The sequence below is a fragment of the Diospyros lotus genome, chromosome 12, assembly GCF_014633365.1.
Source record: "Diospyros lotus cultivar Yz01 chromosome 12, ASM1463336v1, whole genome shotgun sequence".
NCBI classification, from domain to species: Eukaryota; Viridiplantae; Streptophyta; class Magnoliopsida; order Ericales; family Ebenaceae; genus Diospyros; species Diospyros lotus.
Window position 1 is genome coordinate 17,980,171 of NC_068349.1, and position 144,179 is coordinate 18,124,349.

The following is a 144,179-nucleotide window of genomic DNA, read 5'->3' on the forward strand; positions in this document are numbered from 1 at the left end:
TGCATTGCACCCTTACTGAGTCTTTATGACTCATGAGGTTTTACCTCATGTTGTAGATGATGCAAGTCCAGATGCAAGCAGGGATGGTGTCGAGAGGCTGTTGTGGCATTTAGCGGTATTATCGAGTTGTAGGTTATGCATTTATGTTGTATGTTATGCATTTATGTTGCATGTACTCATGTGGTTGAATATAAAGGTTGTTGAGTGCTTGATGTATCTAATTGTTGTAATCACCATAGTGTGATAGGTGTTCGTGAGATTTCTTGATGTGTATGGCTTTAGTTGGTGGAGCTGAGTCTCAGATCAGGTAAGGTTTGAAAGGTATGTCCCCATAAATCACCAATACTCAGCGAAGTGTTTGTTATCCTAGCTTTGTGCCTGGGTTACCTTTGGCTTGCTGTGAAGCGAGCTGGAAAAATGTGAAGCTCACTCGGGTTTTAGGTCTCGTTCTGTTGTATTTTCTGTCTGTGTTTGGAATCGATTCCTCGATTAAAGCGAAGGAAAGGACGAAACCTAGTGCCCACCTAAGGCATTTCTCGTTGAAAATAATCCGACCCTTCAATTGTAGTTTGTTGGGTGAGTAATCCGAGTGATTACTCACCGGTGGCGCTCAAAAGTAGGAGCAGGTTGTTACACTAGGGCACTTTATTAATATTTTGACGTGTGTTATATTGTGTCATTATTTAAGCATTGTGTTGAAAATATTTTATGTGCTGTGAAAGAGGCAAAAATAATGAGGATAACATTATGTTTGAAAAGTCAAAGTTAGTAAATGAGATTATGTGGAAAAGTCAAGGTTAATGAATATGATTTTGGGGAAAAGTCAAGAACCAAGAGGGTTCAAAAGTCAAAAGCTAAGATGGTTGAAAAGTCAAAATAAGAAGATTGGAATTGGGCATGGGTTGTTGGGTGTGTGTGTGTGGGTAATTTATATGTATATATATATATGTGTGTGTGAGTATATTTGTGGGTATATGTTGATTATGGAATAAAATAAAAAGAAAAATGTGGGAGTTGGTGAAAATGGCCTGCAAGCCACTTCTCCTCCATCCTTCTTCTTCTCTTTTTTGCTCTTCTCTCAATTTCTTTTTTTTTCTTTCTTCCTTCTTCTTTTTTATTTTGGAGCTTCAAGTAAGAGGGATTTTAGGTCCATCGGTTGTTTCTTCCCTTAGTCCAGCTATTAAAGCCAAGGCAAGTTCTTTTTGTTCTCTTTCTTCTTTCCATATGCAAGTTCATTTTTTTCTTCTTTTCATATGCAAGCCCTATTCTTTTCTTCAGTTGGAGCTATTGATTTTTTCCATTTCCTTGTGGTTTTGGTTCTTTGAAAACCCTCATTTCTTGATAAATGGGTTTTTTCCTTTTTGGTTTGCAAACTTTGTGGGTTTTCTCAGATTTTTTATGGTCCTCATTCAAAGTCTCAATAGGGTATTATACTTCATTCTTCAAAGAATTATGCATTTTTTTATTAGGGTTAGAGAAACGCAAGATGTAGTAACCCATATTGCGTAGTGTTAAGTAAGTTCAAGGAATGGGAATCGATTTAAAGGATTTAGATAATTAATTGCCGAATCAATGGAAGGGAATACCTTGGGATGTAAATATTTGAGGAAGTAGGACATTTCAAAGGGTTATGAAGGTCTTGAGGGAGAAGTTCAATTTCTGCGCTAGGGGCAAAATTGTAAATACTAAAGTTCAGGCAAAAGTGTAATTTATTTAAAACCTTAAGGTATTAGCATAATAAATTCTTTCTCTAGGGGCATAAGTGCAATTGAAAAAATATCTAGGGACCAAATCACAAGGGGTCTAAGTGCAATTACTTGAAAAGTTTGGGTCAATGTGTAATTCTTGAAACCTTTTTCCTATGGGCATTTGGGAGATTCAGGAAAAGCCTCATGATGACTTTAGAGATAAGGATAAAGCTACATAATGACTTTAGAGATAAGGATGAAGCCTCATGATAACTTTAGAGATAAGGATGAAGCCTCATGATGATTTTGGAGATAAAGATAAAGCTACATGATGACTTTAAAGATAAGGATGAAGTCTCATGATGACTTTAGAGATAAGGATAAAGCCTCATGATAACTTTAAGGATAAGATTTGATTTGGATAAGATTTGATATGATTACTATAAGATCCTAGCACTATAAATAGCGTGGTCATGGCTAAGGGTTTCTCATTCAAAGTTGTGATAAATTTGTGTTGGATGAGAGTGATTCGAGCTTAGTGGATAGAGGGCTTTTGTTCCTAGAGAAGAAAAAGCATGTAAAGCACACGCGAGGCATCACATGCGTAGAGCACTTGGGCAGTGTGTAAAGGCATGTGAGGAGGTGGTTTGGTCAAAAGACTTGAGGATTTGCACAAAAATTGAGGTTGGGCACGAGAATCGAGGTGTTCTGAATTTCGTTTAAGGTGAGTGTTATTACTAAAAAACTTAATTTATTGTGAGTGGTTCTACCCTAAATACTTGGTTTTGATTCTACCTAAATTTGATTTGGTTACATGCAAAAGGTTTTGTTACATGTGAACAGTTTAACCTGTGATGGTTGTTTTCATATGAGAGGTTCATCCCAAAATGTTTATGCATGTGCATTGAATTTTGTGCGATAAATTATGTACATGAAATGTTGTTTTATTTAATGCATCAAATCATGGTATGTGGCATTGGCATGTTTTTGTGTTATTCATGCAGAATGTGAGATGTTAACTTGTGACGTGGCACTTGAGTGATAGTACTAGGGAAGCATGCCAAAGAAAAATGCCCACTTGTGACGGGGGCTGAGAGTGGACACCACCTCGGTGGTCGACAAGTGGCAGAGTTGAGAATGGACACCACCCCAGATTGGCTTAAGTGGCGAGACTGTGAGTAGAAATCACCCTAGGTGCCTCTAAGCGATAGCATTGTTTCTGAGGTAGACATGGATTCTCAGGGATAGTATTGATCATCTTGTGGCCAGGATTTGTGTTGACGTGATCTGATATACTTTTGAGTGGAAACATAATCCCTGGCATGATTGTAGGGGTGATTCCCTGGGTTCCTGAATTGATGTTGACCATTCCATGTCAGAAGTGGTAACGATGGTTTTTCGTTGTATCAGGGAGAGGCATTAATGTTGCCCTCCTGAGCTAGGACTGTGTTGTGTCAATGTGTTGGTGTGGTTGTGTTGCCTTTAGAAATATTGCAGTTTCCTCGGTTAGGGTTAATGCTATGTGGGATTCTCTTGAGCTGAGATATGTTTTTTTTGTTTCATATCTTACATACATTCATGAAAACGTTTTGAACTCTCATTTAGATGATTCGACATTTAACTTGGACTTTGTCCTTGGAATATTCAAATGTTCTAGGTGAAGGCAGCAGCACTAAAGGAAAAGAAATTGCTAAAGAGTGACAGCTATTTGTAGGTAGTTCGTATCATAACTTTTGCTTTATGATTTATTATATTTTGATGATGTCATGTTAAAACAATGGTATGGCTTTCTTGTTATTAATAAAGTGGTTTCGATTATATTCTATTTGAGGTTTCGATCTAGCTTCTGCATTTGTAATGGTGTTACCTGTCTCAGCTTAATGATTCTAAGTTTGATATGCTGAGAAGGTTTAACAGGATTGTCGGGGAACGTTTTATGACGTGTTGTGGAAAAATATATATCTCTAAAAACCTAAGTCTTTTAACGCCAGGGAAAAGCGGGGCGTTACACAAGATTTGGTGTTCTTGTATGCATTTTTTCATTCTTGGTTATGGTCTTTGTGTTATTTCTCGGTATTGGGCGATTCATAGTATATGCAGAGGTTGTCAACCATTTTGGCGTAGTGACCGTCGACCATTGGTAGCCAAAAGGGTATGTTATGGCTGTTAACCGTTCGCTAAAATTGTAAACCGTTCGTAGTCTGTGAGGGACGAAACTGTCGACCAGCCCTTGTTGGTTGTTGACCGTTTCCTTCAAAAGCATAGAAACGATCGCCCATTTCTTGGTGACTGTCGACTAGTTCTGTCATGTTTTCTACCCTTGCCTTTTAAAACGCTTGCATTCTCCTCCCCATTCTTCAAATAAATTATTGTTAAGTCCAATTGATTGAATAGAACTTTGATTTTAATCTTGGGAAAGAGAAGTTCATCCATGAGGGTAATCTAGGCAAAAGACACTAACATCCCAATTTATCAAAAAAGATAAAAACTTCCCTTGGCTTTATTAGTTATTAATCAATTTCCCCCTTACCCTAAAAGACTGGTTGTTATATATTTAAAATGGTAAAAAATGTTCTTTATCTTTTTCTTCTTTTTTTTCTTCTCTCTTTTCCAACTCACCCCTCATATAACCATAAACAATAAGGCTGCGTTCTCTTTATTATTTTCAAATTATTTTTAGTTTTCGATTTTCTAAAATAATGAAAACACGTTTTCTTAACTATTTTAAAAATACATTTTTGAAAACAAAAAAAAATCTATAGAAAACTCAAAACAACAAAAATTTATTTTGAGTGTTTTCATCCAAAACAAACTCTAAACTCAAAACATATTTATTTATTTATTTATTCATATTTTATTATTTTAATGGGAAAAATATTACAAAATTCATTAACTTTAAAATGTATATATTTTTTTAATAATATATTAACATTAAATATTTCTAATTTACAGAATAATGAAAATTTATTGAATAAAATATTATTAAAAAGTTATTTTCAAAATTTCAAAGAGAATGTGTTTTCTAATTTTCTGTTTTGAGAAATAGTTTTTAAAAATGACAAAGAGAATGCTTTTTCAATTTTCTAGAAATAGACTACCAAAACAAAAAATAAAAATAAATTCAAAACTCAAAACTGAAAATTGAAAAAAAAAAAAAAAAAAAAAGAACGCAGCCTAAGTTTTTCTCTTTTTTCCTTCTTTCTTTGTCCCTCTCACCCTCCTCATTATTAGACCATAATCCAACATCGCTTGGTTCTAGAGACTCAAATCTAGAACTCCAGTTTAATGATAGAGAGAAAGTGAGAAGGAAACAAAATGAAAGGGAGTGGGGGAAGAGTTGTGCTAATTGCTACAATTATAACAAATCGAATGAGCTTTTTGATTTTGTGAGAAAAAACACATATTTACCACCAATGAACTTTTGTTGCTGTGTTGTCATTATGAAGAACATGTGCCACCCTATATGATAGAAAGAAAATCTCATTGCAAGCAAATTGCAAATCCAACTATTGTAGAAATAGCTCAACATCGAAGCAATCGTTTAGAATGAGAAATCTACAAAAGAGATCATCGAAGAGAGATAATGCCATTACTTAGTATTGAGATATGTTGTTGCAACTTCAAATAAAATCATCACTCTTTTTCTCTCTCCCTCCCTCTCCTTATTCTACCAATCTCTATCTCTTACTTTTCGCTTCCCTTTACCATGATGGGTTTTCCCAATAGCTATAGGGTTGTAAAACATCAATTGTAGTAGGGTTTCTTTATCGCTAATGTTAGGAGAAAGAAAAGGGGGGGGAAGAATGGAAAGAGATGAGCTATATGTTGGTTTGATTTTGACGATGAAGATTTTTACACAAAACTTTAATAAATGAATTTAAATTGTTTTGATAATGAATGAATAAATGATTTTAAAAGTATTATGCAAAAGTATAATAATTGAAAACTGATGATACTTGATTAAACAAATCATGGAAATATAAGTAATATTTGAATACTTGACATTTAAAATAGATGTAATCGAATTCTTTATGTTCATAAAACAAATAATCTAATGCTTGAGTTTTAGATGAAAAAGTAATTGTAGTGGCCCACTCTCGGATAGTCCTACTAGCATAGGACATTCGAAAAGACGTCATCACAAGGATGATATAGAACAACAAAATTCAACATCATAAATACTATCCTTAGATAAAATCAGCGGAAGCCAACATAAAGGTTTACAACATCATCATTTTATATCCTCTTGGCACCATGGCCTACACAAAATGTATACAAAGGCATTAATGTAATTTAACAAAATAAAAATCTCCTTATAACATGCCCTTATCAAACCATTAACAAGGACCTTCTAGTCTGCTATGTTTCTGTACACCTCTAAACCTGAGCTCTAACCCCACTAGACTCGCCCTCCACAATTTCTTTACCTTTACCTGGAATGATATTAGAGTATAACAAGGTAAGTCACAAGGTTCAGAAAGTATATATATAAAGCAAGGAGATATAAAATCAAAGGCATGGATAACCAAGATAAAGTAAGCAACAACTCTATGATAGGGAGATCAGTAAAACACAACTCACAAGTTTTCCATTTACAACCATTTCCCATGCCATGATCATGATACATACTATGTATTCATTTCCATGCTCATGCACATGCATCAATAGTAAGGAATTTTTCACATATTCCATATGGCTCTCACAACCACCATATCCATACATGAATAAATACATCATGAAAATACATTAACAAGCAATAACAATTTGAGCCTCTCCTACCGGACTTATGGCCACCTCAACCCATGTCAGGCGTGTTGAGTGTAGATTTTGATGATTGATGATTGGCATGTGTGAATGTGAATTTATATTTTATGTTCTAACAAAGCATGAAGCCTTCATAAGGCTTACAAAACTATTCTTTAGTGATTTCATGACACAGGTTATATATGGAAACTTCTTATACTTATATAGAGATTTCATTATATATGGAAAGAAGTTTTTAGAGAGCTTTCTAGAAATTTGAGTATTTGAGCTATGAATGGAAAGTTCTTCTTAGAATGGAAAGTCTAGAAGATATATTGAATCCTTGTTCATATATAGGAAGTTCAAAAGATATATATGGAAGTTTTTGAGGAGATTGGAGTAGTCCACTATATGGAGTTGCCATATATGTAACTTGGCGAGATGACATTGTTAATGTGGCATTTTGATGACATGGCAGCCACGTGGAGCACACTCATCAAGGTTACATCTTCTCGTTGGTCTAAATATGGTAAGAGAATCATGGAGTAAATTTAAAGGTTCTTAGAAGCTTCTTTACTTAGTTAAATATGGAAGAATTTTTGAATTGCATTCAAATGGAGAAGTTAAAGATTCAGCCCTATTATTCAACATTAATGGAGGAAATTAAGGTTTGAAAGTTAAACCTTGATTGATATTACTTTCCTTTATTGCTGATTCTATCTCATTAAAAGGATCCTCTACTCAAATCATGGAATCAATTATCCTACTCATTATGACTAATTGATATCCTCATTATAGCTAATTGATATCTTCATTATGGGAGAATATTCTAAGGATATCTTGCATATATTCAGCTACACAAATTGATTCTCTTCTTGTTGTCAACATTTTTTAGTATGGAAACTTGATCAATTAAGGGCCTTTGAAGTTATAATTGATATCTTCATTATTGGACAAATTTGCTTCATTATCTGAGAATATTTGGAAGGATTTTACACCATTTGGAGGTTTAAATTCAAATTTCAAATTAGCTATGCTTGTTATGGAAGCTAAGGGGCCAATTGCACAATCAAAGGAGTTTGAAGATCAATTAGAAGTCAGAATTGATCATTTGTTATTTAATTTCGATTTTGCAAGAATTATGAAGGGTTTGGATGATATTTTTAATCCTTGAAATCAGCCATGCATTATTGGAATTGATTTGCTCATTCAAGGCTGATTGGAGATCTACAAAAGTCAAAGGTCTTGAAGATCAATCAAGTTAGCTGATTATGGAAGGTAAATCAAAAATTCAAAACGAAGGGCTAAGATTGGCTTGAAGACTTAACACATGGAGGGCTGAGATTGATCAAGGAAAGCCAACTCTAACACTATATAAAAGGATCTCTTGAAGCCTTTGGAATAACTTTTTGAAGCCCTATTATTCTCTACATCATTGGCCAAGATTTTCATTCTCTCTAAGTCTTTCTTTTCCTCTATCTTCTTGAGAGAAAACTAAGAGAGTTCTCTACACTTCATTGTATTATTTTTGAGAGAACCCTATTTCTCAATCTCTACTATCTTGTAAAGAGCGTACAAAATCCAAACTAGTGAGTGTGAGACTCCAAAAATAGTTTGGTGGTGGTGAAGCCAAGTGAAGGCTTTGGTGGTTGTAAGAAAAGTTTCATATAGTGGATTTGATTGAAAATCCTAAGGAAGGGAATCCTTAGGTAGTGGATGTAAGCCATAAGGGCCGAACCACTATAAATCGTTGTGTCCTTCTTCTCTTCACTCTTTACTTATTCTTGCTTGATTATACTTGTTTGTTTTTGTTTTTGTGTGGCCAAATCCTAAGGCCTACATTCTTGTTGGCTATTATATTCTGATTTGCTTTAATTGATCATTCTTTGTACTCATTCAATATTCCATTTGGTTTATTTAAAGTCTTGTTATTGTGTGCATTCAAATCACATGTTTTTCACCAAGTTGTAATTTGAAGAGTATATTGGATCTAAGCACATACTAGCACAACTGGCGGATATCATATTATCCATCTAGTATTTAAGTGCTCCGGTACTCTCAACTACAATTTTGGTTTACATTAAATTTGTTTTCTCATATATATACGTGCATAAGTTTTGCATTAAAGTTTTTAAAAGGTGTCAATTCACCCCCCCTCTTGACTAGGTTAGAACTCAATAAGGCGCTCATAGGATATCCTTTTCTCTCCCACGAATATAGCCGCCGTGCAAAATAATAGGTCCGCAAAGATAATAATCATATTATGCATCACATATAAAATATGCCAACCATGAACGTATCATGACAAGTTTCAAACATTATTCAAGAAATATGCCAAAACAAATCTTATGAAGTCTAGATTATGGTACAAAAATCAGATTTCAATTTGGATAGCACCATAGGAAGTTATGTTCCAAAAATAGGAGCATTTTCAAATTTAAACAGAAATCCCAAATTTCAAATGGGTATTTCACAAGGAATTTATAGGCTCAATACTTGTCCAATTAATCCAAATTCTATATCAAAACGAAACTTATTGAGTCTAGTTTACAATACAAAAAGTGAATATCAAATCGGATATAACCACAAAAAGTTATGGCTTGAAATGTACAACATGCGCAATTTAAAGCTCACGGTCCTATCGCAAAATGCATTTTGTAGTAGGAAATGCGTGTTGGAGCTCACGGTTCCGCCGCGACAAGTACGCCATGGTAGAATAATAGTATGACCGGAAAACACCATTTCTTGCAAGATTCACCAAAATTCTTGCATTGATCTACACCCTAATAATAAACGTGTCATTCCTTTGAAAAGATAAGGCAAAACAAGACCTCATGTAGACCATAGGCTAGGTTTACCAAAAACAAATAAAAACTACATGAATTAAAAACAACCAAATTGTACAAAACCCTTTTACCAAGAATGTGATTTCAAAGACCCGACACTCTAAATATGGGGGAACTAATAGGATTTACTTTTTTAGAACACAAAAGAAGATAAAAGCTTACTTCTTTTGAAACAATAAAAGAACTTACACCACTTAAACAATTAGAGCAAGAAAACATATTCAAAGGAAAAATGGAAGGAGGAAGAAATTTACACATAAATAGAGAAGAGAAAAGAACTTGCATAACAAACGGAGATGCAAGGAAAACTTGCATAACATTAAGAGAAGAAAGGAACTTGCATATAAATGGAGAAGAGAATAGAACTTACATAACAAGAAGAGATGCAAAGAGAACTTGCCTTTCTTTTGATAGAGATAAACCAAGGAGAAAAAATCTTTCCCAACTTGAAAATTCACCCTTTGAAGCTTCAAATGAAGAAGAAGAATAAGACTTGTCAAGAGAGGGGAAGGAGAGAGAAGAAAGGGAAACAAAGGAGAGGAAAAAGGGGGAAAGAGGGAGGTCATATGCTAGGTTGCAAGGAAATGGGAAATTTTTTTTTATACAAAATGGAAACACAGAAACGGTATTTTTCAAAAAAGTTTGGAAACGAAAATGCGAGGTAAACTGTAATTTTAAAAAATATAGGGCTGTATGTGAAATTAATTTATAATTTATATACTATATACGGTATTAAGTTGTAAACCCTATATTAGAATTGCATATTAGCCTTGACCGAGAGAGACCCACACCTCCCCTCAATGGAGTGTTCTCTGCCCTCGCCGCCAACCTATTACGTAGCTTATTGCCGACCTATCTCGCCGCTCTAAATAATATTGGACACTTGGGGCCAGACAGCTCCACTCCCAAGGCAATTCCCAAGGCTAGTCAACCCCACCCAAGGTCTACATACATATCAACTGACCCTTGGGGCCAAACAGCTCAACTCCAGGTTAATACCTGAGGCCAGCCAGCTCCACCCAAGGTCTATATACATATCGACTGACACTTGGGGCCAAACAGCTCAAGTCCAGGTTAACACCTGAGGGCAGCCAACTCCACCCAAGGTCTACACATAACTCATACCATGAGGTTATTAAGGCCAGATAGCTCAACACCTAGGGCATGCTCCCATACGGATGCAACCCTAGAAGCCAATCAGCTCAACTCAATGCCTTAGCTCACCCATATAGCATGCCCAAATTAACATATGTAAGTAAGCTTTTAATATTTCACCAAATTACCAAACTCGTGTAACATCCCTCATCGAGCGATAGGAAGAACCAGATCAACTTACCCTGATGGGCCTACGCGAACTTCCTAGGGGTCACCTATCCTTGAGCTACCCTAACTCAAGCACACTTAACTTGCGAGTTTTTTATCCATATTCAACTCAAAAGGTATCCAGCTAGTGTTGTTTTCGTCTTTACTATCCTCGATATATATACTAGCTTCTCTAGAGTCTTTTCTTAGACCTGATTGAGCTCTCGGGGTATTACATTCTCCCCATTTGAGCACATGACGTCCTCGTCATGTAACCTTATAACTGGTCTCAGATCTTCTTCCCTTTGGGGGCTGCCATCCTAAAAGCTTGCCAGGAGTCGCTCCTTGTTCAGGCCCTCATGCCCTGGTGCAATTTCTCACTCTCATCGGACCGCCTTTTCCAAGGGTCAACTCTGATACCACATGTAACATCCCATATCGAGCGATAGGAATGACCAGATCAGATGGGCCTACGCGAACTTCCCAGGGGTTACCCATCCTTGAGCTACCCTATCTCAAGCACCCTTAACATGTGAGGTCTTTATCCATATTCAGCTCAAAAGGTATCCAGCTAGTATTTTTTCATTCCTTACTATCCTTAATATATATACTAACTTCTCTAGAGTCCCTTCTTAGACCTAACCTTGGGCTCTTAGGGTATTACAACTCGTGTAACCCCAAATCATGCCCCAATCATACCCAAGAATGCCCAAATAATCCCTTAAGAGCATCTAAACATTCTTGGGGATCATGAAGAAATCACCCCAAACTCATCCTTTCAACATAAGCTTGATCTCATGAACCCCAACTCCTCTAGACATGTTTTAGAACCAAGAGGAAACCACCCAAAACTCGTCTAAATAATTCAAATTCTATACCCAATCGAAGCTTATTGAGTCTAGTTTGCAACGCAATAACTACAAGAATTTGAGGGATTTACCCACACACGTAAATATGGGTAAAAATTAGCTTATGTGTCAACTATAATTTTTCCTTTCACATAATGCAAATGTCAATATGTGTGGATAAAGAGGGGTTAGAAAATAATTTTTACCCACACATATATTTATGTGTGGGTAAAGCTTAATATATTACCCACACATATATGTGTAGGTAAATATTTCTTTATGTGTAGGTATTCTTATATCAGGAAGTTGTAAGAGTGACGTGGCTGATGACGTGGCTTTAATTGGATGATGATGTCATAAGTCTGATCTCATGAACCCCAACTCCTCTAGACATGTTTTAGAACCAAGAGGAAACCACCCAAAACTCATCCAAATAATTCAATACCTAATCGAAGCTTATCGAGTTTAGTTTACAACACAATAAATAGACCTCGAATCCAATTTTTCTACTAAAAGTTATGCCTAAAATAGTAAAGCATGCGCAGACTACTAAAGACAAAAACAGTTGACCGCTTGACAAAAATGGTCGACAAATGCTGCAAACGGTTGACAGTTTCCCCCCCAAATGTTGACTGACAGCAACTCAAAACCCCTCCCGAGACCTACAAAATGCAGGGCAAATGGGGACAAAATCATACCATCCGCTCCCTAACCCCAAAAACACCATTCCTTTTAGGTTCGTAGGGTGAAACTAACCCTACTTTGAAACCCAAAAGACATCAACAAGATCAAACCGACTAATAATGAGATTTACAAAGGTTTCTAGATAACCTTTTGAACCAAGCACTTCTTGAGAAAACATAGAATTTTCATACTTAAATCCCCAAACAACATGACTAAAGCTTACAAGAAAGATAAGGGGGACTAGAACTTACCTTAGAAACCTCTCTTGGTGATCCTTCTTGAGCCAACAAGCTTCCAAGACCTTTTACTTTTCACTCTCAACAAGAAAACTAGCAAAAAAAGAAAGAGAGGAAGAAGATAAGGGCAACTAACTCCCACAACTCTTTTGAATCATAAGCAAGTAAGAAAACGAGAAGAGAAGGAAACCCTACCTCTTGCTTCCTGTCTCCCGATCGGTCTTCCTCCCTCTCTTTTTTCCTTTGCCTTTGAATTCACTCCCCTCATACAAACAACCACCACTTATATATATATATATATATACATTGTAACGACCCGAATTTGGTGATGTAATGTTTTATTATGCCTTAAGGTGGTATGGGTTAGCCTTGATGTGTAACATATTATTTTTGGGTTATTATTCTCTAAGTATTTGGGAGTCAAGGCATGGTGTATGTATATATATATATTGAAATATCCGAATGGAGCATGAGGATATTCAGATAGGCAAAGATGTATTCGGATATGGTGGTGAGGCATCCAGATTAGAGTGATATATATTCAGATATGTAGCCATGGTTATTCAGATATAGGCTTGAGTTTTTGGATAGAGAATGGTTGTGTTGGATGTGACATTCGAATTTCAGAGGAAGGCATCCAGATGGCATATGAGCTATCCGGATGAGCCTTTGGCTTTGTTTCTAGCAATTCGGATGGCTAGAGGCACATTCAAATGTAGTGTTAGTGAGGCTGATTCGAATTCTATAGTGAGCAATCTGGATTGGATGTGAGCAATTCGGATTGGGTGTGGAGCAATTCGGATTGCCTATTTTCCTATGTACGATTTCTATTAGATATAAGCCCTTAAGACCAGTTCTAGTGACACAATAGGGCTTGATCTTGTAATTCTTTATACACTATTTAATGGCAAGTTTTTTGTTTAATTTAAATTGCAATATGGTTTGAATTGAACATACAAATATCCTTTAGTATAATAAGAAGTGGATACCATTCTTAATTGTTAAGAATAATCAAGACGGATAATCCACAATACGTTATACTATAAATATCTTCCTGGCCATAGAGTTCCTAACCTGGATAATTAGTAACTCGCAAAGGCCGGCACATCGTCTTCCTCCTTGTTCAGTATAAGATACCGAAAGATTGGTGGGTCTCGTACCACTCTGTATGAGATACAGAAGGAAGATGGGTGGGTGCTCGTTATAGGAACGAGTTCACTAAACGAGACTGTTAATATTGAATCACATGGGTTTTATCTCATGGGTCAATGATTCAATATTAACTACGGATTTGCATTAGTCCTTAGACCTAAGATGACATGGATATCTGTGTGTTGGTGGATTAGGATATCAGCGATATTATATGGTTGTCCTAATCAGGGATAGTTGTACGTATCTATGTGCCTAGTTCAGTAACACACGAGGTATGTGTGCATCAGACATGGAATCTATCACCTCGAGATATACGAGAAGGATATCCTATGCAATCCAGTGGTCACTTGACGATAAATCCTTGGCCGAGGTAATATGACGACGAAATTTGGATTCCGTAGAGGTTGTGTCATATAGTCAAGTGTGATTATTGGATTTGGTCATATGACGAGATCGAGAGATTTGACCTACTGACCGTGATCTCATATCTCGTTGGGATATAGTATGATAAAGGAACTGTATTGCAGGGCACCATAGTGTAAGGTTCACATTCCCGCTTCATATTAAATTGGGTAATCATGACATATTACTAGATGTCACTCATGATTTACGAGAATTAATAATTGATTAATTCTCGTTACCAATTTAATTGTGAACCCAGAAAGTCCCACCTAATAGAAATCATTTTAAAAGAAAAAGGGGCAAATTTAGTAATTATGGAATTACTAAATTATAAGTGCAATTATTTATTAAAGAAATAAGAATAATTAAATAAGTAATATGATTATTTATTTAATTATTAAGTTGGATTGGGCTTTTTACTAGCACCTAAAGCCCAGTCCAATAACACTTACGGTTTTAGGGTTTTTTGTCTATAAATATAACATTAAACCCAGAATCCAATAATCAATCAGTTGAACCAGAACGAAAATTTTAGAGAAAATTTGCGTGTCCCATTTTCTCTCAAGTCTATTGAAGTCTTGACGGTTTCGGGTGGATAGACTCGACATCTCACGCGTGGGAGATATCAGGCGGGTATCAGCTATGAAATCAGATTTCGTTTCGAGATAATTTTTCGTTTTGTGTCTTCGATTTAAATCGTAAGATTTGAAAAACGTGATACCAATAAAATCAGATTTTATTTTTTCGCTGCATATGATCAAATCATAATTTCTAACAGTTTCCACATTGCATCTAGATTTTGACCATGATTCATCTCGAATCGTTTAAAGATCAAAACATAAAAGTTGTAAATCTTTCCCTTTTCATTCCATAACATCTTGAATCACCTCAATCTGAGCTTGGATGAGAGAGTTATACCCAAAATTCAAAGAGGTGTCAAAACTACCCAAAATCCATTTTTCAACAAATTAAACCCTCATATCCGAATAGCCACCCTTCCATCCGAATGAGCCAAGTGTAAAATTGGGTGAGCTATCCTAATGGCTCACTGTTGCATCCAAATGGCTCTCACATCCCTTAAATCTCACGTCTGAATGTCTCTCACACACTGCGAATATGTATATATATATATCATTCGAACCACCATTGACTTAGGAAACATATAGAAGATTCTGGATTGGAAAATAAGAAAGGAATTTAGGAAAATAAATGAAAGGATAAACATGACTTACGAAGAAAATATAAAAGAGAGAATTTGTGGGAAAATATCATTAAACAGAAGGGATAAACTCTATCTCTCTCTCTCTCTCTTGTAAGTCTTTGCAACTCTTTAAACCCTCTTCATTTCTCTTCAACAATAAGCCAGATCTTACTGTCCAAGGCGTTTTTAGCCGCTGTTAAGTGATATAGAAGGCGTGAGAAGGCAAGTTCCCTTCTACTCGTCTCTTGTCTTGGAATATTTCTTGCTTTTGAATACGGGTTTGAGGGCTCGGCTGGGGTTTTTTTGTTGAGTCTAGGGATGCTTCTAACAACCAAGTGGGGCTTGTTTCTCCCCACTTTTCCTAGGGAATGGTGATTTTGTTGAAATTATTGGTGTGAGAGGTTTGTCTCTTTATCATGCCCTGCTACTGACTTAAACGCCCAATAGAATACTCTGTCTTGTCTATGAGGCCAAGTGTTACGTGTTCCATCTTTTATTGCTATTTATTCACTGTGATGTCCATGATTATGGAATATGTGTAATATTAAGTTGAGCATGTTAATCCTTGTCATGTCATGTTTTGACAGTGTGATATTTGTGCATAATGGGCATGTTGTTGCGTGTGAGCATTGAACTTCACACTACATGCATTCTCATGGAGCACGGATGATTACTGTGGCATAAGCATTGAGTGTGGCCACCTACTTGTTGCATTGCATTTGCATGGAAGGAATGGGAAATTGATGCACGTTGCGGTTGTGTACCGCTGGGATATATCCCTTAAAACCAGTAGGCACTAGCCTGACTGAGGTTACGCTCATGTGGTAACGACTGAGGGGCACCCCAAGTGGTGACGACCCTGGGTGAGATTCTATATATGTATGGCTATAGCCAAGTATATGAGATAGGACCTATAGTCCACATGTTATCACAGCTTCGCTGGTTGCAAGTATCAGCTACAGGCCAGTATGTGTTATGATGCATTTTATATTGTTATGTGAGGCCACTAGCTAGTTATGTGTTTACCGGCTTTTGTGTGTGCTATGCATGGCATTATCATCATGGGTGGGTGTGTGGTCCACGTGTTATGATCTATCATCCACATATATATACTTATCAGATACCACCCACCACACTTGTATCACATTATTATCTATCACATTTTTCCTTTTTGTTTCTTATACTTGCTAAGCTTTGTAGCTCACTTTGTACTCTCCACCATTCTAGGTAAAGGTAAAGAAATAACTGGTAAGGAGTCGAACAGGGAGGATGGGTAGAAAGGTGAGTGTGCGGGTCTGCTCTCACGTCAAAGGTCTTGGGAGATGTTGTTTGTGATGGTTTAGAATGTATTTTGTATTACGTGGCTTGAATGGAACTATGCTTGTAACCTTTAATGTTTTTGTTTTAGTTTGAACTTTGTGGGAAACATAAGATGTATGTGTGCATGTGGTTGGTTATTGATCCTTTCATGATCCGTAGCGCTCCCTCTTCTAGGTTGCCCCGGGGATAGGGTAGCTTGGGGGAGAGGGTGTTACATAGTTGGTATTAGAGCGGTTGAGAGATGGCCCCGCACAGATAAGATATCGGGTAGAGTTAGGAGTGTGCCAGTTCTTCTATATGTGTTTTTAGTGGAGCTTGATAGTTGTTAATCGAATTCTAATTCTAGTATGTTTTTAAGGATATGAGTGCTCGCTGAGGACAACCACGGACTCAGGTCGAGGACGAGCTGTAGTTATCCCTGATATAGCATCTAAGGCCATGCCTGAGGCTTTAAAAGGGTCTAGTAGTGATTTACGCCAGGGGGTGGCCGCGATGCAAGGTACCTTAGCTGGGATTTTGCAAGTTATTAACAAGTTGGCAAATAATCAGTCTAGACAGGAGCAAAGGGAAGTATAAGAGCTCGTAGAGAATCCTAGAGTGCAAGGAACAGGAAGCAGTGATGGGGGTCAGTTGTTGAAGAACTTTATAGCACTTCGACCACCTGAGTTTCCTGGAGGGACAGATTTAACTGTGGCGGAGAATTGGATGTTTTCTATAGAAAAGCACATTTTCTCTGTGGGTTGTATTGAAGCCCAAAAGGTGCAGTTGAGCACATTCCTCCTTAAGGATGATGCAAAGAGATGGTGAGAGACAGTCCGCCAGAGGTATGGGCATAGGGAGCCTACCTGGACAAATTTTAAGAATGCATTTAATGAGGCTTATTGTCTAGCATGGTACAAAGAGAAAAAAGTGTATGAATTCATTGAGTTGATGCAAGGCAGTAAGATAGTGGCTCAGTATGAAGCTGAGTTTACAGCCTTAGCCAGGTATACCCCTGATTTGATTTCTACAGAGGAGAAGAAGGCTTCTAAGTTCCAGCGAGGGTTGCACCTCGAGATTCAACATGCGTACGGCAATGTGAGAGTCACATATTACCCCACAGTGGTGGAGGTGACTTATGCCATTGAGAGTGATCGTGGGGAGTGGAGAGCAGCCCATGTAACACCCCAAATTTTTTGGGTGTGTTATAACTTAGGATTTCAGGAATTCTTTTTTTTTTTTTTTCACACCACATCTACCGATGCACAACATACAATTCCTAAAAATCCTAATTTCATCTTCTCAGCCTAACAACCCCAATAAACAAATAACTAAGACAGTTGATATAATTATGAATATTGAAGCTAGATCAAACCTGATATGGTACATAACCATAACGCTTTATTGATTATATAGGAAATTATTTCAAGATGTCTATAAAAATATTACATGGATATCATCTCTCGAAAACGATAACCGAATGCCTCAAACATAACCGAATACATACTAAGGTTTGCATCAACTAAATTTCTCAAACATACATAAAGACATGCTAAACATGCTACCAACAGCAAAACGAGCTTATTCTTCAACTATCTCCTTTCTCTTAGAGCCACTTGTCGAACCTAGAACATTTGAATATTCCAGGGACATAGTCCAATTAGAAGATGAATCTTCTAGTGAGAATTTCAAAACAGTTTATATACACGCATGAACAAATATAAAATGTATGAGGAAACAACGAGGACCATTCCGAAGTATCTTGTGAACATGTCAGCCTCTTCCAACAAGAGCTTTCTCAATGGCGCACGCATAGCGCCTCTCGGGAGGTCCCAAACCATGCCACCCTGGCCCGACCTCATAGAACTCATGTAAGCACCACATTCGCTATCCCTTAGGCTCATGGTCTTCCCCATGAGAGCTTTCTCAATGGCGCACGCATAGTACATTTCGGGGGATATCTAGACTTTTTTCCTCGGCCAACAACAAATAGATACAACAGTATGGCCACACGAATTTTATAAATGCAACAATTAAAAGCCAACAACATCTATTTCATTTTGGTGCCCTCAAATTTAAAAGTAAGGCTGGTTAGTTTACTTTCGACCAGCATCATGATTGCTATCTTGAGTACAATTACCTCAAGGGAGCTACATGTACTGATGCTGGAAATATTTATTTTCACTGGTATATTATTTGATTAGTTGTGCTTTTCAGTTCTTTCAATCATGCTACCCAATTTTGTGTAATTGTTTGAAAATGACTTTCACTTGGGAAGTTATTTCATTGTCTGTCTTTGTCTTCTGACTCTTACAGGTATAAAAAGGCTGTGTGGTGGTTTGAGAAGACTTTAGCTCTTGTTCCTTCATCTTTAAGTGAGATGTGGGAATCAACTGTGGTTAATCTTGTCCATGCACTAAGAAAGTTGAAGTCTGTTCACTTTGCTTTCTATTCTACTATTTACTTCTCAAACTGAATGATAGTAGATGAGTTACTATTTTGTGCAGTTTTAATTTCATGTCGAAGTAAAATAGCATACATAAATTGAAGTGGATTCGATTCATTTATGAACTAAGTCTATAGTCTATATATGCCTTCACTCAATTGTTTGATGTTTCCATTATGACATCAAGATAAAATAATATGCCGAAATCCTAGGCTAGGCGGGATGACTAATATCTTTAAGAAGTTTCACTACTTTGAATACTGAACTATAATTAAAGTAAAATACATTTTATAGAACAATATCTTGCCTTGAGCTTATAGGTTAGAGCTAGAATGAGGATAAGGTACATATTATATGTAATTGGATCATAACTTTTTGGCCTTTTAATATCCCCGGAAAGCAAGTTCATTTCTTCTCCTCTGGTGGTGCATATCTTGATGAATTCCTATCCTTTGTAGATGGGGTCTTTTTGATGTATGTGCAAATTGTAACTCTTGTCTAGGAACAAAAAAGTGCCTAGAATGGTGGGAGGTAGTTGTCTGGTAGAAAAGTTGTGTTCAGACAATTGAGGAAGGGTTAAAAGATTGTTGGGGTAGATATGCAATATGCTCATGTTGTTATGATAAGATTTAGAGAAATTGGGAATCAATAGTCAAAGATATGTTAATAAATGACTGTCAATGAAAAATTTGTGATATTTTTTTCATTCTTCTACATGAAGAAAATATTTATATTTCTTGCATCAAAACAGTAAAAAGAAAAAAAACAATTAACGTCCTTCAAATTGAAAGAAGTTTGAACAACAAATTATGTTGTCTATTTTAGAAAGTTATGTTCAAAAACAAGTTAAGCAACATTTTTGGGAAATTTTGATTTCATTTTATAATCAATGTCCAACTTTATTTTAAACTTGTAAGGTTGTTAAAACATGTTTCCTCTTTGAACATGTGCATCCTCCAGGTCTCATGTTTGTGGAAGTTTAAAAGTAAGTGTCAGCAACTAGGGTTTCCCTAGGTAACAAGAAACAGCAGCAAAAGTATTGTTTCTGTATTGGGAAAGATGGCAGCTGATATGGATGAATAATTCAATCATTGATTGGTGATTGATTAATTGATGATTGATTGGTGATTGATTATATATGTTTTCTAGATTGATTGACTGTATATATTGTTTCCTAAAAGTAAAATTGTACCTTCCAGATTAGTTTATGTTTCTTATCTTGATTGTATCCTAAATTGTATAGATCATAGGATTCTTTCCTAAAGTTAGTTGTTTTCTAATCTTGTAAAGAAGCTTGTATAAATCAAGCTTTTCTTGTGAATAAAAAAGTGAGACGGTAAGGTTATTTTTTTCAAAAAAACTTAACAGTAAGAGGACAATGACAAGCGTTCAACAAGTGTTGGTGTTTGCCTCAATAAGCAACTTTCTTGTATGTGTTAGAACTCATAGAATTATACTAAAAATAACATGTTCAGACATGAAAATTTTGTATTCTTGTATTATTATTAAAACTATGTGAATTTAAAAAATACTTAGTTATAATTGATGTCTGATAAAACAAGGCACAAAAGATGTTTTAAGTACTTGTGGAGACATGCCAACTGCAGCTTGCTCAGATGTGAGAAGAACGACACATTGTTCCTTGACTAATCTTAATAATATGTGAACTTCAGAAATATTAGGAGAATAAAAACCACAATCATAACAATGTATCAAACATATCATTAAAAAAGCAAAAAGACACACAACAGGCCTTTATCCCGCTACGTGGGGGTGGCTACATGAATTCTAGCCAAACAATCATTTTTATTTATAGTTTTATCTTCTAAAAACTGTTATAACTTATATTATACCTAAGTGTCTCACACCAAGTTTCTTTTGGTCTCCCTCTATGGCTCTATCTCTTTTACTAAACATGTGTTCCATTCCATCCATTCTCTTAACAAAAGACCCTCTATTGGTTTTTTTCTCATATGACCAAAAACCATCTTAATCATGTCACATATATTTTGTCTTAGGATATTAGTTATAATAAAAAAATTTCTTTGTAGATTATGGAAGTTCAGATTATGTGTGATTAGTTTATAATTCCATTCTTCAGCAAACAGTCCTGACTATTTGCGGAATTCCTTTACTGCCTTGCTAGTTTGGTTGCTATGTGCTTATTTATTCTTTCTACAGACATGATTCGTCTATACGTTTTTCCAATTTCAAAAATATAGACTTGCTCTGTTGCAGGAGGTACAGAGAGGCAATTACATGCTATGAGAAAGCACTGGCAATATCAACTAGAAGTTTGAGTACTTATGCTGGCCTTGCATATACTATCACTTAGAGGTACTTTATGTTCAAAGATGCCATATTGGTTTCATAACATGGTATGGTTTAAATGATAACAAAAAGGACAATTTTCGGAAGGTTTCTTTAATCTCTATGTTGTTCCATGACAACTGGATCTGAAATTCTGAATGAAACCAACTGGGGTTCGTCAGATGGAGAAGATAATGTTCTGCTGTCATCACTGATAGTGACTGCTCATAGTGGTTTGCTCATTAGATTCCATTCAGAAATTTTGCATCATACTATTCATTCAATAAAACTGAAATTTTAAACTGGATTTTGTTTTCCTGGTGATAACATCTTTAACTAGTAAGTAAACTGTTGTTTGCATTTGCTCTGAAAATGTCATGCCGATTACATGTTTGACAACTTTATCTTCCTGGACTAAGAAACCTGAATAGAACATTTCAATATCCTTATGATACGATCACTTTATTGAACTTAGTTATGTGATTCTACTTATTTCTTCATTGAGTGTGGATTTCTGTTCAAGCTCTGGTTATGTCCAATCTGATCTGATGTTGCAACTTGATTTTTTCTTCCCCTTCGTGATGATTATCTTGTTGATAATGCTGTTTGTGATTCTGCAGGATAATTTTACTGCGGCAATTACATACTATCACAAGGTAAGTGCCGGAATCAGGATCATATAAATAAGTCCTGTTTGGTGGTCTGATGGCTTTTAGCAATGTGGTTTCTTTTTCCCCCTCCCAATAAGTTCTTCTAGCATGCGAGGAATCATTGGTCCAGATTGACTCCAGAACCAAACCGAACCAATGTGGGTTGATTTGGTTTTTTTTGCATCCGATTGACATCAGGCCAGGTCTTGGTATGGACCCGACCTGACTAATACCCCATTCTCCTGAAATCGGTCAAATCTATTTTCTTTGCTCCGGTGGTTGTTTTTATCTGGTTGATTCACTTTTGCTTTGTGATTTAATCTGTCCCATGTCCAAAATTTTAGACTAGGTAATTGATTTCGTTTAGGTCTGGATTTTTATAAAATTCAAGCCAACCTGATTCGCAAGCACCCTTAGTAAAGATAACCAGGAAGACCAAATGGAGCACTTAGTTCTACAGATGACAAGCATTGAGCTAATGCTGAGAAAACTTATTTCTTAATTCGCTCACCTGGTTTTTAAGTGACGCTATAGCATTACAAGCACATGTTTTTACCCATATGTTTCTTACAGCTTCCTCCTAACCTTTCCAAAGCAGGCTTTATGGCTGAAACCATATGATCAGTTCTGCACGGAAATGTTGACTTTGGCCCTAGCAGATGAATGTCGCTTTGGTGTACGGACTGAAATAGATTCTCATTCTGATGAGATATTTATATAGAGAGAATGTCATTTAGTCAATTTGTAGATTTTACATGGTATGCTATGCATATCTATTTATTGTATTAAAATAGATATAGTAGGCATCCCTGTCAAAGGGGAAGACTCACCAAAGGCCTTTGAACTGTGTATTTCGGCACCCAACTCCCACTGAAATCCAACTCTCTATTGCAGCCCTAAGTGGAATGGGAGGACTCATTAATAGGGTTGTCAGCCATGGTCACCTGGGCTCTCTCTCTCTCTCTCTCTCTCTCTGCATGTGCGTATCCATATGCAGCATATATACAACCATGGTCCGAAGATCAAGTTTTGGACAGCTGCATATTGGCTTAATTTTGGTAAGGTGTGTTAAATATGGTTTGTTGGATTACATGTTATGGTATGAGTTGTGTGACTCGTCTGCCAGTTTTGTAGACATACATTATCTCTGATTGGTGGTTGTAAATCTTGAAAAATTGCTCTTTTTGTTCTCTCCAGACCATTGCCTAGCCACCCCGTATTCACTTAACTATTAGACATCTATGTAAAAATTGGCATTGAAAATATTCAGGTTAAATGGGACACTGCCTTAATGTTGATTTGGGAATCTACTATTTCTGGGCTTTGAAACTGTGATAATGCCAAGGTCGGGCAGATGAGGGCAAGTATAGCATTGTGTCCCAAGTCTGCGTCAGTTATTCGTCCATGCCTCAATAATTGCGTTTGTTTTAAATTGCGGGCGAATGTTGGCCAATCCAGGTCGAAAGCTATGCTCTCTTGGCTATATCTTGCCGCGTTTTTGAAATAAAAGGCCTAGAAATGTGGGCCCCCCTTTTCTGTGCCAATGTTGACAAATAATCTTCCCAAATTGGTTAAATGACCGGATGTTTTGCCCATTTTGTTACAAATTCAAACCTCCCTCGAGTTTTCAAATAATTGGCCCTGTAGGATAAATGGGCGATGTTTTGCCATTTTTTTCCCTGTTTTAACCGATCATTTCAAATAGTCGTCCTACATCTGCTTCATGTTCCGATGCTTAGAATCTGGCCAAGCTCCTTGGCTCTTTGTTTTTGTCGAGTTTTTTGAATACTTGTTAAAGGTTGTCTCGAGTATATGGTATAAGAAGAAGATGATGGCGGCAGTAACAGTGAATAATGTCAGTTTGCTAGAGTTCCTTTTGAAGATTTTAGATAGAAGTTGTAACCTAAATTGTAATTAGTTATAGTTTGGGGGTTAAACTGTAAATATCTATAATATTCATTGGGACATCCACCCACTATTATAAATAGAGGGCAAGGGGTAGCAAATGGAGAGAGAGTTCTCATTTTTCTGTTTGTAACGAGTGCTGATTGTTTCTGAGAGAAAGGCTAGGGCTGTTAGCTTTGTAATCTTGGGGGAAAACAATTGAGGCGCTCGGGAATAGAAGGGAGAGAAGGGCCGCTACTGTACTGATCATTTTCTGAAAATAAATACTGCTCTTAGGAGGATCTTAGAGGCTGGATGTAGTGCCATTCACATGGCATGAACCAGGATAATCTTGATGTTCTTGTGGATGTGTGGTTTGTGTTTCTTGTTTGGTTTAATTCTGTTTTCTATTTTATTTTCTGTTGATTCTATTAAATCTGTTCCTTAGATCAAATCCGTGAGTGTGTGAGAGTAAGTGTGGTAGAATTTCTATCCAAGAAATTAGTTCCAGCAACCCTAGATATAACAATACTCGTTTAGTTTTGATTTATTACGCTAATCTGTTGCCAATTTTTCCAAATATATCTGGGAGGAAGCCACCTTGCTACTGTTTTTGTGGAGTTTTCAAATGATCGGCCAAGCTATTTCATAAAATAGGGCTATTTGTACACATAGGGTTACACCTTAGATTATATATGCACAAATGACTAAAATACCCCACTCAATTATAAATTTACTTTCCTTCTCCTTGGTCATCTCCTCCCTCTTCTATCCTCTCTTCCCATAGTCGCCTCCAACTATTGCCTGTCACTGCCTTCCTCTCACCTCACACGGCCTTATCATCTCGCCTCTTGAGCATCGACTGTAGAGGAGAGAGAGGATGCAACGACGATTGACATGCGAGAGAAAGGCAACAAGAAACTATCACTAGAGATAGTCATGGGAAGGGAAGAGAGAGAAGGTGGCCAGGAGAGTAAATTTGTAATTAAGTAAGGGGCATTTTAATTACTTGTGTGTGTGTAGCCCTCTATGTACAAGTAGCATAATTCTCCAAGAAAAAAGAGTAGAAAATAGGCGATCAAAAATTAAATTTACAATTAAGTGAAAAATATTTTAATTATTTGTACATATATAACTCAAAGTGTAACTCTTTATATACAAGCAACATGATTCTCCATTTAGTGTAGTCGGCAAATGTGTTGCCAAGTTTTTTAAATAATCGACCATATTAGGAAATGGAAAAATTTCAGGCCAAAAGAGACCAATTGGAACGATATTTACTCGAGCTTTTCTAATTATTTGTTAACTAACCAACAAATTAGTCGATACTAGCCTTATTTTTTATAATGGGCTAATTAAGTTGCATTTGGGACGAACTTTTGAAGAGTTTCCACATAGCATTCCTTATCCAAGTGAGATTTTGTTTAACAATGCAATTTGAGAATTTACCAATGTAAATGGGTCACCCATAATTTAACTTTTGTACTTTTGTACTTTCATATTTTTTTTTTATCTGCCACGAGAACTACTCCTTATTGTACCATGGACAATGCATTTTTAAATAATTTAACTTATATACTTTAACTTCTTTTTTTTTGTCACAATTCAAATTTTTTATTATTTCTTTTACACTCTTAGAACATATATTTTCGAGTTCACTACATACCTTATCAATGCATGGTTCAATTGCATTTTCGTTGTTTTAATTGTATTTTTAAGATGTGTAATTAACTTGAAAAGACATTATCTGAAAATATAATTGAAATAACAAAAAATTTGAGTTATTATATAAAAAAAATTAAAATACAAGAATTAAATTACTCGAAAATATATTGTTCAGAAATATAATTAAAATAATAAAAAATTCGAATAGCCATCCAAAAAAAAAAACATTAAAATAAAAGGACAAAAAATATAAATTTGGCCAATGAAAAGGACCTTAACATTTAAGTCAGGTCCGAAGTATTGGGCCTTCCATATGCATATGATACCGCCCAAGTTGAGCCCCATATGGCCTAATATTCTCCTTTTACAAGTCCACTTGTTTGTGCACCTCAGATGGAATTAGGAGTCTCCCAATACCCTTTGTCTTAAGGCGTAACAGTGCGTTGCAATTAGTTCTACACCTATAAAACCAGAATGATTTATAAATTAAGTAACAACTAGTTCTTCACCCGTGCATTGCACGGAAAGTGAATTCACAAATAGACATAAAAAATATATGAAGTTTCAATAAATATTAGAAATATCACAATTTAGTTTTATTAGATTATAAATATCATAAGAAATAAAATTTATAAAAAATTAAATATTACAAAATTTGAAAAACTTATTTAAATACAACATTTGTAGTTGAATTTGTTTATTCTCTTTTCATATCACATATTAGTATCTTTAAACTATTCCGACTTGTAACTCTTGATACAACTATATATAATTGATCATAACTGAATATTGATTTTTTAAATAAAACCCTACATGTGACAATGATTATCCCTGACTTTTGTTGATAGTTATGACATAAGATAGAATCAAATGAAATTGTCTTCTCTAAAACTTGAACGATAATCTTGAATCCGATGGAGTCAATGACATCCTTGAAATGAAGACTTTATGTTTTGATAAACATTTTCTAATTTTTAATATCAAATAATAGAAGAATCCATGCACAAAAATTAAACAAATCCAGAATATGAATATTGCATAACATATTTACAAAAATATTCAATAACACGTTTTAAACTGGAAAGAATATTATTTCCTAAAAAAAAAAAACTAAAGGCAACTTTTTGACGAAAACTATGTATTTGATTTATACTATTAAAATTTAATTTATGCAATAATAACAAAATATTAAAAATAATGAAAACATTAAAAAATATAAACAATTTTTTATAACTTAATTAATAGTTTAATTTGTCTATTCATATTTTTTAAAAATAATAGTTATTTTTGATTAATTGAAAAATTAATTAATGAGATGATATGACAAAAAATATTTATTTTTAATTAATTAATTAAATTATAAAAACCATTGATTATTACTAATACACATTTTTTATTTTTTAATATCAGATAATAGAATAACCTATATGCGAAAATCAAACAGTCCATGATCTGATTATTGCATAATACGTTTTTAAAAGAATTCAATAACACGTTTTTAACTAGAAGAAATATTACTTCTTGAAAAAAAAAAAAATCAAAGACAACTTTTTAGCAAAAGATCGTATGTAATAATATTAAAAATATAAATTTTACTTTATACTATTAAAATTTAATTTATGCTATAATAACAAATCATTAAAAATATTAAAAAATATGAACAATTTTGTCTTAATTAATAATTTAATTATCTATTCATACTTTTTAAAAATAATATTTATTTTTAATTGATTGAGAAATTAATTGATAAGAAAATATGATAAAAAAATATTTATTTTTAATTAATTACTAACATTAAAAAATTTATTGATTATTGTTTATACACATTTTTTAATTTTCAATATCAGATAATAAAACACTCTATGTACAAAAATCGAATAGTCCAAAATTTGAATGTTGCATAACACATTTTCAGATGAATTCAATAACACGTTTTTAATTGAAAAGAATATTACTTCCTAAAAAAAAAACAAAAGGCAATTTTTTGGCAAAAAAAACTATGTACAATAATATTGAAAATATAGATTTTAATTTATACTATTGAAATTTAATTTATGCAATAATAATAAAATATTAAAAATATTGAAAACATTAAAAATTATGGATAATTTTTTATGATTTAATTAATAATTTAAGTTGTCTATTCAAATTTTTTAGAAATAATATTTATTTTTAATTAATTAAAGAGAAGATATGAGAGAAAATATTTATTTTTGATTAATTAATAATATTAGAAACTTTGTTAAGATATGCGCAACAATTATCAGCCCTGACGTCCATACCTTACAAACTTGATAGTGCATGACGAATGTGATGAAGCACGACTGTGGGTCTTCCCCCACTAAGAATAAATAGCCTTCAAGAGTGAGCAAAATCCCATTAAGACCCATAGCCGTGCCACTCAATTGGGACATATTTGCCCCAAGTGTACCGAGACATCATGGAGAAGAGAAGAGCATGGACCCATTCGTTTAGATATACTCACTCACTCTTCCATCCAGCTATATCGATGACAATTTGATTCAATCGTCGACCAAATATCTTGGTGGAAAATGACTCGATGACATGACGTTTAGCTTCCGCACCCATTCTCTCTGCCAGCTGGGGATCCCGAATGAGCTTCGCCATAGCTGAACAAAATGCCTGAGGTGTAGGGTCACAAAGGAACCCTGTCACACCATCCTTGACTGTTTCAACAGGTCCCCCACTTTTGCATGCAATTACAGGTTTATGGGCGGCCATTGCCTCCAAGGGAACAATTCCAAAATGTTCATCCTATACTCATTATGCACTCTTGTGAGACTTCTCAACACATGTATGATCAAGTTGACAAATATAGAACATTCATGTACCTTGGGTGTATAAAGAACGCACAGGCAATCCGAAAGCAGGGCATTTCGATCAGCGGTGGAGCAGGATGTCATGAAATGGACTTGGTGAGACACGCCTTCCCTTTCTGCCAAGGTTTTCAATTCCTCCAAATATTCAACATTCTCTTTGAGTCGTTTGTCAAAGCCACCTGGAGATGAATAAGCTAATAACAAATGAGCAGTTACACACGTGTTTGCTCCAAATGAGTGCATGAACATTAGTGCATATATATATGCAAAAGAGTATTGCCATAATTTCTTAAACACAAATTGAATATCGTTCAAGCAGGGTGATTAAAAGCAAAATGTAGGATTGTTTTGTAGTGCAAGGAGATAAGTACAAATGGTCGTCTTGAATATCAGTTCCCAATAACCTCATTAAATCCTACTCTTTTTTAAAATTTCAAGCTGAAAAACTACCATCACCAAGAAATTAAACTCAAGTCAATTTCATGCTACTACCATCCATAGATTATACAAGATGACTTATATTTTCCACAAATCACCATTAAATTTCCTAGTACTCAAGGACAACAGCCAGTATAATAAATATAAATGTAGTATCTTCATAGGAACAAATAAGAATTTTATTTGTATTATAGATGTTCATCAAACAATGCCATGTAAGAAAAATAATCACCATTTGCATACGAATACAAGTATATCTAAGTTAATGTGTAAACATAATTGTCATCATAACACACATTCCAAGTCCAATGGTTACCAAAGAATGCTATATCTAAAATTATAGCATATTTGGTTATGGATCCACAACACTTGGCACGATCACAAAGCCTACACTAACACATGTACCCTAATCCCTTAAATGTACTGTAGCACACCAGTAATATTAACAGCAGTTTCTTTATGATAGCAACAAGCAAATAGTATGCATTTAATAGAATATACAGGAAGCCAAGTATGACAATAGAATGAAGAGCCTTGCCTACAACTGTCAAGGTAACATCAGCCACATTGTGTCTTTGAGGAGCATCATCTTCAAGAGTGTGAAGCATGGTAAAGGCAGATATCGCTAATTTTATATTCTTTTTCCTTTCAAAGCAGTTGATGGAGAGAAAATTCAACCTAAAACAGAATAGTGTTACATAACCTCCTAAACTTTGATGCAAGGGCCAAAACTAGCTGAGGAAAATGTATGCACAGTAATAAAAAACCATGTCTAACTAGAAGATATCAAGAATGAGCATGTTTGTTACTTGGAAGCATGCGGTCTATCAAATTGATCTACATTGACAGCTGGGTAAAGCACGGCTGGTTTAATTCCTCTTGCGTCAAGATGCTTAAATGTATTTGCAAAAGTGGATGCAGTAAATTTGCTGTTAACAAGAATCAAATCAGCCATGCCTGCAAATCAATCAGGAAATCAATAAATATTTTAAAACACACTTTAATGCAGAACATACTAAGGATACAGAAATGACCAGTGGTTATTTCTTCTACAAAGTCTATGGGTTTCCGGTATATCCTTCTGAGAAGCGTTGTATGTTGAGCAAGCAACAAATCTGGAAAATGGCAATAGAACACAACCTGGACAAGAAGGGGCCAGGGTGAAATACCTATAAATGTCTAATGCTAGAGTGAGAAGAACAAAAAGTTGAAGTTACCTTAGTTAACTTCTTTAGCTTCATCAATGGAACAACTATAGAGACTTGATCAGCAAGTATGACATCAAACGATGGCCACAGGAACAATACACACACAGCAACAAAAATGCACCGGATATATGCACATACTGCATGTAGACGGTAGAAGATATGACGGGGTAGGAAATCACCATATACAGCAACAGGGAAGGTTCCTGAACATTTCATTTTACGTTAATTTCACATATCATGATACATTGCACAGAAGAATAAGGCCTACCTCAAAAGGGAAGTTGAAGCAAAACACATGCAGATATTTATGGCAGGTGCAATTCCAGGCATACCCTGATGATTGATGCTTGAATACACCAAAAAATAATAAACAAAGAGAAGCCAAGAAGCATGAAGACCCAAGAAGTTACTAATTTCCTAAATTTTTCCCTCATGTGTCATCAAGACACCTAAAATGAAAATAAGATCCAAAATCGTCCACCATTTCAAAAATTTGTATCCACCAATAAAATAACAAAAATTGACATCGCATTTTAAAATCTTTTTATCTAATTATTTCTTAGTGTATCAAAGCTGCTTACAATTTCATTCACACTGCACGAAACTGTTCCTTCTGCATTTTTAATAGTAACGCTTCATGATTCAAATTCATAGCAGAATCCAGCTTCCAACCAACATATTGCAAGCCAAATTTTGACTGAACGGGAAATTCACAATTCCACAGGAAATGAAACTAGAAGAGAACAAGTACGTCTAAGCAGAAGGGAAAACTTTTTCCTTTTGCAAATGATTTCCACTGTACATGCAAAACTTTTTCTATAAGCATACATGGAAGGAAAAAGGTACCATACTGAATTTTTGTTCAACAAATTATGGTTGCATTTCTACAATAACAAGCAACTTTGTTGTGTTTCCTTTTCTTTCTTTCTTTTTTTTAATGCTAAATAACACATGTTTTGCTGGGTGTTTGAAGGGCTTAGGTGTCGAATGCAAATGCAGCACCTGGAAGTGTCCATCTTTGTTAGACACCATATGAACGTAAATTCAAGGCAGGCAAAATGAATAAATAAACAAACAAAAGAATCTAAGAATATTAACTCCAAATCACATGGGTTACAACCAATAAGCAAATTGTTAGGGCAAAAAGATATGAAATACGCACCACTTAGGGTCTCCTCAAAACATCGATTTTTATCATGATGTGCAGTAAAGATATGAACATTGTGCCCATGGGATGCAAGCTCTACAGCAGCATCGACAATTAATCTTTCAGCTCCACCTATACATAAAACATCAAGATATTAAGTATAGTGACAACACAGGTAGCAACAAGTCTAACAGCAGGGGCTAGATTTCCACATGCACAACATATAACTACAGTAAGATTCATTCATGATGAAACACCTCACTATGGTGATAACAAGTGTGCCAACAAAGTCTAATAGGGCCACAAGATTTCCACATGCACAAAAATGTATGATGAGCGTACATTCCGCAATAATGTATAACATTATGGACAAGAGTTCCTTGTGCATAAAAAGTGTATGAACACAATATATTCATTAATGATGAAATAGCTGAGTGTATGATAACAGATTTGGCAACAAATTATCACAATACGGAAACATTTCAACATACACAGAGCATAAAGCTACAATAGATTCATTCATGATGAAATACCAAGCAACATCTAATAGCAGTTAGATTATGTGTCACTCATCCTTGTTGACTGATGCATTCAGAAAGCTTTACAAAAAAAAAATGGTAAAATTGACAGTCAAGAATTATTAAATTATCCAATAAAAGTCATTACATCCATTGCTATTGTATCAATTAGAAAGCAATTGGAACGAGAATGTTTTAAGGAATTTTTTGTTTATCCAAGATATTGCAGAATCTATGTAAGCCTTGAACACCAATGGTCAGAACAGTTCCATTGGAATTGATAAGGTTAGGACATGCTAGCATTCTTGCTTTTCTTGTTAGTATCAATTAGTTCAAAGACTTAGATTGAAACTGGGACTTTCTTCCGCTTATAAGCTAATCATTTTTTGGATTTCATTGACCATACTTGTAGAGGCTACTTTAGAACAAGTATATTGGAACTATGTTTGGTGCTAATATTTTCCAACAAAAAGAAAAATGACAACTTATGTATACATATTTTGGCATGCACATATGAATATTCATTTTCATTTTCCTTTTCCTTTTCCGTTTCCTTCCAAAACATAGCATAAAGATATTAAACAAGTTCACCATATCCTTCCTTTAGCTTTACACTGAAGTGAAAACTATCAACTGATTATAAATGATTAGAATAAAATGGAATAACAAAATGAGTTGAACAGTTTCTGATGGTATGCAAATCACAGATGTATTATATTAATGGTATTGTAGCACCTTATTTTATTATGTGAGGCAACATACACTTTTACAGTTCCTCTTTGCAACTATGGAATTCAAGACATATTTAGACTAATCCAAGTCCTGGCAATCTGAGATAAGTCTAATATCAGTGGCTTGAATCCTCAGTTAATCTCATATATTTAGGATCCAGAGGTGGAGAGTTAAGACAAGAAGAGTAAATATCCACACAACAAACCCTGACCCTAACTTCTTAAGTAGTTTATGCAATTGACTACTAGATGGTCAAGCAGTAATAACCATATTCTCTAATGGCTTAGTGTTTGTGGCATGAAAATTGGACACATTGATTAATTCATTCATTTATCAATTGGATAATTCCAAAATTTGGTTGCAGAAATGAAATAACTCCAAACCTTATAAATTAGCTTTCTTTATGAAAATTTGAATCATTTATTTTGCAGCATGTATTATCTACTCACTAGGCGCGTAGATAAAACTTGAACGAACTTGTTTTAGATCAACAAATGCTGAATTTGTTCAATCAAAATCGAAACAGGTTCATCCAGACAACCAGATTGAGCATTAATACAATTTCGACCATTTGAAAAAAAAAAAAAAAAAAAAAAGCAAGATTAGAATATTGAAGAAGTAATGATATATAATATCGTTCTGCCAACCCTAAACACCAAAAATTGTCCCAAAACAGTGAGATCCAATCTTAACCCATAATTGTTACATAAGATGTACATGCACACAATATAGTTACCGATTCCAAGATCTGGATGAATGATGGCAATGTTGAGCTTTGTTCGGGAGCTTTTTCCCCTCTTCTCCATGCCCGTACTCGCTCGTCCGTCCTCCCTTCGCTACCAAGTCGAGTGCAATTTTCAAAATGGAAAAAAGGAAAGGCTTAAGTTGGGAAATGCCCTAATTGTATTGGCTAATTGCCAGATATCAGTTATGTTGAGCATGAAACGAACTGAGTGGACAATGGTGAGGAATTGGGGATGGTCTTTAGAGGGTAACAGTGGGCGGGTGTCTTCAAGGTAACGATTTGGAGTGATCGTTGGGTCACCGACTTTTGGAACATGATTATGCAGAGAGAGAGAGAGAGAGACCTGAGCCAATTGAGCCTGAGTGAGTTTCTTGTCCATCCTAGCTTGCATGATGGCTTTCTTTAATTCAGTTGGCACACTGTCATCTGTGCAAAATTAAGAGTTCGGATGAGCAAAAGCCACGAAAAAATGAAGCACACACTTAGCATGGCGTCACCTCAATAATAACTCAGATTTGTGAATGGATGTGAACTGTCCAATTCAATTCAAATACAACATGGCCCAAGAGGTAATTGGTTGAAAAATAGACCTTGATAATCATGCCCAATCTCCATCAAATCATCATCAATATTTCTTTATCTTGAAAAATGAAACTAACACTTAGCTTGGACGTTCAAACTAAGCACGCAAGACTAAATCCTGATGCATCAGGTCTTATCACCAACTGAATGTAAAGATCCAATAAAAATGTTACATCTGTGTATAATTGCATCTTCAACATTCAAGTTATTCATTTAAAGCTATGTAGGAGAATAGAATGAATCATGCCACAACCATAGAAAATAACTGGGGGAGAGCACACATATGGTACAGTTGGAGACAGAACATATTCATGATTTCCAATGAGATAAAAGAGACTCAAAAGTTATTTTCCAAATAAAAGGGATAACAACCAGCTTCTTCTTTCCTTTCTGTCATCAAAAGTTCATCCAACTTACTTTGCCACAATAAGGAAGAACCAGTAGGGAGTAGAAGCATCCAAAGTTTTTGATTTTTCAAAGTAGGACTTATGATCATTTTACCTTAGTGTGTAAAGGAAAGATAGCTAAGAAAAGAGTTAGAAATTTCTCATATACCAAACTTTGATATATGTGAAGAGAAATAGTGGAATTAAGGTCTGATATACTGTTGTTTGTATACCAAATTTTGACACCCACATCAATGATTAAATGTTAACAAACAACCAAACCAAGAAAATATTGTACCAATCCCTTGCCCTTTAACCATTCTTATTATCTACTTTGAAAGGTGTTCACAAGTACAACTTTTATTAGCAATTCCATTAAGATAATTAGGTGCCAGAAAGATCCAAATATAAAGAACAATCTAAATTGAGAAAACTACTTTATCTACATTTTGTTTGGCAGTGATTTTAACCCATGAGAGTGAATGGTCTCTTATGTCAGAAGTCCTGGGTTAAGCAAATGTGAGATGCCATGGCAAATTTTTTTTTTTTTTTTTTTTTTTGGGGGGGGGGGGAGGGGGGGGGGGGAGAAAGAAGAAGTAGAATGTTCAATTGCTAGGTAAGATTATGTGATGCTAGGGGTCTATGATGACAATAGATGAGCAACAATGGTGATGGTTAAGGATGAAGTCACAAAGTCAAACTTAAAGAGTAATGGGATTAAAATCAAGATCATTCACCAAAAGGGAGCAAGACACCTAATTTAGATTTAAGGAAGCTTTCTAGATATGCTAATGTGAGTGCATATGGAAATGATAGAGACTAGTCACATCATTCCCTCGTTCAACAGAGAAGACAAAATGGGAATTAGATGCACTACATGCTGAGACTGGTGTAACCTTGGCATGCCAGCAATCTCCAGCACCATAACTGTCATTAAATAAGCTAGGTGTCACCTTTGCAGGTAACATTAAAAAAAAAAAGGTCTGTTTTGTGTTGAATGCCTCTGCTTAATGATTGGCTGTGGCTTCCAAATTTTGCATACGTCAAATCCACTTTTATTCTTTCCTTATTCTTATTATATTAAAAAAAGGAAACAAAAAACATAAAAGAAAGAGAATAATGCATGGGAATGTTTTGATACAGATCTTTGAGTGTATCTAATGTTCTGTTCAAGACTGGTAACTTCTACAATATCTCCCTGGTGCTATTTAAAAGATTTGAGGCAATTATAGATTTTTGGAGGCAATTCTAACCGGTAAACAAAATTGTGAGTCACCAATTCATTCTTTATCTAATTGGCAGTGGAGGCCCAAGCTCCTCCAACTGATTCAGAACTTGTAATTTCATTTTTTGTTTATGTTCCCTAGGCTACCTTAATACTTTGTTGAAATTTGTTAAAGTATCTAATAAACTAAGATTTAGTTCGAGTATACTAGCACATTTATCTTCTTTTTCCTTTCTATAGAAGAGATATTCACACATAATGATTGGTTGTGGACATATATCATTCTAGTTCTTAAAAGATTACAAATGCTTTTAGGGATGGGGGCCTTAATGTGTTCTTCTAGTCACCACATATGATTGCAATGCAAGGAAAGTTGGGCAGCATTTTCTAGGTCCCATGCAAAACCAATCCTTACAAAGAGCTTAGGCCCCAAAAGCCAGAAACACCATGCTTAACAAGTATTCACAAAAAGACACATAAAGTATTTACGAAGTTGTTCTACCAGCTTACAAAAAGTATATCAAAATATTGTGGCCAAACAAATTTAATTAACCAAAGAAAGTCAGTGTTATGACTTCTAACAATTTTTAACAGGCAACACCAATTGAGTTGTATCACAAAAGAAAGTTACAAACATAGAAACAAATTTTATCTTGTCCACCCCACCCCCCCACCCCCCACACCAAAAAAAAAAACAAACACACAGACACACATCCCCCCAACTCCAGGCAGATAATAGATCACATTTCATCATGTCCATGGAAGTGCTAGAGAAGTATATAATTAGTTCAGAAAATGTACATGGAATTGAAGAAAAGAACATGAGTCATATGTCTAGAATATGACTTAACATATACTCACGAGTAAGATTCTCTGTCTCTTCATCAAGCTTCCTTGTGTTCAGGGAAGTGCTAGTAGAAGCTGCTTTATTTGAGCCTGCATTTGCTGTTACAGGAAAGAGAAATTATAAGCAATAGCACTTTAACTGTAACAATACAGACTGCAAGCCCTAATCCTCATCATACTGCAAACACTTAATAAGCAATTTCCTCAAAAATATACATCAAAGTGGTTCAGTTGCAAATGATACTGCAAATCTAAAATGTGAAAATTTCTCGTCTTAAATAAAACAGAGTTGCTAAAGCTTCAAATGTTAATCAAGAATTAACATGGAATCCAGACTTCACATGAAATACCTAAACGTGTATACTAATTGTGATCTCACTGTGGAATTCACGTAATACATTACCTCAAAAATAAACGTGGAAGTGGTATAACTGGGAACTACTTTTTTACAGTCCAATACTGGAAACTCATACCATGAAAAATGTTTTCATCTTAAATATAAAGTGGAGTCCCTAGAGCTTCAAATCTTAATTGCAAACTAACACCCAATCAAGACTTCAAGTTCAATATCAGAGTCATTAGGAACAATTACATGTCAGCACTGTAATTCATGTATTACTCTCTTGCCTCAGAAATTAACATCAAAAGTAGAATCAGTTGCAACTGATCAAAAACCTAAACTTGAAAAATCTCTTATGTGAAATTAAAAAATTATAGTCAGTGGAAACTCGCAGATAAATCATCATTAACATATTTTAAAAAGTCAATCCAGACATCCAAGCATATAGTACTTCACGAATTTGAATCCGAGCGTATGATCTCCTTGTTATAATTTCTCACACAACGTTCAATCTCTACTGTCTCTCTCCGATGATTTCAAGATCAATCATACTCATCCGTATATATAAAAAAGAACACATCTATACATATAGAGAAAACATGAACGGATTCAAGGATGCAAAGGACTCAGAAACCCTAATTGAAGCGAGAAGGTTCAGAAAGAGAGAGAAACAGAAACAGAGAAGAGACATTTCTTGATAGTTTCGATCTCGGCGCCGGAGCGAGGAGCGGCGTTGACGGCTTTCTCGTCTTTGCGAGCGGCGGCGGTCAGAGCCTTCTTGCGGATCACCACCGGTCCCCGGTCTTGCGTGATTGGTTCATATAAAGAGTTTTCGAGAAGTGTTTGGACGCACGGTTTACGCTATCCCACATTGGGATGAGAGGATGCCGTCTGCTCCGAGTACAAGATTACGAGTATATTTTTGTAACAAAATAATACGAATAAATGAGAAAAAAAATAATAAGTAAAAGGATAATGATATTTACGGCCTGTTTGGTAATTTTAAAATTTTTGGAAATAAAATTTTAATTCTATAATTTTAATGAATTATTCTATTTTATAGAATGGAAATAATATTCATTTTCAAAGTGTATGAATGCATTCTATAATTTAATATAACTTTTTAATTTTATTCCATATATATTTCAAATGTATTGGAGGCACAGATTTAATTTCGCTTCTTAAAAATTTAATGTCAGAAAAATATATATCTCATAAAATTAACTTTGAAAAGATATATATAGATATAGATATAAGTCTGAATATTTCATAAATTGACAAAATATATATTTTAATTCTGATAATTTACATTTTTTTATTTAAAAACTTAAATTTTGTATTACAAAAACACGCATGTACTTACTTATAATTTCGAATTAATTATATATCTCAATAAATTTATTAAAAATAATAAATTTAAAGATATAATTAAAATAATAAAAAAATAAAAATATAATTTAGAAATACTTTTAAAATAATAAAAAAATCAAATATTTAAATAAAAAAATACAAATATAAAAATTAAAATATATATTTGACTCTTATAGTTAGACGTTTTTTCCATTTAACTTTCATAGTTATTACATGCATTCAAAATCTATTCAATATATGCTTGTAAAATATATGGTACAAATTCCTCATCATAAAAAAATATATATACATATATATAAACATGGTGATAATTAGTATAAGTTTATTTTTAAAATTATTTAATTTACAATAAATTTTCTTGAGATTTTAATTTCTTTGAGCCTCTAAATAATATAAATGCTTAACCCCTACACTAATGCAAATGATCCACCACATATATTCGAAAACTTAGAATACTACAAATTCGTGAATTCGATATTATTTTCACGTGGGATTGCGCAATTGACTATGTCTATCCGATGGATCAAGTTCCTGGAATTCGACTTGCAATAAATTAATCTATTCACCTAGGACTGTGAAACAGACAGATCATAACTTTTAAAAAACATGAAATAAATTTGAATCGAAAGCTAACTATTATCGATGAGAGTTTTCCACGTTATTAAAAGATATAACGTGAATCAAACACATATCAAGCATAAGCGATTTATCTATGACTCTTTTATCTATGACTCTACTAGCTAGGAGACTCTTAACAAGGGTGTTATGTAAAAAACGTAAGATGAATCAAACACAGTTGCATCATCAGCAACTGCGAACAAGATGAATCCAGATGGAATTGCTCATCAATTATGAAATGCACCATATGCATCATCAGCTGCCGTTTTAAACACACATCAAGCATAAGCTAGCGCACTCACAGGCATCAATCACATTCTTACTGTTAAAAAACCCAGAAAAACAAGACAAGAGTTCAAGGAAGTAAAAAGAATGGATGCAAAAGAGCAAATCTTCTATAGTAGACGACATGCATCAACCTAACAAAAAAGAAAGAGCAGGTGTAGCTGAGAGAAAGCCAAGAAATTTGCGAATTTAGCCTAACAAGGGAATGTAATTATTATATGGATGGATTAATGCACCCAGAGCTAGCTAGCCTCAACAATAGTAATTTACGAATGTCTCACTAGGTGATTGTGCTCTTTCCTTCAACTTGCTTGGCAATTTTGATTCTCATCGGAGTTCTTCATATCATTATCAACTACGTACGGCTCCCTCTGGATTGTCTTTGAGTTCCTTTCCAATACCATTAATTGTCCTTGAAAGGTTCCTGCACTGCACATATGTCAATGATAGCTAGAAACCGAAATACATAAATAAGTTATCAAATAATTAATGGGCAAAACTAATTAAGCTCCCAACACCAGTACGTAATTGCATGAGAGAGAACCATCAATCATCTAAAACATGGAATATATAGATCATTCCCTAACTATCATATCTGTGAAAATGTTCGCTTGAAACAACTACCATAATCGCAAGCCTTAATCTGATCACTGGGTAAGGTAATAATAAATAAAATGTTCCCTTGAATGCACAAAAATTTCTTTTTCCTTCCCCATATATCCAGCCGAAGGGAAAAAGCTCTGCATGCATTTATTAGATGTCAGGAACAATAATTTCCAACAGATCGATGTACCAAGGCCAAGTTATACATCTTTTTCATGTTAATTATACTTTCACATGATTTTACTTACTAGGCAAGAATTTCTTTCTTTCTAGGGAAAATGTAAGATAAATAGGTTGAAGAATTATCAAATTGTCACCCCAGAATATATTTGGTTCATCAAAAAAAATTGCTCATAGTTACACAATCTACTGGTTATACAAGCATGACTATCCTAAAGCATGATAATGACGACAACTCACCAGGCAGGCAACTAATTAACAGCTCCCTCTGGCTGTCCTTCTGCTGCATCAAAATTCTGATTTTCAAGATTTTCCTCACATTTGTTTTCGTCGCCAACCATTGAAGAACCCTACAATGCAAAACAAGTAGAGACATTATAGTTACATTGTTTAGACCACAATATCCCAAACCTAAAACTACAAAAATCCTCCTAAGACTAACCTCACAAAGCATCATATCATTACCAATAGCAGTTGGCATGCCAGGAACATTGGGATTCTGCAATTCTTCCTCCTTACCAACATTAGTAAGAGATTCAGAACTAATTCACTGTGCTTAACTTAACTCTGTGCAATTAATTCAAACAAACACTCAAAAATAAATAAATAAAAAAATCAAACACACAAACACAGAGCGTTTATACTCGCCAGTGTACGAGTGTGCGTTGCAGCACAAATTTATTTACTGGATGGGAGAGTCCAAGTCGATTCACTAAGAGATCTTATTAAAACAAAAATAAAAGTAGAGAAAATATTTATGTGATAAATAGGTTTTTCAGACCAATTCAATTGATTTTAGGAAAGAAGAAAATTGAATGTGCAACTAAAAACAAAAGTCTCGAATCAAGATAATTTCAGTGTTAATCCAAATATTTCCCAAGACTCACAAATGACAGTATCATCGGGTTAAATTAATTTTAAAATCTTTGCTATTGATTATGTTTCGGGATGATAGTTCTAATTATAGTAACCGACATACATGGCATTGCGACTCTAACTTAAACAACCACCATAAACCGAAATGTATATTGCACACTTAGATTTGGGGATGAGAGTATTTCCAAGTTAAGCAACCCAGATACATGGCATGAGAGTTCTGAGTTAGGCATATACCTCAATCAAAATTCAAATGATTTTTTCAAAAAATTCTCAAAATTAAATCAACACCTCAACTACAACGAAATTCGGCTTCTCTGAGAAATTTTGGCTTTGGACCTTGTCATCGCCTTGGTCCGAGATTAATTAGCCACACATCTTCATTATTCAATACAAAAACAGAGGTTATATTGCGATATTTAAATGACTGAAATTAAAGTGCAAGAAATTAAAGAATTAAAGTTGCAGAATGTAAATGTGTGAGCAAAAATGTAAATGCAAATAAGTGAAATGAAATAGAATAGTGTATTGGAAGAATAGAATGAAAAGAACAAAATAGTGCGCTGAATGGAAACAAAAAGAACAAATCAAAGAAAAACAACAAGAACAGTGCTGGTCGCCCCCTTATTCTTGCAGAAATGGCGGATAGGGGTCTTGGGGTTCTCACTGTGCGATTTGTGTTTATATATATATATATATATATATCACTACCCTAACTGAAATGCCCTTTCAATTTCAATTAAATTACAAGGCTGAAATCGCGTGTGGAAGCTATTCTGCGTCTGCTGTTTCACGAGCTGGGCTTCTTCAATTCTCCAATTGCAATTGGGCTTCAATTTCAACTTTAATGCATGTGGTCCCCCAATTTGACAATAGCCCAAATAGTCCACTGCTTCACACATCTTCAATTCAAATTCAATTGTATTAATATATTATAATATATATATATAGCATGTCCAATTTAATAGTATGCATTATAATATATATTTGTGTGTACTTATCAAGCATGTATTGAATATATATGTATTATAAATATTATATTTATTTATTATTTTATTATTATTATATATATTTGAGAAATTAACATATAACCATGAAAAGCATATAAATATTCAATTAAATCCAATTTCAAGGTTAAAACAGGGTAAAATTTTGACACTTTTGAGCATCAATCACAACTCTCAACTTAAACATTGCTAGTCCCATAACAATCAGATTTTATATTGGCCAATTTTCATTCACAACATCAACATTAATGTTTAAATTTCAAATCTAAAATCAAAATATAAAAAACAAGAATAAGTTACTCTAACACACAATTGATTGTTTTTTGTCAGATTTTCATCATGGGACACTCAATCATAAAAAAAACAATCAAATAAATTAGCACACCCGCATTACGACCTCTAAGCTTTGATTTCAAACCCTCTCAAGTATACACTCCAAGAAAAATGATCCCTCATGGTTACTCTCTAGGATGTACCGTAATAACAGTAAATGCAAAACAAATTGAAATCGGTGTCATCCTAAAATGAAAAATGGACTTTAATGAAAGAAGAGGGATTTTGACATAGTTTCATGATCAGAAAAATGCACAAATGCACAACTTCAGAAATTAAGTAAAATTTTAACTCTAAAATTCAAATTCCAAATTTTCATGTATCATAGGATCTAAAGGGATTGCATATTGGGTTGTAACGGGGTTTAGAGGTAGATGGATTAACAAATAAATGATAAAAGATTCGAAAGAATGTATCCGGGAAATAATTCTATTTAAGCAAATTCTCATTTTCATTTTTTTTCTTTTTTTTTCTATATATATATATTGAATTTGAATTTGACAAAAAAAATGAATTAACACAATGAAAGCATACATCTTCTCATCAATTTTTATGGAATAGTTGCGAGTTTTTTTTTTTCTTTTTTTTTTTCATCATTTTTGTTTTCTTTTCAATTTTCAGTACTAAGATAGACTATTTCTCGAACACATTAGGTAGGGTAATATTTACCGAGTTTAAGATAAAATGAGGGTAATAAGAAAAGAAATAATTTAATTGGCTCAATGGGATTAATAAGAGAAAATAATAGAAAAAGAAATAGGTTAACATACTCAAATTTTCAACAAAAGAATTCCACTGTCACATCCTATGACACACTTTCACTCAATCATCAAATTTAGAATTTGAAACAAGTTTAATTCTTTCATTGACATTTTTGGCATTCAAAACAAATTAGTGTAATGAAGCTATTAAAAAACATGAGAGGCAAGGAAAACTGCAACTAGAGTAAGCATTTATTCACTTAGAAAGAACATTTAATAGGCACAATTGCTCACACTAGGTAACAGTCTCTACTTAAGTTGAGGAATCATGCAGTGCATTAACCAATTAATTACTATTTCAATAGATTTCATAGCCGACAGACAAATTTCCAATCAAAGAACAATCTATGCATGCAGATTACTCATTCCAAATCTTATACGTTCATGTGTTCAAATAAGAAATCATCACACTCATGCCTCATTTGTAAACTCAAATTAGCTAACAGCATAAAAATCTTATGCAATAGAATAAGCATCAATTAAGCACATTAAGTTTCCAATAGTAGAAAATTTAGATTATATATAGGAGTAAAAAGGAGCAAAAGAATCTCAATTTTTTTCTCTTTCTTTTTAATTTTTATTTTTTTTTATTTTTAATTGATACATTCGGATGCTACAAGAAGCTCATCCGAATTTATTCTTCATTTTTTTCTCTTTTTTTAATTTTTTATTTATTTTTAAATTTTTTAAGTGATTCATTCGAATGTTACATAAACAACTCTCAAATGCATTTGTTAAATTTTTTTTAATTATTATTTTTAAATATTTATTTATTTATTTTTTTTAATTTTTTAAGTAATTCATCCGAATGCTAAGAATAACATTCAAATTGATTTTTTCAGATTTTTTTAATAATTACTTTATTTTATTTATTTTATTGTTTAATATTTTTACTTTTAAGTGATGCAGTCGAATGCATTTGATCAATTTTTTTTTATTATTTTAATTTATTTATTTATTTTTTAATTTTTAAAATCATTCAAATGAGTGTGAAATTCATTCGAATGAATTTCAAATAGTAATTAATTTGTAAAGAGTTTGTACAAGCCATTCGAATGAAACAATAAGTCATTCGAATGTGTTGCTTTTTTTTTTAATATTATATTTAGTTTTTATTTAATATAACAAAATTCATTCGAATAAATTTTAAAGAGTAACTCAATTTATGAAGGATTTGTACAGGTCATTCGAATGCAACAATAACTCATTCAAATGAATGCTTTGATTACCTTGAGTTTGTTCATGTCATTCGAATGTCCTTATTCCTCATTCAAATGAATTTTCTTTTTCTGTACATTTTCTTCTTGCTTTCTTGGAGTTATTTGAATGTAACAGCAACTCATTCGAATGAATTTCAAAATATTCGAATGACTAAGTACACATTCGCATGTTAGCAAAATTTCTTTATTTGAATTCCAAGACATTCAAATGACTAAGCACACATTCGAATGTCAGCAAATTTTTTATTTTATTTGAATTCTAAAATAAAATAAAAAATTAAACAAAACGGAAACCATTTTTGTTATTTTCTTTATTATTGTATAGCCCAAATAGAAACAGAAATACACAAACAAAAATTTGCATTCCAATGTTTTTATAGCATAAATAAAAACTTGCATTTGAATATTTTCTTTTTTTATGAAACACTGCTATCCCAATAACAGTGATTATTCTCATTTTCATTTTTAGTTTTCATTTATAATTTTTATTTTTATTTTCATTTTCAGTTCAGTTGAAAAGAATTTAAGCCTAGTCAAAAAGAAAAACAAATTATATATATATATATTATTATTATTTTGTTTTTTTTTAACTTACTAGAGATCATCCAAATTCATTTTTCATTTATTTTTTTTAAAAAAACACACACAAAAACAAAAGACACGAAGACAAACAAAATTAACCACTCACATTGTGACACTAAAACAGAAACAAAATAAAAACTATTTTTTTATTTTTAAATTTATTTATTTATTTTTTTAACATCCAAAAACAAAAACCAACAGAATTAAACATACTCAAACATTAATCAACAAAAAAAAAACAAAGCTTGATACTAACACAATTCGAATCCCTCCCCAACTTGGATCGTACATAATCAGAAAAATAAGGGTTAAGGAATACCTGATAAGCTTCACGGCAAGAGATGATTCATTTGATCAACCTTTAAATTTTCTTCCTTGTTAGTACCAAAAACATAAGAAATAAAAATAAACTAAATGTAGAAATGAGGAAGAAAATATTTATTAATGTTTTATTGGTTATTTTATTTTTTTTTATTTTTCCAATTCAGAATTAAATAAGTGGTTGCACATATGATCATAACATAAATTCCATGCAATAAACCACTTACAAAATGGTTTCCAAAAAGATATAAATTGATTTTTCTAATTAAAACATATACATCCTTTGAAAACCTATCATTTAGAGGTGTTTGTTTTATTTGATCTAACTATGGAATATTACTTCGCACTTCTTTGAACACCTTTTTTTTTTCCGCAACAATTATTCCATTACCGATCTCCGCAGTAACAGCGCCAAAAAATTGACTATGCTTAACTCTGTGCAATTAATTCAAACAAACACTCAAAAATAAATAAAGAAAAAAATTAAACACACAAATACAGAGCGTTTATACTCGTCAGTGTACGAGTATGCGTTGCAGCACAAATTTATTTACTGGATGAGAGAGTCCAAGTCGATTAACTTAGAGATCTTATTAAAATCGAAATAAAAGTAGCTAAAATATTTATGTGATGAACAGGCTTGTCAGACCAATTCAACTGATTTTAGGAAAGAAGAAAATTGAATGCACAACTGAAAACAAAATGTCTCGAATCAAGATAATTTCAGTGCCAATCCAAATATTTTCCAAGACTCACAAATAACAGTATCATCGGGTTAAATTAATTTTAAGATCTTCGCTATTGATCACGTTTCGGGATAATGATAGTTCTAATTATAGTAATCGGCATACATGGCATGACGACTTTAACTTAAACAACCACAATAAACCAAAATGTATATTGCACACTTGGATTTGGAGATGAGAGTATTTTCAAGTTAAGCAACCCACATACATAGCATGAGAGTTCTGAGTTAAGCATATTGTAATACCCAGTATTCAATATCAAATGTATTTTTGGAGTTAAGTGTTCAAAATGGAATTTATCAAAGTTTCAGGCCAATGTGTAATATCCAAAACATGAATGAAATGCGGGAGTCTATGTCAAAGCAAGTCAAGGAAGGAAAAATTGCCTAAATAAGTAGTATTTGACAAAATCAAGATATTCATGAAGGTTTGAGATAGAAAACACGCAATTAGGGGCATTCGAGCAAAAGTGCAGATTACTTAAACTGTCCGAGGAAGGCCAAAATGACGCATTTTCAAAAGTTATTGAAGGAAATGAATAGCTTAAAACATGTGGGCAGTAGAGGAATTAACAAAAAGTTTGGGGGTATCAAAGAGATGGTGGAAATGCAATTGGAAAATATTTGGGGGCTAAAATGAAAAAATATGAAAAATGGTGGTGTGAAACCAACCACCACACATGGCCACCGGTAGCCACCTCTGGAATGTCGGGAATCTCTCCTGGAGGCTCAGGAGTAGCCTCCAGGTGATGATGGTTGCATTGAGGGTTGCTATTGGTCGGAAGAAGCTGTGATGGGATTAGATTTAATGGCGGAAGTGACCGTCGATTCGGCCGGATTTTTCAAAGGCCTTATCTCGTGATTTAGGGCTATTTGAATCATTAGGAAGCTAGATTTGGGGCTTAAGGGATAAGAACAAGTAAGATTTGGTGGGAAATCGTGTCGAAAATGGGTATAAAGGGGGTAGGAGGTCGAGGGTTTGAAAAGAAAAATCGATCGAAATTATTTGCATTTTTGCTAGAATCGAGCCTTGGGGATAAGGGGATTTTATTCTTTGTGTTGTGGGGATCATTTTTGGAGAGTTTCGAAGAGTTTAGTGTGCGTTTCATAGGGTTTTAACGAGTTGGTAGGAAAATCGAACGCTGTCGGACCGCAACTTGCAACTGGGTTTTAAACCCTCTTCCGGTGACTTTTTCTAACGGGTGAAGGGTCCATCGAGGTCGCCTCATCGAGCTCTTCAAGACCCGGTAGTTGTTTTGGCCAAAGGAGGTCACCAAAGACCTACCATAGCCGGAGAAGACGACTAGAACCGGTTACGTGTGGGCTTCACTCGTTGAGGCTTGGGATGGCGTGTGAGGTGAGGTTTTCTTCTGAAATTAATTTTGTAATTTTTCTAAAATTATTTTAGGAATTTTCATGGAAAAATATTTCGTGAAATTTGATGTTAGGTATTTTTTATGAATTTTTGAAGGTAAGAAAGGTTTAAAAATAGAGAAAAATAGAGAAAATTGAGAAAAAATAGGAATATTGATTTCTATAGCCATAAATGTTAAGTAGAAAATGACTGGACCGTTTGAGGTAAGGATTGCATGATTTCCAAGGTGTGGCACGCTTTTAGAGGCAAAAATTGGCTTTTCTAAATTAAGGTGAGTGGTATGTTTCCAGTCTTACCCTTGCTCAGAAATGTGTTGGTGTGTGTGTAGTGGGTTAAGGTGAGCGGTTTTACCCTCCCGAGTTTAGGTTACATGTGATTGAACCAATTCAAATGAACAGTTATACCCTACAGAACTTGGGATGTTATGCATAGGTGTTTTTACTTATGTACTTGTGGCATCATATGCATATTGAACATGTGGTATATTGTATCAACTATTTTTACTTGTAAAAGAGTCTGTGCGAGGTGTGTGATTTTTCATATCATCGGGGTATTGATTTTTGTGTCGTTGTTATGTCCATGAGGGACGGGATGAGGTCTTCTTGAGAACGGGGCAAGGTTAATCCCAGTGATCGGGTGACACGATAGGGCACTCAGGGATTAAGTATGTTGCGATAAGGTCAATCCCAAAGGTGTGTGGAATGGATTTTCCACGGGAAATTGAGTATGCTAGGGAGATTTCTCAAGTTAGATGAGTTGCATGTTGTCGTTGTCTGTATATGCCATGCTCGTATGTCTTTCATATATTCAGTAAACTGTTTCATGCCATCTCTTAAATGTTTTATCATCTGACCCGGGTTATTCCCCTAGAATATTCAACGTTCCAGCCAAGGACTGTTGCGAGGGCAAGGACGTGGCCAGTTGAGGGCCAATTGTGTTTAGTTTGATAATCGTTGTATCATTTTGGAGGCGTTAGTATTTATTTTGGTATATGTATGAATGGTTGTATGATAGTGCTGTTATCATTTGGTAGTTTTGTAATACGTATTTCGGTATGGAAACACTATGTATGAAACTCGTGGTAGGCCACAGTATTTTGATGTTAATGTATTCGATGTGTTGTACTATGTCTCGTTTAGTTTTTAAGATTATTGATCTTGTTAGTTAAACGGGCAAGACTGAGATTTTTGAGATCTTATCTGCATGTGACGATTGTTCTTGAAATCACTGCGAATGTCAACCATCGTATGTGTCGGGCATGTTTTCTGCATGTGAAGATTGTTCTTAATACACCGTACGTGATGGACTTGAAAGGGAAAAAAAAAAAAAAAGATTCTCGAAAATTGCCTTATAGTGGCGCGCCTGTGCGAGAGGGGTGTTACAATTGGTATCAGAGACCTAGGTTAAAACCCTAGGATGAGTAAGTTAGGTTGTCAAACTTATCTTGGTTAGAACTACTAGACAAAAACCTGGATGAAAATAAGTATGGAAACTCTAGAAAGGTGAGACTTGAGGTTTTTAATTAAAATCTACTTCCATTAACAAGAGGAGTCAAACAAGTTCTATTCACACTTTAGGCACATCAGTTGGAAATGAGAGAGCCAGTAATGAGGGTCATCAAAATGATATATGATTAACAAAATGATTGAAGAATGAATATTTTGTGAATTTGGTACAACTTGAAGCATAGTATAACCTCTTCTAAAAGAATTTCAGTGAACCGTCTTAGTTACCTCTCGATCGGGATATGTGATAATGGTGATGTCGTGCCCTAACGAGATAAGTGAAACAACTAATGTAATACTCGAGAATAATTTGAGGATAAAAATGATATTTGATAAGGGGCATAAATGGAATTTCAGAAAAAATAAGGCTATAGGGTACACTAACGTAGCTTTGGATGACCGAATTAGTTAGAAGGAGTACCCCGGACCCTAGATAGCCAAAGAAAATGATATAGTATCGATGAGTGATTTAAGTTATGATTTTTAGTGATAAAAGAAATGAGATCGAGAACAATTTTCGGTACAACAAAAAATACAGCTGCCAATTAGGTTGTATTACCGAATTGTTATAGATGATATCCGAAAAATCAACAGAGTGTGTCTAGGACTAATATTTGATGTATAGAACAACCCTTAAGTGGTTTCGGGTTGAATCGAGTGGATTTGAGGTCAAAACGATCAATCGGGCCTAAGTGCAATTTTCTAAATTTGCTCGAGGGAGGTCAAAACGGTAAATTTTTAGAAGTTTCCAAGGAGAAATGAGAAGTACTAACCTTAAGGGTCTTAGTGATGGTGTTGGAAAGATCAGGGGCATGAGGATAAGGACCAAAATGCAAAAGAAAATTTCAAGGGGGGCCAAACTGTAATTTTCAAAAATCAGCACATGCGTGGCCGATTTGGCCGTGGATTTGGCCGGAAAATCCGGGAAAAATGGCAGCAAATCTTGTCAGGGCATGGCCAAGGACGATCCTGGTGGCGTGTAGGAGAAGATTTGGCCAGAAATCGGCCACGTGAGAGTCGAATTTAGCCTATAAATATCAAGAGTTTTTGGCCAAAAATGAAGCAACAAATTGCTCGGTTTTGAGGGAAAATCGACGGAATCCAATAAGGGGTTTTTGATCCTTGAGGGAAGAGGATCATTCCTGGAGATTTTGAGAATTTTTGGAGCGGTATAGGGGTGTTTTTGCATTCGGCCGTATGTATATATATATCGAGTGAAGGTGAAATCGGGTTGTAGAATGATCAATCGAGGGAGCTAATAAGGGGATTTTGGTCGCAAGGTTATGGGTAACTGATTTAGAAAGTTTCGTGTCAATCGGAGTTCGAATCGAAGGTCAATTTGGCTCGCCGGAAAACGCAAAGCTTCGCCGGAGCTCGACTGTAAATCGTCAAATCGGGCTATTTTCGGTGAGTTTTCAGGCAATGTGAATGTGCCATTGTGATCGAATTGAGGAGGGCTTCAAGGTGGTGTCGTCGGATCAGCCATCAGAGCAGGTCGCTGGTCGCCGTCGTCGGAGAAGATGACCGGAGATATTTTCTATATTTTTTTAAATACTGAAAATAAAGACAATTAGAGGAAAAATAGAATTAAAGGGATTAAAATTATGGAAAAATATCCAGAAATTCAATAAATATGAATAGTTTATTTTGATAAATTTTTATCTTCGAAATTTCTTGAGGAGATAATTATTTTGGATTTTTGAAAGGAAAGGTAAATGGAAAATAAATAGGAGGGATTTTTATAAAATTCTGAGAAACTTCCATAAGGATAAGGGATTTATTTTATGAGTTTTGGTGATTTTTCTTGGAGGATATTCGAAGTAAATCAAGAAGAAATAAATTTTCTCAAGAAAAAGTAATTATGGAAATTTGAAAAAATAGGAGAAAATCTGGAAAATTTCCAGAAAATTCCAGAGGCTTATAAATATTGTTTTATGAATTCTTATGGAGAAAAATTTGGAAAAATGCTTGAATAGGTATTTATTTGGAATTATCGAGAGAAAAAAGGGAGAAAATAAGATAAAAATTATGAGAAAATTGAAAAAATAGATATTTATTTTCCTTTGAATGCATACAATATCTAGGGTATCATTAAAGTTCGAGATTGAACTAGAGAGCGCCTGGCACGATAATCGAGGTCGATCGGGCACACATTTCGAGAAATCTTGAATTTAGCCCAAGGTGAGTGGTTATACCCAAAAAGACTTATAGTAGCATGTGAATGGTTTACTGAGAGCGTTCATCCCTATGGCTTGGTTTATTGTGATGGTTTGTCCAAACGGTTATTTACACATGCATTGAAATTCATACGATAAATTGCATACATTGAAATGTTGATTTTAAGTTATGCATGTTATGATTTTTCGGCATTGGCATGTTGTGTTGTCCATGTGGGACGTGGGTTGTTAACTTGTGATGTAGCTCTCGAGTGTCAACACTCGAAATGCGTGCCAAGGGTTAATGCTATGTGACTCACTTGGGACGGAGCTGAGACGGACTTCACCCTACGGTACTCAAGTGGCGGGGCTGAGAGTGGACACCACCCCGATTGTTGACTCAAGTGGCGGGGCTGAGAGTGGACACCACCCCAGGTTCCTTTGAGCAATAGCATTAAGGCCGAGGTGTCGTGAATTTCGAGGATAATGCTGATGTGACACTCTTGGGGCTAAGGTTGCATTGGGTTTTGGAATGCTTTTGAATTGGAGCGTAAAGCCTAACAATGATAATGGGGTGATTCTTGGATTCATATGTTGAGGTTGTCCCTCTTAAGCATGATTGTTTTGCCAATGGGCCGAAGTGGTCGTGTCGCCTTTAGAGAGATTGCATTTTCCCCGATTAGGGTTAAGTGCTATGTGGGATTCTCTTAGGCTGGTGCATGTCGGGATTTATCGATTTTATATATGATTTTGCATATCTGCATGAAAATGTTTTTGAACTCTCACTTAGATGATTTAGCATCTAATTTGGACTATGTCCCTGGAATATTGAAACGTTCCAGGTGAATGCAGTGGCGCCAAGGGAAAGAATATCATCGAGATGTAGCAGCTATGTTTAGTTTTCGTAGGTTTTTGTCCATGATTACGATGTTCAGAGGTTATGTAATATTTTGATATTTTCATGTGAAACATCGATTTGGTTATTGTAAAAGGAATTGTCGGTTAAATATTATTGAGGTTTCGATCTTTCTTCCGCTGATGTGATTGATATTACTTGTCTTAGTCTATTAATTCTTAAATTTTGATATGTTAAGAAGGTACGATCGAGATTGTTGGGAAACAATTATGGTAAGAGTATGTATATCGAAAGACTTATGTTGTATATAATATTAAAAAAAAAATATTCCTGAAATCTTGAGGTAATGCTCACTTGGGAAAACGCCATGCTCACTTGGGAAAACGAGGCGTTACAACTGAGGTTACTAGGAGAACTTATCGAAGGACATGGGAGAGTAAGAATGGTTTGAAGACAATGTAAATCTTAAGGTTAAGTGAGATACCCCAAGTGGAGACTTAAGAGAAACATATTCAAATAGAGCCAATTAGTGGAAATCCCAAATGGAAACTTAGGGGCAAGAAACTGATGGATTGTAAGAATAAAATCCCTACTTAGAGATTTGGGGGTTTGTCGGTTGAAGTCTTTGAGGCTATTAATTGGAGAATACTAGACTTTGCTAGGTGCTAGAACGTCGAGTTGGGAGTTAGCATCAAATGATGTGGTTCGAATGTAAGGTTGGTTCGGTAACCATAACTAAGTATCCATGAGATTTGGGAACTGAAAATTGGAGATCATTAGGCAAAATCCTTTACATTGAATGTGGGGATATCTGGTGGTTACTAAGAGTGAGCGAGTTATTGATGGTTAGTTTGATATGACATAACCTAATGGTAAATCAGGTTTGTGACTGGATGATATGAAATCATCAAGATTCGAGGGTAAGAATGACTTAATATAGATTGAGGATCCTAAGGAACGACCCGAAGTAAGAAACCCATGATAGTTCAATAACTGCTTTTAGGAATAGAATTTGAGGGTTTTAGGAATCCGAAATTATTGACGGGGATATTGAGATAAAGGATCCAGAATTGATGACAAAGGAAATAAGGAAAGATTACCTTAAGGAAACGGTTCATAGGAACAAGTAATATTTATTTTGTTTCATATATTATTCAAGGATAAAGAAGGTCGAGGGGTAGCCTTGAGTCCTGTGGAAGTCTTGGGTAATGATAGAAGAAAACATTGTATCAAGTATATTAACCTAGGATCAGACGGGGAGGATGAATCAGAATTAATTGAGGTCGAATTCTCGTCTTGCTGGATATTGAGTGTTTTGGAAGTTTTTGTAGTAGTAATTCAAGATTGGTGTAACATGTTTTGAGTTGCAATTTTTTCCTTTTGAGTGAAATCTTGGGTGTGATCTCAATCTATTTCCCTTACAAATGGTCACTACTAGACAAAGAGGGAGCGGCTGTAAATTGGCTATAGTTAGGGTCGAGTTGCGATCGAAAATTATTAAGATATGAAATGTGAGGTTCGCATGTTTTGAGGAATAGAATTTTTCCTTGGAAATTTGAAAGAATCTTTTGGCTTATAGAGGATTTGCAGAATGAAACTTTACTTGATGATTTTGGGGATTGTAAATGATATAGGGATAAATGATAAACTAGAGATTTGTGATTTAGGATGAATCTTGGAGATTAGAAAGGTTTTGGGATAAGGGAATTTTGAGTTTAACTTTGATGTTCTAAGGAAAATTTACTCATACTGTATAGACTTGGAGATAAAATAATATTTCAACTTGAGGAAATGATTTCATGTAAAGCTTGAAATGACCCTAGTCGATTGAGAAAGGTTCAAAATCTGAAGAAAATAGTTAGCAAAGTGTGCGGTAGCCAGATTAAAAAAAAAAGGTTATTATACAAAAGGCTGTATGGAGACACCATGTATGAAACTCATGGTAGGCCATGATATTTTGATGTTAATGTATCCGCTGCGTTGTACTATGTCTCGTTTAGTTTTTAAGATTATTGATCTTGTTAGTTAAACGGGCAAGACTGGGATTTTCGGTATCTTATCTGCATGTGATGATTGTTCTTGAAATCACTGCGGATGCCGGCTATTGTATGTGTTAGGCAATGTTTTTTGCCTGTGAAGATTGTTCTTAATACACCGGGCATGATGGACTTGAAAGGAAAAAAAAAAAGATTCCTAAAAATTGCCTTATAGTGACGCGCTCGTGTGAGGCGAGGTGTTACACATATATCCCAATCCAAATCCAAATGATTTTGCAAAAATATCTCAAAATTAAATCAACACCTCAACTACAAAGAAGTCCGGCTGCCTCGGGAAATTTTGGCTTTGGACACTGTCCTCACGTTGGCCCAAGATTAATTAGTCACGCATCTTTGTTATTCAATACTAGGGGTGAGCAAAAAATCGGTTTAACCGATTAAACCGAATCGAACCGATCAGTTCGGTCGGTTCGGTTCGGTTATCCATGGTGGGCGGTTCAGGTTCGGTTAATTTTTACAAAAATTTTGGGTAATCGATTCGGTTCGGTTATTTGGTTAAAAATACCCACAAAACCGAACTGACCTGCACCCAAAAAAAAGGCAAAAGTGACCCGTGCTGCTGCTACTGCCCATTCTGTTCGTTCCTTCGTCTTCCTTCTTTTCACTTGCGCATCAGTGAGTCACAGTGTGATTCAGACTCGATGGCCTGCCCAAGCCGAGAAATCGCCTCACAAACCCCCCCACCCGTCATCAACCTTCATATCGCCGTCGCCGTCAGAGCCAAATGCCTTTGTCGTCGGTTTCTCCCCTACCCGACCCAACACCCAGCCCCCCTCACTCGTCGTCGTCATCGAAGCATCAACCCACAACCCTAGCCCTAGGTCTTTGGTGGCTAACCCTCACCTTGCCATCGTTGTCAAACCCAAACGCCTTCAAGCCCTTCATGCTTCACCGTCGACTTCTTCCCCACCCAAGTCCAACACCCAGCCCTTCACGCTTCACCGTCGTCATGTGATTTGGTTCGTTGATGCTTTAACTTGGCTTTGTGATTTGGTTTGTTGGCTTTGCGATGTCGTCGTTTCTCTTTTAATTTGTAAGTGTATTTCTGTTTTGTGTTTTGTGATTTGATTTCAGATTTGGTTCTATTTTGTGGTTTGCTTGTGATATGCTATTTGTTTAACCTATATATACATAATCCATCCTCCCAGTGGTTTTGTTATAATTTGAAATAGAACTACATCAAACTATAAGAGGCTGCATTGCACAGGTCAAATCTAGACATTCCTTCCCCCAATCAAGATGTATTCAATTCTGTTTTTGGATTGTTTTTCGGTTTAATTTTTGGTTCGGTGAGTTTAAAGTCCTAATCGGTTATTTCAATTCGAAATTTGAGCTATTTTTTCGGTTCGGTTAGTTCAAACTCCAAATCGGTTAATTCGGTTTCGGTTAGTGTATTGAGTTGGTTCGGTTATATCTATAATAACGGTTCGGTTCGGTTAGGCAAAATGGGGCGGTTTGGTTTGGTTATAACCGAATGCACACCCCTATTCAATACAGAAACAAAGGTTATATTACGGTATTTAAATGACTAAAATTAAGGTGCAAGAAATTAAAGTTACAGAATATAAATGTGTGAGCAGAAATGTAAATGCAAATAACTGAAATGAAATATAATAGTGTATTGGAAGAACAAAATGAAAAGAACAAAATAGTGCGTTGAACGGAAACAAAAAGAACAAATCAAAGAAAAACAAGAAAAATAGTGTTGGTCACCCCCTTATTCTTGTAGAAATGGCAGATGGGGGTCTTGGGGTTCTCACTGTGTGGTTTGTGTTTATATATATATCACTGCCCTAGTTGAAATGCCCCTTCAATTTGAATTAAATTACAAGGTTGGGATCGCGTGCGGAAGCTGCTGTGCGCCTGCTGTTCCACGAGCTAGGCTTCTTAAATTCTCCAATTGCAATTGGGCTTCAATTTCTTCAATTTCAATTTTAATGCACGTAGGTCCCCAATTTGACAAGAGCCCAAGTAGTCCACTACTTCATGCATCTTCAATTCAAATTCAATTGTATTAGTATATTATAATATATATAAGCATGTCCAATTTAATAATATGTATTATATTATATATTTGTATGCACTTATCATGCATGTATTGAATATATATGTATTATAAATATTATATTTATTTACTATTTTATTATTATTATATATATTTGAGAAATCAACATATAACCATGAAAGGCATATAAATATTCAACTAAATCTAATTTCAAGGTCAAAATAAGGGTGAAAATATAATAAAATTTTGACATTTTTTAGCATAATCACTAGTTCGCCATTATTAACATTTTCCAAACCCAATGTTTGGTTATTCAGATCCTCCATCCCCACTGCGTTATTTCCCTGTAATGTCACAACTTAAGGTAATACACAAACTCTAGTATGAGGATATGTAAATGTCAAAATGAATTGTTCAGTTGGTGATACCAGCTGGAATTGACCAATGAGCTACAACAAGCAGACAACTAGTGCCACATTGTTTTAAATTGCAATATCATAAACCCAAAATTCATACATACTCATAAAAACAATAACAATCAGCTAACTAACCTCACAAAGCATCACATTATCACCACCAAGATTTGATGAGGCATCAACACTAGAATTCAGTAACTCTTCCTCCTAACCAACATTAGAGCACTCTTTCAGATCCAGTTCACCATTAGTAGCATTGCGTGAGCTTGAGCTCTTGTTAAGCTTATTCAACTGTTCCACACCAACCTTAGAATTGCCCTGTAATACTACAATTTTAGCTGATAATGCAAATTTTAAATAAAGAATGATCAAATTAGAAATGAACTTACTCCTATTAAGGTTGGAGTGATTCCTACTAAAAATATGAACATGATCCATAAAACACAACTAAAATGTTTTGGTCCGATGAGGAAGTGAATGGAATGGAACAAATATTCAACAAAAGAGATAGGGAATTAAAACTTAATGGGAAACACTTAGGCACGGCCATAGATAAACCAATGGAAAGCTATAATTCATGTAGCCGATCCAATATGAACTTTAAATGAGAATATGATTTGTGATCAAATGTCATATAGTTGAATTGCTTGCTAGTTACTTGAGAATTGCCTGTAACACCCCGTGTTGCTGGTGTTAAGAGAATGAGAAAGGAAGTGAGAAACTTCCAAAAATGCCATTGAGAAGGTGATGGATCATTGAGAATGAGGGTGCCCCATGAGAGGGGTATTTTGGTAATTTGGATAGTGAAGTCCAATAAAGGGTAATTTTGATAAATTGGAAATAATTCCTAGGTGGAATTAAGTATGTAAATGAATTAATTTCCCATTTTTGTATTTATGTGAAAATAGATGGGACTAATAATTCGCAAAAGGGCATTTTAGTATTTTGTAGTGAAATTCCATAAAGGAATTAAATTATGAAAAGTGAAAAAAAATAGAGAATATTCAATTATGAGAGAAAATAATTGATTTTCCCTAAATTGGTGAATTAATATGGTGACACCACATGGATTGCTTGGATTGAAGCTTGAAAGCCAAGGTTAGTGTCTAAGGGTGACACTTGGCAAGCTCTTGTCCAAGATAATGGAGAAATTTAAATAAATGTAAAAGAAATGATTTTAGTCTTTCAAGCATTTAATGAGAGGCATGATTATGATGAATTAAAGAAAATCTAAAAGTAAATGGTATTTAGTCACCACTAATACCTTGGAAAATATGAGGATTTAATTAATTGAAAAGGTATTGAATTATGTCTCTCATATGTGATATGTGAAATTTGTCCCATTTTGATATATAGAAAATAAATGGGAAAGGTTCGAAAATTGTCATTCTTGAAATTAGTCAAAAATTTATTATATTGAGAAAATCCTATTATTGGAAATTCCAAGACTTGATCCAATGGTGGATATTTGGTCTTGAAATTGGGAATGGATCCAATGGCCATAAAGGAGTCTTGGAAGTGGGCAAGAATTGTCAAATGGGTTTAGAAATTTCAAAAGAAAGAGGATGAGTGGTGGAGATTTAATCTCCAAATTAAATTAAAAGCTATGATTAAATCCTAGCAAAGTACATGGATTGTGGTTGTTCTAATGGTTGAGATCTTCTCTTGGAAAGTATATGAGATCTAATGGATGAGATTAAAGAAAGCAATAGCACATGGATTGTGCTTTCTTGTGTGATTAGGATCTTGTCTTGGAAAGTGAATGAGATCCAAGGGTGGATATTTAACAAGACTAAGTGGCATGGATTAAGCTACTTTTGTGGTTTAGATTAATTCTCACCAAATAAATCCAATGGCTAGGATTTATTCTTGAAGGATTGGGTGTTAGTATAAATGGGTTAGTGTATGGAAACCCTAATCTTTTTGGCAAAGTTTAGTGAGAGAAATGGAAGAAGTCTCCCATCTTGTAGAGAGATTAGAATGGGAGAAGAGAAGGAAAAGAAAGAAAGAAGAAAGGTAAGTATTCTTCCTTAGGGTAGTATGTAAGTTTATGTTGTTTCATTTAATGGTGGCTTAGTTTCTTTAAATCTTGTTTCAAGGATCTCTTAAGGAGAAGAGTTGGAAATGAAGCTAGAAATTTCTTGAAGCTTCAAAGAATGGAAAGAGGTAAAGGATAGCCCCATGGGATGGTGGCTAGCAAGGTTGTAAGTATGGTTTATGAACTAATATGTGTGCATTGGCATGTTGTTTGTGTTCAAGGACCTATGGCCATGAGGTCGTGTGGGGGTAGGGTAGGTTAAAGCCTCAAACCAAGGTGGTTGTGAGGATGTGGAAGCCCTAACTTGTTGCATTGCATGCATTGACATCACATTTTATATTCATGTTCATGCTTATTGTCATTGCACCCTTACTGAGCTTAATAGCTCATGAGGTTTTACCCTCACATATAGGCTATCAAGGCATGGGAAAGTCAAGGCAAAGATGGGATAGCCTGTGGATGCATGAGAATGAAGATTCAAGATCATTGTATGGCTTATGGAAGCCTATTTGGTTGTATTTGATTCATGTTGTAATAAGCACCATGAGTGGGTGTAAGGAGTATTATTTTTTTTGTGTAAGCTTTTGTGGAAAAAAATGGGTATTTTGATGTATGTACAATGTGTGAGAAATCTGGAAAATTTGGGCTAAAAAGGCCTAAGAAAGATTTTGAGTCAAGTAGGTGGGCCGTAATGGGCGCGTGGTGGGCGCGCTAGGGCCACGGCAGGCGGCAAGCGCGGGTGCGTGGCCTGCTACTGGCTCATGCATGTGAGCAGTTCAGATGATTGTTCACCAGTGGCACCCGTAAGTGGGAGCGAGGTGTTACATTGTTGAACAACGAGGAAACAATAATTGAGAGACGATTAAGATCCCAACCAAGAACTTTGCATATAACCTGAGAGAAAGCTCTGTGCGATATCTTCTTCTTCGTCTCTGCGATCGAAATTGAATGCTGAACTAGGGCAACGCAACTTTTAAACCTTTTCCCTACCTTGAAATTCACCGCCCTTGAAATTCTTCTCATAGTAGCCCAGCAATTCATCGTCCTACGCAAACATATTCACAAAGAAATTGTATTCCTTACTCCCATCTTTATCTTCGTTGTCGTCCTCATCTCCATCTTCGTCCATGCAATTTTCTCCATCGTTGTCACAACTCGATAAGAACTCTTGCGCGGCCTTTAAGGCCTTCTACTGCAACTGCGTCGTAGCAAAACGTGCATGTTCCTCAATCGAGGACGACCGGGTCATCGTTGTCTGTGGTAGCTTCAGAGAGGGCCACCTCGACTTCGAAAACGGCAGCAGCTTTGTTGGGATGTTACAGGACCATTCGATGGCGGAGGCGGCGGCTAAAGGGTCATTTTTCGGCTACCTGTTCTTGGATTTTTTACCCTTGGATCCCCTTCTCATTTTCTTGAATTGCATAGGATTGGAAGGTTGGAGGGGTATGGATGATGAGTTAGGGTTTCTAGGAGGGCCTTAGCGCCAGAGAGAATGGAGGTACATGACCTCATCTCTTAATGCCTGCTCGAAGTATGGGTCCATTGTCGTAAAGATTCTAAGAATTAGCGTTTAGGATACAGAGGAAGAAAGAACTATCCCCTTCTCCTACTTAGTAGCCTTATAAATATAGGTTTTGACCTTATACCCCAATTTAGCTCTTGAAATTTTCGATTTTGTCAAATTTTTCTTTTATTTTCTTGTTTAATTTTTTGAATAATTAAATTTAAATATAAATTTAGGAAAAAAAATTAATATTCCACACACAAAAATAAATCAAAATTAATATTTAGGTTTTGGTGTTTGAGAAAGATTTAGGTTATGATTGATTGAAGGGAATTGTGAGCGAGGAATTTGGAATAAAATTATAGTAAAATAAACATTTTATTCCGTAAAGTGTGTATATTACATTTTTTTACCTTAGTATATTCATAAAATTGCATAATGTCATATATAGAAGTATGGTTTAAATAATTTTATACCACTTGTTAGTAGGTTTAAGGTTGGCCGAACAGATGGTTCCGTAGCAGATTAAAGTGAATTCGGACTCCAACTTGGTAGTGCAGCAGGTAAATGGGAAAGACGAGGCTCAAGAAGGGCACATGGCGAAGTACCTAGCCATGGTCAAGGAGTTGACGACACGTTCTTGGTCAGTTAAGGTGGAGTACATTCCTCGAGCGATGAATGCTGAAGCAAATCTTTTGTCCTGGATTGCTTCGTCCTCTTTTTCTACGAGCTCTTGAGAGATCCGGATCGAGTCTTTGCCGCAAAAGAGTATTGAGGAGTCAGCAGAGCAAATGTGTGTGGATACCAAACCAAGTTGGGTAGATTCGCTGTTTTTGTACCTGAGGAAGGAAAATTTCCCGAAAGGAAGGCTCGACATTTCGTGATTGTATATGAGGAGCTTTATAAGAGGTTTTTCTCGCAACCCTTACTGAAGTGTATACGACCCCGGGAAGTAGATTATATCTTGAGGGAGATTCATGAAGGAATTTGCGGAAGTTATGTTGAAGCCCGAACCCTCTGCCAGAAAGCCTTTCGGCAAGGGTACTATTGGCCAACAATGATGACAGATTCAGAACAATTAGTCAGAACCTGCGAAAGATGCTAGCGAACCTCGAACTTAGTCCACTTGTCGACCTTTGTGCTAACCCATCTGGCCACTCCTTGCCCTTTTGTTCAGTGGGGCATCGATATTATGGGTCATTTTCCCCCAGTGGCGGAAAGGTCAAATATCTTATTACAGCTATTGACTACTTCACGAAATGGGTCGAGGCAGAACCAGTGACCTCCATTACTGCTCGGAGGGTTAAACAATTCTTGTGGAAGAATACGGTGCGCCGATCCGAGGGACCCCAAACCAGCACACCACATTCATTTTGTGTGTGGGAATCTACAACAATATGACTTTTACTCAATTAGTTGAGATTGTGTACATGGTGACGGGAATTGATAAAAACAAGGCACGACATCACCATTCATTTTGTAACGGAACACTTGAGCGATCTTTCAGCTACCAAGTTCCCTATAAATGACGACTATGGTGTTAGGTTTATTATATGCGATGACAGAAAATATAAAGTGATGTATATTGATATGATTTGAAACGATGTTGGAGTTTGTAACCTATGTAGTCAACTGCAAAACCAATTGCCTTCATATAGTGGTGGTAATCAAGATTCAGGTTTTACCATTCCATTTACATCTGCACGTAGTTCACTGCGAAATGATGATTTTGGTATACATGGTATGGCTGGTTTGTCAAATAACATTCCACACACAGATGATGATTGTGATAATGAAACAGATGATAATAGTAAGGATAGCGATGGTGATAATAGTGGTGGTGGTGGTGGTGATGAAAGAGGAGCTAGTCTGGAGTACCTGAAAGTAAGATTTTCAGGTTCACAATTTGAGGACAACCATTTACAAAGAAACTGGATCTTTCATGGTGTAGAAAATTATGCAATTGAGGAAACGAAACTTGAAGTGTCGATTCCATACCAAGGTAATCTTTTATACCTTGGTGCACTCTTTAAAAGTAAACATGAACTAATTTTGGTATTTGGATAATATTGTGTTGATGTGAAGATAGACTGTCGAGTCAGACGTTTATGCACAATTCGATTTGAGGCCGGTTGCAAGGATGTGAACTGCAAATTTATCCTTCATGCAAGATGTAGACCCGATTGTTTGTTTTGGCATGTGATGAAATTTATGCCGAGTCATACATATACTCCAGACATCTACAATTCACATTTTTGGAGTGTGAAGGCTATTGTCATCGGAAGTTTGTTCTCAAAAAGTGTGACGCCCCGTTCCCACTTACGGGTGTCACTTGTGAACAATCATCCGAACTGCTCACATACCCGGCCATTGGTGAAGGGCGGACTATGTTTCAAGACGAAACACCCTAGGTGGGGACTATGCTTCGTTCTTCCCTTCCCTCAACCCCAGGATAAACTAGCAGATTTGGACTTTAATCATACCGCACTTGGCTAATTAATTTCCATTAAGTTTGCCCAATAACTATTTTTATTATTTTAATTCTTCTACTTTCCAAGAATTTCACCGGCCTCCATAAATTCACAATTTAAATCAACCCATTAATTTTTTTTCCAATTTTGGAGAAAAAACTCATATAATTTAAATTCCCAAAAACTTTGGCATTTTCTCCAAAAATACCCAAAATTCCTTTATTTTTGAAAATTCCTCCAGAGCCCAAAATCAACCCAGAAATGCCCCCCAAATTCCAAAATTTTCCAATTTTTTTTAAAAAATTGGCCAGCGGGACCTGCTGGGGCTCTTGGGGCCCTCGCAGGCTGGCTGCAGGCCGCGCATGTCACTTGCGCTTGCGGCCCACCTGGTGGCCCTGCGGCTGCTGCTGCTGCTTTCTTTCATTTTTCTTTTTTTTTTCTTCTCTTGGGCTTCCCAACCCAAAATTTTTAGAAACTTAATTTAATAAATAAATCCCACAAACTTCACATTTCCAACCAAAAAACCATTCTTTTACAATACCAAAAAGAATCTAAACATACATCCAAAATTTCCTTCCATTTCACAAATGAGGCTTACACAAACCTATTGTTACTCACATAACAACATCCAAATAAAAATACAGCACATGGATCAAATACAACAAGAATAAGCTTTCCATAAGCCATACAATGGTCTTGAATCTTCTTCCTCATGACTCCACATGCCATTCCATCTTTGTCTTGATTTTTTTCATGTCTTTACAACCTATATGTGAGGGTAAAAGCCTCATGAGCTATTAAACTCAATAAGGGTGCAATGACAATAAGTATGAACAAAAATATATCATGTGATGCCAAATGCATGCAATGCAATAAAGTTAGGGCTTCCACATCCTCATAACCACTTTGGTTTGAGACTTTAAACTACCCTACCCCACACAACCTCATGGCCATAGGTCCTTGAACACAAAGAAAAACATGCCAATGCACACATTTAAAAGTTTAAGCACATACTTACAACTTACAGGCCACCATCCCATGGGGCTATCCCTTACCTTAGCATTCTTTGAAGCTTTTAACCCTTCTTAGCTTCATTCAATCCCTTTTACCCAAGAGATCCTTACACACAAAATAAATCCATATTGCAAGAGAAGAAATAGAAAGAAGATTTAGCCTTCATGTGGCTTAAACACAAAACAATCTTACCTTTCTTTATTTCATTCTTCTTCTTCTTCTCTTTCCTTTCTTCTTCAAGGCTCTTCAAATGGCAAAAATTTGAGACAAAGGCTCTCTTTCCCTTTTTATATTTCTCTTGTCTTGATATCTCAATTTCAAGACTTCATCTTAGCCCTTGATTTCCCTTTTCTTTTTGAGAGAAAATCCCAACCATACAAGAAAGCATAATCCATGTGCTTTTGCCTTGTTTAATCTCATCCATTAGATTTCATTTACTTTCTAAGAGAAGATCTCAACCTTCAATTAAAAGCACAATCCAAGTGTTTTGCTAGGATTTAATCCTAGCCTTCCTTATCTTTAACTCATGATCTCCACCATCCAAAATCAATTTTTTAAAAAAATATTTTTTAAATGAGTTGGCAATCCATGCCAACTTGAAGGATTTTATCCCATCCCTTAGATCACTTCCCATTTTTAAGAATAATTCTCCATCCTTGGATCATCTTGAATTTCTATTTCCTTTCCAATAAAATAAATCTCCATATTTTTCAAGGCATTAATGGTGACTAATTACCATTTCTTTTGGAATTTCTTTAATTCACCATAATCATACCTCTTATTAAATGCTTGAAAGACTAATTTCTCTTTTCTTTTAGAATTATTTAATTCCACCTTTTTACTTGAACTAGCATTTGCCAAGTGTCATTTCTTGACACTAACCTTGGCTTCCAAGCTTCCATCTCAACCATCCATGTGGCATCACCACATTAATCCACCATTTTAGGAAAAATTAATTATTTTCTCAATTAATTAAATATTCACTATTTTTCCCTTCTCCAGAATTTAATTCCCTTATGGAATTTACTCCAAAATTGCCAAAAATACCCTTTGTGAACTATTAATCCCACTTATCTCCGCATTAATACAAAAATGAGAAATTAATTCACTTCCATAATTAATTCCACCTAGAAATTATTTTTAATTTACCAAATTACCCTTTATTGGATTTCACTATCCAAATTATCAAAGTGCCCTTCTCATAGGGCACCATTATATTCAACGATCCTTCACTTTAACAAGAGCGTTTTTGAAAGTTTTTTATTTCCTTTCTCATTTTCTTAACACCAGCAACATTGGGTGTTACAGAAAGAGTGGCGAGTAATGAATATACACCTAGAATGTTAATTGGGGAGTTGCTGGAGTAGCATGGTGTGCAAATTATGTACACTAAAGGTTGGAGATCTTTACAACATGTAAAGAGACTTACTTATGGTAATGTGGATGAGTCATATCAGCAGCTATCCTCATATTTTCACATGTTAAAAGAAACAAATCCTGACAGTATCACGGCAATAGAGACAGATGAAAATAATTGTTTATTATATTCATTTTTTGCACTCAGAGCTTGCTTTCATGGTTTTCAGTCTTACATAAGACTGGTTGTTGCCATTGATGCCACCCATTTGAAATGTGAACACAAAGGGGTGATATTCGTTGTCACTTGCAAAGATGAGGAATAGATGATTTATCTCATCGCTTTTGGATTTGGAGATGGTGAGTATGATAGATCATGGATATGGTTTTTGATAAAATATAGAGAGGCTATTGGAGTGCGAGAAGATTTGGTCGTCGTTTTTTATCGTCACCAAAGCATTGCGAATATGATAAGCCATGTCTTCCCTTCTGTCCCACATATCTTTTGTTTCTTTCACCTTAAGCAAAACTTGAAGAAACGTTATAAACAATGAAAAGATGTGATGGTTGCATTCTACCATGCAGCATACAGCTACACCATAGTAGAGTGTGATACATGTTTGGCAGAAATTCAGTCGATGCATCCTCAGACTCATTTGAAATTGATGGAAGCAAGACCGAAAAAGTGGTCACGTACATATTGTCCAAGAAGAAGATATTCCATGATGACCACCAACATTGTTGAATCTCTCAATAAATGTAGAATGAAAGCACGTCGATTGCCTATAACAAGTGCACATGAATTTCTGAGACATATGCTTCAGAAATGATTTAGTGATATGCGTGTTGCAGCTGCCAGACTCGAAATCGATGTGACCTCCGCTACAGTGGCACATATCAACTTGGTGCATGCCAAAACATTAGACCGAGGATGTCGCGTAGTTCCTGTAATACAAGGAAAAAAATACCTTGTGCAATATGCCAAGGAAGAAATGGGATAGTTGACATCGATGCGAGTACATGCAGTTGTCACAAGTGGGACATTGATCAAATGCCATGTCTTCATGTAATTGCTGCTAACAGGTATCATGGTTTGACTTTTGTTTGCATATTATGTTTAGTAATTTAGTGTTATATGTTTAACACACTGTGTTTCTTTGGTGTACGTGACAGTTTTATGTGGGTGCACTATCATACATTTACCATTCATATTATACCGCAAATTGGGTTAGACCCGCATATGCACCTCCCATCAATCCTCTCCATAACAAGTCCACTTTGGTTCTTCCAACGTACGTCAGATAGATGGTTATACTCTCACCCGTATAAAGAAGACAACTGGGTAGATCGAGAAATTGTCTGATTCTTTCCACGGGGAAAGCTCATCAAAGAAAAAAATATGGACAATAAGGTGAACTTGGACACAATAGTCTTGGTTGTCCTAATGAATAGACTTCCTCTATTGAAGAGTCGAGTACAGCCACTACTCCAGAATCCAGGAACACTACTAGGGCCACTACAAGGGTAAACCGAAAATGCAGCATTTGCAAAAAGACTGCACACACTCGTCGTCGGTACCCTATACAGTTGTGCATTACAGGTGATGATAATATTGGCAATGATGGAAACAATCAATAAATATAAACTCATTCAGGTATGATATAATGTCATCACATATGTTATCAATAGTTGTTAGATCGTTTGAAGAAAAAAATATTTTTTTACTCGCACAGTGTTAATGGATTTGGTGAGTAGATCCAGTATTTGTTTTTTCATGAAGATCTGAACATGTTTTAATTAAGAAACGATCATGTATAATTGAGGTTATGGTTTAATGTATTTTGAGATATCATTTATTTATTTATTTGAGATATTTAGTTGTTATCTCTTGATGATAGGTCTCCATGTATTTAAGTATTTGAAGATGTAATGGTACGGATTCTTATGTTATTATTAAAATGAATTTAGGTATGTACCATATTAGGTTTTGATTTTAGTTTCCGCAGTTGTAATGATTATGTCTTAGTTTATTGATTCTTATTTTGGTAAACTGAGAAGGTAGAGTGGGATTGTCGAGAGATGATTTATATTGAGTTTATGTTGGAAAAAAAATATTCCCAAAACTCTTAAGTTATTTAATCTCCCATGAAATGGCGGGGCATTACATATTCCAATCTGTCTCCGGAAGATACGGACATCCAAAGTTGGGTGCATCTACTAGTAATCCTCATTATACCTCAGTATGCCCTCAACGTATTTGATAACATAGCACCCACAACTGGCCTTGTATTAAACATAACATACATTGACAACATAACCATATTTTCATGAAAATTGGCTCTATAATATAATTTTAATTAATTTACCCATCCGGTTGCTGAGGCACTTTCTAAGGATCAGTATTCTCCACATCCAAATCTCTGCCTAGGTCGTAGTTGCGATTACATGTTCATAATATGCACCCCTCTTCAGTAGAATGGGTAATAGGCTCACAAGTGGTTGTATAGATTCTACTATGCTCCTTCAATTGTCTTCATTTATGGCATTGGAGTGATATATGACAACTCTCCTATCTTTCAAGCAAATTTTTAAGAGAAACCAATGAGAATTCGATATATTACACGGGAGAAACACCTATATTTTATTTTAATATGTTAGTTGTATGAAAATACATAAATAAATCATTAAATAGAATGAATTAAGACTTACATATTCAACCGTCCACCAAGGGAGATTCCCGTCAGTGCGCCTGTCGACGAAACCGGCCCAATCTTCTAGGACAGACGTAATAGAAGGTGCAAAAACCCTTATATTGCCCCCGTACTCTTTTTCCCAAAATATTTCCATAGATGCCTGGAAAATAAAATAAAAATATTGGTCAAAGACTAAATTGAGATGCAACAAAACAAAAAAAATGAGTAGTGTAACACTAAAAAAAAACGAGGATGACATGATAACGTAGTTTGTGTCATATTGAAGCCGAGACTATATACGTCTCAGGCAACACATGTAACTATCGATATGATAACCCTTCAACCATTTGACCTCATTCTCTATTTCTTAGAGGTCAGGTGATATTAGGTTGAGAATGTAACCGATATGAAGACTACAATAACCAAGAATTAAGAATAAATAAGAGTAAGAATGTATTACTGATGTAAATAGAAAAATGTAATGGTTACTTATCTTATATTTTCGTTGGAGCCTAAGAACTCAATGTAGCCTTCGGGGGTACTGTCTCCACATCCAGCGGCATTGGGTATAGTACCGGCGATGCTAGATCCACGTCCGACCCTTCCATCGCGACATCCTCCTTTCTCTTTTTATGTTTGGTTGGATCAGTAAAGGGTGACCGATGAAACTATGATCGCAATTTATCTCGCATAGGTCGCATGCCGACCCTAACCACTTCCTTTTGCTGCGATTGAACAAAAATTAACTGTTACAAAAATGGTATTTCAGAATGATGTAAAACGTATTAAAGTAAATTTGGAACTTACTCCAGATGTAGATGCCTGCTCCTCATTGTGATGATCAGGATCTACCAGATCACCACCCCGGTACTACTCATAAGGATGATTGTTGTGATCTGGGGAAATAGGCGGGATGCGTAGATGAGCACACAATGCTGCTTACCCTATCTCTAGTGTTGCATACCCCCTCTCTAGTCTCAGCAACTGTGTCCTCATCTGACTCTTTTCCCCTTCCATTCTCCGCAACATATCTAGCGTTTGTGTTTAGCATCTTGGTGATCTACAAAAGGCAAACAAAAAATATATAAACAATTACAAAAAATATAAATTAAAATCATTATTATAATAAAAATCATACCCCAATCTCATATTGTCTGTGGTGAGGACTTTCAGGGAGTTTTACCTCATCCTTATCCTTCTTCTCATTCTCCTCCCCATTCTCCTCATTTCCCTTTTTATCTACATGTATCCTACTCACCTCCTGCTCATCCCTGCACTCTTCTTCATTTATAGATGTCGACCCCAATCGAGTGCTAAGGGTTAAAGGACCTCCAAAAATTCGTTTCCCGCTCAGTATTGGTGGGCTCGAGCGTCAGACTCAATCCTCGTGCCTACAAAATTATATTATTTAGATAGATATGATTTAAAAAAATAAACAAAATTTAGGATAGATTGCACACTTACTTCATTCCTAAGGTAGTAATCATAATTTTTTATGTGTAATCTTTTTTTTATAACCATTTTCTACATCTTGGAATGTTTGTGTCAAACAGTTGGACAACCCATTTATTCTGAACCCATGGGAATGTTTTGATCAACCACTACTGTAAAGAGCAAAAATAAAAAATAAAAAAATAAAATAAAAAACAAAACAAACATTTAGTTACTATAGACAAATCATAAGGAGAGAATAATATATTACTGATTGTACCTGAAACGCCCACACAAAACCATAAAGATTGATTTTCTTTCCACCTTCACCAGTCAGTTTCCTTTCTTTCGTGGGTAACCGAATGTAATATTGACTCTTACTATAGACATACATATCCTAAGAGAGCACCTCAAATGCGTGTAAATCGTCGGCCATAGTCCACAAGAAATCATCCATATGTCTGCGCTCATCCTGGCCTAAGTAAAACATGTCGACCACAACAATGCAAATTAGCTTCAGAGCATCATCTGAAACCATGTCCTCTCTGGTATTAATTATTAATTCAATATTATCTCCAGTCACCATTTTTTTCTTATGCTGTGGAAATAGTCACGCACGTAAACTCTCCAGCTCAATAGGTTTTGCTTCAAGGCTTTCTCTATCAATAGCTCCAAATCGGAGTCCACTAATAAGTATGAACTCCTGCCTCTCATACTTGTATAGCGTGCCGCCAATCTCGAACCACATCTCATCGTGGCAGGCACTCAGAAATGTCACCTCCTTAAGTAGAACATGATATATCAATTGTGGTGTAGTCAAATGAAGGGATAGAGGCATATTCATAAAATGTCCTAATGGGCTCTGCAGGAATCTATCCAATAACTTGTATCGGTTTAGAGCACGACGCATTGCCTCAAGGTGTTTGATTCCACAGGGAGTAGTAACTCGCATTCCTGACGGTAATACCTGGTGAGCATGAACATAAGTAAATTTTCTAGTTTGTTATTCAGCCATTTTTAAGAAAAAAAAATACAAAAACACCAATTATTTTAGCTAGTGACCATGTAAAAAACAAGCACAAGTACAAGTAGAAGAAGCCCAATTATCGCAGCCTGATCATCACAACTTGAAGCCCGATTGAGCTTCGTCACAGCCCAACGATCGGGAGAGCCTAATTGGGCTTTGTCACAACACAACGATCGGGCTTGGTCGCGGCCCAATCGGGTTTCGTTAAGAGAAGAAACCCCATCAGGCTTTGTCTAAAACAAAGCACGATGGGGCTTTTATTCCAGCGATGAAAGTCGAGGAATGAAGCCCCACCGTCGGGCTTCATTCGTGATGAAGCCCGACAACCAGGCTTCGTCGGGTCTCCATTGTCGCTGATGACGAAGCTTCGTCGACGACCATTTCCAGTTGGGTTTTCCTCACTAAAATCACGCAAAAAACTCTAACCTCGTTCAGCAATGATGAGATCGACGTCGGTGGTAACAGTGGTGGTCACGGCGGGCAATAATAGCGACTGTCATGGTGGTTGTCACGACGACGGTAGTGAGAGAGATAACTAGGTGGGTGGGTAAAATGGGTAATGGGTTGGGTGAGAGTATTTTAGTATTTGCCTATTGTTGTGGGTTTAATGTGTGTGAGGATATTTTGGTATTTAATTATTTTTATTTTTTAAATAATATGATGGTCAAATCTGGTAAAGTGGCTATATCATGTAATTAGTTTGTTTGTAATGTTAAAAATGTTTTTTTTTAAATGGTTAAAAACGAATTTTGTATTTGAATAGTGCTTACTTTTTGCCATTTCCACTAATGGTATTGTACAAGTTTCCAGTAGTTAGTGTTATTTATTCTTTTATCTATTATGTAATTTATCCTATAATAATAATAAAAGAGAAATTATCTTTTTTTATGTAAAATAAAGTATTTATTTATTATCTTTTAATTATTATGACAAATGATTATACTTTACATATATTTTAGGGTAAATAGTAACAAAACTTTTATTGTATTTTTGTAAGTTTACAAATTTATCCAAACGTTTCAATTTTGATAATTTTTTAACTTCCATGGAAAACAAAAACTACCCCTCCCCTTGATAGAATTTTCCATGGAAAATATGCCAAAACATGTTTTAAAGGATTGTACCATGAAAATTAAGTGTATCAAAGAGGAAAGATGGAATTCAATTTCTTAAATGTGACATTTTTTGTGAAATTTTCATGCTATCAAATGCATCCTTAAGATGTGTTTGATTGCATTATCTAGAATTTAATTATAAGTAATGATTGCCTAGAAAATAAAAATCACCCTACTCCATTGAAAAATGAATTTCATGAAAAAAAAAAACTTTAAATGCTTGTACCATACACATATTTTTCATAAAAAAATTAAGGGTGTTTGATTACTTCCATAGAAAATATGTGTAATAATTATATATGATTAGACATTTTCTATGATAAATGTGTGCAATCAAACACACCCTTAGTTTAATTAGATGTAATTTTATCTAACATCTGAAATCAATTTAAAAAGCGTGTGTCATGATGACATGACAATGCATTTATCATAAAAAAAAAATAGTAGTGCTATTCATCTTTAGTAAAGATGAACGATAGTTGTAACATCCCGAAATTAGGGAATTAAATAAATAATTATTAATTTGGTGAAGAACAATTAATAATTGTTAAATATTTTTGGGTTGAAGAGAAATATTAATTATTAATTATTGTGGTTGTGGTGATTATTGAATATTTGTGGATTAAAAGAAAATATTAATTTATTTGGGTATTTGGAGAATTAAGAAAAATGTTTATTTATGTAATTTTGAGGAAATAGGAAAATTAGATTTAATTATATTATTTGGGAGAATTTATGGAAATAGTAAAATAAATTAAATTGGTGGAATTTTGGAAATGTCAGGGTATAAGTGAAATAAGAAAGAAATGGAAGTCGGGAGAGTGTGCAATTAATGAAAGTTCTGGGTGTTGAAATGTGATTTGCGAAAATAGCCGAGACTCATTATAAAATTAACTTAGTGCATTATATGTATGAAGATGTGGGCTGGTCGAGTGGCACACGGGCGCGAGGGAGGCAGGCGAGTCATGGGGCATGCGCACGGTGGAGAAAGATTGGCTGATTTTTATCAGCCATAAGCGCCCAAAACGGCGCCGTTTTGATAAGGCGGTGGGGGCGACGCGGCAGTAGCTGGGCTCGCCACGTGGCGCGCTCTCAGCCGCCCATTTCTTTTGCATGAAGCAGCCTCCATTCTACTTCAATTTTAAGGCCAATTTCGAAGCAGAAACAGAAGGAAAATGTCGGGGAAGAATAACAGCGCGCAGGGGCTAATTTTTTGGAGAAAATCCAAGATTTAATGAGGTTTAATCCCGGTTTAATTATTCAGGTAAGTAAAGAAATATGTAATAAAGTTTCTGTACGGTTAGAATTTCATTTTGGGTCCAATTTTATTAATTTTGGGAGTGTATATTAATTTACAGCGTGTATTAATTTGGTGGTATTCAAGCGTGGAAACGCTGTAATCAGCTTAAACGAGGCAAGCTCCATCTACCCTTTGCAATCTCTTTCCATTTTATGAACCCCTCGTCTTCCCTTAATTCATTTTGGTTTCGCGTATTAATTATACAAAATAAGGATTTTATTGGCGTGATTTAATTTAAAATAAATATGTGATTTATTAGAATTTTATTTGCGGTGCACCTACGTGGGATTTTAGACGGTTAAATTATTTATATTACACGGTTAGATTTAATTAATGTGAGCCATGATTTTATTAAACGTTTTACTTCGCAGCGGGAGCGCAAGAAAAGTAAGAAATGGCCATGTAAAGGCAGGCTCCTAACCCTATACTCATGATCTTTAATTCCCGTGAAAGACCCTGTGATTTCCCGTATTTTATCCTCTCCCTTACTCTAATTCGGCGCCTAGCATTAATTATTGAATTATTATTCATTTAATTTAATTTAAATTAAATTCGGAACTTCTAGAATTTAATTGTTGAAAGCCTACGGGGGTTTGTATCGCCCCTATTTCTTTCGGAATGATGCCGAACCCAACTTAGGGACTAGGTTCCTAGATGTGCTGGTTCATTTATGATTTTCTCAGGTTTATTTATGGTTCGATTAGGGCTATCGAGCAGTGGGGCAGTGGTCGGTTGTTTGGTGACGTGGAGTAGACTATCGTACGGCCCTGATGTGGACCGTCAAGTGGACACTCCTAATCACTGGCTGTTGACCGGTGCCAGGCACTACTGACTAGCTCTGCTAGTATGTGATTTATTGCATGACTAGTTACATTGTATTACTGTTCATGATTTGATATGCACATGGGTACGGGTTGCATGTTGGGATATTCATTTATTGAGTATGCTTGGACACGGACATTCTAGTTTGGTTAGGTTGCATCTAGCATGGGCATATGCATCGTGTGTGGTTTACTATGTGGGCGGAGCATAGCCTGATGCCTAGATGTATGGGCTTCAGTGTATCACGTTGATGCTCACTACGTCATTGCATTTTTATGTGTATTGCATGGTTATTAGCAGTTATTAGTTCTCGGACAGGAGGACCGTTCCGAGGGAGCCTGTAGCTCGGGTGACGGGAGTACCGACACGGACACACGAGTGAAGAGAGCACTGACCCGAGACAGCGCGCAGGTTTGTTGGAGATACATGTTGCCTTTCAGGGTAGTAGTAGGTTGGTATGGGATTTGGGTGCCCTGTGTCTTGTGTGGGCCTTAAGAACCGGTATGTGCTTTTATTATGCTATACTATTGTGTTGTAATGTCTCATGACTTGTGTGTACATAGGGGTTTATTCTGGGGGAAAGTTTTCTGGATATGATCAGCCTTCAACATTTCTTTCTTTATGCTTGCTGAGTCTTTCGACTCATTTTGCTTTCCATCATTCCAGGTAGTGGCAGCGTGGGCCATGGCGAGTGAGTCAACTTTTAGCGGTAGAGTCGGTATGGTGTACATGCAGTCCCATCAATCCCTGTCAACTCTGATGGTTGAGTAGTATTTACTCTATTATTTTTACTGTGCCAGATCTTTCATCGAGTTTTGTGTATATCGGCACAAGAGTCTGTGTTCATTTATTTATCATGTGACCGCTGTGTTAGCGAGGTACCCGTAGTGCATGCGTGTGTTTAGCTTCGCTTCCACTGCTCTTATTTTCGTATATGCATGCTAGAGTGGTTTTTGTCTCGTATTTCATTCTTTCTCCTTCCGTAAGTGCTCCGTTCGAGTAGTCCGGGTGGTTGGGGATATCCGTGCGGGGGTGTTACAATAGTGATGTAATAGTCTATGTAAAAGTATTTAATTGACATTATATATATATTTAAAGAATATAAAAATAAATATGTTAAGTGTCATTTCATATTTTTCAAGTAAATACTTATGCATGGTCTATTACATTATTATTATTCATCTTTATTGAAGATGAATAATATTATTTTAAAAAAAATATAAGAATGTGATCAACACGTACACATATAAGTAGGACTCACATATATATTTTTATTTTCTTTATGTGTATATGTGAATTTTATTTATATATTTTTTTAATTTTAAGTGTTAAATAAAATTATATTTAATTAAATTAATTGAGATGTAATTGTAAAAATTAAAATATTTAGATAAATTTATAAATTCACAAAAAAAATTTGAGTTTTTTATTTTTTTGGGGGCTATCTGCCCTATATTTAATTCAGAATAATGCTATTAGTACACCTTAAGTTATACAAAGGTGTACTAATGACAAAAATATATCTCATGAGGGACGTAGAGGTGCATGAAGAGGCACATAATATTTTGGTCATAATACCTCTTCTATAGTCTAAGACATAAAAAATGGTATACATGTAGCATAATTTTTTAATTTATTTAAGGTAATTCGTTAAATAGCTCATAGCTCCACTCGACCCCCATAACTGGCGGGTGAATATTGGGATTCTCCTCGATAAACCCTACTATCGAAATCATGATCGCACATGCTAGCCATCTCCAATGTCTGTGCATTCTGCCGTAACCCTAGCATTTCGAACCTGTTCATTATTCCCAAAAACCCCAGGCTCCTTCGGCCCGTGCCTTCAATGGCGTCTTCGAAGGTCGTTGCTGAGTACGCGAAGTCAGGTCGGTCTTCGTGCAAGAAGTGCTCGAAGGCGATCGCCGCCAAGGCCTTCAGGCTGGGGCTGGTGAGCCGAGACGCAAGAGGTTTCGACATGACCAAGTGGCACCACTTCAACTGCTTTCCCTTGGATTCGAAGGACTCGGTTGCTTCGTCTGATGAGATCAAAGGGTTCTCTTCACTGACGGTTGGTTCTTTTTATAATACCAGGTTCCCAATTTTACAGTTTGCGCTCGAGTTTACTGTGTAGAAGTCTAAGGCGATGTTTGGAATTAGGGTTTATAGGGGAAAATAGAATGGAGGCTCTGTTTGGGACTGGTGGAAATGGGAAAGAAAAGAAGGGCTAGAAAATAGAGAGAAATAGAGGGACCTGATTATTTTCTGTTTGGTTTTGCAAAGAAAACGAGGAAAAAGAACAATGCATATTATGCACTAAAAGTGCATATACGTTAGCAATTTCACGTTTGTTCCATTTTTCTTTTTGATTTGCATCTTCTTCAAGTCTTTTTTGTGTTTATGATTTCGCAGAGTAGTGATCAGGAAACTCTAAAGAAACTGATCGAGGAAAGTGCCTGCCCAACAGAAAAGGTATGGCTCTGCATTTCCTTGCTGCCACACGGGTGAAGGAATTGTGATGTCCTTAATGTAACTTATGCATGTAGATGCATGCAACTGTGATTATATTGCTGATGCTTATTTTAGTCGAATTTATATAAGCACAACCTAGCTATGCTGTAGGTTGTTGATGGAGCTGAAGATGAAGGAAGTGAAACGAAAATTGCTAGAAGTTCAAGGGTAAACAAACTGGCTAATACCAAGTCATTAGCTATTAGTGTGATATGACTTATATTTCCTCATTAATCAGGTCCGTAAGACAGATAAAGGTGGAAATGATGACCTGGAAGATAGGAATGCAAAGAAAATAAAGGTATGCAGATGCACTTTGGCAATGGTTCTTCAAGGATATACTTGGTAGGCTTCTGCTACATGATATTCAATGTCTCTGCCCTGGTTAATGCTACATGATGGTCAATGGTAATATGGTTTATGGATGGCTGTTGGGTGGTTTGCATTTTGATCCTCTTCTTTATGTTTATGGAAAAGTGCTTGGATTCTATCCTTAAATCAGGTTTTCTTTTTCTTTTTCCGGCAAAGTATATTCTAGCAATTCTTTATTCCTTTTTCAAACAATAAATGAAAAAATAATGGAATTAATCTTGAGAACTTAAAAATTGGTAACATGGCTCAATACAACAAAGGGTATAAGGTTACTAGCCTTGTGCCTTAAAAATAAAGTTAAAAGAACTTAATGATACCGATACAACCGACCTTGGAACCTTGTCGATATGATGATAATTGCACTTCCAGGCCCTTTTGTGCCATAGTTGAACCTCTTTTCTTTAATTTGAAGTTTGGAACATGGTCATAATTATGGCATATGAGTTTTTATATTGGAAATTTCAAGATTTCTGCAAATGATGTCACAGAAAAGCCTTGCCTAATTCATGAACCTGTTTTCAGAAAATCTCTTCAATAATTCTCAGCCTATACATTTAATGGAACTCATCAATATGCTCGTACATAAGGTAGAGTTTTTGAAATGAAAATTTAACTGAGCTTTATAAATATGTGATTTACTGTTTAAACAGAGTCACTGCTGCCATCATCATAATCATCAAGAACTGCACCTTATGCTAAGAGCAACTCTAAGGGGGAGTGCCAACTCCATAATTGTCGAAATGGCACCCCAAATTCAAAATTTTCCACTCCAACGGGGGTGGCATCTAGGGTTGTAAAATGGCAGCATTGTTCTTGGGGTGCCAATTTTCCAAACTTTAGAGAGAGAAAAGGGAGAGGTGCCATTGAATTGTTCCGTCATTTTTTCGATTCTACTATTCCAATGGTTACAATTCAATGGCTCTATTTTAACAAAAAAAATCTATAATAAATACATAGATTTTGTAAAGAGAAAACTTACCAAAGGTTGGAAAGTCATCTGAAAATCGCTATAAGTTTTCTGCTCCTTGATTTTTCTTTCGTCCATGAATGTTGGTGATGACAGATGGAGAAGGAGGCACAGAGAGAGGGAAAGGGGAAGGAGGCGCAGGAGAGGGGAAGGGGGAGGAGGTGTAGAGGAAAAAGGGAAGGGGAAGGAGGCGGGGGGTGGGGATGCATCCGAATAGCTGGCTCGGGCTATTCGGATATCCTTCGTTGAATGGGTCTTGTATCTAGATGTGGGCTTTAGTATCCGAATACATGACCTCTTGTATTCTGATAGCCTCCCTAAGTATCTGAATATGCCTTCGCTTTAGGGTGAATTTATTTAGCTAATTTTTCTAATTAAAGAATTTTTTTCTATTTTAGAATTTAAATTGATTTTTTAATTAACTTAATTTTTGTAATTTAATTTGAATTTTCTAATTTGATTTCATTTTTAATTTTTAATTTTTTTTAATTAAGGGTGATTTTATTTATTTTTTAATTGATTATTTTATACTCATTCTTTGAATTGATTATATATATATATATTTTTGTAGATGGTTTTGCAATTTGACGATTCTTTTATTGATTTGCTTATGAGCGATACCGATTTATATGATGATGCCATGCAAACCAATCTTGCAGTATTGGTGCCAGTACAAAATGAAGCTGTTCCAAGAGTGAAAAATCGCAAAGGATAAAGAACTTCTCTCAAGAAAAAGATAAATTAATTGTGTCTGTGTGGTTTAACACAAGTAAGTATGCAATTACTGGGAATGAACAACAAGGTGGTGCTTCCTGGCCTAGAATATTGAAATACTTAGAATTTCATGGAGGCAATCAAGAAGAGCGTTCGCAAGCTTTTATTAAAAGTCGTTGGACTGATATAAATGCAAAATGTGGCAAATTTGTCAGTTTTTATAGTCAAATTGAAAGATTGCGACAAAGTGGACACACCGAGCAAAATAATGTAATAATTGAGCTTTTTTAGATAGGCACTGCTATGATTTGATATTTGAACTATTGACCTAATGATTTTATATGTTTTTTGGGTTGATGAAACAAAAGAAATGTTTGCTAAGATCATTGGAACACCATTTAAATACGAGCATTGTTGGAATATATTGAAAATGGAGCAAAAATGGACTGATAATCTCACCAGCAATAAGAGAGCAAAAACCAATTCAACTGGTAGTCCTGCTGAAAATCATGTTGATTCTTGCTATTCAACTCCACATTTAGGGGATGACACTGAACCCTCGTCCACTTCTAACCTCGATAGGCCATTGGGCAGAAAGGCTTTGAAGAAACAACTTAAAAACAAAGAGCTGAAGATATACTAGATCATTATTGAAGAATTTCGGTAGAGACTTGAATGAAAACTACCGTAAATAATTCATTCGATGGTAATGGAACTTATACACAGAGAGTCCTAAAAACAATTAACTTATCTCCTAGATATCAGCTCACCTATCTCCTAGATATTCTCCTATTTTATAGGAGAAGATTACAACTTAATTTACAGATAACAAGATAGCCTACAAACTTTAAATAATTTTCAGAATTTATCTTTTTCAGCTTATCCAGTGATAAACCTTCTTCTTCCGTGAGATTATCTTCCAAGACTTTTAATGGATTACAACTTCTTCCAACACCCTCCCTCAAGCTGAGGAATAGATGTTCATCATTCCCAGCTTGCTTCTAAGGATTTCAAAACCCTGTTTTTGCATGGCTTTAGTTAAGATATCTGCCTCCTGATTAGCTGTAGGGATATACATCAGTTTTATGCCTCCTTCTTCTATCTCTTGCTTGACAAAGTGCCTGTCAATTTTGACATGCTTCATTCGGTTATACTGAACCGGGTTGTTCACAATGTTAATGGCTGATTGACTATCACTATAGAGCACTTTAGATGATGACATAGGCATAGACAGGTCACTCATTAATTTTTCTAACCAAATTACCTCACAAATTCCTCGAGAAATGGCCCGGTATTCCGCTTCTGCACTGCTCCGAGCCACAATTGGCTGTTTTTTGCTCCTATAGGTCACTAAATTGCCCCAAACTTTGGTGCAATACTCGGATATTGATATGCTATCTTCAATTGAACTGGCCCAATCCGAATCAACAAAGCCAACAATCCTCCTATCTTGATTTTTCTTGAATAACAGCCCTATCCCAGGTGTCCCTTTGAGGTATCTGAGAATATGATAGGCTGCCTCAAGATGTCTCTTGCTCGGTCGATGCATATACTGACTTATAATGCTTATAGCATAGGCTATATCTGGCCTAGTGTGAGATAGATAAATCAGCTTTCCTACCAACCTTTGATACCTCCCTTTATCTACCAAATAGTCTCCATTTTCTTCCTTATTTTTCTAGTTTGGCTCTAGGGGAGTACTTGCTGGTTTACAACCCATTTTTCCTATTTCTTGTAGCAGGTCCAGAGTGTATTTTCTCTGAGATATAAATATGCCTTCACTGCTCCTAGCTATTTCCAATCCAAGGAAATATCTTAATTCCCCTAAGTTCTACACTTCAAACACTTGCCTCAGCTGTTGCTTCAACCTCTCAATCTCTTGCAAATTGTCCCCTGTGATGATAATATCATCCACATACACTATAAAGATAGTTCTTTTTCCATTTTCTTCAACTTTAGTGAAGAGAGTGTGGTCAGCTTGGCCTTGCTTGTACCCTAGTGTGTATAGAGTATCACTAAACCTTTTTAACCAAGCTCTAGGAGATTGTTTAAGCCCATAGAGTGATTTCTTCAATTTACATACCTTTCCTTTAGTGCTGCCTTCTTCAAAACCTGGTGGAAGTCTCATGTATATATCTTCTTCTAGCTCTCCATTTAAAAACGCGTTTTTTACATCTAGCTGGTGTAATCTCTAGTCTAGATTTACAGCCAAGGACAATAACACCTGGATGGAGTTCAATTTTGCCACTGGTGCGAAGGTTTCATCATAATCTAGGCCATGGGTTTGGGTAAATCCTTGTGCCACAAGCCTTGCCTTGTATCGGTCAATTTTGCCATCAGATCTATACTTTATGGTGAAAACCCACTTGCTTCCCACTGCTTTCTTTCCCTCTGGTAGCTCAGTCACTTCCCAGGTATTATTTTTCTCCAAAGCTGTCATTTCTTCCATAACAACTCCCTTCCAGTTCTTATCTTGTAGAGCCTGATTAATATTTGTAGGAATAGTCTCCTGATCTAGACTTGCAGTAAATGCTCGGTATTGAGGAGACAATTTTGAGTATCCCAAGTGATTTGAGATGGGATATTTTGTACAAGCTCATACCCCTTTCCTTAGGGCAATTGGAATTCCAAGGTCATCTTCAACTCTGCTCTCGGTTGCCACCCTACCTTCTTCAACATTTTCTGGACTTATCCCCAAGTTAGATGAATGTGTAGGCTGGGGATTCTAAGGTCTTCTTGAGCAAACCTGGAGAGGAGGTTTATTCTTAGCTTGATCTTCCCTACAGGTCTCAGTATTTTCTCCTTCCCTCCTTGGATGATCTAAGATTGGATTGATAGAGTCAGTCTTTAGATTAGGATCATCCCGAGAATTCTCAGGCTTTTGGGATGGCTCACAAAGAGGATTAGGATAAGGATGACCAGATATAGGCAATAGAGTACTCCATATATCTTATGGGTTGTTGGTATTTTCTTGAGGCTGATGGTGTTTGATACTCGAAGAAGGAGACATCACAGGAAACAATGAACTTTCTATTAGTAGGATCATAACATTTATATCCTTGTTGAGTGGGAGAATACCTAACAAACACACATCTCGAAGCTTTAGGGTCTAGCTTAGATTGATTTGGTTGTTTTTGGTGTACAAAGACTGTACATCCAAACACTTTTAGAGGCAGAGAACTGAGGACTCTAGAATGGTGAGGAAAGAAATCAATAAGGACGCTCAAGGGGGTTTGGAACTTCAGAGTTTTTGAGTGTAGCCTATTGATGAGATAGGCGGATGTTAGGACAGCTTCCCCCCAATAGTTGCTAGGAACTGATCTAGCAAACATCAAGGCCCTGGCTGTTTCAAGAAGGTGCCGATTTTTCCTTTTTGCAATCCTATTTTGCTAAGGATTGTAAGGACATGAGTTTTGGTGAACAATACCATGCTCATCTAGATATTGATTGAATTCGTTTGAGAAATATTCTTGGCCATTGTTTGTTCTGAGAACATGAACGGTGGTTTGGAAAACATTCAAGACCATTTGATGAAACCTTTTGAATACAAGATAGGTTTCAGATTTTTCTTTCATAAGGAAAACCCAACACATCCTTGTATGATCATCAATAAAAGTGATGAACCATCGGGTATTGGTTATGTTGGATATCCTAGTTGGTCCCCAAATGTCACTATGAATCAAGTGAAATGGTTTTGATGGTTTGTAAGCATGTTTAGGATGAGGGCTCTTAGTTTGCTTTGCAAGGATACAATCCTCATGATTGAAATTCTGAAGTTTATTTCTGGAAAGATCTGGATACAAAAACTTGAGATATTCTAAGCTAGGATGCCCTAATCTTTGATGCAATACCATCAATTTTGACTCTAAAACTGAAGCTAACATGTTTTGAAAAAATAACCTAGACTCTGTAGGAGATTCAAGCTGATTTATTCGATATAATTCTTTTCTTTTCTCTACCTTGCCAATCATCATCCCCGAGGATATGTCCTGAAAAACATAATAAGAGAAAAATGTTATTGAGCAATTCCTTTCTGAAGTTAATTTGCTTACTGATATCAGGTTGCATCTCAGATTTGGTACATAGAGTACCGTATCTAAGCTTAGGCCTGATATGTAAGCCTTTCCCTTTCCTTGGGTTGAGGATTTCGAACATCAGCTAGTAGTACTGTTATTTCTTGATTCACTGGTTCAAAATTAGATAAGGTTTCCAGGGATCCTGTCATATGGTTAGTAGCTCTCGTATCTACAATCCAACCATTAGTATAAGATCTTTTAGATAGAAGAGAGTAGCATATATTACCTTGCTTTGCCAAAGACATCTCAAGGTTATTTGTTACTTCTGAACTCCTTTTTCCTTTAGAATGATTTAGTAATTGCCGAAGAGCCTATAACTGATCGTCTGTAAAAATGGGCATATTTGAGTTACTTTTCTCTGTTTCTGCAACATATGCGGATTGACCACCTTTCCGTTGGTTCCTTGGTTTCCACGAAGCTGGCTTTCCATGTATCTTCCAACAGGTTTCCCTAGTATGATAGGGTTTATTGCAGTGGTCACACCATTGTTTTTCTCTCTATATTTCACCTTTGGTGGAGGTAGAGGCCTTTCCTTGTGACATACTCAATGCTGAGTATCCTTCGTTTCCTGCATGTCCAGCATAAGGCAGCATCACTCGTTTCCTACTTTCTTCTCTTCTTACTTCAGCAAACACTTCTTTTAGAGATGAGAATGGTTTAGTACCGAGCAACCTGCCCCTTACTTCATCTAAATTCGAATTTAGGCTATATAGAAAATCAAATACTCTCTCTTTTTCCACCATTTTATCATACTTCATTCCATTCGCCGGACTTTCCCAAGTGATCTCATAAAAGAGATCCATCTCTTGCCACAATTCAACTAATGTATTATAATACTCAGTGACCGAGTTGTTATCTTGCTTTGTGGTTCGGATAGTGAACTGGACTTGAAAACTTTGTGTTGTGTTTTCAAGGTCCAAATATACCTCCTTGACAACCTTCCAAATTTCGCTTGCCGACTTGTAGAACAAGTATGTCCTACCAATCTTTGGCTCCATGGAGTTTACTAGCCATGCCATGATTGTGGCATTTTCTGCTTCCCAGACTCCATAAGTTGCTGCTTCTGCGCTCGGCTTTTCTATCTCTCTGGTTAGATAGCCCATCTTGCCTTTCCCTTTAACCACAAGCATAACTGATTGGGACCATTCATGAAAATTGGTTCCATTGAGCTTATGCATGGTTATTTGGAGAGTATGGCTATCAAGAGCTGTTGGAGAGATTGGAATCTGATGATTCCTAACCTGGGGAGGAGGATCAGAGGCTGAACTCTCACTTGGTGTAGAGTTCTCGGCCATTGTGATGATCGATGAGTTCTAGTTGGAGTAGAACTTCCTATAGACTGCCACAAACTGTGGCTTTGATACCATGAAGAATTTGGGTAGAGACTTGAATGAAAACTATCGTAAATAATTCATTCGATGGTAATCAGTGTTCGAAAATTCGGCCTAGGCGGCCGCCTAAGCGTCGCCTAGGCGCTGAGCGGCAACCGGCCGCATCGATTTAGGGCTACTCGGTAGCCCTATGCGCCATGGTCGACTAATCGGTTCGCGGCGCCGCCTAGGCGGACCAGGCGGCGCCTAACCGCCTGCGCGGCCGCCTGGGTCGCGCACGACCTGGGCCACCTAGGTCGTGCGCGTCTTGGGCCAACCTTTTTTCCTCCTCCCTTTCTCTATTTCCCGATCCCCTTTCCCTTTCTCTCTCTGGTTGTGTTCATCGCGGCTCCTCTCTCTCTCTCTCTCGCCTTCGATCTCTTCTTGGTTGTTCGCCACCGCCATTGATCTCTTCTCTTGGTCTTGCTCTCTCGTTGCTGCCGACCTCACCTGTTGCCTGTTGGTCGTTCTCTCTCGTCGCCGTTCGCGTCTTGCTGCGGTATGTATCCAACCATCCATCTTCCTCCGCCAATGCAAGCTTGCCTTTCTGCAGCAACTCAGCAGCAAGCAGCAACGCAAAGCTACTCATGGCTCGCTTGCATATTGCTTGCTTGCTGCTTCAAGCAGCAAGCTTGCTGCGTCAGCTTGCTGCTTCAAGCAGCAGCTGATTTGATTTCATTTGATGAGTTTTAGTTAAATTTTAATGTATATTATTGAAATTATTCAATACTCAGGGAAAAACAGGAGTCAGGAAGTGAAATGAATGATTCGGATAGGACTGGAAGTACGGGAGCATCGTTCGAGGCCTCCTCAATTCTTAAAAGGAAGTCAAATGATGTCGGATGGGAGTATGGAATGTTAATTGATCCGAAAAATATGGATAAAATTAAATGTAAGTTGTGTGGTAAAATTATGTTTGGAGGTGTTTACAGAGTAAAAGAACACATTGGCCACATTTCTGGAAATGTTTCTGCATGTCCAAAATCTTCTCCAACAGATCAAGCCAAATGTAAGAATGCTATTGTCGAGGCAAAGAATAAGAGGAAAAATAAGGAGGAGGAGGAAGATTTGATGAGATCAACTGTTAATATCTCTGAAAGAGTGGAAGGGGATGATAAAGATGAATTGCAAGAGTTAGGTAGCAGAAAAACGTCCCGTACTCTTGGCCCTATCGATAAGTTTGCAAGCTCCATCAGCCCTGAAACTTGTTTGAGTGCGAGAATGAGCCAAAGGCAACAAACTATTAGTGAAGCACTATTTAAAGAGAGAACACAGTCTGTTCGTGAATATTGTGCTAGATGGGTGTATGAAGCTGGTATACCTTTCAATGCGATTGACAATGATAGCTTCAAATTGTTTGTTGAGGCGGTTGGTCAATTTGGGCCGGGCTTCAAATCTCCCAGTCAATACCAATTGAAGGAACCGCTATTAAAGGGGGAAGTTGACAGAATAAAAGAGTTATTGAAGAAGCATGAAGAAGAGTGGGCACGAACTGGGTGCTCCATTATGACAGATGCTTGGACAGATAGAAAAAGGAGGAGCATCATGAACCTATGTGTTAATTCTAATGCAGGTACTGCTTTCCTTTCTTCTAGAGAGTCTTCAGATGAAGCACATACAAGTGAACTTATCTTTGAGTATGTGGATAAATGCATTGAGCAAGTTGGGCCACAAAACGTCATCCAAGTAGTAACCGACAATGCTGCCAATAATATGGGAGCGGCAAAATTATTGAAGGTGAAGAGGCCAAATATCTTTTGGACCTCATGTGCTACTCACACCATCAATTTGATGCTTGAAAGTATTGGAAAACTGCCGAAGTATAAGAAAGTCATTGATCAGGCCAAGAGTTTCACAATCTTCATTTATGCACACTATAAGACCTTGTCCTTAATGAGGTCATTTACGAAGAAGAGGGATATAGTGAGACCAGGAGTTACTAGATTCGCTTCTGCTTTCTTGACTTTACAGAGTTTGATGGAGAAAAAGGCCCAATTGAGGGCAATGTTTACCAGCTCCAAATGGGAGGAGTGCAAATGGTCACAGATTGTTAAAGGGAAAGCAGCCTATGCTACTGTGATGAGCATTGCTTTTTGGAATGGTGTGACTATATGCCTTAAAGTTTTTGCACCTTTGGTGAAGGTGCTTCGAATTGTTGATGCGGATAGAAAGCCTTCTATGGGCTTTTTATGTGGAGAGATTAAGCAAGCAAAGGAAGATATTAAGGAGGCCTTAAATAATCTTGAAAAGAACTATAAGCCTATTATGGAGATTATTGAAGCAAGGGTAAAAGATAGGCTAGATAGTCCACTACATTTTGCAGCTTACCTTTTGAATCCCTACTACTTTTTCAAGGATATGGATATACAACTTGATAATGAAGTGATGGATGGGCTTTTTAACTGTGTGGAGATGTTTTATCATTATGATGGTGAATTGCAAGGCCATGTTATAAATGTTGAGTTGCCAAAGTATACTCGTAAAGATGGAGCTTTTGGAAAATCGTGGGCAACTCAAGGGTGTGCGAAAAATGATGACAATTATAATCCAGGTATAAAATTCTTTTAATCCTTTCTATTGTGTATTAGTGTATAAATTAAATTTGTTTACTTTATACTTGTTTGACCTATGTAGTTACATGGTGGATGACTTATGGAAATCAAACTCCAAACTTGCAACGAATGGCGAGAAAGATTCTCTCGTTAACCACTAGTTCATCCGGTTGTGAAAGAAATTGGAGCACTTTTGAAGGGGTTAGTGTATATATGAATTATATTTATTTACTATCAATTATTTATCCTTATTCAGTTATCATTTATATTGATATTGCTTTTATTTTATTTATGTAGATACATACGAAGAAAAGAAATAGACTAGACGTGAATCGATTGAACAATCTAGTCTATGTTCAATTTAATGCGAAATTGATGAACAAGCACAAAAGGGAGAAGGAAAGGAATGTTGATGTGCTACTTGCTAGTGATGCTAGTAATGCACAAGGATGGATCGTTGATGGAGAAGATGATGAAGAAGTTGAGCCTGGTATGGGACTCACTTGGGAAGTGGTTGGTGAAGCATCGGGAGCAGACGAGATGCTTCAAGCTCGAAGAAGTTCTAGGATGAGAGAGCTTCATGAAGATGATTTTCAATCAGAAGAAGAAGATGAGCAAGAAATCAATGAATTTGATTTTGAGTCCGATGAAGATCGTGTATTGGAAGAATATGGAGAGGAAGAAGACCAATTAGATAGTTAGACTTAGATTCTTCGGTTATGGTTTATGTTGTATTATTGCTACTTCTACCTTCTTGAACTTATAACTAATATAATAGTTTATTTTTTGAGTCTTAATTCCATTATTTCACTTGTCTTTTCAACTTTGATTTACCTGAAAATAATATCAAATTACATCAAAAGGTTTTTAGAAAAAAAAAAAAAAATCATTTTTCCTAGGCCCCGCCTAGGCGCCCTAGGCGCTAGGCCCCAGCCTGGCGCCCGACTAGCGCCTAGCGCGTTTTTGAACACTGATGGTAATGGAACTTATACACAAAGAGTCCTAAAAACTGTTAACTTATCTCCTAGACATCAGCTCACCTATCTCCTAGATATTCTCTTATTTTATAGGAGAAGATTACAAATTAATTTACAGATAACAAGATAATCTACAAACTTTAAATAATTTTCAGAATTTTTCTTTTCCAACTTATCCAGTGATAAACCTTCTTCTTCCGTGAGATTATCTTCCAAGACTCCTAATGGATTACAACTTCTTCCAACAATTACCACTGGAATCAAAGAATGGAAGTGGAACGACAAAAAATTGAGCGGCATGAGAAAATGTTTGCTCATTAGGAGATAGCATTGGAGCAACATCGTAGATAGTTAAAAATTGAAGAAATGCAGTTAGAAGTTAAAAAAAGGCAGGTAGAAGTTGAAGAAAGGTGGGTAGAAGTTGAAGAAAGGCATAATGAAATGAAAATCATGGAAACTGACACTATTGGCATGGATCCAATTTTTGCAACATATTGGAATAACCTGAGATTATGAAAATTGGGGTTTTAATTTTTAGTTATTATTTATTATGTTGCTATTATTTATGAAAAATTGTGTATTAAGTTTGATTGCTATGAAAGTACTTGTGAAATTGAAAATACAACTTGAAATTGAAATTTAAAATTTTGACTATGAAAATATATTCGTTAAATTATGATTGTTATGAAAACTATATCCGTTAAAATATAATCGATAAGTTTAATTACATTTTTTAATAAAAAATATTAAAATGACACCACTATTTTGGCACTTGCCATTGGAGCAGATTTATATTGAGGGATGCCATAGGCCCATAACACTGTTCAAAGTTACAAATGGGTGATTTGGCATCCCAAAATGGCAACCCCTTTTGGAGTTGTTATTCCAGTTAATGCCAAAATAGGGGTGCCTTCCTCTGTATTTCTCTCCCCCCCCCCCCTCGCGGCTCCTTCCCCTTCTCCTTCTCCTCTGTGCCTCCTCCCCCTTCCCCTCTCTTGCACCTCCTTCCCCTTTCCCTCTCTTTGTGCCTCCTTCTTTCGTTTGCCATCACCAACATTTATGGCCAAAAGAAAAATCAGGGAGCAGGAAACTTACAGCGATTTTCAGATGACGTTCCGACTTTTGGTAAGTTTTCTCTTCACAAAATTTATGTATTTATAGAACTTTTTGGTTAAAATAGAGTCGTTGAATTGTAACCATTGGAATAGTAGAATTGGAAAAATGACAGAATGGTTCAATGGCACCTCTCCCTTTTCTCTCTCCAGAGTTTGGAAAATTGGTACCCAAGAACATTGCTGCCATTTTGCAACTTTGGATGCCACCTCTGTTGGAGTGGGAAATTTTGAATTTGGGGTGCCATTTCGGCAGTTATGGAGTTGGCACCCCAGATGTCACTCCCCCTTGAAGTTGCTCTTAGTGGCACGACACTCATAATATCAATTGACTTCTAGAAGTCTCATTGATCAAAAGACATATTTATGGACTCTTGAAATTTATGTGGGTATGAACTATCTAATTGACAGTGAGGTATCGGCCTGTTGATTTGCATGATTATCATGGTAATCACTAGACTGAAGTTAGCAGCCTAGTTTTCTATTGTATGGAGCTTCTCAATATTGTATTTATTCTTCCTTTTTTAGCAAGTTGTATGGACACAGCCATAAATTTCTTATATTTAACATTTGATTGCATTCAGTTGTCTGTGAATTCTGAAGGAGCCAAGCTGGGCATATCTTTTTCACTTTCTGATGCCAAGGATAAATATAAGGTACAATCTTGTTAGGACCAATTTATGGATAATTCCAACTAATTTCTATCATATTATACAATGTGCTGGCCATTTTTTGTCAGGGTAAAATTCTGAAGCAGAACTGGTGCAGTTAATGTCATTAAGCTGCACTGATTCAGTCACGTTGTTTAATTTTACTAAGATTCTCTTTAAATTACCCTGATTCAGGATGCTACACTTTTACTGAAGTGGAAAGCATTTCAGACAGTCATATTCCTTGAACAGGTGAGATGGATTACTACAAAACAATTGTTAAACTGCAGCTTATTATTGGATAAGTCAAGCTTAAGGTTCACATTCATATTTGTTCAGAAAGGAACTCTACTTTTGGCCTGATTGCATGGTCATGTGCTTGAGTGCTAAAGGAAGATGCGGTTCATTACGTCACAAGTTTTTAACTGTACCAGTAGTTGCAAAGTATTACAGTACCTTTATTCTTATAAACAAGGATATTGATGAGATTGCTTTTGATCTACTGTTAATTCTCTCTCTCAACCACATATCTAAAGTTGCATACTGATGTGATTATTGATGCTCAATTTGACATGTTGGAGATTTCATTGAAGTTCTTCTGCTTCCTTGGAATGGCAATGAATATCCATGTGTTTCTATCATAATGTTCTGCATTGAGATGGCATCTAGTGTTCCTTGCATGTTGCTGATACATTTTATTTTTCATAGGATGAGGGCCTTCATGATTCAGGAAAGATTGCTGCATTTGATTTTGATGGATGTCTTGTGAATACATCTATGAAAAGGTACAACAATCTCTAATCATATAAAAGTTATGGTTAGAATTTTTATAAACCTTAAACTGTTGCATTGCATAGACTATATTGTATGAAGCTCTTCAGAGAGGAGGTTTTCATGTATTAGATGATACCCTGACATATCTAGTGACAGTTTTCAGACATTTGTTTTGCAGTTATTATTATCTGATATATGATAGAGCAATGCAGCTAAATTTCATTTGGCACAGTGTTATCTTTTGTCACATTGTAATTCTTCTCCATGTCTGCTACTATGGAAAAATATTCTCTGTGCTTGAAAGAAGGTGGGGGTCCTGGCGGATGGACCTGTAATTCTGGTGCTACTACCAACTTTCAGCCTCATTAGAATCATGATTTTTAATCCTGTTGTATCGCATGATTGAAGAGATTAGTTGACAATTCAGTTTTACCTTATATGCAGAGTGGGTGCAGATGCTTGGTCGCTTATGTATTCTTCAATACCAGATAAACTGCAAAGGTTATATAGTGAAGGCTACAAGCTGGTCAGGTTCTTTTTCTGATGGATGGCCTTTGAAGATCTGATATTGAATCTAAACAAAAGATGAATAGTTGTATTACTTTTTCCCTGATATTTCTTATCACTATCATTACTTTGTTTTCATTAATAGGTGATATTTACCAACGAATCTAACATTGATCGCTGGAAGAATAAGAGACAAGTAGCTGTGGACTCAAAAATTGGACGACTGAGCAATTTTATCAAGCTCGTGAAGGTCCCGATTCAGGTGGTTCAATATTTCCATTATATTTTTGCCTTCCATCTGATGGTAATTAACTGGTTTAGATGACATCAAAGTTGTAATGAATTCCTGAACCCATAGTGAGATAAAGGCTTGACATGTTATAGTTTTGTACATCACTTATCTTTATTAGGACTGCTAGTTCAATCATCAATTAATAAGATAATTTGTGTATGCACACCTTAGTTTATGCATTGGTGTTTACAAAAGAAAGTGAATGGCATGTTTTTTTTGTCACATGGGTGGAGGACATTGTCATGGCCTAAGCCTGACAATCCTTCTTCCTATTTGATATGAATAGGAGGATGTTTTCTAAGGAACTGAGCAATGAACTGAGGGGGAGAATGAAGAGAGAAAGAGAGATCAGAGAGAATTGGGAGAGGGAGAGATTGTGAATAGGGATAAAATGAGCTGATATTCTCGATTGATTCCCAAGGAAATGGGTAATAGACGATTTATACAAGCAGCCAAGGAAGATTCCTGACAGCCAGGCAGTTGTAACCGTCTTTGCGAGCTCATTCCACTTGCACGTGGATTCTCTAGGCTAATAACCTCTGACAAACTAGAAATTACAGCAATACAAAATAGAAATTACAGAAATGACATCATAGTAATAACAGAATGCGAGAAATTGAAATCTAAGGTTGATCCGCAGCGTGACATCTCCCTCCTTGTTCAAAATTTCTTGTCCTCAAGAATGCTGAGGAGATTGGCCGATTTGGGAAATTACTTGAGCAGATCAGGCAGGTATTCCCATGTGCTGTCCTTAGCCGTTCTATCTTGCCACTTGACTAAGATCTGGATTAGGGGTGCTCCCTGTTTGTAAATGACTTGCCTGTCCACTATGGCCTCTGGGTCTAGAGTCTCACGAATCTCCTTAGGCAACATAGGTAAAGAGGAACTCACTCTTTGTGCTCCTACCAACTTCTTCAAGAGGGAAACATGGAATATTGGGTGGATGTGAGAGTCCCCTAGGAGTTGCAATCGGTAGGCCACTTTCCCAATCTTAGCAGTTATGGGGAAGGGCCCATAATACTTAGGACTAAGCTTAGACACCTGCCCTTGAGATATAGACTTCAAATGAGGGTACTTGAGCCGCAAATACACATCTTCCCCCACAACAAAGTTCCTCTCACTCCTCCTGCAGTTTGAAAATTGCTTCATTCTGTTTTGGGCTGAAGCTAACTCTTTTTTTAGTTGTTGTAAAACCCTCTTTCTTTGCTGCATATATTCCTCCATGGTAGCCATTGTTGAATAATTTCCCACTGCTGGTAAGACAGGTAGTTTGTATCCAAATAGGGCCTCGAATGGGGACATCTTAAGGGATGTGTGGTGGTTGGAGTTGTACCACCATTGGGCTAAGGATAACAACTTGTGCCAGCTCTTAGGGTGTAGGAAACTCACACACCTCAAGTACGTTTCCAAACTTTGGTTAACCCTTTCTGTCTGGCCATCTGTTTGCGGGTGATAAGTTGTGGACATGTTCAACCTCGTTCCCAAAGCTCTCATAAGCTCCCTTCATAAAAGGCTGATAAAAATTTTATCTCGATATGATAATATGGCCTTAGGAACCTCATGCATTTTCACCACTTGGTCCAAAAAAACTCTAGCCAGATCTTGGGCTGTAAAGGGGTGTGTGAGTCCTATAAAATGTGCAAGTTTGGTTAGCCTATTGACTACCACCAAAATGCTGTCCTTGCCTTCTGATTTTGGTAGGCTCTCAATGAAATCCATAGATAAACTTTCCCATGCCTGGTTTGAGATCAGCAATGGCTGCAAAAGGCCTGGGTAAGCCACAGTTTCACTCTTGCATCGCTGGCAGATGTCACAAGCTACTACAAACTTCTTCACTTCCGTTTTGAGTCCTGGCAAAAAGAACAGTTGCTTCACTTTGACGTAGGTATTCTGCACCCTTGAGTGCCCTCCTATTGTAAACTCATGCAGAAATTGTATTATCCTTTTTTTGAGTTCACCATTATTCCCTACCACTAGTCTCCCTTGGTATCTCAACAAGCCCCCCACCAAGGAATATTCTCCCCCCTCACCTCTGTTGATAATTGCTTTTTCCAACAAAGCCTTTACCTTCTCATCCCCTTCATAGTTGGCTATTATCTCTTGGCACCACTTAGGAACTAAGGTAGTGATGGTGATCATACTTCCTTCTTCATGGCACCTAGAGAGGGCATCCGCAACCACATTTTCCTTCCTCTTTTTTGTATTAAATACTGTAATCTAATCCCATTAGCTTGGACATCCCTTTCTTTTGAAGTTGGGTGTGCAATTTCTGTTGCAAAAGAAACTTTAAATTCTCATGGTTTGTCTTGATGACAAACCTACCCTCCTTCAAATAATGTCTCTATTTTTCCACAGCTATTAACACAACCAAAAACTCTTTTTTATAAATGCTAAGCCCCATATGTCTAGGGCCTGGGTGAGGAAGGCCAATGGTCTACCCTCCTGCATCAGAACTGCCCCAGCTCCTGTTGCACAAGCATCGGTTTTTAAGACGAAGGGTTTGTTGAAATTTGGCAACTCGAGAATAGGTACTCCACTCACTGCCCCCTTTAGCCTTTCAAACGTTGTCTTTGCCTCTGGCCCCCAATTAAATCCCACATTTTTCAAAAGCTCAGTTAATGGTTTGCTAATAATCCCATAATTCTTAACAAATCGGCGGTAGTAACCGGTCAATCCAAGGAACCCCCTCAATGCCTTGACTGTTTTTGGTCTTGGCCAAGCCACCATAGCTTCCATCTTCTTAGGGTCAGTACTAACTCCTTCTTTGGCAATCAGATGTCCCAAGTATTCTACCTGACTTTGACCGAAAGCACACTTGGTTCTCTTGATAAAGAGCTGATTGGATCTGAGGACTTCAAAAGTGATTCTCAAGTGGCTCAAGTGTTGATCAAAGGAAGGACTATAAATGAGGATATCGTGAAAGAATACTAGTATAAACTTCCTTAGGTAGGGCTCAAATATTCGGTTCATAAGGGATTGAAAAGTGGCCGGAGCATTGGTGAGCCCAAATGGCATCACCAAGAATTCAAAATGGCCGTGATGTGTCTAAAGGCTGTTTTGTGGGTATCCTCAGGTCTCATCCTTATTTACCCGAGCGTAGGTCTAGCTTAGAGAAGAATTTGGCTTGATGGAGTTCATCCAAAAGGTCCTCCACTAATGGTATAGGGAATTTGTCCTTGATGGTCATGGCGTTAAGTTGGCGATAATCCACACAAAACCGCCATGACCCATCCTTTTTCTTTACTAGTAGAATAAGGGATGCAAATAGGCTATGGCTAGGTTTAATGAAGGATTGTTGCATCATCTCCCTAACCATTTTTTCTATCACTAATTTTTGGACTGGTGGATAATAGCAGGAATGGATATTAATGGGTTCTGAATTGGGTTTGAGGTTAATGGCATGGTCAAATTCTCGGGTAGGAGGAAGGGTTTTTGGGTCCATGAATAGGTTCTCAAATTCAATCAACAATTTATCAAGGAGAACTAAATCATGTACCTGGTCAAGCATGCTCTTCGGTGTGCTGACTTGGAAGTGAATTTCTCCTTGGTCCTCCTTATTGTCCAAGTCCTCTTCCATTGCCGCAATGGAGAATATCTGGGTCAGATGGTCCCACTTGCTTTTGAGCACCTTTTTCAACCTCTTGCCCGTTATCAATTTGTAGGTTCCCGTTTCTCTTCCTCCGGTTAGAGTCAACTTCCTCCCCTCCTTTTCAAACAAGACTTCCATTCCGTTGAAGTCAAAGTTGATAGGGCTAACTCCTTTCATCCAATCCACCTCCAAAACCACGTCACAACCTCCCAATTGCAATAACCTCAGATCTGCCTCGAACTCCTCCCCTTGCATCTCTTAACAAAAGCCATTCCAGGCTGATTTGCTCAATACCCTTTGACCGTTGGCTACTGTCACACTTAAAGGAGGTGTCCCTGCGAGTGGACACTTCAACCACCTGGCCGTGCTTTAATCTATCTATCAAAATCATGAGGTTGCCTCCCTTGGCTTGCCCCTCCACCTTAATAATCTTGTTGTTGGCTACTCCCTTCAAGGCATGAAGGGATATTTCCCCGTTATCTTCCTCCTCTACATCCTCACCGTCTACTTCTTCTGCCTCCCTTAGTTCCTTATCTTCATTTCCTTCCAGCAATAGAATTTGTCTTTTGCACTGATGGCCAATGTGGTATTTGTCCCCACAACGGAAACAAAGGCCAGCTAGCCTCCTCTGTTCCCTTAGTTGCTCCCCAAAAGGTACTGAACCTGAGCTCGATCCCCTCTTACCTCCACTATTCACCTTTGCTGGTTCTCGGCCATAACCCCGCCCCCCTAAGTTAGAGGCTCCTGCCACCATCCCCTTCGTCTGCTATCTTTGTTTTTTTAATAGAGCCTCCACCACCAATTCTTGTAGACGGGCATTTTATGCGGCTTGTTCTACAGTCTGAGGCCTTAGCACCTTTACCATCGGTCTAAACTCATCATTAAGCCCACTCAAATAGCTAGATACGAAATAAGTTTATGATAGATGGGGGTTATGCTTGATCATGAGTGATTGCAACTCCTCAAAACGTATCTGATAGGCTTCGACACTCCCAGTCTGTTTGAGTTTATTAAACTCTTCCATTATATCAACCATGCTCCTTTCCCCAAATATTTCACATAGTTTCTCCGAGAACTCCCCCCAAGTGGCATTCCTTCTTAGCCTTAAGCATCCCTAAAACCAGGCATCAACTGCTTCATTGAAGTAAGCTGACGCCAATGACACCCTTTGCCCCTCGGGAATGTTATACCAATCAAACATTCTCTCACGTTTTCTCAGCCACTAGCGGGGATTGACTCCTTCGAATGTGGGAATTTCCATCTGAGGCAAGGGAAACCTAGGTTGGTGAGGATTAACTAGACCATCCCTTCCCCTATCCAGTAATTTCTCAAATTCCTCTTCTGGGTCAGCCTCAATCTCTGAGGTGCCTTGCCCCCTATCTCTCCTATTTCCTTGTAGGATTGGCTCTGTTCTCTCTCTAGGGGGAAAGTCGAGGGACATACTTACCTTGTTTTGGCGAGCAAACATCACCATAAATTACTGTATCTAGGCTCCCAAGTCCTCTCTTACTCTTGCTATGGAACCCTCTAATCTTCGCTCCAGACCTTCTATGGAGCTCTCTAACTTGCGATCCATTGCCACGATCGCTTTATGACTCCGAGTAGCTCTTAACTCTAGTTGTTCAATTCGATTCTGGGTATCAGTCATAATTGAGCCAAACTGTTGCAGTTGCGACTCTAGTGCCTTCGTGCGAGTACCTTCTGGCATGATTTCAGCTATTGTCCCCGAGGACCACTGCTCTGATACCAACTTGTTACGGCCTAAGCCTGACAATCCTTCTTTTTCCTATTCGATATGAATAGGAGGATGTTTTCTAAGGAACTGAGCAATGAACTGAGGGGGAGAATGAAGAGAGAAAGAGAGATAAGAGAGAATTGGGAGAGGGAGAGATTGTGAGCGGGGATAAAATGAGCTGATATTCTCGATTGATTCCCAAGGAAATGGGTAGTAGACGATTTATACAAGCAGCCAAGGAAGATTCCTGATGGCTAGGTGGTTGTAATCGTCTTTGCCAGCTCATTCCACCTGCACGTGGATTCTCTAGGCTAACAACCTCTAACAAACTAAAAATTATAGTAATACAAAATAGAAATTACAAAAATGACATCATAGTAATAACAGAATGCAAGAAATTGAAATCTAAGGTTGATCCGTAGCGTGACAGACATTTTACTCGAGTGACAGAATGTCACTAACAATTTCCCCTTCCTAGAAATTGGAGAAATTGCTTCAATACTTTAGAGGCAATATGCCAAAATATTAAAGCATGAATATAGTTGTAAGAGAAGGTGAGCCTCGGTCTAACGGTAAGGTTGCTTCATTGTGACCTCTCTAGGTCACAGGTTCAAGTCAAAAACGATCTTGCTAAGCAAGGGTAAGGTTGTGAATAATTGACCTTTCCTAGAGCCCGCAATAGAGGGCCTCACTGGGTTCACCTTTTTTAAAATGAATATTTTAAGAGTGGTTGTTTAGAAGTTTATGGAATTACTTCAAAGCTTCTAAAATGCCTGCGTCTTTTGATTTCCCCTCAAAATTTTGCTGTTAACGTACATAAATACACATATTTCTTATTTTTGCTGGCATTGCCTTTCTCCTGCATCTATAGTAATAAGTGGGTTTAGGCTTGACTTCCTGCATCTGTACACATATATTCATGGGTTTAGGCTTGACTTGCTGCAGCGCACTCTCTCAGTACAAGTTCCTTCACTATGGTGCCTTAATATTTCTTCATATCATCTGGCATAGGGTTTCAGTGCTTTATGGTTTATGCATGATTTTGTTCAGAAATAAGAATGCCATATGCCTTGAGAGAAACACATTGTTTTGATTTGTGTTTAGGATGTGGGAACTTTATTTTCTTAATGCTGCTGAACTTGTCTGCAGCTCTTAAAACATAATGATGGCTTATGTAGTTAGAATATCATAGAAAATTACAGGCTTTCATTGGGAATTACCAACGTGCAGGTATTCATAGCTTGTGGAATAGGTAAATCTGATAGCAAAACAGATGACCCCTTTCGCAAACCAAAGCCTGGGATGTGGCATCTTATGGAACAGCACTTCAACTCTGGCATTTCAGTTGATATGGATCAGTTATCTTTTCTCTTTCTTGCTTGCTTTTAGTTTCTAGTCCAGCAAGTTTTTCTTTGTATGATTATACTCTTGATCTGACTCTTAATCTATGCACTTGTAGATCATTTTATGTTGGTGATGCAGCTGGGAGACCAAATGATCACAGTGATGCTGACATCAAATTTGCCCAGGTATAATTGAACACGCGTCACTATTAATTCATATCATTATTATTCATAAGCTGATTGCATTTTGAGTTTTTATCCCCACCGTTCATGAAAAATTACTTTTTAGTTTTTACACTTTATATATAATATGATTCAGTTGGCCTTTCACTCTTGACGATGGAATGCTACACTCAAAACATGATACCTGGCTTATTCATAGATTCATTTTTTCGCTATATCATTATCAAACATGAGTTAATATCTGGGGGGAATTGGAGTCGTGATTTGGAGTGTGGCAAATTGTAGGCTTTTCAAGCCTAGTTCCTTATTTCATGTTAAAACTCACTGAAAATGTCATCTTTCATCAATTGGCTTAAAAGAATAACAAGAATCTAGCATCCGGGTAGCTTCCAAAGGCTACTACCCTATGGAGCCCATGGCACAGTCAATTATGGTCTAGCCTGGTTTGTGGGAGCATCTCAGATCCATCATATTACACTTAAAGAGACTTATTGTCCAATATCATAGAGTTTGACAAAAAACTTGAATTTAGGAATCTGGGACCTGGGAAGTCATTGCAACACATCTTTCTTTAATCTTTTTGATTTGTTCAATAAGCATATATACTACACAGAGCATAGGAGAGGATGTAGATGTGGGATACAACCCACCGAATGCTCTCAGTAGTATGGTTTGCGGTGTCAAGACTTTTAACAATTAATTGTTTCTGGTTTGCAGGCCATTGGTTTAAAATTTTTCGTTCCAGAAGAATACTTCAGCACGTAGAGAGCATCTGGTCGTTGGACTGTGATTCATGAAATTCCTGTCCTCTTTCTTTCTGGCAACTAACTACTGTTTATCTAAAAACAAACCAACTGTTGTGTATTCATGGTAGTAGGAAGTCACTGTAAATACCGACCACTGCTTATCGAAAAACTAATGAACTGTTGTTAGTGCTACCCTTTGCAACCCTTATAAAAGCAAAAGGGAAAGACTGTCTACAAATACGACTCAACTTGACTCTCCAGCTACCAAACTGGTAAGCAGTCTTGCAATGTTACATGATATAAATTCTTTAAGACCGATGATTAAAGTAGAAGGTAGTAGGAAGAATACAATACAGTGACAAGGCAACAACAGTCGGCAACATAGCAGCTTCATTTCTTCCCTTATAGTGATACGCCCGACAAGGCTAGGTGTTACAAGTATACATTAGTTGTGTATTATTATATCTTATTATGCTTAACTGGTATATTGATAATACAAATTATTTGATTTTTAGACACGACAACATGATGCATCATCACAAGCATCAGTAGGTGGCCCATCGAAAGGTAGTGATGCTCTCTAGCCCTCGCAACTAGCTATTTTTGAGACTTCATTATGAATGGAGGTTGCAGATGCGAAGAAAAAAGGTCGTGTGTATGAAATGAGATTAGAAGCTCATGTCATCCTTGTTGATCATTCCTACCATGTACTGTCACCATCGCCATCGTCGTCGATCTCATTCATGGAGCAGACTTGACAAGTTGTTAGGGAAGTTGTGGATCTCATAAACTAGCACTTGTCAGCTGTGGAAGATAGACTCTAGAACCCTTCTTCATCTTGGCAGCCATGGAATCCTTTGGATCATTAGGAGAATCCATAATTGGCATGAATAGATTTTTGGTTGTACAACTACTATTCATGGACGATATGTATTATTAATACTATTTTATGCATGGATTTATTATAATGAGTTTATATTTATGCATGATTTTTTATTTAGTTTGTATATTGTGCGTATCAAGTTTAATTTTAAAATTTTGGAAGAAAATATTTTTTATTTTTTTAATTTATTTTAAATTTGAGACAGATTTTGAGTTGTCTAAAAAATCGTCTCAAAAAATTGTCTTCGAACTCCTCTGGAAAAAATTTGTCTGAAATTAGAGATGATAAAAATTCTTCTCAAAATCTCTCTCGAAATTTTTTTTAGATCAAAGACGAAAAAATTCATTACAAATTAGAGACGAAAAAATTTTGTTTTAAAATTCGTCTTGAATTTCGTTTCAATTATAGAAAGAAAAAATTCATCTCAAATTTTGTGACAGTCTTTTTTTCAACGACCCAAGACCTGTCTTAAACCAAAATTTCATTTCAAAATTTGTCTCAAAATGCCTATTTTCTTATAGTGTCCATGCACACCTCATGTATGTATGCCATGCGTCCCACAATCGATATTTTAGGGGGTATAATACCCTTCATTTAGAGGGATTTTCTTTATCTTCTATCCCACTTAGACACCAAATTCACGTAATTAAACCTAAGCACTTTACTAAATTGCTTATTTATTTGGAGGAGAGACTATTTCTTTTTCTCGAACTACTTGAACCTACTTTGCATGATGATCATGATCACTATTGATCTAAGCATTGGAAGGCTCGCACATGAAAAATCCCTGCATGCTTTTTGCATTATAAAATTATTTTTTTGTAGCAATTTTAAAAATAATTGCAAAACATAATATTTTGTGACGATATTTTTAATTTTGTGGTGGTTTTATAAAATCGTCGTAAAATTAATTAAAAATTAAATTTGCGATGATTTTTAAAAAATCGTTGCAAAAATTTAAAAATAATTTCATAATTTAAAAATAAAAATTAAATTTTGGAATAGTGTTTAAGAAATCGTAGGAAATTTTAAAAATAATTTAATAATTTAAAAAAAAAAATTAACATTTGTGGTTGTTTTGCTAAATTTATTTAAAAATTAAATTTTGTGACGATTTTATAAAATTTTAAAAATAATTTAATAATTAAAAATAAAATATATAAAATTTTAATAATTTATAAAAAGAAATTTATTTTTATTTTATTCCGTTATTTTTTATTTTATTCCATTATAAAGAAATATATTTTTATTTTTTATTAATTAGTTAATTTAATTTAATTCAATTAATTTTTTTAATTTATTTCATTATTTTTAAAATATATATTTTTTATGCAATCAATTAATTTATATTAAAAAAATATAAAATATAATTCTAAAACTAGTGGTTAGATTAATATATAATTAATATGTGTGGGTATATAATAAGGATGCTTCACAAATCAGATGGCTTTGAGCTCACATGCATGGCACGGCGGGAGAGGCTAGGGGTGTGGGTGAGCGGGAAACAGCGCTAAAATTTAAGATTTTTGAAATTTTGTGATAGTTTTGAAATCACTGCTAAATCTATTACTTTTGAATTTTAGCGACGGTTTTGAAATCGTAGCTAAATGTTTTAAAAATCGTTGCTAATTCTATAATTTCACGACGATTTTCAAACGGTCGTAAAAAAATGTAATTTGCGGCGATTACTCCAGCAGTTGCTGAAAATTGCTGTTAAATACTTCGCGACAGTTGTTTTAGTGGTGGTTTTCAAAACTGCAGCTAAAATTCTTTGCGACGGTTAAGATCGCAGCTAAATGCAAAAAAAATTATCGTTAAATGCCGATTTTTTATAGTGCTGATAGTGTTTTGAATTGTAACTATTTTATTCTGGGCAGCTTTGCACTTTTTTCTCTCCTCAACAACACTACTTATTCAAACCCACAACTACTTTTTCAAGAGACTCAAGCCTATTAAGCTCTCCCCAGAATAACAGTACAAGTTCTCCCCTAGACAATTGTAATACTCGATTAATTCTTGAGGATATAAATGGTATTTTATGAGGGGTATAAAAGGAATTTTTGAAAGAATAAGGCTGTAGGGTACACTATTGCAGTTTTAAGTGACCGAATCAACCGAATGGAGTACCATGGACCCTAGATAGTTAAAGAAAATGGAATAGTATTGACGAGCGATTCGAGGTGTGATTTTAGGTGATAAAATAAATTGGATTCGGAATAGTTTTCGGTAAATCTATTAATCGGGCTGAGAAAATCGAATCAACGTAGGGAACATTCGAAAAGTCAATAGAATGTCTTGAGGACTTAGATTTTGTATATGAAACAACTCTTGAGCGATTTCGGGTGGAAACGAATGGATTTAAGGTCAAAATGATCAACTGGACCTAAGTGTAATTTTTCAATTTTGCTCGAGGGAGGTCTAAATGATAATTTGTTGGGAATCTTGAGGATAAAATGAGGTGTACAAGACTTGTGGGTCGTAGTGGTATTGTTAGAAAGATCCCTGGCCTCAAGGAAAGGGGCAAACTGATGTTGGAAATTAGTTAAGGGCTAAAGTGAAATAAATGGAAATTTTGCAGTGTGAACGCAAGGGAAGAAAATGGCCGCTGCCTTCCACCGCACGTGGAGGCCATTTCTGGAGATGGGATGGCCTAGAGAGACCTAAGGGAGGTTGAATACGGCGGTGGGAAGCTTGGGGGCCAAGGCTTGGTCGGCGATTGGTCGAGGAGTGGCCGAAATTTGGCTACAAAATGGGTATATCGTGGCTTGGGGTTGAGTATAAGTTCAAGTGTTTGTGACTTGGCAAGCAAATCGAGGCAGTGCACGAGGATCGAGGCAATTCGAATACGTTCGAGGTGAGTGTTCTACTTGAAAACTTGGTTTTAAGTTGTGAGTGGTTCTTTCCCAAACTTGTTTACTGTGGGTGTTTCTACCCTAAAACTTGGTAATTGTGTTACCTAAATGTGTTGTGGTTTTATGCTAAACAGTTTTATTGCATAAGAACGGTAACCGGTGATGGTTGGTTTTATGAGGGAGGTTCGTCCCTAAATATTTTGAACTTGTGCATTGCATTTTATAAAATGTTATTTATATGATGCATTGAATTGTGAAATATGGCATTGTCATGCGTTTTGTGTTGTTTATATGGAATGTCAGCCTAGAATGTTGTCTGGATAGTATAACCATAATTCTCCAAGAGCGTGATGGAATAATAGGGGTATCTTGTGCTGGTGTACATGCTGGGATAGTCGCTTTGGTTTCCGTGCCAGGCCGTTTGGTCAGGAAAGTTGCACTAGAATGACTAGGTGGTCCATATTATGTTGTTCATGTGGGATGTCAGCCTAGAATGTTATCTGGATAGTGTAGCCATAATTCTCCAAGGGCGTGACAGAATAATAGGGGTGTTTTGTGCTGGTAAGCATGCTAGGATTGCTACCTTGGTTTTCGTGTCAGGCCGTTTGGTCAGGAAAGTTACACTAGGATGACTAGGTGGTCCATGTAAAATTTTGAGTTGGGATTGTGTGGTGGTTCCTGGATGCTTAGAGTGAGAACGTAATCTCCAAAGTAAATGTGGTGAGCCGGGTTCCTGTGTTGATGTGACTCTCCTGGGCCGGGAGTTGGTAACGATTGTTCCCGAGATGTTGGGGAAATGCGTTGACTTGCCCCTCTTAAGCTAGAACGTCGTGTCAGTGTGTCGGAATGATGGCATGGCTTTTAGAGAGATTGCTCTTTTCCCGTGGTAGGGTTAAGTGCTGTGGGATTCTCTTGGGCTAGGGCTTACCGGGTTGTATTGGTTTATTTCATGTCTTGCATTCATTCATGAAAATGTGTTTTGAACTCTCACTTAGATGATTCATCATCTAATATGGACTATATCCCTGGAATATTCAAACGTTTCAGGTGAAAGCAGCGGTGCGAAGGGAAAGAGAATTGCCAAGGAGTGACGTCGATTAGTGGATGTTTTATATTATGTCGTTTCAATTATGTTGTTTATTTTGAGGATGCCATGTAAAACGTTGGTTTGACTTTATGTTATAAATAAAGTGGGTTCAGTTATGATTTATTGAGGTTTCGATCTACCTTCCGCATTTGAGGTGATTTATCTATCTTAGTTTATCGATGGTTCATAGTTGATATATTGAGAAGGTGTAACGGGATCTTCGGAGAACGATTTTGTATTGAGTTTCCGTTGTTTGAAAAAAAAATGTCCCCGGAATCTTATGTTACCTAACACCTTGGGAAGGCGGGGTGTTACAACAATGGTGTGAGTTCTGTTAGAACGGGAGGTGCTATGGCACACACCAAGAGGGGGGGTGAATTGGTTATATTAAAAATTGAAGTAGAGAAACAGAGATATCAACCATGTAAAAACAATCTTGTTTTGTGAAAAGTAAATATGAAATCTTATGTATGAATGAATGAATTAAGTAGGGATAAAAATGCTAACATGAACAAATAAAAACAGGAAGCACAGAAGACAAAAGATTTATAGTGGTTCGGCTTTCCAAGCCTAATCCACTACCTTAGCTACCCACTAAGGATTTTGAAGCAAATTCACTATCAATCCCCTACTCAACCCGAGTAGGTCCTCTAGTCCGTGACTAGGAAAAACTTATAAACCTCCCAATATAATGGGCCCTCTAGCTTACGCTAGGACAATTACAGTAATCGTGAAGATGAGAGTCTAAGAGTACAAACTCTTAGTTACAAGCTCTCTCAAACTGATAAATTTAGGCTTACAATGCATGTAATAGTGTATACAAAGCCTCAGAAATGTAAATACAGAGAGAGAAGATATTAATCGCTCGATGTAAAAATGAAAGCTCGGTGGTTGAAGATATTAAATGTTTTCCAACAACCTTCAATCGATTCTCCCAACCCATATTTATAGTTGATGGTAGATAGATCCAAAAATCCGACCGTTGTGGTGGTTGGGTGAGCATTAAATGCGCCAAAAACTAGTCGTTATAAGTTTCTGTGAAACACATAGTCGATAGAGAAAATAGGTTAGTCCACTATTTTATCAAATAAAACTAAACATAGTCGACAGACAGAAAGGCATAGTCGACTATCTTATAGCACAAAAATCCCATAGTCGACAGATCCTTTTACATAGTCGACTATTGTAAAAATGTGAAGAAAATTTTGAATTCTAAGAACAAAAATAGTCGACAGATAAAAAGCCATAGTCGACTATCCTTACTTGATAGTCGACAGATACAAAAATAGTCGACAAAAACCTTAAATAGTCGACAGATCAAATCAGCATAGTCGACTATTTTCAGACATAGTCGACTATCCACAAACATAGTCAACAGAACATAAACACATAGTCGACTATTCTTTTTATAAAAATTGAAACGATAAATGATAACATGAAAAAGAATATTTTGAATCATAAAATTCTTTAACATTGAAATCTCATAACTTTATGCGAGCATTAAAATACAATTGTTTTTCATCATCAAAATTATATCAAATGTAAAACATCAAGTTCTTCCCCAAATAAGTGGTCACCTCAAGTTTGTTGCCTAGCTCTACCTTGGCCTGACTTTCCTACATTATAAATTCAATTGTTGTATTTTTGATAACAACAAAAGTAAAAGAACGGTTCAAGAAAGATTGGGCATACAGATTTCAAAAATCATATTCTTCATTGTTCTTGAGTTTTACTGTTCTCATTTTCTTTTCTGTCAAGGGTTCTTGTTTCCACTGTCAATCTTATTTTAGCCTTGCTCTAGTCTAATTTCATAAGTGTGCATTTCTTTTGAGAGTTGTTTATTTCATGCTTATAGTGTATTTTGATTTTTCTAGCGGTCGTGCTAGAAAAACTAGATGGATTGCTTGTTGGTGTATTGGATTGGGGTTGTAAACCCAAATTTGTCTTAGTGGATTTGAAAATCTACAACTAGGGTGGATTTAAGAATCTCTCGCTGAGACTAGAGTAGTGGACATAAGCCGGAAACAGTCGAACAACTTTTAATCTTTTATGTCTCTTACATATTTTTCTTTTCCTCAAACTTTATATTGCAACTTTACACTCAAAGAATCACTGTGTTATAAATTATATTCGAAAATCTTTACAAAATACAAAAAATGTAAAACACCCAATTCACCCTCTCGTATGAAGTGTGATAAATTATACAAAATACAAAAATTTTAAAACACTCAATTCAACCCCTCTTGGGTATGAAGTGTGATAAATTATAGAAAAGGATAAATAGTCTTTTTATCCAATTTTGTTAACAAGTCATTGTTATTTTTGATAAATTATGGGCATTTGTATTTTTTGATCAAACTTCAAAGTGTAATTTAAAAAAAAAAAAGAAGGAAACTCTCTCTTAAACTAGGGTTGGAAATGACAAATTAATTTCTCACTCTAGCAAATAATAATATTTTTTTTTTTGTTGTAAATAACAATTTTATAAATAAAAAAACAATGCCGAAGCAACAACAAATAAGGCCAAGGTAAAGCCTAGACCACAAAAAAACTAGGGGAAACACAACAGTAGTCACCCTTATGACCAAATCAAAGGAAACCAAAATAAAAGAAAGAAAAATATATACAATGGTCAGACAATCACAACAACCATCCACCAAGAAAACTCGCAAACAACTTCTCATGGGAAAATGACTAAGCTCTTGGAAGTCTCCAGACATAACGAAGGGCGTGACTCTACAAAGACGACCTAAAATGAATAGTCACTATACGGGTCCAAACAACACACTGGATCCAATGTACCAACTGAGGATTAGATCTCTCATAATCTCAAAAACATTTACTATTGCGCTCCCTGCAGATAAAATATATACCAAAGCATGCAACACCAGCCTATTAGTCACATACCAAGGGCCCTTACTGCTCCATCTAGCACCTTCCCATAACACACCTATATACCATCGACACCATGTCCAACTGAATTTCTTGGATTTACAAAAGAAAGATAGCACTTCTCGAGAAAATGGGCACTCTAAAAAAAGACGACAATGACTTTTTGCTTCAGCCCTGCAAAGAAAATATTTATTCGGGAAACACAAAAATAGGTTAGTAGAATTTGTTAAAATGGGAGGTGCTATGGCACACACCAAGAGGGGTGGTGAATTGGTTATTTTAAAAATTTAATTGAACTTGAAAAGTTTTTTAACACAAATTGAGGTTTTATGAAATAAAACGTGAAGTATATAAAAGTGACAGATGAAAGTTTACAAAAGATAAATATGTGAACCAAGTGAGGAAAAACGAAATGCTTGGAAAGATAAATAGATCAAAGAGCACAAGCACAAGAAACACAAGGATTTATAGTGGTCCGGCTTAATCCAAGCCTAATCCACTACCTTAGCTCCTCACTAAGGATTTTGCAAACAATCCAGTAAAACCCCCTACTTAAACCAAGTAGGTCCTCTAGTCCAAGACTAGGAATTACAACCTCTTGTTTATACAAGCAAGCCCTTTAGCACCTAGCTAGGAAATACAAAACCTCCCACTCAAAATGGGCCCTCTAGCTACACAAGCTAGGAAGCATAGGAAATATAGAATGTGAGAGAATCTAAGAGATGAATCTCTTAGTTACAATGTCTCTCAAGATTAAACAAGGCTTAAATGAATGTATTAACAATAATAGAACGAAGCCTTGGAGAGAAAATTATAACAATGAAAGCACAGAACACTGTAAATACAAACGAATATAAAATGTAAGCTCAAATCAATTTATTCCCGTCCATTAGCCTTCTCTTGATCATCCATGACTTGTATTTATAAGCTTCCCACAAGATTGAAGAGAAATGAAGCCATTTATGACCGTTGGAGAATGAGAAACTAGCCGTTGGAGATTGAAAAATTAGCCGTTGTAAGTATCTGTGAAACACATAATCGACAGATCAAATGGGTTAGTCAACTATTTCTTCAAATAAAACCAAACATAGCCGACAGACAGAAAGTGATAGTCGACTATTTCTAACACAAAAAACCCATAGTCGACAGATACATATGCACAGTCGACTATTGTAAAAATGTGAAGAGAATTTTGAATTTTGTGAACAAAAATAGTCGACATATGAAAAGCCATAGTCGACTATCCTTACATGATAATCGATAGATCCAAAAATAGTTGACAGATACAAGATATAGTCGACAGACTAAACAAGCATAGTCGACTATCCTTATGCATAGTCAACAGATTGAACAAGCATATTCGACTATCCTTATGCATAGTCGACAGATTGAAGCCCACAGTCGACAAATGAGGAAGATTTTCAACAGAATGAAGCTTGAAAACATTACAACATATTTACATTTTGTTTAATTTATATTTTACTTTCCATTTACTTTAATACATAAATGTAAATAAGAAAGTACCCCCCATTTGGATTTTTAACAGAATGAAGCTTGAAAACATTACAACATGTTTTCATAAATGTAAATAAGAAAGTACCCCCCATTTGGATTCAATAAAAATATCAAAAAAATCAAAATTCATAAGAATAAAAAAGTAGAATTTGGATTTTAGTAGGAACTTAGGATTTTGCGATTTTACCACCTCCAAGATATACACTTTCTATTTTTTGAAAAATTCATTAAAAATCATTTTATCACTAATGAATGTTAACTATTGAATTACCGGGAGTTAGTTTTCTAAAAAGGAAACATTTTCATATATATCTCCTTATAAGGTGCTAGTCTTCTAGACTTAGAAAAAATATTGAAATGTTATCAAAACGAGTTTCAAGACATGATGCATGAACTAAAAGATTTTTCATACGATTAAGTTTCAAGCCAAAACCTTTCATGCACGTTTCAAAATATGAAAGCTTATTTTGAAGAATGAGATTAACATAAATGATTTTTCATACTTAAGTTTGGATTTTCATCAAACACATATATGTTCAAGATGGTCTTTTGCCTTAGAACAATTTTAGCTCTATGTTGACCAACGACTTCAAAGCTAATTTGAAAATCATTTTAGGAGATTCTTTTAAGACTAAATACTTGACTTTGCAAATCTCCAACTAATATAGAAAATGATAAATCTTTTTGGTTTTCATTTTAACAAAGCACTTGAAATTGATTTTTGTTGAAAACCATAGACTTGACTCATGACTTAGGGATAAAACAAGGTATTGTTTTTCATCATCAAAACTAAACACAAGGGTAGAACATCACAATTAAGTGTTGGTTCTTAATGATGGCAAATATATTCCAAGAGGGGGGTGAATTGGGATTTGAATAAATTTTCGATAATTTAAAACTTTGATTGTTGGTAGAATACTAGGTTTCGAAATATAGGCTATATGTTTCGAAATAAACCTTTCTGTTAAGTAAGTTTCGAAATCTACTATATATATTTCGAAATATACTTTATTGTTTTGTAAGATTCGAAATCCTTTACCTTGTATTTCAAAATAACGATATTTGGAAAAGATGATTTATATAATTAAGAGTATACCAAAGATGTGTGTATATCAAAGATATGTTTTCTATGAATATGTATAAGTTTATGCTCAAGAAAACTATTTTAGACTTTGATAACAGAACATATGAAAGCATGTGCAATAGGCAATAATGATATGGGAAAGCTGAAGAACACTTGCACACAAGATCTATAGCAGTTCAGCACTCACCTACTCCACTACCTTCAAGCCTACCCACTTGAAGGATTTTGCAATCCCAATCATTTTTACTAGTGATCACCCACAACAAGGGTTTTACCACAGTTCATCCCAAAACCTTACAATGTGAGTTTTTACGGGCTCAACTCAAACCTAGCACCAAGTGAGTTTTTACGGGCTTAACTCAAACCTTACACCAAGTGAGTTTTAGGCTCAACTCAAACCTTTAATACAATGAGTTTTAGGCTCAACTCAAATCTTTACACTACAATGAGTTTTAGGTTAAACTCAAAGCTTTACAACATTTACAAGATAATAAACGTTTTATCTTTTATAATCCAATGAGCAAATGCCTTACCATATGGTTGTACAAACCTCTTAACTTGAGGTGAGGAGAGCTGGAAAGATGAGACTCATTGTTTGCACTTGCTTCTCCCTTTTCACATCACAATGCACATCTCGGAATGGATGAATGGATCTTCTTTGAAAGTTTTGTCAAAAGAATGGATTTAGATCATTTGTGCTTGTGTGTGTGTGTCTAGTGTGCGCTCACTTGTTTTTGCTTGTTGTCTCTCAATCAATCTCATCTTGTCTTTAAATGCCTGCTATTTATACCAAGAGATAGAAATCTGGCCGTTTATAGCCGTTAGAGACAAGACAAAAAAGTAGGTTTCGAAACATATTTAATAAGTTTCGAAACATCACAATTTAACACATAGGTTTCGAAACATACAACCTTTACATCTGGATATGCACCAAGAGACAACAATGAGTAGGAGACATAATCTATTTCTCACTAACACATAATAATGATTTCCACTTCAAATTTGAATTTGAATTTTGCAAGCCATGGACAATGCATTAAAAAATGTTTTGAGAAGCTTTTAGATAAATATTAAAAATGCAAAGCAAAAAGCATCTCGGATCTCTGCTAACAGAGACATATGTTTCAAAACATACTATCATAGGTTTTGAACATACCTATCTAGAAATGAGGTTTCGAAACATACCATCATAGATTTCGAAATACACCTATCTGAAAATTAGGTTTCAAAACATGATATATAGGTTTCGAAACATAGTTCAAAACTTGAAACAAATGCTAATACATAGATGTTTCGAAATAGCATATGCACTTGAAAACATTGAAAACTTTTTCAAAGGGGTTTCGAAACATGCATAGAAACATGACAGATATTCAGAAGAATATACTTGAAAGCACAATTCACAGCATATATACATCACAACTTATTTACATTTCTTTAGTTGAAGTAAATGTCCTCATTTTATTTTATTTATATTTTACCTCCATTTACTTTAATACATAAATGTAAATAACGAAGTATCCCCTATTTGGATTCAATAAAAATATCTAGAAAATTAAAATCTAAAATAATAAGAAAGTAGATTTTGGGTTTTAGTACAAACTTACAATTTTGCGATTTAACCACCTCCAAAATATATACTTTTTATTTAATGAAAAATTCATTAAAAATCATTTTATCACTAATGAATGTTAGATATCGAATTACTGGGAGATAGTTTTCGAAAAAGACAACTCTTTCTTATATGTCTCCTTATAAGGTGCTAACCTTCCAAACTTAGTCAAAAACATGATTTTCATTTTCACAAAGTGATACATGATATTGAAATTGATATATATTGAAAACCACACACTTGACACATGACTTAGGGATTAAACTAATAGATGTTTTTCATCATTAAAACTAATATACAAAAAGTACAACAACATTAAGTATAGATAACCACTCCCGAATTGCCAACTAGAGGATGAACATATGGGCTGAGGTACCCACTGAAGACCAAACTAGTCTATACCAAAGGACCTGAGGGCACTGAGCTTAGAAGTCCTAGAATGCTGCCCTGATAGTAAAGGCCCCATTTGATGTTGAGAGCCAATATGGCTCATCTCTACGCTCAACTCTAGGAAGATAAAGGGGATGGCTAGGAATCAGACCGGAGTGTGGAGAAAAGGAAGTACCTGGCCAGATCCAAGAGCCTTCTTTAATAAAATCCGATACCTTAGCTAAAATTGAAATGCCCAATTTCCGGGGCAATTGACAAGAGAAGCGATCAATGAGAATACCTAACGAGTGCCACTGACCATGCCAAAGGAACGTACTATGACCGTCATCAATCCTCCATCCAAACCGGGTCCTCATAACACCTTTTAGCGCAAGTAACTTTCTCCAATACCATAGACAGACATATGGTGTTTTAAGAAGCCAAAAACACGTCCCTTTAATCCGATATGAATGCACCCATTTAATCCAAAGGGACTCCTTATATTACTTGAGAGCAACTTCTAAATTAACTTGTCGACCAAGGCTTGATTCCAAATATAAAGCGGCTTGAGACCCAGACCCCCCCAGTTCTTTCGGATAGCAAATCTCTCGCCACGCCACATTCGCTTTATTAGAATTTGTCTTATTACCACTCCATAAGAAATTTCTGATTAATTGCTCTATCTCTCGGATCACGTGCTTAGATAGGATAAACACAGACCCCAGTAAACATAGATGGTAGATAGAACAAAATGCACCAATTGGAGATGCCCCAAAGGATAGCAACCTACTATGAAATCATCATGATTTAATTACAAACCATTGTCACTACCTATTTATTGCCTTCCATTTATCCCTTTCCTTCCGTTTCCTTTGCACGACAAACTTCACATCAATGTTCATGGAATTTCTCAACTTCTCATTTTCCCCCATTATAAAGTAAGTATAATTAAGGAACAAATTAAATTCACAACCAAAAAGAAACTTATAAAAAGAAATGGCTTCAGTGTTCAGCATCATTAACATCTCGAAAAGATGAAGGAAAAGAAGAAAGCATCGCCCCCAGTTTGGGCGAACCTGCTGCATCTTCCTGATCACCATCCATTACTAATCCTTCAGAATGCTCCCAAAACAGAAAACTCGGGCAGTGCTGCCCGGCTTCAACCCATTCGTCCAACTCTTGCCTCTGTAAACACTCATTGGAGCCACTGCAAGCCTGCAATTCCATGCTTCCAATGTCGTCTATGGAAGCCAAGTTGTTGTTCGAGTACTCCATGTTGGTTGTAAACGATGCCAGAGGCGGAAGCACTTGAACTTGTTCTTGGCCGATCATATGCCAATTATTTTCTGAGTTCACGCCGCCCAGCTCGCCAATTGCCTCGAGCGAACTGGCGTCGAAGGTGAAGAAAGGGCCGGGAGAAGTGAAGACCGCGTCTTGAGCGGGAATGTTTGCCACCAAATCTTGATGATGATTCAAGAGGTTGTCTGGGTTGGCGGTAGTGTAACCAAATTGAGGATGGCGATAGTGGGGGTTTGGTTTTCCGGTTGCCGTCGGCGGGGACGGTGCTGGCTTTCGTATCTTCTTTTTGATCCAAGAGTTCCAGTAGTTCTTTATCTCGTTGTCTGTTCTTCCAGGCAAGTGACTGGCAATGTGAGCCCATCTGAAACATCCCTCGTGCAGTTTATTTCAAAAGTTAAAAAAAGTAGTTTACAGTGACATAAAGGAATAGAATTTAAATAATTATACTTGTTGAGGATTCTCCGAATATTTAATTTAATTATAACTACTTAAGGAAGTCTATATTAATTATCAAAAAAATACCAACCTTTGCATGGCTTTTCAATTTTAAAATCACTTTTGTAATTTTTTCAATACACATCCTCATTTTTATTAGTTTTTTCAAATTCTAAAAGTGGTTCTAGAATTGAATGTTGGTATTTTTTTAGTAATAAAATTTTAAAAAATTATTAAACAAATATGAGCTAAGAGACATGGAATTTGAAATCTTTTAAGGGCATTTCTTTGAAACTTTTGGATTCAAATACCCAAAAATATTTTGGTTTTATATGTACAGCTAATAGATGTAAATGTTAGCCAATTAATGGAGCTTGAACTATTATCAATAGCCCACAATGCTCTGCGAGTCTGCGTTCAACTGAAACTTGGATCTAAACCAATGCCCGCCGCCCATGCATTTTTTAGGTATAAATGAACTCCATATGCATCATCTTTTTAAGCTTCAAACTTAAATAAAAAAAAAAAAAATGCCGCTATCACATAGTCTTGTAATTTAGTTTGTGTAAAATATGTTAAGACATGATCATTTTCCAAAATGCACTGATCTTGTTGCAAGAACTTAATTAACGAGGGTATATCTATATATATAGGTCTAAAACTGAATTAACCTGTTGCCTACAGCCCCATGGAGACTGATAATCAACTTCTCCTCCTCTGGACTGAATCTCCCTCTCCTTATGTCTGGCCTCAAGTAGTTGATCCATCTCAAGCGGCAGCTTTTACCACATCTTTGAAGCCCTGCATAATTAATTGAACCCAAGAAAACAAATAAAAAAACTAGAATATCCACACACACACATATATACGTGTGGGTGAATCTGGATGCATATATATGAACATACCAGCTTTATCAGGGACTTCGCTCCAGCAGCCATAGCCGTGAGTGGTGATATATCTGATGAGCTTTTCATCTTCTTCAGGTGACCAAAGCCCTCTTTTAACCTTCTGTTGGTTGCAGCAAGAATGGTGGCCCATTTGTTCTTCTTTTCTTATCTTCTGATAGATTGGTCGAGCTTCCTGTTTTCTTATATATCTATATCTATATCTATATCTATATATATCTTATAAAGGGATGAATTGAATTGAATTTGTTGGATCGAGAAATGACCCTTTAAATGTCTGGCAATAAGTTCATGCAGCCGACATTTCGGGCCCTTTGGTGGGCGCCATCTTCCCATCTAACCCTAAAATGACACTGCATCTGACTCTGTATATATGTATATATGTTCAATGGAATTGGAAGTTATCAGTTCTCTACGTAGACTTGTGTTACAAATGTAACCACTTTTCATGTGTGTACCTTAAGCTTGTTGGTTGTTCCTCTCCCATATATATTGTCTCTCTCCCCAAACAGCACCGTTTCTATCATTCCAAGTAAACTGGAGACGCAAAACCATCTCGAGATTTCTGGGAATAATTTTAGATTTTTAGATATATATCAATCTGAGTGACGGAGGGACAGAAAGATACAATATCAAAGGCAAGAAAATTCTCTGGTTTCCAATGATGGTTTCTGAATCGTGCTTGTAAAGTGATCGAGAAAGAAAGGAAAAAAATGAAACATGTGACTAGATTTCAAGGGTTGCAGCGTAAACTATATGGCTCAATAAATTATACGTTTGCTTTATGATGAAGAATGAAATGAATACACATGGTTTTTCATAGAACACAAACGTCAGTGCGAAGTATGTTTGGCGTCATCAAATGTAACCAGCTGTTCTATTTACTTAACAAAAAAAATTAAAAAAGAAAATTAAGTAACCAGCTACATCTTTTTGACGAAACCCATTGATATGGATTCTGCACCTTAATTTGGGTCCTGCCATTTTCATTACATTTCTCACTAGCCATTCTCACATTGAAAATGTTATCCAAGAAAGATATTGTAACACTCTGCTCTCCTAGGGCGTTAGATAACGTGAGATTTCGGGGATACATTTTTTTTTAAAGAGAAACCCAACACATAAACCATTTCCCGACAATCTCAATACACCTTCTTAGTATATCAACTTAGAATCATTAATAAACTAAGATAGGTAAATCACCTCAAATGCGAAAGTTAGATCAAAACCTCAATAGAACATAACGGAAAGACTTTATTCATAACATAAAGTCAAACCAACGTTTTACATAACGTCATCAAAATAAACAACATAATAGAAAGCGACATACTATAAACTATTTACTAGTTGCTAGGGGTGTGCAAAAAAACCGGCACATCGCGAAAATCGGCCAAATTGGATCGGACTGCACCAAACCGATTAGTTTTTTCGTCAAGGCGATTTGAAACGGTTTGTAGTATGCCCAAACCGCGATTTACACAGTTTGGAACTGAACCGCCTGACTGTTCGAGCTTTCATGAATAATAAAAATTATAGTTATATAAATTATTATTAAATTAATAGTGAGTCGTCCTTGCATTAATTAAAGCTACGGGTGCCAATGCCATTAACACATGTCCTTTGCATTAATTAAAGCTACGGGCAGGTGCTGCCATTAAGACATTTTGAGTACTTGGATCGCGTGGATTTGAGTTCGCCGATCCATGTCAGGTGTGTTTGCTAAAGAGATCAATTTATAGTTTGAAGCAAGCGTCAAGGAGTTGGAATATCCATTTTAATCACGAGATCAAATAGTTTGGTTACATGAGAAATTCGAATGAGCCATGTGTATATAAGAAGACTAATGGGATTGACATTATATTCCAAGTCTTGTATGTGGATGATATTCTAATCATGGGAAACCGTGCGAACATGATAATATCTACGAAAGCCTAGTTGTCTAAAGTATTCTCCATGAATGACCTAGGAAATGCGACCTATATTTTAGGGATTAGACTTTATAAAGATAGAGTCAGAAAATTGATAGGTCTCTCCCAAAGCTTTTTTTTAGAGAAGAAGTTAAAGAGATTATAGCATGTTGAATCCTAAGAAATGGTAGTTGCTTGTCCGAGTTGGAGTTCATCTCTCAAAAAGGATGTCCCCAAACACTCCTAAAAAGAGAGATCGTATGAGTAAGGTACCTTATGGTTCAATGGGTTGGAGCTTTATGTATATGATGATATGTATGAGGCTGGATATTACATACGATGTAAGTGTTGTAAGCCGATATCAGTCTGATCTCGGTGAGAGTCATTGAATTGCAGTGAAACATATTCTGAAGTACTCGAGAAGAACTAAAGATATGCTCTTGATTTATGGAGGGGGTAATATTCCTGTGGATGGATTCATTGATTCAGATTTTTAATCGGAAGTTGATGATTGTAAATTGGTGTTTGGTTTTGCATATCTCTTGAATGGTGGTGCTATGAGCTGGAAGAGTTCTAAGCAGGAAATCACAGTGGATTCCACTACTAAGGTAGAGTATGCGGCGGCATGTGATGCTGCTAAGGAAGCTGTTTGGATCCTTAAGTTTCTTTCAGAGGTTACTGTGGTTCCATCTATCGAGTTGGCAATCCCGTTGTATTGTGATAATACTGGGACTATTGCTCAGGCTAAGGAACCTTGGTCTTATCAAAAGTCCAAATACATTGAACGTCGATTTCACTTGATTCGAGAGATTGTAGCATGTGGGGACATATAGTTGGAAAGAATAGATTCAACGGATAATGTTGCTGACCCACTCACCAAAGCTTTGACTCAGTTACAGATAGATTGGCATCTTGATATGGGTATGCCGATGGTGAAGCACTAGTTGTAAATTTATTGTAAATTCGCATTAGTACAAGTGGGAGATTGTTGGTGTTGTGTGCCCTAATGCTAGATTTGGATGATGTCTAACGGGCTTATAACTAAACACATTTATTATGTCTTTGTATATCTTAATAAAAGATAAGTTTTCTTTATTCATGAACTCTCTAGTTTACCACATGAATGACTCCTTAGATAATCTGTTTGAGAATCTTATTCTCAAGGTGTTGAGACAGTGTGATAGGATTCTCTGATAATAGGACATCTTAAACTATTCCTAGTCCTTAGATTTTTTGGATGGGGACTCTGATTAATCGAGTATGGACTAGCACATGGGCTACTATCTGGTTTAATATGAAGATACTAAAAAGAGGATGGTGTGTCACACACATGTGACATGAGATGTCGCTAGTAGACCTGTGGGTGGTTGTTGGGGAACAACCAACCGAATGTGACGCTGATGATTGACCACATCGCATGCTAGATAATGGTCAGATCGTTAGGTTGCAATGGTGTGTTGATCCTTGGACTTGAACCAGCACGATTGTTTTGTGTATTAATGTGCGAAATTTTCTAATGAGCTAAACTATCCAATTAAGAGGTGAGAACATTCATTTATGCGATTTTGTATTGCTAGTATATGGAGACAGGTGTTGGGGATAGGATCTGTTGCCCTCGTCGATATTTGATGCAGTGAACGTCCTATGTGATTTACTGTTAGTGTGACAGAAGAGTCCCTGGCCAAGGTAGATTGATTATTAGGAAATGAGTTTCCTGAGGTGTCATTTAGTCACATTAATGAAGTTAGACACATAGTTACTGAGTTTGTGAGTTTATCACTCCATGGTTCTCACTCAATTGAGACGTTAGGTGATGAAATGATTATAGCACACGATAATCATTAGCCATAATAGGTTCACTTGAAATGAGACTTCATTGCCACCTATACTATCCTAAGTCGTTGTTAGGCGCTTCTCAAAAACCCTCAGATCATTATCGGGATATGGAGACATTTTAGTGATGGGTCAAGGTGTTGATCAATATTGAAAGGGATTTTAGTGATATCTTATTGCTAGTGGGTAGTGAACCTAAAAAGTCACACACCCTATAGTGTCGCATTTGGTATTGACATCATGTGTCCAAAACATCTTAGGGATTGACTTGTCAAAAGTTAATTAGTAGTCCACGAGAGTCGACTCTCACCAAGAGTCAACTCTTGGTACCACTTAGCTAACCCAATTGAGTGCCACGTGGTGCAAAATTGGGCAAGCAATGTGGGAGGTAGTGACTGATTTTCGGGCAGAGATTGAATTGGAGAAGTAAGTTTTACTGCTTCATGTTTTTGTCTTCTTCTTTTGCTTCCTCTGAAAATTCTGTTGTTGTGAAATTAATACACGTGAAAGTGACGAGTGAAATTGAGACGTAGGTATGAGTGATACAAGGAACCTCTATGTCTAGCAGGGGAAGAGGTGATCGGAACGGTACTTGAAAGCGTACTAGGTGTGGACGGACTAGGACCACCACAGCCTGAGGTGGATACAATCTTAGTATAGAAATTGGTTTTGTACTCTATTCTTACATCGGACTATAGGTATGTGTTTATTTATATTAATGAGATGAATATGTGTGTTACTTAAATACCGAAACTGCGTATGATATGTGTATGATTAATTCTGCTGCATGTATATGATACATGTAAAATTTTTAATTTTACCTATATCGCCATATGGGTTTTCCTTCAAAACTAACCTTATAACTTTAGATAACTAGTCACGCCACACACTAGGACTCCTATTATCAAGTTGTGTAAGACACCTTCAAGTAAAGTAGTCACACCTATTTATAGAAAAAAAAATCTAGTTATATTGGGATTGAATTCCCTTAAACCTATCCTAATCCCCTAGCTAGACTCACTATCAGACTCAAATTAATTTGAGAGATTTTTCTTCCATTAGACTATCCTCACATTCTCTCTATAATTTAAATTAAAGAGATAAATCACAATTGTAAATAAAATAGAATTTGAGGAGTTATCTCAATAATTCGTCCCTTAACTCAAATTATCAAAAAATTCAACCATATTAGTAAATTGAACTCTCTTCACATTCTTTATAGTCTTCTTTAGATCATTGCTTAAAGTCTTCATAGGCTAGGAATGACCATACATGTTCTTCACATCTTGTATCTATCGCAATCAGAAGTTGTTTCCTTTATGTACTTTGCACTTTTTTTTGTTATCAACATATTTATAGCCCCTTGATTCTAGTTCACTTAGTGAGATTATATTAGCACTGCGTTTAACACATACCTCACATTAGAAAGTCTCTTCACAACTTTATTACAAAGTCTCATGTGGACACATCCAATGCCTTCAACCTTCATCTTCTACTTATTTCCCAATTTGATATGGCCTAAATCTTCATCAATATGCAAAGTATTAAACAATCTTTAGTCTTTACAGGTATACATTAAAGTAGTCGAATCCAATACCCAATAATTCTGTCATGACCCAATTTCTAAATAGTCACGACCGGTACTAATCCCTAGGCCAAACGGCCCCACTGTGGACTAGTGAGCCTCTTCTCTAGCTCGATTTTCTAAAAACATTAATACTACTGACAAAATATAGAAACATGGAGTAAAATACCATATCAACTTTTCACAAAATTATTTTAATGACTCATATACAACAGCTATACAAAAATATGAATATCCATCATCCTGTTCTCATAAATACATATACAGTCCCATATCTCGGGCCTTTGACACAATTATGTACCACAAAAATAAAAGACAAAAGAACAGACTCAACAGTACGTGTACGTCTCCACAGAGCATCTTATATTACATCAGGAATCAAAAGGGGGTCTGACATTATATCAGAAGATCTGCTGGAGCAATATTCAAAAGAAGAACCCCCTAAAAATATTTTTTTTTTAAAAAAAAAGGGACGAGTCTTGTGGACTCGCGAGTATAAGGTATGTCATGCCCACTAGGAGAGTATGTAATAAAAATGCTAGGATGAACGTCATGGATACAATAATATAATAGTAATATGAACAACAAGAATATGTACCATAAGTTTAAAAAAAATTGAGGTTCAAAGGAAAACATAGTGTAAGAAAAGTAGGTGCCTAGGGATAACCCCCATAAGTTGCTCACCTAACCACCTAAGTCTCCTATACTTTTTATATGTAATGCATGCATTGAGTCTGAGGACACACTAGTAGAAACTGGCCTAATGCCTATACACACATGCACACAAGTACATATACTGGCACATACATCATCATCACACTATAATACCATCATAGCCCACGTGGTAGTAGTGCTGAAACATACTATCCGTGTCTCTCATGGCCTTGGCATGCCAAGCCTCACAGTACCATGATCTTTTCCTGCTGTGAGTCACCAGAGAATCTACCAGATAATCTTCTAATAATAATGCAAATGATACCCTATTTAATGCACAAATCATAACCATTTATCATTTCATGTGGTGCCCAAAATGCACTATATCATTCAATATTTCACATACTCAAAAACAAGAATCAGTTAGGGTATCTTTCTGTTTATGTCTCTCCTAGTAGGATGAAAATATTTCATGCAATTTAGAAATATTTAAAAGTATTTTTTTTTTGCGATTCGCATATAAAAATCATATACAAATTATGTATGGAACAATATATACCTGCACAAAATAAGGTAAATATAACATATCATGTCTACTTGCCTGAGAAATGATAACTCAAGTCTAAGTCTGGGGAGAAGATTGAGCAAAATCCTAGGAATCCAAGCCTACAATAAATAGAATGGAGTGGTCACATTTGGGTAATAAAAGTAGCGACGTAATAAAAATTATCGAAAATCCTACCCATTGCCTAACACTCTGAATCGATTATTTTATACCTTGGCTCGCATAATATTTGAATTTGACGCCATGGAATTCGTTGAGCTTAGCCATCAACTATGTCATCATGCCTTGCTTTACATGCTACGCATAAGTGTATAGTGGAACTATACACCCACTTATAGGCTACAATAAGAATAATATATATATGTTTCTATATTCACCTATAAACTAGGTTTCTTTTAATATAGATAATATTTTTAAAGTTTATCTTTTTCAAAATACATATATATTTATATTTATAACTCAATTGGAAATTTTTTAAAAACATAATAATTAATTAATAAGTGATTTAATAAATGGCTTAAAAGAAATGATTTGCAATGTGCTAGCCTCAGAATAAAATGAATCCATCAGAAATCAGGATTCGGGATAAACCCAAGTCATCATCATAGGCTAGCCTAGAACGCACTCGGGGTCAGTCTTGCTAGGCCTCGAGTCATCTAATAGGGCTTCGTCCTTAGAACTCCGATCAACAAAGTGACTCACCAGTCACATCGCTAATTCCAAGAGACCTAAGGAGAACCTAAATTAGACTGACGTCGATATCCTGAGTAGGACCAACCTAACCAAGTCATCCTAGGTCCATGGACAAGCAATAAGAAGGGAAAACAAGTTGAGTGAGCCAGCCCAAGGGTTGGCACAACTGGGTCAAACCATGCCTAACGCATTGGGCCATTTTATAACTCAATCGGGCCCCGCCATCCTAGGCTAAAACCTTACTCGACCTGTCCAACCCCAAAAGCCTTTTTTTTTTTTCTTTTTCTTTTCTTTTTTTTTTCTTTCCCGACATTCTGTCATCGCCGGCGACTGCCGCCGGCCGGTGAAACATGGCCGACCAATATACCAAATCGAAACCCTCGCTACGAACATCGACATATCTCAAAATGAGAGCCATAAGACGGTTAAATCTTAGCAGATATAGAATTTAATTTTTGGCCAACATAGAGACGAAATCTGGTAATTGCCGACCGTTGACAATTTTTCCGACGATCGGAGGCTACCATGAGGTGTATAGCACCTAGAAGACCAACATACCCGAAAATAACAAAGATCGGACGGCTAGATTTTCATAGATCTAAGATTTAGTTTTTAGCCAAAAAAAAAACAAAACCCACTACCAACGCCATCGGCCACCGTGGATGGCGATTTCCAATGATCTAAGACTGCCATCCGACACCCTCGAGTATTCCGATCATCATATCCCAAAACCAAACAAATCCAACTGTTAGATCTCCGTAGATTTGACTTTAAATAACCGATCAAAAATCCCCAAATCGCGCCTATACATATATCTCACGAAACAATGGCCAAACCAACAAAAACCATACAAAAGCACTTATCTTTTTGTAGATCGAGGGCTCTTTGATGGTGGAAAAGAAGTCGGATCGAAAATCGAATGGCTGGATAGTGAGGAATCGGCAAGAATCCGAGAGAAACGAGAGAGAAAAGAGAGAGAGAGAGAGAGAGAGAGAGAGAGAGAGAGAGAGAGATTTGATATTTGGGGGGGGGGGCGGCTGCCCGTGCGCCTCCCCCTTTTCATTTTATATTTTCTCTTTTTTTTATCTTTATATTTTTTTTTCCAAATCTTTACAAATTCTTAATAGAATCACATGCAATAACATCTTCACCACTAGCCATCAAGATATCTCCACCATCCACTAAATTCGTCAATTTTAATGAGGAATATTCATTAGAGTCATTATCAATCTTCATCTTACCTTTCTTCTATTGCAATTGCTATAACAACTTCAAATCCACATATAGCTTTTGTCAATAACTCTTTTTGTGACCCATCTTTTTGCAATAATAGCAATCCACATTATTGAAGTCTCTCGATCTGGATTTCAGTCTTCCATAATAGTCACCTCTATTCCTTTGATTCCTTCTTCAAAGATAACTCTCCACAACTAGTGCTTGATCTTCTCCATATGTGTTTAGACCTTACCATCATCTCATTCTCATGCAAAATCACAATCATTGCATCTAACTTGAACATGTTCTTGCCAACCAACATTGCATATACTAACAATTTGTATGGTGGGAGCAAAGATGCTAATAGTAGCAACATTTGTTTTTCATCCTTAAGCTTCACATCTAAATTAAGAAACTGGCACACTAGTTGGTTAAATGCCTTGAAATAATCATGTAATTACCTCATTCCTCCATTTTGAGCGGGTAGAGATCCATCCTTAAACATAGACAATTGGTTATTGACTTCAAGGTGTAAATGCTTGCTCTAAATCTCCTTCGTAATCTTCTTCTTCAACAATATAGACTTTTTCTCTATGAGGAAAGGGTCAACCTAATGGTACTCACAACCTTCCTCTAAATGGACCTCCAATCGTTAGTTGTCATCATAGTGGGTTTTTCATCTTTCAAGGTAGCTTTAAGACCTTGTTACATTAAAATGTCTCCAATTTTACGCTTCCATAGAGTATAATTGCCCTTTTCATCATCGGTGGACTGTACTTCATTAATTTGATAGCCATCAACAGTGATATTGTCTATCACAATCAAATAAAGACATTCTAACACAACATATTAGGGTTTGTTGAGTAATCTATTTAGTTGTTAAAGTTTTGGTTTGATGAGGAAATAAGAAAATTTTTGTTAAGTGATGATGATTAAAATAATGTAACAGTAACTGAGTAAGATATATAGGTCCGCGCGCCCACATGTTCGCCCCGGCGCACTAACGGCCCCGTGAGACCCAGCCAAAACCTCATCCAAGGTTCTTGCCAAGAAGATCAGGTCACCCGACACCTGGTAGCCTTTTCCATCGCTATAAATAAAAGGGGTCCTCCCCTCTAATTCGGTATGCAATCTCTCACACTTGCATTTGACTACTATATACTTTCGAGAGACTAATTACTTAGGTATCAGAGGGTCTACGTGGGGATCCTCACCTGTGTACTTAACTGATTTTCTTTCTAGACAGGTCATCCATTGCTCGAAGGGGTCATCCATTGCTGCCACTCCCCCCCCGGGAGACTCATCCATTGTTGTCACTCCACCTCAGGAGACTCATCCATCGCTGTCGTTCCACCATAAGAAAGTCATCCATCTCTCTAGATAGTCACATATCGTTAGAATAAGCTACACGCTGGTCATCCTATGGTGGTTTCCCATATCAAAATTTATTGTTGTAGTTGAGAAACAACAATTGGCATTGTCTGTGGAAAACAAACAAAAGGCTGAGAAACAACTCACTTGTCATGGCACAAACTTGAAGCAACCGACAAACCCTATCTCATGGTGCTCAATCACCCTAATGAGAGACCCTTTTCCTGTGTGAAAAATCAACATCAGTCTTCTCGTGAGGACTAGCTACCCCTCACCCATCAGTCATCTCGTGAGGGCCAGCTACCCCTCTCCTATCAATCCTCCCATGAGGCTCAGCTCCCACTCACCCATCAGTCCCTTCATGAAGGTCATCCATCCCTCGCTCATCCACAACTGCCTTTACTAGGGCCTCTACACCCCTCTGAGATCCAGTTCCAAGTTCATCCCTTTAACACCTCATATGCCCTTCCAAGACCCTATTTTCCTAGAAACATCGGCTCCAGTCAACAAGCCGCATCTATTGTTCCCTGAGCTAAGTATGAAGCCTTGTAGTAGTAGCACGCTAAGGGGATTCAAGCCCTATGTGAAATGGCAAGGATTTGCAAAGTTTGATTCCCTATGACTTGATGCCAGCCACCTTGTATACCAGAAATGATTCTGTCATATGGGGCCTGTCAGGAGGTGCCAAGAAATAGCTTATATCACGAGGCCACTCTGGAGACTCATTCTCAATCAGCCCCTTCTCTGAACAATCAACCAAGGTACCCTACATAGAGGGCTCATGCTCAAGCTTCTCCCCGGCGGGGAAACCAATGAGAGGTTCACCGTTTAAGGGCAAGTAGGTGAAGCCCTCATAGGGGGAAGTACTCTGAAACTGTGGTTAGCACCCCAATGGAAAGGGATCAAAACTCTTATAAACCAGCAATAATGCAGAATAATGAGATTGATAACAATCCTTCAACCTTAAGTGTAACACCCGAGTTTTTTAGACTCAAATATGATGTACCCGAGATTTTTAAATTCAAATATTTGAGGAAGTAGAAAATTTCAAAGGGTTATGAATGTCTTGAGGGAGAAGTTTATTTTTAGAGTCAAGGGCAAAATCATAAATATTAAAGTTCGGGTAAAAGTGTAATTTACCTAAAATCTTGGGGTATTAGTGTAATAAATCCTTTCTCCATGGGCATAAGTGTAATTAAAAAATGGCTGAGGACCAAGTTGCAAGGGGTCTAAGTGCAATTACCTAAAAAGTTCAGGATAAAGTATAATTCTTGAAATCCAATAACTAGACTATTGGAGCAGCGAATTAAACCAACTAACCATCGAAAGTCATGATGAGGTTGCTGATGTGAGTTTACATTCCAATATAGCTTTGGATCACTTTGGATTCAAAATCTTATCTTTAGGGACATGTTGCAAGCAACCATTGGCCACTTGAAGATAAGGATAAGACGTTATAAGGACCCTCTGAGGTGGCAGATAAGGCTTCATGATGACCCCCTAAGGTGGCAACACGTGATTGGCCAGAAAAGCTTATAAATAGGCCATGGGTGGATTTTAACTCAAGCATTTCATTAGAGCTTTGGATCAAATTGAGATCTACTTGAGAAGATTTGGAATGATTGGAGAAGATTTGGAATGATTGAAAAAGATTTTAGAAGATTTGAAATGATTGGAATATCTTAAAAGATTTGGAAAATACGTAAAATGATTGAGAAATGTTATAATATAATATAACATATGTGGTGGCCAAGTTTGAAGGCTTATAAATATGAGGCACCATTTGGAGAAATGAGAGAAGGAATGGAGAATAGGGGAAGATTGAATATATATGATGGCCGGGGTAAGTTGAGACTCGGATTTGAGAACCATTAGAAGCCTAACATGAGAATCAAGGTTGAGCACGAGAATTGAGGTATTCTGAGATACGTTCAAGGTGAGTGTTCCTACCTAAAATCGTTTTAGGAGACACTAAATGATGAAAGAAGCCTCATTTTAAGAATGTTGGGGTTAAAATAAGGAGCCACATGAATGGTTAAAGTTCCAAGGGATAAAGTGCAAAAATACAAAAACTTTAGGCCAAAGTGTAAATTATTGAAACTTGTAATGGAACTCGCCAGAGAAATGAATTGGCCCAACTGGCGGTTTGAAGTCATCATGAGGCTCTCATCCCATGTAGAGAGGTGGCATGCAAGGTGGATTAAGGTGATTGGCTAGAAAATCCTATAAATAGGGCCTCGGGATGAAGTTTAAGAAATTCAAGAAGATTAAGGAAAATTTAGGCCAATTTGAGGAGATAATTCCATTCTTAAGAGGGTGAGGAGCATTTTGAAAGAAAGATAGGGGGTTTTCATCAAGAAACAATGGAGAAATCGGGTTCGCCAAAGCTACAAAGCACTTGTCAAAATCTGGGCTTGAGTCACCGAAAAAAGGCAAGGTAAGTTTAATTTAAGGTTATAATCAGGTAGAAAGAAGAAAAAGGGAGCTGTAGGTTTAAACGAGGAGTAAAACGAAATTAAAATGAGTGAGAAAATGGAAAAAAATCGAGGGTTAGTCGTCATCGCGTTAATTGTTGTCGGGGAAGACGACCAACTCGCACAATGCAAGCGCTAGCCCTGCCTACGCATACAGACGCGTGGGTCTTCTCCAGGTGGCGTATGGGGGCTCGTGCATGCTCTTTTTTACCTGCAAATCTCCATAAAAATAAATTAAGTTTTTATCTACAATTCTATGTAAAAATATTTAATATTTGGTTTACGAAAACTTGTGTTTTATGCAGAAAATCCCAACCGACAGCCGTGAACAGTTTCGGGTCAGGTAAATGAGGTGGGTGATTCATATTCTTGTGGACTCTTGCATCTCTTGCATGTTGTACCTTCATTTGTGTGGGTCACATCTCATCTACTTTGGTTCGCATTTTATACACTTGGACATGCATCACTGTATTGTGGCTAGTGACATGAGATGGGTTGCATTATGTACGTGGTCTTGGACCACACCATCCCAAGTCGGGGATAATTATGGCTTTGTGATGACATGATGGCCAGTAGAGGTGATTGTAACACTCTGGTGTCACTACTATCGGGTTACTTAATGACATACTGCATAATGCATTTGCACGCACCATAAATATCTTGAGTCACTCACTAGATATTAATTTCTAAGTTGGGTAACATTCAACGTTCCAGATGCATCAAATGTATTAGGTACCTTGGGCTCAAGCAAAGGCCAAAGAAAAGTGATCACTTAATCTTTATTTTACTTACTTTTCCAAACAAGTTATTGTAATTATGTTACTCAAGACCGCTTTAATTTATTACTACTTCTTGTTTGTGATGTCTTGAGAAAAATCATTTTTTACAAAGAAAGGGTAAAATCTGAAGTATGTTAATTTTTCAAGTTATATCATGTATCGTACTTATATTCCTTGTTCAAATCCCTAAAGAGCATTATTGAAAACACAAGCTATTTAAGACCTTTGGTTCACGCTACCAAATGATGGACATTTATATGTTTAACCACTATAGTAATAGGTATAAGATTCTGTATTGTCTTGTTATATTAAAAAGGTAAACCATTCTACGTTGATTTCATTTTGACTAATTTGGAGTAAATAATTGAAACCATAAAAGGAGAAGAAAAGATAAGGGTACAAGGCTATGATGATTTCTTTAAAATTTCAAGCTTACATTTTCTCCCATCACGTATTCATCTAAACCTTTCCCAACCTACTATTTCAAATTAGAAAAATAAAGATATTTTAAAATTATTTTATAAAAAGATAAAAAATTACTAACGAATTTAATTAATACCTCTTGTATTTAAACTTCGAAATTAATGTGCTAAAATCTATTCTAAGACATACGGAGCATTACAACTATCCTCACTTGAAAGGTATAAAAACCCCTTAACGGGAGGTCAAAAGGTATGGTCATATCAACTCTCGTAGCTTTCAAATCTCTATTTAATCTGTTGCTAACTTAAGCATCAGATTGGGAATCCCACAAACAGCAGGGGAAGTCCATCACTATTTGTGTCCATGCAAGTTATTTATGTCCAACTCGGAGCAATTCGTAATCCAAGTTTTGTGTAAGTCAAATAAATTCAATTAGTGACCAAATCTCAACGTCATCAATTTTGTTGCTCTCGCATTAGGGTATCCTAACTTGCCACCTAAGTTCTCTTCTATTGTAAATCTTCGGCCGCCCTCCTTTAAGTACCTTCTGAAGTTCTCCACTATACCCTCTCTATTTGCTTCTAACTCTTGCTCTTCATTGCGATTCCTCAACATGTCTTCACATGTCGCCTCTTCTTCCCTTTACGTACTCTTTTGTCTTCAGCTTTCTCTTTCCTTTCTCAAGTTCTCTACCTTTCCTTCCTTTATTTCTCTCATTTTCTAGTCTATTTATCGCTCCCCACCCTCACCCTTATTTGTTCCCCTTTTTCATTTCCTCTGTTTTGGATATCCTTGTTTGAAACTCCCCTCAATTCTCTTTTGGTTCTCACTGAAGGCCTTCACTCATTAAAGGCTTTAGTACGTGCATCACAAATTCCATGGATCTTTGAGGTGAAGTTGGCGTATGGGACCCTAGACAACAAATCTAGGTTACGAGCCTTCCTTTTTCGCTTTTGGGTACAACACCAACATCGAGCCCTTTACCTTATTTGTTGCTACAACAATGAAGATGAAAAAAAAAGATATTAGTGATGAAAATGAAAGAAGATCTTTACAGTGTATGCTTAGGCTTTTGTTTTCTAGTATCTTAGTTTTGCTGTTATGAATAGCATGTAGTATGTGCTTGTTTATGTACACTTGTGGCTTGATCTGTTTTCTTGCTGGTAGAATTAGCCCTTTTACTTTCTCCTAACTATAAGCTTCCTAGGCTTTCTGGTTTTAGCATGCATGGGGCTTATTTACATGCCGATCGCAACCTTTTGGGTGATTTCTCCACATATTAATTCCTTCAAGAGGTAAAAGATAATAAATTTAGCCCTATTGTCATGCGATGACTTTGTGCCCTTGCTTGTGATCCCCTGATATACCTTATATCTACTCTTTATTATCATCATGTAGATTTGCTCTTAAGAGGTCGATGTTTTCTACTTGTCTTGTTTTAGATTTTGCCTCGACTTCTATCTACCCAACTTTAATTGTTCTGTTTTCCCTTTTGTTAGCATCAACCTTAATGTTAATTTTAGCATAAATAAATAAATAAAAAAGTGACAAGACAAAGAAGTGTTGTTCTACATGGTAAATAATATGGTAACCATGCACTAATATTTATAGGAAAATTTTGATGGAAACAAGGTGAATCATCGAGTCAACATATTCAACTTGGCTAACAAAGTCATGTAATGTAATCGATTAAGGCATTTTTGGTTTACAATTTAGGTTAAACGATTAATTTGGCTCATATACTATACATTAATATTTAGTTTAGTATTTTGTCTTTTTGGGGTAGTACTTAAGTATTTGAATTCTCATAATCATTTCAACTTAGTCCTTGCTATCAATCAACTATTACTTGAAGTTAGTCAAACTAACGGTTGACTTATATGAGATTGACCCATATTTTAAAAACTCAAGTATTAAATTGATTCAATTTTTTGCTTATAAAAAATTAGATTATTTAGCACTAAATTTTTTCAACATATCAAGTTTAAATTATAGAGGCATAAAACTAAACTTAAATGTGAGGTGTGTAATTCTATAGGTGATTTGTCTAGTAGTCTAGTCAACCGATGGAGTCCAAACTTGGATCAAATAATGGATTTGGTATTAATCATGAATTTAATTATTTAAACTCGGATTTGAATTCGATTATAGATATTATACAACTAGTCTGGAATAGATTAACTATATGATAAATTTAATAGTATAATGTTAAACATTAAATTTTATATTTAACTTAGTATATAATTATTAAATATGAAATATATTTAGTATATTTTATATTCAATCTATTATGCATTAGACGGTCTATAAAATCGAAATAGGGTTAGAAGTTTGGATATCATATCGATGTTTAATATTAAACTCAATTATTTGAATTGAATCTAAATTTAGAATCGATTTATGGATAGATCTAAAATATACAAATCGCTTTTAGGGTCGGACTGCTTTCTAGATTTATGTTAAGTTTATACTTGGTATAGTTTAAATTTGATATAATATTTTGTTACTTTATTATGAAAAAAGAAATAAAATGAAATAATCTGATAAAAATTTAGTACAAAATAATTAAAATTTTCATGTAAGTAAAAAGTTGGACTAATTTTAATACTTAAAACTTTTAAAAAATGAATCACTTTTATATCTGCCATCAGTCAACAGTTAACTTGATTGACAAAAGTTGAAGGTGGCTAATAATTGACTGGCAACGGCTACTATGTTAAGATGATTTTAAAAGTTCAAATACTCTGCACGCATATAAAATGACAGATAATAAATTACACATTAACGAGTATATTACATGTGGCAAATTGGCCTTTTGGCTTATCATATATTATGCAATGGATCTCTATCATTTATATTCATAAAGCGTGAATTACATCTATAACTCTTAGACTTTGTATTTCATAATAAATTAATTATTTTATTTTAATTTTTATTATAACAACAACTATATATATATATATATTTTAATTTACATTATAATGTCCCTAGCTTGATTTTCCATCGAACTCCCTTAAAGAGAGTTTGATATGGTTGACATTAACGAAAAAAAAAAAAAAAAAACAAAAAGTCACATACTGCTAACTCAAAATTTAACCTAAACTCTAAATTATTATATATTAAATTATATCATGTACATACTATATATTACACCAATAAAACATTTTAAAGATAGAATTTTTAGCCAATTATATATTTTGTTTAAGAATTTGTACATAAATTTTAGACAAATAAATTACTTACTTCAAATCATGAAGTACAACTACCCACAAAACATATTCAAGAAAATACGTACTAGGATTCACATTCCTAATTAAAATGATATAATAATCATATTTTCGTAACAAAAATTGTGTTAACAAAACATTTAACATTGTAGAAAATAGGGGGACCGTTGATTGATGGAAAGCATCCACCGCATTGATGTGAGGAAGACAGACACACTTGCTTGGACAGATGGCAAGCTGATTATCATTATTAGAGGGCCCCTTGGAGGACTGACTTGTAAAGCAGACACATCATTACATGCTTAGCTTTAAGCAATGCCCCTCCTATTCATAATTAAATTTAAATTAATTCATCACCAAGATAACAACTCTCCACTACTTAATTTGCCTTTAAAACCTAAAATTTATGGAATCATCTGTGTACGTAACTCATTAATATTCATTGTTAATTCTAGAGGGACCCCATTGGTTTCCTTTATTAGAAGCTATGATCTCTTAGAGAGAACAAATTAAGCTAATGCCATGCCTTTTTCTCTACTCAATCCTCGAGCCCATGACGCCCACGAGGGGCTTACTAATTAATTAAATGTGTACAGCTCCCTTATTCATATTATATTATTCTATTATTATTATTATTTTCTACACCAACGTGGATGTTTAACATAAAATATCAACTGGCAGATGTATGAAAGCAATAGATTAGGATTTACATATATATGTCTTGCGTGATTGATTATATATTCGTTCGTCTTGCCAGTTCACTGGGATTTAAGTTAGTTGGTCGCTTGATGTGGAAATATCACATTCCGATCGATCGAGTTAAGATGGCACCTCAGTAACATTAATTCGATGTTGAGGCTTAAATTTTAAGAGTTATCACAGCAGCCTAAAATGACGTACTCGTGAAGTTTGAGCTTTTGTGTATAGGGTGCTAAATTAAGCCATGAAACCTTGTATCATTGACATGGTTTGAGCTGGGCAATGCTCATTTACGTATGAAGCTTATAAGTTAACATTGATTTAATTCTTTTAGGGAGAAAAAAACTAAAAGAAATCACCTTTTGGGACTAGTCTTTGAGCTTTTTCTTCTTTTTTTTGGTTCAAATGTATTTTTAAACTTTTTTGGCCTCAAATAATTAGGTCATTTTGATCATATCATCTGTTAGTCGTAGAAGTTAAAAATGATCGAATTTGTAAAGTATAAGGATACAATAATTCTACAATTAGCAGTAATAAATTGCAAAAATCTGATGAACTAAATTATATTCCTAATTTGGAGAGTAATACATAGAGTGGTCGCATGCATGCTTATGAATAGGATAATAAATGATATTGAAATGAATTTTACATTCTGTTCTTCAGATAATTTTTTTTACATGATTTAGTGAGTGGAAATAAAAAAAAATCACATCATCATAACTATTGTATAAAAATTCTATTTGGAAAAGGAAAATTGGGAACAAACTGAACTTCACGGTTGGTACAATTAAATCAAATTGGTATTAGCCACCTTACAAGCTACAGGGGCACTTGCAATGAGAACACATGCACGTCAATGATTAACTTGATAAACTACACATCCAGCAGATGAAGTGAACCATGTTTTTCAAATCCACATATACTTAACCTAATACCTTGTTGATGAAAATCTAACCTCAAAGTAAACAAGTAAGAAAGGACAGCAAATCCCTTGGCCCCTCAAAAACCTAGCAAACACTAACCCGGCCAACTCTAGCCCAGGGCCCAACACTATAAGGCCCAACTGGAAATCCCCAACCTTAATACAAAAATATGAAACCAAAAAATTCATAGAAATTGGGGGGTTAGCATCACCAATGCCTTCTTTCATGTCAAGCGGTGGCTTGTGCTATGTGTATGCTTCTAGCATCCTAAGATGTTAGTTTCGTGAGTAACATGGGGTTGTTAGCACCACTGATAGCTCTGGAGTTCAAAGTCAGCATGATGCTTAGGGAAGTGTTCTTCTGGTCAATTGGGAATGTGGTTCATTAGTGCAAATATTCGAAAATTTCCTCTACCTCCGGTACATAATTGTATAGTTTTATCTATGTTCATTTATTTAGAGGATTTCTTTGTTTTATAATTTAGATTGCATTCTCTTTATTGTTTTTAGCCCATTTTGAGTTTTTAGTTTTTCAAAATACTGAAAACACGTTTATATTTTTACTATTTTTAAAATTACAATTTTGAAAATAAGAAAAAAATTTGTAAAAAAAACCCAAAACAATATTTTCTTATTTTGGGTGTTTTCATCCAAAATTAACTGAAAACATAAAATGCGAAAAAGACCACCCCCCAAACCCAATCTCACGAAATCCATCGTCTCTCTCTCTCTCTTGCCTTCTTTCTCTTCTCTTCCTGCTGCCGTCGACCTTGCTCGCCACCACTGTCGCCGACGACTCCTATTTTCTCTTTCATCCTCCATCGTCAACAGCCACATGAAGTCGGCGATGATGACTTGATAATGCTGATGGCCAAGCAACATCCAAATGATGGTCGGCGACCATGAAACCATTGGCTATGGTGGCCGGTGGCAACTAACTGCATTTTTTAGGTTTGGCCGAAAATAAAAAATCAGATCTATGAAAATCTAGCCATTAAATCTAGTCTATTTTTTGTGTATGTTAACCCTCTTGGCTTGGCCTTTCTAATGGTAGGCTTTGATTGTGTGAATCTCTGGCCGACGGTGGTTGCCGGTGACGGAGACAATGCAGGTGCTGGAGAAAATAGAAAAAAAAAAGGAAAAAAAAAAGAAAAGAAAAATTTATTCTAAAAGTTAAAAAATAAAATTATATATTTATTTAAAATTTTAAAAATATAGTGTAAATATATATTATAATTAAAAATATATATTGAGTATAGTATATTATTAAGTGTATTACACATATTATGTATAATAATATTTAATATAAAATGTTATATTAAAAAGAGTTAATTTTATTATTTAATAATCAAATTTATTAAATAAAATATTATAAACTAATGTTTTTTAAAATTTTAAAGCAAACTCATTTTCTTGTTTTCTGTTTTAAGAAACAGTTTTTCAAAATGATAAAAAGAACGCGTTTTCAAAAATCTCAAAACAGATACTCAAAACACAAAATTCAAAATGAATTCAAAATTTAAAACTGAAACACAAAGAGAATACTACCTTAGTTTCTTTTCTAATCTTATGTTATGATGCTTGAAGTATACCCTAGCATAAAATGCTTTTTTAGTTTTTTTGTTTAATTCAATTCTTATTTACAAAAAAAAAATTCATAGAAACTACAAAAGCTCGTGCTTTCCTAGTTTTTATTATCCAATGTTTTGTGGGATGTATAGTATTTGAGTAGAAGTATTACTCACAATCTAGGCAATTTTGGCTATGTTGCTGACCTAACCCAACCCTATTTCGATTCTTCTAGTTGCATCTTACACGTTTTATTACATTAGTTGTCATTTTCTATCAACTTTATATGTTAATCAAATGTTTTATATTCATGAAAATAATTGTTCTTGTTTCTACATAAATTGTCATATATTGCTTGAGCGAGAATAACGCCTATGTGCAGATTTATAGGCAGTTCAAAAGACACTATACTACCTTTTATACTCACTCCCATAAAGCTTTCTTATTGCATACCTTATTTCCTATTATATTTCTTTATAAGTTGTATCATTATCTATAGATCATAATTGTTCATAAAACACATCTTTTGCATCCCCTTTTCTAGTATACATAATATTTTTTTATTTAGGGCAAATAGTAAAAAAAAAGAAAACCTTTTCACGAATTTGTAATTTTATTCAATCGTTACTGTTGTTATCAAAATATAACAATGAATTTGTAAGGTGGAAAATGTGATCTTGAGGTTCTTGTGTAAGAATGATCAGGAGGCCAAAATGATTAGGTGGCTTAGAGAAATGAGAGATTTCTGATGAGCGGTTGCTTGCTGGTAAACAGAAAACCTCTGAGATCGAGAGGTCCAAGATGGTCGAGAGGCCCACCAGGATGAACAAATTGTTAGGGGTTTAGAAGGTTATTTTCGCACAAACCCTTTGATGCTTAAGTTAGTCTTTGAGTGCTTGAATGCAAAAATGGAGTTTAAGTACCAAAGTGAGCGTATCTGAAAGAGGAGAAAAGCCTCCTATTTATAGAAGAGGGAGAGGGGGACACATGGAGTCCATCTCGGGTTTCTCGGATGGCATATTCTGGATATATTCCCAACATATTTTGTGAAATCTTGGAATATTCTTGGTATATTCAATTCGAGAAATGCCCCAAAAGGGTCTGTTGGCTAAAAGAGAGGCTTTTGAGGGTAGAGGGCATTTGTGATCGAGTGGTCACATATGACCGAGTGAAGACCACTTGATCACCACTCACTTCGATTTTACTTGGCTTGGTCTTCTTGCTCTCAATTTTTAGGGTTGCATTTCACCCTTGCCCGTTTGCGTTTTATTCTTTCATTCTCGCTTCAAGGGCCTAAGTTTCTTTTGACCAAATGGGCACTCGATCATGACTAAGTGGTGGTTCTTCTCCTTTGTTTTCTTGTGTGGTTGATGGTATCTTTCCTTTTGTTGCGTTCATTTGCTTGATTTGCTTTGTTTTTAGCTTACCAATGGAACGTCTTCATGGCTTTTGATGGTCATGACCGAGTGGGGCTTTTGATCTTCATGACCGAGTGGTTACTCAGTCATGGAATTGCCTCATGTCCTGTTTGTTTGCCTCCTTCTTTGTTGGTTTTGTTTTTGGTTGTGTGATAATGCTTCGTTTTAGGTAGTTGCTCTTTAATAGCGGACTAGTGGCAAGTCCTCATGGCCATGAGCCTTCCATGACTGAGTGCCCACTTGGTCATGACCGAGTGGCTACTCGACCATGATTTGATCTTTGTGCTTTATCCACTTTTTACTCCTCTTCCAAGGTGTTATTGATTTTGGATCAAATCTGTCACCTAGATTTGCTCCATATCCAGTACTGCTTTTTGTTTGCAGGATATATTAGTTTCAATTTTTGCAATTATATCCCAATTGACTCAATTAGGTGCAGTTTTATCCAACACTTGAAATTAATTTGTGAGGTGCATGTCATTGTTGACGTGGCACGCCTCGTGTCATAAAAATAATAAATGAGTAGGACCCACATTTATACATAAAAAAAATTTAAAAATAAAAAAAATAAAATGGTTAACTCAAGTTAATGTTAGAAGAGATTCGGACAACACATTAACTCGAGTTTGCCATTTTGTTTTTCATATTATTTTTTATTTTTTTATGTGTACATGTGAGTCCCACTCATATTTTATTTTTATGACATATGGTGTGACACGTTAGCAATGACACAAGCCTCGCAAGTCGATTTCAGGTGTTGGATAAAGTTGCACTCAATTGAGCCGATTGAAATATAATTGTCAAAATTGAAATAATTGGATAAAGTTACAAATTCGTGAAAAGGTTTAGGTTTTTTTTTTTTTTTTCTATTTTCCCTTTTATTTACTTGTTGAGTCATTTGTTGACATTTACTTATCCCTTTACCTACCTCCACTAGTTTTAGGTATCATTACTTCTTTAGTAATAATGCCATTTAGGTAGGATTTGTTAATCTTCCTACTCACTAATACTTATTAGTCTAGTCATACTACAGGGGCATACACACTAAGTCATTGAGGACTACTTATTCTATTATCTTTTCATCTTTTGCTAAGAAGCACGAACATGAATATCACACTCGACATGACTCCAACCAAAACAAACCCTAACCTCCTTACATTATATTAGGCTTTCACTATCAGCATTTGCACTCTAACACTATCGTTGTCTCTACCCCTTACTCTCAACCTTTAAGACTCCAATTCCATCGCTATCTTTACCTCTACAACTCCATGCCATTACTGTCTCTACCTTAGTGCCTCTCACTCTTAGCCTTTATGACTTCACATTGTCACTATAAAAAAAATCATTTGTAGAGAAATTTTAGAGATGAAGTTTATTTCTTTCTCTAATAGAAATGGATTTAGAGGTAGAAATAAATTTCATCTCTAACAGAGACGGATTTTGAGACAAATGATGAAATTTCTTTTAGAGAAGAATTTAGAGACAAAATTTTTTCTTCTCTAAATTAGAGACGGACTTATTGACAGAAAAATTCCATCTTTGAAAGTTTTTTCCATCAGAAAGGGAATTAGAGATGGCATTTTTCCGCCTCTGAATTCAAAGATGGAAAATTTTAAATCCTTGCATATTTTTTCGAAATCAGAGACATTTTTTTTGTCTTTGAATTTTTTCATTAGAGATGAAAATTTTCTATCTCTGAGCCCAAATTTCTGTCTTTGAACCTAAAGGTGAAAATTTTCATTTCTAATTTGAATAGAGATGGAATTTTTTGTCCTTAATTTCCAACTCTAAATTGTTATATAATGTCTCCCTCCATTTATTTCTCCTCTTTCACCTATGCTTGTTCCTTTCCTTGACACTTATGTCTCATTTTCATCTTCTTCCCATGTTATGCATTTGTTTTCCTTCTCTTCCTCTCACTCGATAGTCCTTTCTCTCTCCTCCTGCCACTAAATGTCGTCACCAATGCTGGTGTTGTTGCCAAAATACAACAATGAATTTAGTTAACGAGAAATGTCGTCGTCAAGTTGCCTGAGTCTACAAGGAAGAAAACAGTCAGAGGGCATGGAAGGCTTGCCACGCAAACACTCCAATACTTAATTCAGACATTGAGAGTGATAAAATCTTGAGAACGATATTTATGCAAGTATAAGAGACATACTTTTTTTGGAATGAGTGTCTACTTATTTATAGAGGAGCATGAAGTAATCCAAAGTGGTACAGGATTAGGATTCTTGTAGATAATGTCTATCTTGATTATTTCTAATCTAACTGGGACTAGGATTGTTATGGATGATGTCTATCTCTTATAGATGATGTTTATCTTGCCCTTTTAGGGATATAATTTCTTATAGATGATTATCTATCCTTTTTCTGGAAGGATTTTCAACTATCGGAGTTACTTGGTTTATGCATTGTGTGGGACCTCAATGACCGTTATCGCGTGCCTCACAACCTGACTGCTTGGTTGGGCCCCAGGGGCTGTAGGGGTGCCTTTTGCGGTCTCCTTTGCCATCCTATGAGCCATGTTGGTCACTTGCTACAAATCTCTTGCGGTCTTCTATCACTGGGTCATCCTTGTTAAGCTGAGTCAACCTGTTTATTTATTTTTTGGTATTTTTTCTCATGACACACCAATTACTCTCCACTCTTTCACTCAAGTTTCTTAGATTGGAAGAGTAAATTGTTTTATAGCATACCCTTGCTTCTCTTGCATTTGTTTCAAGCTTTAGGGCCATCTTGCTCATTTTGAGCTTTGATGCTTCAGTTTTGGGGATAATGAGTCTTAGATTACTCTCGCTCAATCCTTACTAATGAAGGATCATGAACGAGGATACAAAAGCATGCAACGGAAGCGTTTTAATAAAAAACGATCCTCGTATTGATTAGAATCTAGGAGACTTACTTTTACGGCGGATTACCGGTCGGAATGGGGCGATAGGGGCAAGATGCACGGTAGCTTCTTCGCGTGGTGGAGACGACGGTTGTCCTGCTATCCTTCGGCTCCTTCGCATCAGAACTTCGAGGCTCTCTTTCGATCTTCCGAAATATGACTCGAACTCGTGGCCTCTCTTCGGTGAAGAAGAATGAAAAACGACTTGGATGAAAAAACAAATAATGAGAGAATATATAGGGAGAACCTTAGGGTTAAAAGCCCTAGTGGGCCAAACCCTAATGGGCCAAGATCATTTAATTAATTTTCTAATTGGGTTAGCCCAATTAATTAATTAAAAACCCTAATGAACTATTATTTTGTTCTAGCCCAATTAATTATAGACCATTCTGAATAAAATAATTCTCTCTCAATGTAATTCATCCAACAAGCCAAATGTATTAAAAAATACATGAGTTACATCGAGCTACCCCGGGGACCAAAAGACAAATTATTCACGGCTACTAAAATGACCAAAATATCCCTGCTACATAGTAGCTATATTTTGTCATTCTAAGTGTTCCAACTATCACCATATGGTAACACTGACCCCACGAATAATTTTGCATATGCCATGTCTTTGACCTACTAGTGTAATGACGAAAATACCCCTCTGCGTAACACCCATCATTTAGAAAGGAATAATGTACTAACACCTTTCTAAATGATTTCTACCATCCTTAGATCACTAGTCCAATAATCCGTGACTACTCGAATGTACTTGCTTATCACTGGGAGCTACCCAGAAGCACACACTCTTAAGTCACGTTCCCAGGGCCCTGGATTATTCGATTATTCTTGGACAATCACAAGGGGGTGAATCACAGAAACTATCTTGTATTAGTCTGTCTTAGCTAATTAGAAACCATACTCCCAACTCAAAAGGATATTGATCTTTGATAGACCTCACCTACAATGAATCTAAGAATATAGCTCTAGGTTCACTAGACCACCAACTAATACTCAAGTATTAGAGTACTCGTCCACGTAGTAGCAGTGATAGACTAGCTCCATGATGATTAGTACTTTGTCATTAGCTTCTATCACAGGTCCACTCTACGCATTCCAAATGCGCTTGTACAATTAGAGTAAACGGACTGTTTACTGGCTAAGGCAAGCCATCCTCCATTAGGATCTATTGCACAATGATCTTATCATGATAGAATGCCCAGTTCTATCAAAAGATCAAGAGTAATATTTTCTTGCTTATTAAGTACCCATGATTCATGCCTAACTGTGAAGAACGACCCATCACATAAATCACTTACTTAATAGCATGGACACCTTTCCAACAATTAAATGCAAATAATATATGTGCCATAAACTGAATAAAAGAAACATCATTACCATAAATTAAACAAAATGTGTCTTTAGGGCATACATTTCCAACAACTAACTCTCGTAATTTTAGGCATATTCTCATCAGATCTGCCAACAACATAGATTGTGCTAAAATGGAAGGATAATGTTCAGTAGTACCATACCTCAATTCTATAGATGAACCGTGGTATAAAAGTTAATCATTTCGAATAAAATCCTTCTTGTCCCTGGCTCCCCAATTCCAATGTAAGGAAGGCTAAGCTTGAATTGAGAAGTGATAAGGATTTTGTAATCATGATGAGCATACTAATTGAGGCTGGAGTTAAGAACTCACATTTGGTTTTTTGCCTGTTGTTAGTGTTAGACCTATCTGTTATGTGGGATCTAGGTTTAGTATAGACTCTGGGAGAGACCTATTAATATTCTCGCTCTATCTCTACAGACACAGATTCCCAAGATATAGGTCACATCTCCTAGATCTTTCATGGAGAATTTATTGGACAACCATAATTTTATTAACATCAATATGCCAATATCATTCCCCATTAAGGGGATATCATCCACGTACAATATCAGGAAAGCTCGTGCGCTCCCACTAATTTTCTTGTATATAAAAGTTTCATCTAGATTTCTAATGAAACCAAACTCTTTGATCTCATTATCAAAGCGAATGGTCCAAGATCTTGAGGCTTGATTAAGACCATAAATCGATCTCTTAATCTTACATGCTTGATTGGCATTAGAAGACTCAAAATCACGAGGTTGTTCCATGAATATATCTTCCTCAAGATAACAATTCAGGAACGTTGTTTTGACATCCATTTGTTAAATTTCATAATCATAGTGTGCGGCTATGGCTAGCATCATTTTGATGGATTTAAGCATCACGACTGACGAAAAAGTCTCCTCATAGTCAATACCATGTTTTTAACAATATCCTTTCGCCATCAGTTATGCTTTAAAGGTCTACACCTTCCCATCAAGACCAATCTTTCTCTTATAAATCCATTTGCACCCTATAGGAACTATTCATTCAAGTGGATCTATAAGATTCCAGACTTGGTTGGAATACATAGATTACATTTTTGATTGCATAGCTTCTAGCCATTTCTTAGAGTCGATGTCGAACATCGCCTCCTCGTAGTTAGTAGGATTAACATCTTGACCACTATCTCCATACAACAACGCTTCTTATATTTCTTCCACGATTAGTCCATATCATTTCGGAGGACAAGATACTCTACTAGATCTACGAATCTCATGTGGAATGACACTACTTAGACTTACTGGCTCAGGATTGGCTTCCTAACTAGGCATGATTTGAGGCTCAGAAGACAACTCTTCTAGCTCCACTTTCTTTTCGATACTTCCTTCTTGAAGAAACTATTTCTCTAAGAATATAGCATCTCTGCTAACCAATACTCTTTTATCACTAGGAAAGTAGAAGTAGTATCCCTTACAATGAAGAGAATACCCTACAAATCTGCCCTTGTCAGATTTGAACTCTAGCTTATCTATCTTGAGTTTCTTGACGAATGCGAGATAGCCCCAGATCTTAACATGCTTCAGACTAGCCAGTCTCCCGTACCATATCTCATATGGTGTACTCTCGATAGTCTTGCTTGGAGATTTATTAAGGAGATATATGGCGATGGATAACGCATAACTCCACAGTGGTAATGATAGATCGGAAAAGCCGATCATTGAACGTACCATGTCCAATAGGATATGGTTTCTTCTCTCAGAAATACCATTCAGCTGTGGAGTAACAGGAAGAGATAACTGGGATATTATGCCATTGGAGTAGAGGCAGTCATTGAACTCCGTACTGAAGTATTCTCTACCTCAATCTGATCGAAGTATTTTAATACTATTTTCGATCTGGTTCTCTACTTCAGTCTTAAACTCTTTAAACTTTTCAAAGTCTTTAAACTTGTACTTCATCAAGTACACATAACCATACCGTGACAAGCCATCAATAAAGGTTATGAAGTAGTGAAAACCACCTCTTGCCATTACAAAGAACGGCCCATAGACATCTATATGGATTAACTATAACAATTCACAGACTCTCCTACTTTGTCCAACAAAGGGTAACTTTGCCATTTTTTCGAGGAGACAACATTCACAAGGTGGCCCCAATTCAGAACATATTGGATCAATTAATCCTCTTTTGGCCAATTTGTCAATCCTTCTCTCGTTAATGTGGTCGAGTCTTAGATGCCGTAATTGTTTAAGGTTAACAATGTTACAATGAGAATGCTTCCCGATGTTACTAGATGCAATATTTACATATCTCTGTCTAATACTTTCGTGGAACTCTAAAATCTAAAGACCATTTACCATAATGCCCATGCTAATATCTCATTACCATAATGAATTTGACATGTATTGCTAGAGAAGGAAAGTTCATAACCATTCTTTACAAGCCTTGGAATGGACACTACATTCTAAAATGCATTTTGGTAAATGTAAGCAGTCTTTAAGTGTCAATGCATGCCCAAAGTGTAGAGTGACAAAAACTGTCCCTACAGTTCATGGTTCTACAGTAGCACGATTTCCCACTCTAAGGACAACTTCCCGTTTCTGAAGCAACCTACTCATTTCTAGATCTTGCATGCAAATACATATATGAGAGGTTGCACCTGAATCAAGTATCCACGAGATGGAAGAATGACCAATGGTATTAATCATCTCTATGAAAAGAAGAAAGGATACACTTGCCCCTTGGTTCTCAACTTGCCTGTCTCTCAAGCTATGAAGAAATACCGAGCAATCCTTCTTTAGATGTCCATCCCTATGGCAATGAAAACATTTTCCATTTAATCCCTTCTCCTTAGGCTTTGAGATTTCCCTTTTCGAGCCCAACTTCTTTATCTTGAAAGAACTCTTCTTTCTTATAGAAATTCTAGAAGAGGAAGCACTAGCACGAACTCCTTTTTGCCTTTTTCCCTTAACATAAGTTTGGGCTATTGTTAAACTTTTGAACAACTCGGGAAGTGAGCACATATCTTTGTTCCAAATGAACAAGGCAAATGAATCTGGAAGTGATTGGAGAGTGAGGTTTACTTGTAGGTTAGCATCCATGCAGAATCTCAATGAGTCCAATTGATCATTTTACGAGGATGGTCCTTTATATTTGTGCCCTCTATCATTTTAGACCTGAACAACTGCTTAGATATCTCATATCTAGTTGTTCCTTCATTCTCTTCATAAAGTTCTCTCATTTGCTCCCACTAGGCACACTTTCCCTTACTTGCGCCCTTAGGCAACAAGGAAGGGATAAACCTCTCTAATAACCCACCATTATTCTCCTTATTTAAAACAACTTTTGAGTTTATTAGTCAATCCTTATAGTTAGGTCTAGTCAAAATGACCTTGTCCAATGAGTCCAAGGTTGGGTTTAAAATATTTTTCATTTTTGAAACAATTACAGTAAATAAATAATCGATTATTAGTTTGATTTATCTTGAATAATCCATTTAGTTTTGATCTCAAACCAAATGGTACCTCTCACTCAATTTTTTGAATGCCACACTTCTCAAAGTGGAAAACGTGAATCCCTAAAGGAACTCTTAGCGGGTGATCGAGTTCTCTCATTTATGAATACCCCGTAACGCTATGGTGGTTTCTAGGGATACCTACATATTTGAGTAGGTAACTCTTTGCCTATCACATCTCTGTTAGTTCTATATAATGGCAAATATATCCCAAGAATGTGAATAAGAATTTGGGTAAATTTTCAATAACTTAAAAACTTTTGCTTGCAGGACACTATGTTTCGAAACTTGAGGAAGTATGTTTCGAAACTAATCTTTCTGTTAAGTATGTTTCGAAATTAAACATACTAGCAAGTACGTTTTGGAACTTACTATAGTATGTTTCGAAACCTTACTCTCTGATTGCAAATATTGAAACTCCTTTAGTTTTTCAAAAACGATTCTTTTGAAAGCATGAACAAGGATAACAACAAGTAAGAATGAGAAATCAAGTACACATAAGATTTATAATGGTTTGGCACTCGCCTACTCCACTACCTTCAAACTTACCCATTTGAAGGATTTGCAAACCACAATCACTTTCACTAGCGATCAACGATATCATGGGTTTTACCACGATTCACCCTAAAACCTTACACAATGAGTTTTTACGGGCTCAACTCAAACCTTACAACAAGATAAATAACACTTATCTTTTACAACCCAACAATTTGAATGTTAAATAAACACCTTACAAAATATTTATTACAAACCTATTGGTATGGAGTGAGGAGAACTTGAAAGGATGAGAGCTTTGGTTTCAGTTTGCTTATCTTTTTCACACCACAATGCACAACAAAGAATGATTGAAATGATCTTCTTTGAGAGCTTGTTAAAAGAGCTTCGTTTGCTTGTGCTTGTGGCAAAAATCTCTTGTAGATGTGTAAACTTGTGTATGCCTGGGATTTGCTCGGAAAGATCTACAATTTCTTCAAGGTTATCAACCGTTTTTGGGTTTTGCTTAGAAAGATCGACAACTTCTTCAAGACTGTCGACTGATTCCACATATATCTGCAAAATAGAGAGCAAATTTTCACTTCAAACACCTACATATTACAAAAACACAAGCATAAATCGATGAAACTAAGTCGAGGCTCTGATACCATTGAAAGGAAACGCCAATTCTTGGTATATCAATGCAAGGGTTTTACTGGTTTTCAAAACTTTTTCAAAAAACCATACAAACGCAACAGAAATAAAAGCGAGAATCACCTTACAAGACTTAATTTTCAAATGACCATATGCATAAAATCAAAACTGTAACACCCCGCCTTGCTAGGTGTGTCATTATAAGGGTATTTTCGGGAATTTTTTTTTTTCCCAAGTTCATCACATGCGGTGATTTCAAGAACCATCTTCACATGCAGATAATGAATCCTGAGAACCCCAGCCTTGCTCGTTTAACTAACAAGATCAATAATCTTAAAACTAGACATATTATAACGCAACGACTACATTAATATCAAATACTGTGGCCTACCACGAGTTCATACAAGATGTTTCTACACCGAAACACTTATTACAAATCTACCAAACGATAATCAACATTATCAAACTACCGTTCATACACAACCAAAATACATACTAAAGCTTACAGAATGATACAATGACTAGCAAACTAAACACCGTTAGTCTCAACTGGCCTCGTCTTCGACCTTGTCGCAGTTCCTGGATGGAACGTTGAATGTTCCAGGGGCACAACCCAGGTTAGATGATAAAACATCTAAATGATGGCATGAAACAGTTTGCTGAATGCATGAAATACACACGAGCATGGCATACAAAGACAAAGACAACATGCAACACGTCTATCTTGAGAAATCTCCCTGACATACTCAACCTCCTGTGGAAAATCCATTCCACACACCGTTGGAGTTGACCTTGCCGCGACATACTTAATCTCTCGAGTGCCCTACCGTGTCACTCGTTCACCTGGATTAACCTTGTCTCATTCTCAAGAAGACCCCATTCCGTCCCATACGGACCCAACAACGACACAAAAACCCGACACCCCGATGATATGAAAATCACACGCGATGCACCGACTCTTTTATAAGTAAAAACAATTGATGCAATATAACACATGATTAATATGCAAATGATGCCATAAATACATAAATAAAACGCATAAGCATAGCATCCCGAGTTCTGGTAAGACCGCTCACCTGAACTCACTACACTCATACTAAGACATTTCCAAACAAGGGTAAAACTAGAGTCAGACCACTCACTTGAACGCATTCGAAATGCCTCGATCCTCGTGCAATGCCTCGATTTGGGTGCCAAATCACAAACCTTTGAACGTATACTCAACCTCGAGCCACAACACTTCCTAAACACCATATTTATTTAAGGAAGCATTAAAATCCATTTTCCTCAATTTTTCCATAATTTTCTATATTTTTCTCCCATTTTTCACCTCGATAATTCAAAAATAATTATCTCCTCAAATATTTTCACAAATATTTCAACATGATAAATCCTAAAATAAATAAATAAAAATACTTGAATTGGAATTACTGAATTGCCCCTTGTCACGTGCCTAGCGCGTGGGTGCGAGTTGTGTATGGTGCATGCAGCCACGTGCCACATTCTTCCCCAAATTTTTGGCCGACGACGACGGCTCCGATGAAAGATTTGAGGGGCACCCTCTTCAAGCCCTCGTCCAGTCGATCACAACTGCATTGGTTTCAGGCCGAAAGGCCATCGGAAAGTGGCCCAAATGCCAGTTGCAGGTCCGGCGAGGCGGATCGCTTTGAACCTTTGGCCGAGCTTCAAATGGCCTTCAAACATTGCTAAAAATCCTCCAAATGCTCCAGATACCTTTTTCATGATGCAAAGATCAATAGCCCCTTATCCATTTTCTCAAAATCACTCCAAATCGTGGCCAATTTTGAATCTCTATTCTTGGTCGAAAACTTAGCTATTTATAGAGAAATTCAGGCTAATTAGCGGCCATGGCTTGGCCTCCAAGCTAGCCCACGCCGTATATGACCTCTCCCAGCTCCTCCCCGGCTATCTCATTGGCAAGATCGGCCTCCACGTGCGGCAATTTGCGGCGACCGAATTCTCCTTCGAGTTCACACTACCAATTTTTACTAATTTGCATTTTCACCCCCTGATTTCATCAAATCTCATTTTGGCCTTTCTCATGCACCCCTGAACTATCCAATACAACCATTAGGGCCCATAAGATTTGTATTATCGATTCCACCCTTGAAACTTCTGAAAAATTATCTTTTTGA

General features: G+C 36.1%; 5 protein-coding genes across 6 annotated transcripts; 3 read left to right on the forward strand and 2 right to left on the reverse strand.

Annotated features, from left to right (window-relative positions):
- The first annotated feature begins 17,352 nt into the window (after window positions 1–17,352).
- On the forward strand, window positions 17,353–22,634 carry LOC127787537 (anaphase-promoting complex subunit 6-like). The gene is made up of 6 exons (XM_052315596.1): window positions 17,353–17,580; window positions 17,708–17,784; window positions 18,718–18,831; window positions 21,086–21,178; window positions 21,771–21,813; window positions 22,406–22,634. The coding sequence occupies exons 1-6, from the start codon at window positions 17,353–17,355 to the stop codon at window positions 22,526–22,528; spliced, it is 678 nt and encodes a 225-aa protein (XP_052171556.1). The 3' UTR covers window positions 22,529–22,634.
- A 4,982-nt stretch (window positions 22,635–27,616) lies between these two features.
- Window positions 27,617–37,111, reverse strand: LOC127787185 (uncharacterized). 2 transcript variants are annotated; one of them, XM_052315093.1, is made up of 11 exons: window positions 37,053–37,111; window positions 36,039–36,122; window positions 33,328–33,410; window positions 32,976–33,075; window positions 31,005–31,121; window positions 29,852–30,045; window positions 29,669–29,774; window positions 29,444–29,591; window positions 29,173–29,312; window positions 28,209–28,375; window positions 27,617–28,131 (listed from the first exon to the last, which is right to left on the reverse strand). In XM_052315093.1, the coding sequence occupies exons 3-11, from the start codon at window positions 33,373–33,375 to the stop codon at window positions 27,838–27,840; spliced, it is 1,314 nt and encodes a 437-aa protein (XP_052171053.1). In that variant the 5' UTR covers window positions 33,376–33,410; window positions 36,039–36,122; window positions 37,053–37,111; the 3' UTR covers window positions 27,617–27,837. The 2 variants fall into 2 exon arrangements, with proteins under 2 accessions (XP_052171053.1, XP_052171054.1); XM_052315094.1 differs by lacking the exon at window positions 37,053–37,111 and having other exon boundaries at window positions 28,209–28,390; window positions 32,976–33,070; window positions 36,039–36,075.
- Window positions 37,112–74,091: 36,980 nt separating this feature from the next.
- On the forward strand, window positions 74,092–97,065 carry LOC127786687 (polynucleotide 3'-phosphatase ZDP-like). The gene is made up of 12 exons (XM_052314264.1): window positions 74,092–74,474; window positions 74,816–74,875; window positions 75,026–75,082; window positions 75,153–75,215; window positions 87,639–87,710; window positions 87,900–87,956; window positions 88,413–88,489; window positions 88,923–89,004; window positions 89,131–89,247; window positions 95,832–95,959; window positions 96,061–96,130; window positions 96,845–97,065. Exons 1-12 carry the CDS (start codon window positions 74,151–74,153, stop codon window positions 96,890–96,892), a joined length of 1,155 nt encoding a protein of 384 aa, XP_052170224.1. The 5' UTR covers window positions 74,092–74,150; the 3' UTR covers window positions 96,893–97,065.
- On the forward strand, window positions 76,949–87,632 carry LOC127786686 (uncharacterized). Its single transcript, XM_052314263.1, has 3 exons — window positions 76,949–84,964; window positions 85,048–85,166; window positions 85,263–87,632. The coding sequence occupies exons 1-3, from the start codon at window positions 83,173–83,175 to the stop codon at window positions 85,665–85,667; spliced, it is 2,316 nt and encodes a 771-aa protein (XP_052170223.1). The 5' UTR covers window positions 76,949–83,172; the 3' UTR covers window positions 85,668–87,632.
- Window positions 97,066–109,944: 12,879 nt separating the features above from the next.
- Window positions 109,945–112,043, reverse strand: LOC127787020 (transcription factor MYB1-like). The gene is made up of 3 exons (XM_052314856.1): window positions 111,807–112,043; window positions 111,573–111,702; window positions 109,945–110,827 (listed from the first exon to the last, which is right to left on the reverse strand). The coding sequence occupies exons 1-3, from the start codon at window positions 111,937–111,939 to the stop codon at window positions 110,170–110,172; spliced, it is 921 nt and encodes a 306-aa protein (XP_052170816.1). The 5' UTR covers window positions 111,940–112,043; the 3' UTR covers window positions 109,945–110,169.
- Window positions 112,044–144,179: the final 32,136 nt, after the last annotated feature.

Bases quoted from the DNA above. Each gene is read 5' to 3' on its own strand.
- LOC127787537 (XM_052315596.1), top strand. From the start codon at position 17,353: ATGCAAGGCAGTAAGATAGTGGCTCAGTATGAAGCTGAGTTTACAGCC. The intron at 18,832-21,085 runs GTCTGTTCACTT...GCTCTGTTGCAG, and splicing joins CATGCACTAAGAAAGTTGAA to GAGGTACAGAGAGGCAATTA. The intron at 21,179-21,770 runs TTAGAGGTACTT...GCTGTTTGTGAT, and splicing joins GGCCTTGCATATACTATCAC to TCTGCAGGATAATTTTACTG.
- LOC127787185 (XM_052315093.1), bottom strand. From the start codon at position 33,375: ATGCAAGCTAGGATGGACAAGAAACTCACTCAGGCTCAATTGGCTCAG. The intron at 30,046-31,004 runs GTGCGTATTTCA...TGAAATGTTCAG, and splicing joins TTTTGAGGAGACCCTAAGTG to GAACCTTCCCTGTTGCTGTA. The intron at 29,313-29,443 runs GTAACAAACATG...ATTCTGTTTTAG, and splicing joins GATAGACCGCATGCTTCCAA to GTTGAATTTTCTCTCCATCA.
- LOC127786687 (XM_052314264.1), top strand. From the start codon at position 74,151: ATGCTAGCCATCTCCAATGTCTGTGCATTCTGCCGTAACCCTAGCATT. The intron at 75,216-87,638 runs GTATGCAGATGC...GATTGCATTCAG, and splicing joins GGAATGCAAAGAAAATAAAG to TTGTCTGTGAATTCTGAAGG. The intron at 89,005-89,130 runs GTCAGGTTCTTT...TTTCATTAATAG, and splicing joins ATAGTGAAGGCTACAAGCTG to GTGATATTTACCAACGAATC.
- LOC127786686 (XM_052314263.1), top strand. From the start codon at position 83,173: ATGAATGATTCGGATAGGACTGGAAGTACGGGAGCATCGTTCGAGGCC. The intron at 84,965-85,047 runs GTATAAAATTCT...TGACCTATGTAG, and splicing joins TGATGACAATTATAATCCAG to TTACATGGTGGATGACTTAT. The intron at 85,167-85,262 runs GTTAGTGTATAT...TTATTTATGTAG, and splicing joins ATTGGAGCACTTTTGAAGGG to ATACATACGAAGAAAAGAAA.
- LOC127787020 (XM_052314856.1), bottom strand. From the start codon at position 111,939: ATGGGCCACCATTCTTGCTGCAACCAACAGAAGGTTAAAAGAGGGCTT. The intron at 111,703-111,806 runs GTATGTTCATAT...TTAATTATGCAG, and splicing joins CGAAGTCCCTGATAAAGCTG to GGCTTCAAAGATGTGGTAAA. The intron at 110,828-111,572 runs GTTAATTCAGTT...GGGATGTTTCAG, and splicing joins CATGGGGCTGTAGGCAACAG to ATGGGCTCACATTGCCAGTC.